At 37.7% G+C, this 144179-nt stretch overlaps 1 protein-coding gene across 1 annotated transcript; it reads left to right on the forward strand.

The window, feature by feature from the left end:
- The first annotated feature begins 12574 nt into the window (after positions 1-12574).
- Positions 12575-119651, forward strand: LOC149220637 (ARID/BRIGHT DNA-binding domain-containing protein). Its single transcript, XM_089384844.1, has 15 exons — positions 12575-13270; positions 17340-17531; positions 22276-22329; positions 22888-22976; positions 23558-23834; positions 23979-24035; positions 31952-31983; positions 53432-53567; positions 56066-56239; positions 56331-57014; positions 66837-66974; positions 67099-67197; positions 67313-67413; positions 67548-67638; positions 119093-119651. The coding sequence occupies exons 1-15, from the start codon at positions 13064-13066 to the stop codon at positions 119183-119185; spliced, it is 2424 nt and encodes an 807-aa protein (XP_089240970.1). The 5' UTR covers positions 12575-13063; the 3' UTR covers positions 119186-119651.
- The last annotated feature ends 24528 nt before the right edge of the window (positions 119652-144179 follow it).

A 144179-nucleotide genomic window follows, 5' to 3' on the forward strand; every position in this document is an offset into this window, starting at 1 on the left:
TCCACCGCTCATCTCAAGCTTTTCTCCGCTGGTCCCTCAAAGTTATGACGCAAATTTATTTTATTTTTGCCTCCTTTGTTTATCGATTATTTCGCATGTATTGATTTAATGCGATTCATTGACTTTCAGGTTTTTGAAAGTTACTTTAATGGTTTCTATTCTAAACCGTTGAGGCATTACAATCACCCAATACACAAGATATCACAAAAGGTTTTTATTGGTGAGAGGTTCTTCAAAATACTACTTTTTTTTTTAATACTTAGTGAATGTTACTTATTTTACTTCGTTATTTGATTTCTTCCTTTGGGAATTGAACCTTGATGGATGGCTTTGGCACATTTGAATGGTAATCCCATTAATGGTGGGTTGAATTACTTTTGAAAACGATGTGAAACGGATTTTGTTATATATATATATATATATATTTTAAAAATAAAAATAAAAATAAAAAAATTTATAATTATTATAATTTTTTAAATGATTGAAAAAATTGGATATTAAATTTGAAATATATTTTATAAAAAAATTTAAAGGTATAAAATCAAATTCAGCCTATTTTAATAGAAAAGATGGCTATAGAGTTAGTAAGAAGCCTTCTAGATCATCATATTAAGTCTTCTTGATCTTTCCACTTTTTCCTATCACTTTTTTCACTCTTTTTTTTCTTTGTGCCTTATGTTTTTCATTGGTTTTTGCCCCAACCCCTTTCCCCCATTTTCCTTGTCTAGTCTTCTTCCCCATTTCTCCCATTTTTTTCATCTAATCCTTCATCCTCTTTTTTTCTTCTAAATTTCAAGTATTTCTTTTTTGTTTACCAAGTTGTCTATGCCCTCCAAAAATGATTACAAGCTTAACCTTAGTTTGAAAAATCGTAACCTAAGGACATCTAAACCATCAAATTATCCGAGGATTACACCTGGCCCAAACCACATTAACCCTTAACATGACTAGATGTTTGCCCATAGAGTTTTGAACCGGTGACCTTCGCATCAGTGATTTAACAGTACACCCCATCACAATCTGTTCTACGTCTTGTGGGCTTCTAAATTTCAAGTTTATCTTTAATTTTTAACATTATTTATTTTCCTCTTTACTTTTTTATATTACATTTAATTCATTTATTTACCTTTACCTCATTTGACTCTTGATTGCCCCTTTTGTTTCTCATTTTATTTCTTTATCACATTTATGTTATGTGAATTCCTATTTCCTCGATATTATCTGTCTTACTACTTTATAGTTTATGTCTTTTATTATGGGTTACAATGTTGTCTATATGTGAGACTTTTTGAAAAGTTTTCCGCTCCTTCTCCTTCCTTCTTTCTTTCTTTCTCTTTTTTTTTTTTTTTTTGCGATCTAATTGGTCTAGAATCCGACAAGAAATCACAAGTTTGACCGATGAACTCTTCACAATCAAAGTACCCCAAGATTTTTTTAGGGTGTTGAATCCATATATACAGTTGAAAAACTAATTTAAACAACACAAATCAAGATTTCACCGTAAAATTTTTTATCAGATTCCAACAAAAAAATCTGTCAAAAACTAAAAAAAACTTACATTTAGACAACTCCATATGTTACTTCTATTATATTTGGTCTTTCCCATTTTATTTATTTTACACCTTTATGAATTCCTACTTCCTCACTATTATATTGGTTAATACTTTATAGTTTATTTCCTTTATTATGGGTTAATTATATTATATTTGGTCTTGTATTTTAAATTCCAAAATTTCAAATTATAAACTTTATAATAAAACTTGATCCACAATTCACCCATTTATTTCAATTTTTTTATTTTTTTATTCGTTAAATTAATAATAAAACTTCGTCTACATTTTAAATACTTTAGGTTTTTTTATCCTTAAGTTTAATTATTATTTTTTTATTTAACTTTCTTATAATTTTTTTCTTTTTCTCCGAAAGTCTTTCTTACATCTTAAGGGTCCACCCATTGTCTTAATAACCCATTAGCATTTCTACAAGTCAACAAAACCTATGAGGTTTTACATCATTTATTAAAGGGAGTGGGATCACTTAATTTAATTTAAGTCAAATTAATGTATTTAAATATAGGAATTTAGTTTTCTAGTCTAAATAAAGATTTGTTTAAGAAACAAGGAATTATTCCTCATAGACATGTAATATATTATTTGAGGAGATTTGTTGAGGAGTTGGATGAATTGTAGGATGTGAGAGATTTTAGAGATGAGTCAATTGAGATCTTAAGAGCTAGTTTTGGATCTGAAGCTAAATCTGGTATCATAATCCTATTGTATAAATTAATTGTAAGTCTATAGGTCAGGCAGAGAAGAGGCCATAAACTATGTGAGTCAGACCAATTTGTAGAAATTTGGTGCTAATGTTAATTGTGCGAATATCCTCCATCATGTGTCTACTTGATCTATAAGTTTTGAGTTAACGTGTGTGTGATATTTATGTTCGGGAATCAATATATGTGTGAAAGTCGACTATGTGAGTGGATGTGAATTCATGATTGTGTGTGTAGACAATCAAGTTCTCACAAGTAAATTGATGTCCATAAGACAGAATAGGTGTGGAAAATCAAGTTAAATGATTAATTTGATGAAAGGATTCATTATTGCATATAGTCGAGAAATAACCTAAGTGGTTGCGAGACCAACTTGCAGGGCAATCCTCTATTATTGGCGACACAATGTTGCAATCCATGATTTGGCCTTATCAAAGCCAACAACACTATAACGTGGGGACTTAGTGAAAAATCAATGTATAGTTCCCATGAGTTGTAGTCAAAGTTGTTTTTAGGGATTAAGATTTTCCCTCGCATGGTTCCAACCCAAGAATACTGTGTTTTTAGCTAAATCTTGTGTATCTGGTAGTACAACTATCTAGGTTAAGCAATAGCACAACTGCACAACTCAAGTCGAATCCCAAATTTCATAATCAAAGAGTGAGTGTTATGAAAGTATCCGGTCATAGAGATATTAGGGTGTGATCCAAAATCCAACATGGCTCCCACATCTGGCTCGAGGAACATCTGGCAGTTCAAATAGGTGTTTCGCATACGAGAGGGTTAGACCCCAGATGGGCAGATCAAATTTTGATTAAATGCATTTGATGTGGGACCCACATACAGGACATCACATGGTAATATGTGCCTAGGAAAATTAAGCTCTCAAAAGGTTTTTGTGCTTGTAACATTCCAAATCCCAAATAATTAAATTCTTGATCCACATCTAGCCTCAAACCACGTTAGACCTGGAAGCATATCTAGGCCATGACAAAGTATAGTAACCCTAGATCGAACCCAGATGACTAGATCAAGGCGAGTGCAAAGATATATTCAGATCGAACTTGCAACAATCCGACCATTGATAAAGTTAAGACCATCCAGATTGTTTAAACCCCATACAAATGAGACTTTGGTTAAGTGATCAGGCAATAATAAATGGTCGCATGTAGTAGTAAGTGCTAAGTGAAAGAGTTTAAGTTTTGATCCCTTTACATTATAACATGAAAGTGTCGATCGACGATCGCAGAAGGCCTTAGGGCCCTTAGAGTTAAGCTTGCAATCTTGACCATGGTTATATGATTGATATAGTTAAGCCCTAGTGCAAAGGATTGCACAGAACTTTGCGACACATTGTTTGAGGTTGTTTATGGTTGTGTTGTAGCGTAAAGTGAAGCATTCAAGGGTGCTAGAAAGTTGAAGTCGATCCATAGTCATGATTGTTACAAGATTATGGATCTAGCATAGGTGTTGGGTTAACCGAGTTTGGTCACTATGTTGAATAGGGCATATTGATGCATATGACATCACCTAAACTTTATATGTACTCATTCTCCTCTCAACTCGCTTCATATCTTATAATTTTTAGGGCCTTGATGATGGGTGGAGCATCTAGTCAAAACATTGGACATTTCAAAACCTAGTACATAATTTATTCCGAAATATATTCTTGATAACAATAGATTCATTATGAGTTCAACATATCGCAAAAATAAAACTTAGGTGGGGAGAATAACAAGCTATCACACAACCACATAAGTTAAACCCAATTTACAAACCAATCACCATATTCATGATAAAATGTATAAAATTATGAGTGATGGCAAAAGCTTGCTTTTGTCTTTATTAATGTTTGTAACATAAAACCTTCCCATTTTTATCTTTTATATTTTATATATCAATAACAAGTTATTTATTTTTATTACTTTGAGAAATAAAGAGTTGTTTATTCACTTGTTTCATTTTTTAATTTGTTTTTTTAAAATGATGATGATGTTGTTGGGATTATTACCCACTGAGGCAAGAATTAATTTATTGGATTTTAATAAAGAAAAGTCAAGGAGGTATAATGATTTAATTCAATGAGCTAGGAGCACGACGATGTGGAGAAAGAGAAGGAGCGCTAAAAATACATTCCACATTCCACCTGTAAAATGCAAAATATGGAAAAAAAAACAACTCAAAAACTTGGCTCCACATTTCCAATTAGATGTGGATTGTGGAAACCCTTTGTATTATGTTGAATGTGGAAAAAAAAAGAAAAAAAAAAACCTTGTCTGCACTTCATACTAAATGTAGATGTAGAAATGTTAGAACTCAACCATGAAAATAAAAATAAACAAAACTCTATATATTCCACATACAAAATGTAAAAAATGTTAAAATGTAGCAAAAGAAAAGACTACTTTATAATCTGCTTAATATCACATTCATAGATAAACCAATATTATGGTCAAATCTATTAATATAAAAAACAACAAATATAAAATCTTTAAGGAAATGACAAATATATATGTGTGTGTGTATGTGTGTGTTTTGAAAATACAATCTAATATATATATAAACTGTTATGTATTTCATGTTTTATTTTATTAAAGTTACAAATTTTATAATTCTTTATTTGTAATATTTTAAATCTGATTTGTATTTCAGTATTAAAAATTAAAATTTTTCTCTCTTACTCAAGTATTGGTGTGGTAGAGGTTATCATTGATTCCATGAGAACTTTGGAAATTTCTTGTAAGTGAAGTTTATTATTCACTTCCAATAACCAAGTAGAAGTTTGTGTTTTGCTACAATGAGTGAATCTAACGCATACTCTGAGTATAAAAAAATTAACATTATAATTGATGATTGTGAGATCATCATAGGTCATTTGAAGTGGGAACTTCTCCTATGAACTTTAAACTTAGCTCAATTTTCCATAGAATTTGTTGTGTGTTAAGATCCTTTGCCATGGTTGAGTGTTGCCATTTGCTATAAGGTAATAATGCACAAGTCCATGCTTTGGAAACTTAAGCAACTAAAGGAAAACAAAGGGGAATTATCATCAACAATTAGTTATACCAATAACCCATTCCCTAATGCACAAGTGTCAAATTGAGGAATCCTCATCAATGCAATGTGGTCAATGTCCATGACGTTGGTCTCATCAATCTGAAATGACTCCACACAAATTGCTTGGGTATGATGTATATTCTCCGTTATTATCAAATATCTCTTCCATCTTCTCCAGGTCATTTGGGTTGGATTAATTCGCACGATATGGACCTGACCATGGATGGTCTACATCATTTCTTAAAGTGGACTTTAATCGCGGTGTTGTGGGATGTGTCCTAGGTAAAGGGAAACCATTGACAATTGATATTTGTTTTGGGATAACAACTCCTTTGTTTAATTGATGTTACTCTATGATTGGGTTTGCATGTGGTTCTCTTACAAGTTTCAAAAACACACCTAGTCAACGAGCTTGGAAACTCCCTCTACTACAAATTCCTTTCTCGGTTGGTAATTTGTTCCCCTATACGTCTTCAATGAACTCATAAGAATTGAAAGACATCAAATAAGTTATTTCATAGCATGATGATCTTTTGGATGACATACACGAATTGATTTGGTAACCTCAAGTTAAAGATGCCAACTTCTTAACTTTGATAAATGTAGTGATGGGCATAATTATTCAACAATAATAGCTATTGAAGTGGGTTGAAGGGGAGTTTGAAGTGCTCCAGGGAAAATTCGTTAAGACTTTGTTCACAGACAAGTCAAATGCTAGATCCCTACAACCAATTATGAATTTAGGAACATTGAATCTTTAGTTCACCAATTCCTAGATTAAACCAACAATTCTTAGAGGAAGGTCCAAATAATTGGTAAAACCAATAACCATAATATTTTTAATTTATTCTCATATTTTTTAAAAATTATTATTTGTTTTTGGACTCTATGTGAAAATCTACAAAATCCAACATTTCTCTCAAACTCTATATCTATATCTCTTTTTTTTTCAGAAGAAAAAAACCAGATAGATTATATTAAGAGTATATAATGAAACTTTGATACAGCAGTCAAATATTCCATATTGCCTGGAGACAACCACGACAGAACAGAAAAAAACCGAGAATGGAAAATATACAGATATACAGATATAGATTGACTATGCAAAAACACACAGGGAAGAAAGTCCCGTGCCAGCATGAGGCAAAAAGAGATCATTGGTCCTAATGAGAAAGGAAACAGAAATAGCGAGAGCACCATAAGCATATCGACCCATCGAAGACCGCGGCTGGAAAAGTATACAAAAAAGTCAAACATCAGAACCTGTAGGAGAGAGATCCCTACACATCATGAGCGATAGAGAAATCAAATATCCGCAGATCTTCCATATTAACATTAATGTTTTTGTAAAATATAAATTCTATATTAACCTTTTTAATATACTTTTAATTCAACCTTTTATTCAAGTATTCTTATCTATATAAAAAAAATCAATTAATTAATTATATATATATATATATATTCAATAATTTAATTATTTATAAATTTTATTAAAAAAACAAAATTCCATATAATTGCGTCCTTTTGATGTGCTATGCTCAACTTAAGAAAAGAAGAAGTGAAGTAGATATCTCCAAGGATATAGTACCAACACATGAGAACAAGTTTTCTTGACATTTATTAAAATTGACTTATGTAATGAGATTTTAATTTATTCATTAAGGTTTTATGTTGACCACCTAAACCTGTGTAATTAAAGTTTATAATTTTATTATAAAATTAACTATTTATTAAAATTGACTTTAGTAATGAGATTTTACTTTATTCATTAAGGTTTTATGTGGTTTCAATCTAAAGCTGTGTAATTAAAGTTTATAATTTTACTATAAAATTAGTTATTTATTAAAATTCACTTATGTAATGACATTTTATTTTATTTATCATGTGGATTTAGTTTAAACTTGTGTAATTAAAAGTTTATAACTTGTGTAATTAAAAGTTTATAATTTTATTATAAAATAAGTTCTCATGTTTTATATATATAAAATTAAGTTGTGTAAGTTTTGATATGATTTATACAATTTGTGGTTTGAGTGGCTATGATCTAAAGGTATTTAATTTGACAAAAATTACTCGGAGATCACACTCAGCTTGGGTCACACCAACGCACCTCATGTGCTATTTTTTAATATTTTTAATAAAATTTATTAAAAATATTAAAACTAAATATATTAAATAAAAATTATTTCTATATAGTTTTTTAAAATAATATATAAGAAGATTATATATGTGTATGTGTGTTTTTATAATTTTATTATTTTTTAAAAGTTTGGTAGTATTTATATATTAATTTATAAGTAAAAAACTATATACAATAATGGTAATAATCTAATTATAAACTCTCACGAATGGGGTGCTTGTAGTGGTACAAGTGGAGTGCATTGTCGTTGTCCCACCAAGTATTAGGGATGGGTGGACATGGTAACACATCCCCCCAAGACAATAATCCTCTTTAACTTTTCGTGCATGATTTCATATGTAAAATCACCACTCTTTGATGGTGAAGATTAATCACTTTAGTGTTGGTTTAATGAAGGATCTTAAGAGGAGATTTAGCAGATCTTGGGAGGAAATGTTGTATCGTCCTTGGTTGTTGGATGATTTAGTCTAACCAAGCCTCTCCATGCTCATTGCTAATTTTTGGAGGTGGGGGGCTCTCAGTGCGCACAGTGCCACCACCCTGCACACGTGGATAATTGATTGACAGTGGCAAGTGCTATCACATCGAGATTTAGCTGCTTTTATTTGCGGTATCAATATGGTTTTCCTTTATGTCTCTTGTTGTTGCAAGTTTATTGTTCCATATTTTTTCGAGCTCTCGAACCTGGTCATCGACCCTTTTCGTTATTTCCCTTTCCTTGTCTCATAGGTTTTGTTAGCTAGCCCAAACATTTTCCTTGCGCTCTCCTCTTTCCCACTTGTGGTGTTGTTGTGTTTTCCTTCTTGGGCTTCTCTACTAGTCGATACTTCTATGAAGTGCCAATGTTTTATATTCTCCTTTGGCCTGCCATGCTTGAATCCTTCCTCTTGTGCATAACCTTCCCATGTCCTCTCAGTCAATGTCTCTCATCTAACATTGCTCTTCACTCTAACTGGGTGTGTTCTATCATTGTTTAGGTTATTATGCACCATCCACATGCTTGGGTTCGACATGGCATGGCATATTATAGAGTGCAAGGGAGCTCTCATGCTCATCATCAAGTGGAGAGCTCTGCTTCAGGATATAGAGAACACACTCCTCAATAAATCCAAGAGGAGACAACACAAGTGGAGCATGGACTTGTTGATGAGTGTCGTGGTTTAATTGATTTATAAGAGTTAGTTGAGGTGCCAGATTGGGTCCTGGACATGAGTCACACCAGGGGCCACCACAACCAATATATCTACACAATCAACATATAATAACATTCGAAATTACTGCGGATATGAGTTTTAGTTGACACGGTTAAAATCAAAGAGGAATGTTATTAATGTTGGACAAGATGCATTTGCATATGACCACCATGGATCATAAGCTTGAGAGAATAAAGGCTCATCTAGGCATCCCCCTTGCACAGGTTACTCTCTAGATAACAATAAGGAACCCATTCTTGTGGAGGCTTCTGAATTTGATAAGTCTAAATGATAATTTCTAAGTTGTCCTCTTTTTCGATTTACATCTACATGTTTTTCTGTTATTAGTTCAAGAACAGGCCTAGAGGCCTTGCAAAACATATTGTTTTTTTTTTCTTTCCAATAAATATCAACAATTTTTTTATTTGGCTGCTGCCAAAATTGAAGTTCTATCTCTGGTCTGGTTTTCCCAGTGGAAAACTAGAACAAACTTCAATCTATTTTGATGTATACTCTTGAATTCCAGGAATAAAAACTTTACTTTATATAAAAAGATCTAATTTTGAGATCACGACTAAGCTAGACACCAAATTGGTATAAGAGATCCCATTGTTTATGGGATAAAGGACCCACCTTCGAACAACAATTTCACTCGAGCTATAATTATTTGACTCGAACAACAAGAAACCACATAAGGTATATGGAAGCTCGACAACAACTTTAAGGAAGGAAGAACATAATATTGAATACGATACCTAAGGAGAAATAAACTTTCTTCCCTTTGACCACATAAGAAACCATAGAAGCAAAGAACATAATGAAGGGAAGGCAAGGGGATTGAGAATCCTAAGAAGGAAAAAATTAGGGAAGCATTTGATTGAAGCCTTACCATAAAGGAATAGGTTTCATTAGGATAAGTTGATAACCAAACGAAAATAAAGGAGAAAACTATAAAACTTTTATTTAAACAATCACAAAAATGTCAAGGAAACCAGATACCCACCAAGAGAATTAGCTAATAAGAATCCTTTAAAACAAAACCACAAGGAATCAAGACAAGGTATAAAGAAGCTCTCACTAACCATGGAAATTGAATCCACGAAAGCCTAAGGAAGCATGTCCATCAAGCACAATGATTCTAGAGCAAATATGCTATGTTGGCTAACTAGTTGCACGACATACTCATCAGATGGTTAACAAACCCTACAACCTCCATAACTGCAAATCTATGAGATCCTTCTCGAATAGCTTGATTTCCCATGATGCCAAATAAAGAAAGATTGATTAACCATACAACAAAGATCACAAAACCTTGAAATCATGAATTCCCTTTAATTCTTGCATGCTTTCCCTTATCTTGTTTTTTACATTTAGGAGATGCTTAGTCCTTCCTTTCACCCACCTTTCAATCATAGTCATAAACATTCAAAATGGAGTTATGGTTCACTCACCATGGAGTATTTTTAATAGTTAAAAAATACACATAATCTATATTATTTTCACTTTATTTGTAAAATAAATATTATATTTTTGGTTTATGCAAACAATTACTTTTATAATATCATTTTAAGCATATAGGTTATAAAGAAGAATTTAAAACACAAGACTTACTAAAAATATAAATTCCTTCTGTTTTAATTTTACATTATATTTATTTGTTCATTGTAATCTACCATTGTAGTTTATTTGGAACTTATCTTTACTTAAGGAAAATTCATAATGGGAGTAATCCCCAATGGAAACACACACAATGGAAATTCACATAAAATGCAACAATTGTTTTCTGAATGACAAGAATCATACCTTCCACCAAGGAATGTCAAACCAAAGATACACTAGATTGAATAGCACCTACTCTTGGAGTAAACGAGACCCCAATCCCATCTCCCTAAATTTGGATGACCTAACTTGCTTCAATAGTGTTGTAAAGTTTAGAAGTGTAATGCAAGCATGTCATTACACGTAAGAAGAAGAAGCATAACAATAAATCCACATGTAAGAAACAACACTCCCTTGTAATATTCATTACCATGAATGAAAACATAACATTGTTTAGTGGGAAACCATAACTCCTTGTCCCTTCCCACTTGCATGACAACATGCTTGTTCTTAAAGGAGCTCCCTTGAATTAATGTTACACAATTTCCTGGGATGAGCTTGTTAAACACATCCCTCCCAATTATCACCATGAACCTCTCACTCAAGCAGGCACAAAGGTTGGCTTTATTGTTGATCCTTCTGTTGTGATTTCTTGGATAAAATCAAGGTTTGCAAAGTCGTGGATCAAAGTCATAGACCAATGTATGAGACAAAAAAGTCCATGATTTTGTGTGAGAAAATGAAGAGATAGGGGTCAAATGATAATCAAGGAGTCATCAATCGCTACTGATCATATTCTCCTTTAGCAATGTTAAATTTTTAAAAGGTTGCAATTGATTTTGTTGATTGTAGTTCCAAGACCTCACACATATTCCATTTCTTGTTTTCCTTTGATACCATAAATGATCCCCTTACCTGATATCACTAAGTAATTTCTTTAATTCAACTTAACTTTTTTTTTTTTTGTGATTTGCTAGTCATTTTCATATTCGTTTTTTAATTTGTTAGTCTTTTTAAATGTTTTTGTTTTCAGCCACCATGCAAGTAATAGAGCCTTTGCACATGTGAGAGGTAAGATGTTTGATCTCTCACAGACTACACACAATACAACATTTTATCAACTTTTATACTTAAACATGTCCATGAAGAGATTTGAACATGGATCTACATGAAAAACCCCAAACTTCACTAATTGATATTGTCCTCTTTTAGCTTATACTTAATCCACCTATGAATTTTGAGTTGAACTTAACTCGATTCTAGATTTCAAGAATATTTTGCTATCTAACTGATAAAATCAAAGTCAATTATTGACCTCACAAGTCACATTCCAAAATATTCTAAAAAATTGCCTCTAAAACAAAGATAACCTAAATTCACAAAATTTATTTTATTATTTCCTCAATTTAATTTATGTTTAATATTTTTTTGCATAAAAAAAAGTGCACGACTTAATATGGAAAATGTATGTAACACAATGTAATACCAATACATTCAAATAAAAAAATGTTGAGATTAATAAACAATGGTCAATTAAAATTAAAATTAAAATTAAATACATTATAAGAAGATTTAACTGATTAAATCAATCAATGATAAAAAACACAACAAAATATCAATTATATAAAAAATAAAATTATAAATCCATTTTAATTCAAATTTTTAAATAAAAAAATATTTTAAATATCAATAATTTTTAAACATCCACAAATTAAAATTTCAAAATTAAAATAAATACTCACAATTTTTCTTTTTATATTTTATATTATCCATATGATTGGTATGTAAAAGATGAGATTATGATTGGCCTATTAAAAAGGGGATTATAATGTGAATATGTCGTAATGGAAACTAAATATTTATTAAAAAATACCAGCCTTCTTTCAATTATTCATAATAAACAATTTAAAATATTATATTAATTAATTTTTTATTTCAATTATGTTTTACACATTCATCTCTTACATTAGGGATTAAAGGTGCGCTATCAAATTTACGGAAATGAATATTTCGTACCAAACAGTGCAGTAATATTTACACCTTTACACTGTATTTAGTTTGGCAGTTTGTCATTTGAAATTTTTTATTTGAACGTCACATCTTAATTGACGGATTCCGAAGTCAAAGAACGCATTGACCACAATTGACGGGAATATAGGATCGCACACAACCGAAATCTCCGGCTGTTAGAGTTCGTCACGTGGTTTCTCCAAAATAATCTCGATGCATGTTTGTTTTTTTTTGCTGGTGGAATTATTGTGAAATAAAGAAAATGGTCTTTGGTTTCTTTGCGTGGCAATTTATATAGAGAGTAGAATGAATGCGATTTTGGAGGAATGGAATTTAAAAGTGCATGAAATGAAAAAAGGGAAGGGAAGGATTTGAAGGCGGAGGAGAGGAGGACGAAAGAAAGAAAAGAAAGTAAATTGAATTGAATTGGATTTGGATGGATCAAATGGAATTGACTTTGATTGTTGTGAATGAATTCCGAGGCAAAAAATCAGACGAACGGAAAAAAGATAACAAATACTCCACCAAAGCAAGACCGCCAGGACGACGGCGAATAAGAAGAATGATCAAACCCTAGCGTTCAGATTCGGCCCTTTAATGGAAATCTCGGTCCTCCCCGCACTCATTTTACTCCCCCGCAGACATGATCAGGCCCTGCAACTTTGATTTTTCTGCCGGCCGTGGAGTAATTTCCCGAAATCGGCCTCTGATTTGATTCGGATTTTCGATTTTCGTCTGTAGCCGACTGTGTTTGCAATCTCTGGTTTGTTTTTGGCAGAGCGACTGCCGCAGATGTCTAATACTCAACATGTGTCGCCCAAGCGCATCCGGCCGGCCTGCAATGTTCTGGTCGTAATATGCAGGAAGCGCAAGGCTTTTGCTCAGGGGTTGAAGGCCGATGAAGCTAACGGATTCCAGAAGGCCGGACAGATTGAAGAAGGCGAGATGCTTAAGAGGGCGAGGGAGTTTACGGAGATTGCCTCCAGGTGTTCTCTCGAGGTAGTTCACGAGCTTTCAAATGGATTCCGTTTCTTTTTCGTGTTTTTAAAGTTTCGGAATGTCTTCCCAGGGCTACGGAATTCAGTGGGAAGATGATTCTTTTTACTGCTTAACATATGCCTCTGATCACGAGTCTCTGTTGTTTTTCTTTTCAATTGGGTAGTAGCTTTATGTTATATATACACGTTGCTGAAAATGTACATATATGTTCAATGTGCTTGGCTTTAATCAAGGTGCGTGGCGGTTAAAGCAGGATCGACTGGATGACTCTTCTTTTTCCTTGATTTTAGTAGAGTCCCGTAGAGTTACAAATTAATGTAAAAATGCTGCAAAGCCCCGCTAAAATGCAATGCCATGTTAGGCTCTGGTGTGTTGCACTTAACTGTCGCAACTCAAAATTTCAATGGGAAGTTATTTTGCTTGCTTGAACTATGAAAATGTGCCTTGCTTGTGCAGTTAAAGTGATTGTCTATACTGATCATAGAATGTTATATAACAAAGTCGTGACAGTATTTGCCAACACTTTTACATGTAGAGCTTGTATTTTCTTTCAGGGATGCAGGGGTAAAGCAATGGACTTTTACCATTCATCCCAATCCTTTTCAGAGAAAATGATTTGGATTTTGACCTCGGTCACTGGAAATACTGTGAGCGAAACTTATGCAAATGAACGATGATTAAAAATGAATAAGCAGGCAGTATGAACTCCAATGTCACAGTGACAATGTGGGGGTGCCTAATGAGCTTGGATTTATGCTTGATCCATGAGTTTGATCAGTGCCCAAAAAGTTGTGCGAAAAATTCTATTAAGTGGTTGTCAAGTTGTATATATAAATAGGTATTTGTGAATCATCTGTTTAATCTATTAATGATTTAATGTGCGAAGTTTCTTGGGTCAAATGGTAGTTGAGGATGTTTATCAATGACTAATGAGAAGTTAGTTTTGTCTGCACAGCAATTGCTTGTTATTGTTGTTATATCTTCAATATTAGTTTTGTCAATGTTGAAGCGTGTCCCGTTCAACAATTTTTTTGTGCGTTCTCCATTTCAGTTCAAAAGTTTAATATCTGGTTATAATCCCTATGTCTTATGATTTGGTAATTAACGATGACTGTTTGTGTCATAGGTTAGTAGGGAGCACATGCCAATCGAAAATAGCGATTTCAAAATCTCAGAGTATAATCATGTAACTTCAATATTAGTTTTAAACTTTTATCAATGTTGAAGTGCGTCTGATTCAACAACTTTCGTGCACATGCCATTTCAGTTTAAAATTTTAGTCTTCATTGGTGTAATGTTTTATAATTACCCATATGTCTTATGATTTAATAATTGCTGATGAATGCTTGTGTCATGGGTCAATAGGGAGCATATGTCAACTTATAGTTTAAATTGGCGAGTTCAAATTCTCAGTGTAGTCATGTGTTTATGAAAGGTGGCTGTGTATGGGGAGTCAAGGCCGCAATCACATGGAAAATCTGGCCTATTGCTGCTGTCTCCAATGTTTTATCGAGAACTATGATGACTTTGTTTATACTTTAAAGTTTATTTAGAATTACTTGAATTTTGTATTTGATTCCATCTTGCATCTTTCATTGTTTTTTAAAAGAAACGGGTAGGTTTATATTAATTTAACTGGAAAACAGGCCAGCTCATTTACAACCAAAACTGTTCTTCTTCAGCAGTGTTCCAACGTTTTTCAGAAAACAACATACCTCTACCCTGCCTTGTCTTTATTATAATTTCAACAACATTTGACTTATAAAGTCTCCAGAAGACACCACAGAATACTACATAGTTACAAAACATTCAAAATTGAGATATCAAACTGCTAAATAACTACCCGCTGCTTGCATCCTCAGCTCCAGGGCTTCCTGCTGGTTCATCCTTATTGACTTCCATTTGAAGGGGGAGTTCCGCTGACATTCCAAGTTCTTCACCATCTTGTGGGACTACCTGTTCACCATGAGAGGGGGCGTCAGAGAGTCCGAAGACTTCTTTGAGGACACCCACTATAGCAGTTTCAACGGAGACTTCTATTGTCCACTTTGGAAGTCAGATTTTCCATCTTGGTGGCCAGATTTTCCGCCAACAGCTGAAGGTGTTCAACACCGCCACGCAGATCGTCCAATTGACAAGAGACCAGAACAAAATGAGAATGAGCCTCTGAGACTATTTGATCACTGACCTTGGCAACAAGAGCCAAGAGGTTCGACTTTATAAGTTTATTGCCTCCATCTGTTCCTCTGAAACATTCCCGCTACCATTGCTATCTGGAGCTCCCATGGTGCAGACTGCATGACCTCTAGCGCGAACCAACATCATTCTCACTGCTTTGCAAGCTCCATTTATAATGCATGCCACCATCTATGCCGCCTCCAAATTTGGACTCTGCGAATTGATAGCCGACGACCCTTCTCTGAGCATTCATATCTTGAATTGCCATCCCTCTAACCGTCACCTTGCTCACGCTCGCATGGAGAATTAACTTCTTAAGATCAAATGGAGTACCTACCAACCTTGATTTGAGGCGGAGATTAAATTCAGGCCGAGTTGGGATCCACCTGTCTGGCAGCATGACGTTTTCTTCCTTGAGCTTCCATCTGGAAACTCGAACCCTACTGTCCTGCTTACTGTAATTCCACCCTTCGAGATCTGTCTGCATCTTGGGCTTGGTCTTTGTCATTTTTTTTGTTGACAGATCTTAATTCCTTTTGCATCATTAATGCAAGGGACTCATCCCATACTATGTGAAGCTTCATGGTATATGAGAAAAGGATGGATTGCTTTGGTCATATATTATCACTCCTTGCTCAAGGTTAGCGCCCGTATTGGCTTGTTCATCCGCTGTTTGATTATTTTCCCTCTTTACATGGTAGAATTCAATAGCATCAAATTTCTTGATTAACACCCCAATCTGATGATATATTGATGGCAGTTTTTCTTCTAAGCTTTCGGTGAGATTGTGACACTTTTGGATTATCATCAATGAGTCACCTATCACACATAACTGACGGATTTTGCAATGCCCAATCCTTGCCAAAGGGCTAAGGCTTCTGCTTGATTGTTTGATTTGGTTCCTAATCCCCATGCAAATTTCATCTCTATTTCTCCATTGGGGCTATACAGAACCCCTCCCGCTCCGGCCTCCGCCAAGTTCCAACATTTTGCATTGTTAATCAGTTAAAGAATAATAATATTTAATGAGTGTTTTTAACCTGAATTTGAACTTATTCCTAGATGCAAAAAAGAAAGAAATTTGTTAAGTGAAGTATTATAAATTTGCCATATTACTAATGACACCTCTTTTAATACATGCAAATGCATGTGAGGTAGGTGAATTTCACTAACAATCTACTAAATCTAAATATTGGTGTATCAATCACGTAGGAAACCCAAACAGATATGTTTTTCTTCTTTCTGATTTATTGCGAAGAAAGGGTTGTCTGACTGGTTTGTTTATGAGCTTCCTAGCTATTGTTCACGGTGGATGTTTCAGTGAGCAGGATAGACAAAACTTACAACTTACTAAATCTAAATATTGGTGTATCAATCACGTAGGAAACCCAAACAGATATGTTTTTCTTCTTTCTGATTTATTGCGAAGAAAGGGTTGTCTGACTGGTTTGTATATGAGCTTCCTAGCTATTGTTCACGGTGGATGTTTCAGTGAGTAGGATAGACAAAACTTACAACTTTGGGATCTCCCTTGTTATTTAACAATGTTGTAATCCAATGAATTGGTAACAGAAGGAAGCCAGATCACTATTTTCAGTGGCATCACATTTTTTGACCATTTGATGTAGGGAAAAATTGCAACTTGATATTCACCGTTGTAACTTGATGATGACATGGGCTGCTTGTTGAGTTAAGAAAGAGATATTCCTTACCCTGCCCCAGTTGACCCACCCAAACTACTTTGTATTTTGTCTATATATTCAAATTATGCAATATTTTTGGCACAAGCCAGCTACATTAATTTTTCATATTCTAAGAAGAACTAGAGAGGTAGAGGAATTTAACATGATTAGAAGTTTTGATGCAAAGTGGTCTTTGCTATTTCATACAGGTACAAGTTTTGGAGCCTTTTACCAAGGATGAATTGCAGCAGAGGTTGGAATTGCTGCAACCCACTATTGTGTATTTTTCAGGAGAAATAGACTCTTCAAGACAAGAATTTGGACCTCTTATGCTTGGAGATTCAGAGCTTTGTAAAGCTGATGATATTATTTCATTATTTAAAGGAAAAATGCCCAATCTGGTAGGTAGATTCAGGCAAATATGTTTCAATCTTTTGTATTATAGTGGTAACATTTTTCGTGAAGTGCATAGAATAATTATGTTATAGTAAATAACTTTTGTTTTTTTGTTTTTTTATTGAAAAAGAGTCGAGGTGACTTTGTTTCCTATGTAATTTGTCATGTCTTAACATATTATTCGTTGGATATTTCATGGGAAGGTTCATTCTATGCCCCAATTGTAGGTTTGACTCTTGAGTTATAAACTTATATCTTCCCAAGGCCAGAAAATGTAAATTTTCTTGGTAAAAAGACATTTCTGCCTACAGGAAGCTATTACTGCCTAATCTCAATGGGGAGGGTCAATCTTCTAACTGGGAGACTACTAGAATTCACCCGCACATGGCTGTTCAACACACCCAATATTAGCCAGATCTATAATAGGAGCCAATAACTGGAAAGTTTTCTGAACAACAATGCCTTTAGGAAAACCTTTATCACCATTGGATTATACAATGGCATTTAGAAAATTATTTGATTATATACATTTTCTATGGACTGGCTGGATTATTATCATTTCTACAACCTCCTAAAATAATGCAATTGAATTGAACAATGTAACTAGCCCTGAAATAATATCAGTTGACAGGCTAGTCTTTTGAAAAACATTGAATCTGTAAGAGGAATCAAGAAAAATCATTTCAAAGACCCTTTTTGTTTTTTTGTAGTAACTGACTTCTATCACGTGGCCTATTATAAATTCCTTACATAATATATGTAAAATAAAAACTTCCAAGTCTTTTGAAAAGATAAAATTAAAAAGCTATGTGAAAATAAGGAACAGTTATACAGCCTGACTTGACTGAGTCAAAGCACTGCCCAAAAAAAGCTTCCAGAATTATAATCCCCGCCCCCATCTGCTGACCATCCTTTGGAAAAACATCTGCTTCTGTATTATGCTCTCAGTACACTTGTGAAAGAGATGATCACAATGTCTAGTTAAGTCTTGACTGATCGGCCAAAGGCTGCAAGTAAACACAATTAATCTGAAGATCTCCTTTATCCAATTGATGACCAGAGCCAATTCACTAAAGACTGAAATGGCTGAACTACTCTTTCCAAAGCCAATTTTAGAAGAAATTGAAGAGCCCTCATTTTTGCAAAATTATTGAACCCAGGGCCTGAACTTGATTTAAACTTAATAAAATGATCCTCGGAAATGGTAAAGACACCTCCAGCACTGCTAAACCCAGCTGGGCCTTGCCTGGCTCCATCGAAAAATCCCAGGAAATAGACTTATCAACCACATTTTTGTCCACCACCGACCCCCCTCTTGAACCTCAGAAGCAATTAACACTTTGTAACCCAGATTAGCAGTATATCTCCTGGATGTTTTGTTTTTGGCCTGAACCAAAGAGTCCAGTTTTTCTCTTACCCTAATATGACATCTTTTAAGCTCAGCCAAACAGAAATTCTATCTTTCAGCCCAATTCTCTATCTAGATCTACAAAGTGGTTAGATTCCCATCCTATCGAACACTACAAAATTCAAATGAAATCCTATTGACTTGTTGTCAAGCCAATTGAAATCCTCTTCAAATGATGGTTTCCTCATCATAATGATTGGATTGATGATGTATTGACCTTGTGTATCTTGATTGAGTCATCATTCTCGCTTCTTGACAAATCAATGAACTTTCAAGTTTTAATTTGGGTTCTTTTGAATTGAAAAAAGGGAAATCAAAATCAAGACTGATTTTAATTTTCAATAAAATAGTAAATATATTATCATTGAGAAGAATTAAACTTTCCAACTATTTTCATCTGCTTTTGTGCTAATTGGTTGTGTTCGTTAAGTGATGTGCTCAAGAGTCAAACATACTCCTTACACTCACAACAGGAAACATTGTAGGTTTGGCTCAGCTCTCAAATAACCCTCCCATGACACACTATTGATAATATTAAGGAGAAAACAAGATAAACAAATAAATCAAGGTCCCAGTGAAAGGATTTTCTTTGCTGGGATTGCAATGTGATAGCAAAAAAATCCTTCCACATTCTTATACTTTTGTAGTTGTTATTTACAGAATAGAACGTGACTTGTACCAGGATCATCTGAATGCATTGGAATTAGCCTTCCATCACTTTTGAATCAGGATTGAAGGACTTGTCAGAAAGGAAGGCTAGGTTTAGATAGTACCCTGCAACTTGAAAAGTTCTAACTTCTGTGGAGTTTGCAGTGTGCCAATACATGAAATGGAATTGCAACAGCACCTGTTGATATAACTGAATTGAAATATGGAAACAAAGAGCGAAAAAACAAAGAAAAGTGTGGGGGCACCTTCACACCCAAGATTGGATTGCACTTGCAAATCCAAGTAATTGAGGCATCAGTAAATTGGTTGATTGAATTGATAATATGATATGAGATACACATGAGAGAGGGTGGAATCTCTATTTATAAGAACAGTGATGCAAAAACCCTTGCAAAACCCTAACTTAAGATTTAAGTTACCAATAAAATCATTAATAGCTTGTTATATAGAAGCTACCTTTAACAAATATAATAATGTTACAAAATCATAAGCTTACTTGTCTGTTGCTCTCTGGTCTTGCAGCAACTTGTTGCAATTGTCATGACAATTACCCATATCTAGACGGGCATGCTCCTCCCATGTGTGGAGTTTTCAGAATGTTGCTATATGTCTTGGGCCTTGTGCCAATGATTAATTGTAGCATGTGGGCAGAACATTGTTCATGCAGCAAAATAAGTTCTGGTTTGTTATGTGGCAAATGTAGTAGCTATTGATGGATCCAAGTCAAGAACTTTCAGGCAAATGATCCCTGCAGTTCTTAAGTTTGACAGCACTTATCTACCTCCTAATTAATCCCCTTCAAACATGGTTGCTAAGGGGAAAGTTAGCATGCTTAGAACCTAGGAAGGTGTGGGCAAACATTATCATTTTATATTTGATTATGTAATGGGAACACAACAAATATCATTTTGGATTTGGGAAGTAATTGAAACACAACAATTCTTCCCTTTATAATATCAGGTGTGTAGCATTTTGCTGACTGTTAACTTGGCAGAACCATGTTTAGTTGTTGTTGTTAAATATACATTGTAGTTATGTTAGTAACAGTGGTTGATGTTGTTGGGACAAAAGATGCTGTTCAAATTGTTTCTGATATTCCACCCCATTATGGGAAGACAGGAAAGTTGTTGGATGAGAAATATGCTTTCTGGATTCTGTGCAGGGTTGGAATATCAACAAATTGGAAAAAGCTACAGTTGGGAATTTGAAAGATATTTAGATGTTTGCTAAAAACCACCATTTTAACCATGCTTATTAACCAGGAAGGACACGCTTTTGCAACTGATTTTCTAATGCTGAAATGAGATTTAGAATTGATTCTTACAATAATATATATAGTGGTGCCATGAGATCAGGCAAAATTGATAAGAAGTCAAATATCTGTTAGAATAATAGTTGAGGGAAATGTTTTAACAATTTCATATTGATACATTACTGGTATTTTTTTGGTAATCTGAAGATCATCAATATTTGTAGGACAAGTGCTAACTGTATTTGATGCTTAAGATATATTAATGATAAACAAAGTGATTGAAATATTAGAAAGGTTGGAAGTTGACATGGATGTTGCAAGCTGACTTGATCAAACCTGTGGATTTTGAATCTTCAAGGAGCAAACCTGTATATATGCCTTTACTTATGATTGCACGTTGGAATCTATAAAGGCATAATATTTCTCAGATTAAAGGAGGTGAAATAGTTTTTGGGTCTCTAGTTTGCCATGAACAGGTTATTTGTAGATATCAAAAAACATATATGAATAGTCCATTCGGAATGCTTAATGTCAATAATATTGTTTTGCAACTTAGAAAAGCAAAAGAATCTATTAAAAAAATAAGTGAAAGCAAGTATGCATTTATGATGCTGGAGCAGATCGGCTGGAGGGTATGTTTACAATGCACCAGAACTAGAAGATTAAGCTAAAAGTTTACTGGGTGAACAATATTGGCACACATATGGATTTTTCCACCAAAATAATTAAAGCTAAAGGAGACTTGGAAATGAAGGAGCTGAAGAACTAGTCTGTTATTTAAGGAAATCATTGATTTGGGAGGCCACTCCATTTATGATGGTTTCAGATTATGAATCAATTAAAGATATTGCTCCTAAAATGATTGACCCTGTAATTGCACTAATAGGTTTCACAGTCTGACATAGACTGTAATGTAAATAGATATGTTCAGAAAATTAAAAAAAGTGGCAGATTGAGATTTAATCTGGCTGAATTCAGACAATCTTTTATCAGCTGAGAGTCTGAATCTTCAGATAGGCAGATAGTACAGCTCACTGACAATGGATCAGGCTAATCTGTATGAAAAGTTATGTTATTTGCAGAATTTAACTGCGACTTGAAGTGAGCTTTCATTTTGCTTAAAATGTAAATCATAGTGGCATGTTAAATTCCAATTTCGTGATTGTTGTATCTGTGATTCTTCCCAAATCTGCCTTTTATCATGATTTATTAATTATTACTTTATGGTTATAACATTTAGGAAGTTACTTACAATCCTATCAATTTTAATCAAACAATATATCAACCAAAGAGCTCTTTGCAATAATACTCGTATGGCTTTCATTATGGGATGATGATGTTAGTAAAAGTTAATGGTATACAATTCTGGAATGCCTTTATCTTTTTCCTTCTATGATACTTAATTGCGCTGTGACTATAGGTTTGTCTGGAGATGTCTGACAGCTACAAGCTGGGAGAATCATTGTCTTCAAAGGTATGTACATTGGCCCCTACATGATGATTGATGACTTGGCTCGGGGTCTTCCTGTCTCTCCTCATCATCCTTGGTCTGTAGCTGCAGTATGCCTTGACATCTTGTCTGCGTGTTGTGGTTTTGTTTATTTCTGCACTCATCTCATTTTGTACTTTAGTTTTGCACTTGGCTATTTTTCTCCTTTTGTTAGAGTAGCAATAGGAGCTGCTTTTGCCCTCCTACTTGCACTGAACCTGGCTGTACTTCTTAATCTCATTGATCTATTTATTGTGGTCATTTGTCGGACCTTAATAATCCTATCTTATCTCATCATCTTACACCTTTTGACATTTGTAATATTGCAAATGCGGTGATTCAGTTCTTATCGACTTCTGATATTTACATATATAGTTTGCATCATAGATCCTTGATTGCACTATTTTATCTGGTTCAGATAGGGAGACAGAACCAGTTTCTTCTCATGAGGACTGTTTTTGGGGAAGATCCGATCAATTTTTAAAATGAGAACAATTATATGGTTATATCCCAGGGAACTGATTCAATACTTGCATATTGTAGGGCGTACCAAATGTTATTGTTTGGAAAGCTTCTCTGACAACAACATTATCATCATTATTTCGTCAAGCATTCTTGCCTGCTTTACAAAGGTATTCCTTATTGTATATTTTTGTTTATCTATATGACTATAAAAGAACTGCAATCAAATATAAATTTTTTTCAAGCTCCAATGTTATTAGTTTGATATTAATGAAATGTATGAGTTCTTTGGCAATCCTAAGTTTTTAGTAGAATGCTATAGCAAATATCTTGTAAACTGTTCTTGAAAAGATTTTGTCGTCCTACTTATCAAATGATAGTAGGATTCTACTATATTATTGATATAGGGCCACTAAAGAGAAATATGGACACCCATAATAGGAAGATTTTTTTTTTTTTTTTCTTGGCTGCCAATTTTCTCGTCACTTATATTTCATATTTACAGAAATTTTCTCAACTTTTCTTGTTGAATATCTATAAAGCACTCTTTATTCTTTCTGTAGAATGAAGCATAAACCGATGCTTAGTACAAAAAGTCTCAGGAACCTATCTTTTTGAAATTTGAAGGAACTTCATCTAAAGACTACAGTGGAGATTTCTCTTTAATAACAAATGAAATGGATCACTACTTTGTATTTCTTGTAACTGTAATATGTAGTAGTTAAACCATTTTACGTCTTCCTTCATGCAGTGGTGGTGGAGAAGTATGGGATGCTTTCCATGTTGCCAAAGCATCTTTTCAGTTTTACTCTTCAAGAATAACCCTAGAGTCATCCAAAAATGGGAAACAGAAGGGTTCAGTATGTCATCCTATAATAATTGGGAAACAACCTACTGTAACATATAATCACTCAATATATAAGGAGGCTAGTGAGGAAGGGATTGCATCATTAGCTTCTGGTGCTATACAAATTTTCGAAGATACAGCGGAAATTCGCCTTCTTCTAAGTGCAGGGATTGGTGCTGAGGTATGAAGTTTCCTAATTATGCTATTAATGATTGCCGAATATGTATCTACTAACTATGTTATCTTTTGGTAGCATGCATATTATCATTTATGAATCATATAAGAACTGATTTATTGTTAACAACCTGTCAACTATTGCTTATAGGAACCAGTTTCATTGGCAGCAATGCGAGATGGACTTAATGCATTGTTGACTGCTGAAGTAAGTATATACTATATAGGCTACACTGCAATTTTGACTTTTAACAATTTTAGATGCATCTTGATAATTATTTATTTTATTGTTGAAAGTAGATCTTAGAACCATTTGAAATTATAAAATCCCCTCCATATGGAACTGGAAAACAAAGCTTTTTGGAAACAAACTAAAACATTTTGAAGTAAGAGGGAAGTACCTACAATGCTTATTGCGCCCAGAGGTGCACTACAGCCCAGTATGGGGGAGATGTTGGAGCGTTATGTAAATACGTCAACATTTTTTAAATGTTGGGAAAAAATGTTGGCTTCATATGTTATTATTAATATTGAAATTAAAACACATATAAATGTAAAATGTAATGTGATGTAAAATATAATGTAAAATGGAAAATGTAATGCAAAATGTTAAATGTAATGCAAAATGTTAAATGTACAATACCACATAATGTAAAATGCAAAATGTAATGTAAAATACAAAATGTAAAATGTTAGACACGGAGCTACCAATTTGATCGGAAGAAATTGGTTTGTCTATAATGTAAAGTTAACACACTATTGTTTCTTTAACGGGTATTTCTTTATACATTATTATTGGTATAATAATCAATAACATTGATTGTTATTTATTCCAATACATTATAATAATAATCATCTCCATTATACATATTATTATATTATACATTACATATATTATTGATTACACAAAGTGACAATTCTTGATCATATGGAGAGAGAGTGAGAGAGAGTAGGGGAGAGAGATATGGAGTTGGAGAGGGAGAGAAATGGAGAGGAGCAAAGACATATTAATATTGAAATTAAAACACATATAAATGTAAAATGTAAAATGTAATGTGATGTAAAATATAATGTAAAATGGAAAATGTAATGCAAAATGTACAATGTAACATAATGTAAAATGCAAAATGTAATGTAAAATACAAAATGTAAAATGTAAGACATAGAGCTACCAATTTGATCGGAAGAAATTGGTTTGTCTATAATGTAAAGTTAAGACACTATTGTTTCTTTAATGGGTATTTCTTTATATATTATTATTGGTATGATAATCAATGACATTGATTATTATTTATTTCAATATATTATAATAATAATCATCTCCATTATACATATTATTATATTATACCTTACATATGTTATTGATTACACAAAGTGACAATTCTTGATCATATGGAGAGAGAGCGAGAGAGAGTAGGGGAGAGAGATATGGAGTTGGAGAGGGAGAGAAGAACAAAGACATAGAGAGATAGAGGTGGAGAGAGAGAGAGGGAGTGGCAAGGGAGAGATGGAGAGAGAGGAGAGAAGAATGGAAGAAAGAGATAATGAGATGAGAGAGAGGGAGACATAGAGATGGAGGGGGAGAGAAGGGGAAGAGAGAGAGGGAGATATAGAGATGGAGGGGGGGAGAGAGGGAGAGAGAGAGAGAGAGAGAGATGGGGGTAGAGAGTCGAGACAAAGGTGGGAGAGAGAGAGGGAGACATAGAGATGGAGGGGGAGAGAGAGGGAGATATAGAGATGGAGGGGGAGAGACAGAAGGAGAGAGGGAGGGAGATAGTGACAGAGCTGGAGGGCAGAGAGAGAGAGAGAGAGAGATGGGGGTAGAGACAAAGGGGGGTGGGAGAGAAAGGACTCGACAGAGAGAATAAGAGAGGGAGTGAGAAAGATGGATTTGGAGGGGGAGAGAGAAGGAGGGAAGAAGAAAGACATAGATAAAGAAAGGTGGAGAGAGAGTTAGGGGGAGAGAGAGAGAAGGCAAGAGAGAAAGGGAGAGGAACATAAAGTCTTATTTACGATATTTCATCCGAAACAAAAGAGCTCTGTCTGTAAGGAATGGAATGGTGGCCTTATTTCTTATTAGCGTACGATACTTCTTCTACCTATGATCTTGATTATTAGCGTCACTTAACTTCACTTATTTCCTTGGACCTCTATGAATTACCTTCTTGATAAATAAGCTCCGTAAGGTTAAGAGCGGCGGTTCTCTAAAGTGATTTCTTGAGTCAATATCAATTAGCTAAGGCTCTTTACTTTATTGATCTAATAAAAGAGAGAGGGAGGAAGACAAAGAAAAATGTGGAGAGAGAGAGGGAGTGGCAAGGGAGATGAAGAGAGAGTGAGGGGGAGAGGAGAGCGGGAGGGAAGGGAGAGAGAGGACAAGAGAGAGAGAAGGAAAGAAGGGGAAGAGAGAGAGGGAGAGGAAGAGAGAGAGGGGGGGAAAGAAGGGGAAGAGAGAGAGGGAGAGGAAGAGAGAGAGAGAGGGAGGGAGCGGGAGATTGATATGGAGAGAGAGGGAAGAAGAGAGAGACAGAGAGGGAGGGACAAAAGGAGAAAGAGAGGGATATAGACATGGATGGAGGGGAGAGAGAGAGGGAAGAAGAAAGAGAAACATAGAGACAAATGCAGATGTTATATAGTATTGCATAATATTGAACATTATTAACCATAGAGAAAGAAGAAGCAAGGATTTTACAAAAGGTAAAAGGAGTTGGATTTAGAAAGCCATGAATATTTTGGTTTTTCACTGAAATAGATGCATTGATTTCAATGTAGATGTTGATTTCTAATCCTATTTGATTGATTGCATTGACTTCAGTGTAGATGTTGATTTTTAATCCTATTTGCTTGCTTGCACTAGATGTATTGATTTCTGTGTAGATGTTGATCTCTAATCCTATTTGATTGCTTTCACTAGATGCTTTGATTTTAGTTTAGATGTTGATTTCTAATCCCATTTGTTTGGTTATACTGTATGCATTGATTTTAGGGTATGCACAAAAAATTATTGAGATGTGCATTAATTTTTGTGTTACAATAATTTAACCATAAATAAAATACTTGAATTTTCATCTTAAATAAATTGTTCACTTACCTGAAATGTTTACTTCTTGAATTTGTAAACTATTTGTAGTTGACCACATTCTTATTATTCCCATTTTCCATCATTCAACATAGTTAGTCACTTTGCATTCAAATGAGGTAATAGAAAACAACTACCATTGAAATTTACTCGGCGTTTAACACTCCATAAGTCACATTGATTGAGTTTGGAGAAAGCTACTATTAATATTGGAGAGCGAGAGAGACAAGGTATGACGTTTACTACAATAGCTCGAGTTAAATATTTGAAAGGTCTACAATTTTAAGTGCCCTTTTCAAATGATCAATATGAAAAGATGGCAAAACTAATAGGTGTGACAATAAGAATGGTAGAAGAAAATAGTTTGAGATTGATCACAACAAAGACTTTGTAATTGACTACATTCTTATTATTCACATTTTCTATCATTCAACAATGTTACATTGTCACTTTGCATTCAAAATTTTTATTTCATCATTTTTCATCATTCAATTTATTAACAATGTTTACCATGAGGCACAATACTTGCTAAGGTTTTGCAAATGGGGTAGCAAGCTAAGTGGGCTTGATTGTGGGGAAAACTCCACAGTTAAGCGCGCTTGAGCTAGATGCGATCTAGGATGGGTGACCTCCCGGGAAGTCCTGATTACCGGGTGCAAGCCCCATAAGTGATGATTGATGCTATGTGATTCATTTCACTAGTTTCAATCCCACTTCTTCACCCCTGTGAGCATCATCCAATGCAATGAGTGCTAAGTGGACTATTCAAAAATCATGAGAAATTAGTTAGTTACGATTACCTCTCATGGAAATGGTCATAGATGAATGACTTACTTAACGCAGTTGAATCCCAAAAAACGTTATCTAGTTTTTACCATCTCAACAAATTGAGGTAATTGAGCAAATTTAAAAGTAAAATGACTAGATTATTCTTGGACATATTAAGCATATTTAAAATGATCAGAATAAATATCTGATATAATAGATATAATAAACTATAAATTATAAACTATATTAGATATAATAAGCATTAGAAGATCATTAATAAATATCTTAGTATATAACATATATAATAATATAGATTAGCAACTATCATTAACAAACATCTATTATAATAGATAAATAATGGATATATCAATAAGTATATATAGTAGAACATTAATAAATATCATAATAAATATCAATTATAATAGATAACAAGATGTATATATAAAAGAGCTTGAACTAATATCATAGTAAGTAACATCAAGAATAATATAGATAATAGGAGCAGAATGATAATATAGAAGTATAATAACATTAACAATAACATATAATAAATATAAACAAAAAAGCATGAATATTAAAATACTAATGAGAATATTACTAAATAATCTAAGAATTACAAAATAAGAGTTTTTATTAACAAATAAATTAATAATAAATAAACTTATATAATAATAAAAATAAAATCTCATTGTAATCAATTAAGAATATAAATATCAATAAGCATAACCATAATTAATAAGCAAAATTTAATTATGAGGCTTAATGATAAAATAAGACAAAACATAAAAATTGTATTATTAATAAAAAAATAAAAATAATTAACAAAGTAGTTATTAAAATAGTTAATTGTAAAATCAAAAAAATCTTAAATAACAATAATAAATTAAATCATCAATGAGGCAAAGAGTCGGCCATTGGTCTTCACAAACTGGGTTTTTCATATTTATACCTAACAGTTCCTTCTTTTCTCCTCACATTTTGTCCTGATGATGAGTCTAGTTTCAGACTCGAAACGTCGACCAAAAAACATGAACACTGTGGAAAATCCGATCTCCATTCAAAAATGATCAGAATAATTAGATGTTCAACAAATTTTGTGTGACCGTGCATAATTGAAACCAGCTTAGATCTATCTTAACCCCGGTTCTATCAAGCATCGAGAGGGATCAAATCTCTCGTGATGCAAACCTTTCCTCAAGTTTTGCACTCGAAAAAAGAGGTTTGCACCTTGAGAGATTTGATCCCTCTTGATGCTTGATAGATTCAATGTTAACATGGATCTAGGTTGGGGTTATGAACAAGGAACTTTGTTTGTGTGATTGACTTGAGTAGGTTGGTTACTTTCCCTTATTGAGATGTGCGATACCACATTAATTAGAATATCACTAATGTTTTCCTTTTTGATGAAATTTGCTTGTTGAGATGTCACTCGAAGAGTATTAGGACCAAATTTTGTGTTTTCTCTTGTATTTAAATGTTGTAAGGCATGTGGGACCCTTGAAAATAGCTTTGAATTTTATCGAACTTGTATTGTGAGAATTACCAGTATGATAGTGGGTTTGATTGTTTTACATCTATCCTTTTCTTTAGCTTTTTTAAGAGAGAGAGATATAAGTTGATGACATTTTTATGTGGAGTAATTTTTCAAATAGATAGTTGTCATGGTAGATGCATAAAATGATGTCTGGAAGACCGAGTAGGGTTAATGCTAACCATGTTTGCTAGTTGCAGGCAATTTGCTATAAATTTTAAACAATAGAATTGATGTAGAGGCTCACATCAGGAAAGTTAGTGTTTAATCTCCTGTATAAATAATAAATCTATTCTTCTTTGGTTTTGCATGGAATTTATAAATTTTGACTCATGGCAGTATAGGAAACATGTAACGTGTATCATGTTAAAATTAGTTATTGTGCTTTATTTGTAAGCCTGTAGCTTTATGTTATGATTTGCACAACACAGTTAACAATTTGCATACGTAGCTTATGATTTATCTCTGATTTAAATTAAATACATGTATACATTTTTGAAATTGAAACTTGAAACTCTTAGCACTGGTAGTAATTTAGGAAATATGTACCCTGCTACAAGGGTTGCTTGCGCTTGTCTGTAACTCTGTAGGGTTATGTTATGATTGAGGTGGTGAGAGATTGGGGAATGTGTGTGCGTGCGTGAGAGATATAATTTAACATTATTGCGTGAAATCCATTATAAATGCCCCACCTTTGAGACGGTTATCATTGTTACTATATTGAAGCACTCATCTACTGTGATGATTATTTCTCAAGCATCATGTGTTCTTGTTGTCTTGATTGATATGTCTCTTTGAGCTGTACATTTTATTTTTAAGAGCACTTCTACATCATTAAACTCTAATTTACAAATTATTTGCCTCCCTATCTTAATGTTTAGCTGGACCTGTAACTTTGGAACAATGCTATCTGAACCGGACTAGAACCATTTTTAGGCCTGAATTAACCTTTTTTTCACTGAACTGGCTGATTCTGTATGATTATAGTGGGGCAACCTAATGCTCAACCCTAGGACCATACCAATGCTATGTAATCAATGGTAATGTTAAATTCTTAAAGTGCATCCCTTTACTTAAATTTTTAACATCACCATTAATTGTTTCAAGATGTTTGAGAGTGGTTCCAACTTCATTGGATTTCATATGGAGAAAGTGTAATTTTAGATGCCATTCAAAATTCAATAGACTTAACGGGTTTTAGGATTTCAGGGCAAGGTTGCAATGTTTCCATTGGAGTCTGTCATGTATTAGGGGATGAAACTAGCACTTAATCAAGAGCACCAAGCCCTCTGTGTTCCTTAGCATTTGTGGCATTGATTATTGAACGCCCTTGTCATGACCCTAGTAAAAATGTACCCTTCATTCAAGCAAAATCATAATTTGCCTTGTTAAGCTTTTTCTATCTTATTTTAATACTTAGAGGGTGATATTGATGATGAGGATCTTGATATAGGCAATGATTTTGATGATATGTAGTTATTTATTGTAGCAAGATTTTTTTTGGACACTAGAGGCCATTTAGAGCCCTCTTTGTTAATGTATTTTTGGTTTAGAGACATTGCACATGCTATTTTAATTATATGTACCCTAGCCATATATATGAAAAGGCAAAGTCGTGGAGATATGACTGCCCCTATGAGCATTCTGAGCTGAGATCTGTGGAACCATCCATCTGTATTGGTCCATCACTTTAGTGTACTTCATGTCCATCTTTTCAGCTACTGCTTTTGGGCACAAGGGCCGAATAACATAGTACTCTTGATTTGATGGTCAGGTTCTTTGTCTTTTTTATTTGCTCTCGGAATTCCTACACGGCTTAGTGTCAATCAATCATATGTTGTGCCAACCACCAATTAATGACCTGTAGGATCATATAGAAGTCAAGTAAGGGGAAATGCACACTGGACAAGAAGCTAGGTCGTGAGGGGAATACCTATTCAACTAGCTAAGCATGGCTAGGGTTTTTGACATATTTGTGTATGATGGTTTGGATTCATATGGATCCACACACACACACTCATATATATATATATATATATATATATATGAGTGTGTGTGTTTGTGTATGTATGTATGTATGTATATCCAGAGGGTGGTAGAGTATGCATGCAATCATATTGCTGCACAAAGGGTCCTTTGACCCACAAACAAGGGGGCTTCATACACCAATTTAATGCCTGGCTTGACCGTGACCTTAAAATTGGATTATATATATGTACATTTCAAAATTTGAATATTCTATGTAAATTTTGGTTGACCAGTTTTTGGTCTGGTTTTTTTCTGGTTCTAATCTGGTTCCCGGTTTTGGGGTAATGGTTTGGTCTCGATAACCTTTCTCTGCCCTGGAATAGTAGCAAAGTAATATTAAAAATACTAGTTTGTAGTTGCACTTTTAGGTTACATAATATATTTCAAGTTCAATGCATCTAGATTCTCTTGGTAAATGTTATATCTTTGTTGACTTCTTTTGATACGTTATATGAAAAGTTAAGCAATTCTATTTGTTCTCATTCAACCTGTTACTTTTAATGCTTTCAAGAGTAAGGTCAAGAAATTACATTCTATCTTTGTTTGTGTAAATGAATGAATAATCTGAAAGTACTATATGTTATACTTAGATATCCTGTTATGTAATACTGCTTTCAAAGGATGCCTGAACTATTGTATTTTGAATGTAGTTTTTAATCTTTTTGTACTGCTCAATTTTTTGTTGTCCTAACACTTTTACTTTTCATGTTATTTCCAGGTTAGGGGTTCAAGACTTATGCATCGAATGAGGTTGACATCATTTCCAAACTATTATATATTTTTCTGCTCCTCTTACCCATTTAATATCTTTCTATATCGATGCATTTTAGAAAGTTCACTTTTATATTCCTATTTATTTTTAGCTTACACATTTTCGTTGTGTGTTTATCATCAGGCTTAAATGTTTTGACATTTAATTATTTATTGTATGTTTATTACTTCGAAGTGGGTTTGAGACAAGATTGTTGAAATTGTGTATTTAGTATGTGTGGAACCATTTTGTAGTGAGTTGTTTATATTTGATTATTCTAATTGAGAATTTGCATTTCTGTTTTTTTTTCTTTTTCGGACATTTACAAAACTGAAGTCAAAAGTGGAAGGGTATATACCTGAATCACCTAACATGGGGATTTGGGATTTGGCGGATACATGGATTTGAGTATCAGATATGCACATGTTGACCCCCGGGAACAAGACACATTCGGATACGTTATATATATATATATTAAAACTTAGATATTTCTTACACAAATTCCCATTAATGATACAAATTCATTGATTTCAAACATAGATCTTCATCTACATGTAAGATTTATAAATTAACATTATGTATACAAATATAATTGTGACATAAACGATAAATCATAATACATATTCAATTCATCAATGATCCAATCGGAGAAAGACAAGATAGTAAGATAAAGATACTATAGTTTTCTCATTAAGTCATCAAAATCAAAATGTGTTACATAGGTAGTGCAATGCCAATGGCAAATAGAAATAGCGAATACAAAACTACTACAAGTATACAAGCCTCAAGGCAATAGGTAGCTCATAACTCATGAGTCATCAATCCTCGTAGTCATCATCAAAATCAGCATCGCTGTCCTGATCATCATGGTCACCACAACTCTCCTTTGCTACATCCTCCTCCTCTGTATCCAAAGTCATCTCTGCATTTGCTAGTCTGTAGGATGACCCCTCTACAATATCGCCATCATCAAATATGACAGGCTCTAGCATTGGATCATTGAGATCCAAGTTGGCCAATGCCAACTCAACACTACTGTCCAAACCCATATCATCAGGGAAGACATCCCACATCTTTGTCTTTCCCTTCAACCACTCATCCCTCTGCCTGTAAATAAGACGAAGGTTGGTGTGCACATAAACCATTGTCTCTGCCCTGGACTACTCAAGCCCGCTCTTCTTGACACTATACAAATTCCCATATGTTCTCCAATTCCTCTTGTAACAAGAGGATGAAGTCACTCGAGAGAGGAGCCTCATGGCTAACTGTTGTAGAGGACGGCTTGTTGCCGCATGATTTGCCAACTAAGAATAGGGCTTCTTAGCCCCCCTGCCTCTAATCAGATCATACCCTACAAATCGACGAGTGCTAGTGGATAACTCTGCACCTCATCAAGGGATGCTCTACTTTGAAAAAACCCACCTGAATGCATCTTTCCTCCCCTGTGAGATTTCACCATCCATGTGAGGAGGGAATCTGCGGGAAGGTCCATCATTCAGTGTAAATGTGTGCAATTCCTATCCCATCTGCTGACAAGAATGTCCTGTATAGTGGTGGAGAAGGCCTCTGGTGATGTCTCATACTTGGGGCATTCACTTTGTAGAATAATGCTCCTCACAGACTCAATCATGGAATCCCATCCCCTCATAAACCTCTCTTAGGATGGGTTGGTCTGTATCTGCAAATCGAAGCAAAGAAATGATAGGGTCCATGATCTGAATAAGTAGATCTACTCTCTCCCACCAAGCATCATCTAACACTGTGTCCTTCACTCTTTTAGAGGCTACTTGATCTGTCTTTCTCCAAAAGGACCAAAACTTTGAAATAACCATGGCCCCAAGAGTGGTCTTGACCTCCCTCAACCTCTTCAACATGATGAATGAAGAGGCAAACCGTGTATCCACAACATAGATTGTTGTACTCCTTGTAGATAGTGAGGGCATTTATATGATTTTGTACAAAGTTACGGATATGCCGTGCATCCTCAATAATGTTACCAATTCAAAACACATCAGAAGCAATGGATTTCAGTGCTAATTTCAATGAATAGATAATGCAAGGTGTCCAAAACACTTGTGGATATTTAACTTCCACAATTATGCCAACAACCTTGCAAACAGGTGCGTTGTTTGTAATGATTTGCACACAAGAATCAACACCTACATCTTTAATAACTTTAATAAACAACTCACCCATATATTGTGCATCCTTATATTGTCCAAGTGCATGAACTGCTTTCAAGAAAACTGGACCATTCAAGGAAGACACCATGAACTCGACGAGTGGGTGCTGTGCTGCATCTGTCCATCCATCAAAAACAATGCTAACCCCAGATATTGGCCATGATGCTTTAATAGGCTCAAGCATTTTTTCCACCTCTTTTTTTGCCTTCGTCAACAATGTGGTTCTAAGCTTCTTAGACCTAAGAGGTACATACCTTGATGGAGCTCCTTAAGTTAGAGCTCGACACATCTCAATAAATAGAAGTGAGCGTGCAACATTAAAGGATATGGAGTTTTGATAGAAAAAAAGGCAATGGTGAGATCAAGCTCTTCCCGTTTCTCCTTCTGAAAAATCTTGTCCACTGGACCAAATGAAATTGCCTTTCTTTTTGCTGCTTGTCTCCCACCAGAACTCTCAAATGGGAATTTGTTGTTGCTTTTCCTCAAGAATGGAAGGGGGTCATCATTCTTGGTTTTTTTTTGATTTTGCAGCCACATTTGCCATACCAACATTGGACTCTCTTAGCATTTCTTTTCTCTTTGGTAAAGGCACATTTGACATTCTCTTTTATCTTTCATTTTCATCCTTTTACTTAAATTTTTAACATTACCATGAAATGACTCAGGATGCTTGAGAGTGGTTCCAGCCGCATCGGATTTCATATGGAGAAAATAGAATCTTATATCCTATTCAAAATTCAATAGATTTAACAGTTTTTAGGAATTCAGGATCAATGGGATTCTAGAATTTCATTAGATTATATCATGTATGAGGATATGCGATTGACATTTAATTAAGAGCACCAAGCCCTATATATACCCTAGTGTTGGTGGTGTTAATTGTTGAACTCCTTTGGCATGCCCTTAGCAAAAAATGACCTTTCAATCAAGTCAAAATCATTGATCAAGCATGTTAAGCTTTTTCTACCATATTGTAAGGCTTGGATTAGGTAGTTTGATCAAAATTGGGCAATGTTGACTAAACCTAGACAATCGAGGTATAGAGGCAAAGGCTAGACAAGAGGAGAAGAATCTAGATTCTAGATGGTTGATGCTTGAATAATTAATCATTCGTGTACAATGGATGCCATATCTATCTTGATTTATGTACAAATATGCATGTTTCCATATCTTCTACAACTAATTTGGCATTTTGGATGTTTTCTTTAATATCTATATATATATATATATATATATATATATATATATTGTAGATGCTTCTGAGACGCTTCACTTCCTAGATTTTTGGGAAATGATGCTTCCACGTCCCCGTTTCCAAAAAACGTCCCTGCTTCGTGCAATGGTTTTGAACCTCTTCAATCTAATGACTTTTCCCTATCTTTTATTTATGCTCCTAGGATTTTGGTTCTTTGATCTTTTCATCTTGTGTAGGGGTTGATGATACTCAGGAAGAGTCTGAGGCAAAAGAGGAGGGAGGCTGAACATGATGGACCAAGACTGAATTTAGAATGCCTAGATAAGATGCCATCCTTTGCAGATGTTGCTAAACAGATTCAACTTGATGGGATATCTCCATATTCCTGCTGAGTTGAACATCCATGAATGCATCCACCTCCTTCTGCCAATTCCTCAAATCTACAATGCCTTGTTATATCAATTGCACTTGTCTCTAATAGAACTCATATTAGTGATTTTCTAATCTAGATATGCTTACCAATGTTCCCAACTGATGCGGGCGTTAATAACACAATAATGCACCTTCACTGCCTCTTTCATGCAATACTTCACCCCTTTCTTCAAGTCCTTAATCTCACAAGAAAGACACTATTGGAAACCCCTTAGTCTCCTAAGAAAGTCCTTAATCTCTCTTTTTCTTAGTTGGATGGTTGTCTTGTTGGTTTGGGGGTTTCCTAATGCATGCTTTCCTTGTTGATCACCTCTTGTTTGCATATTTGATGGTTATGGAACACACAAATATGGGATTATTGGGCAACCTTGCCTAATTAAATGATGAAGTAGGATGTGCGTTGTGAGCATACAATTCATGGAAGTGAATGCTAGATCATTGAAAAAGGGTGTATGCCATGGGAACACTTTTGGAACTAAACCAAGGAACTATAACATGGTGGTGATTAATGTCCAATAAACTCTATCATGGGGCTTGTCAAGTCAATTCTAAGGGATGAGTGTCTTGGCTCGTCTCCTTAGCCCATGCCATGGCTTCCTATGAAGAGATCATAGTGTCAAGAATGAATCAACCTTGCACAAATCTTGTTTTTTTGTTATCTGACATTTCTTGAGACCACTCTGTGCATCCACATAACGAGTACCTTAGCTTAAGATATTGAGTAGTGTAATGCGCCACCCCCTCGCCCCCAATTATATCTTTGGTCGTATTTTCTAGAGTCAATTGTTTGTCCCTTGATTGAGAGAGGGCATCAAGGCCCTTGAAGGGAAAACTTCATTGGTGTAGAGTGGAGATCCTCAACTATGATTATCCCACTTTGCCTACTTAAGGTAGACCATCAATTGCAGGGGACTTTCTATTCTTCATAGCAATGAAGGCAAAAAATATCTCATCCTTAGAGAGATCACCCTCCAATCTACCCCCCTTTGTGATGATAACCTTCCTAGGAATTGCATCGCAACAAATTTGGTAGCATAAATTACGTTGTTTGAAAGCTGAAGTGAGGAGAAGGTATTATGAAAATGTAGCCCAAACATATCCCTAATCTTTGTAGAGTCCTCTTCTAGTGACCCATCATCCCTTTGAAGTTTGAAGCCCAAGAACTTGCTTAAAGGAAGCTTTGCACTGCAAGTAGTCAAAATAGAATTTAGATCCCACATACCCTTCATCACTCCGTTGTTGGTGGGCATGAACTCCATCCCTCCTGGCAATATGCTTCTCCTCATGGACATTCCTCTCGCAATGAGCAGCCTCTTGAGGAACAATATCATGTATGTCCTCCTTCAAGAACAGGAACCTCGTCTAACCGCATCTGTTCTTCCTTTAGTTCCATCCTTTGTTTCTTTGCAATCAATCTTCTGCACCTCATGAATTGGGCCATCTGACGTAAAACATCATCCCACAAGATGAGCCAACCTCTAGCCCCTTGAGGGTGGAAGGCAAGGTTTCATATTCTATGGATAAGCACTGAAGTCAGGAGACTCGAGATGCAAAGCATTCAGCTTGGACACAGAAATGAAGAGAGTCATCATGCTATCCTAGAGAAATGGTGGTCTGAATTGGCAGATGATTGGCTTATGTAGTACCAATGAACACATTAACAGGATGGTGTTTCCTAGAGAAAAGAGCCCACCTTGGGGTCCATTGAATTGATCCAACCTCGCTTGAAGCTGGTCCCTACCCTGCCTACAATTGCACCAACTGAATTATCCAGCATAGTCCATACTTTTTCTACGAATTAGGATCATGCACCCATAAAGCGGCCTTACATCAGGTCAATGGCTGCTTTTTTTGACCTAGCAATGACTCTGCCAACACGACCATCCTTGTCTCTTGCCCTATCAAGGATCCAATCCATTTCAGGAAGAGATGAAGCCATCCATTATAAAAGAGAACATCTGTCAGTACTAGAGGTGGGAGCATGTGCTGAACAAAACCCCTTGACCTTGTCCTGCAACAAAATCGTTACCCATACACATCGGTTGGATGGGTCTGTGCCATGCCCAACAACAAAATTTTGCAAAATAGTTGAAATGGCCAGAACCACCCCACCTTTCCTTAGATTGTGGCCTAAAGCTCCAGTAAGGGCCCTTTCAACAATAACTTTTTCAGATTTTTCCATTCAAAACCAGTAGACTTGATCTTCTTGAATTTCACTCCTCAAGGTTTGACCTACCCCACTTAGCTGTCCCATTCATAACAGCTGATTATCACAACAATATTCAACTATTTACAGACCTGATTTGTGGTCTGAATTAACTTGAAACAAACTTGTATCTTCATCAGTTCTCACGAGTCACATCTCTACTAAAACAACCTTTTTCATTTTCAATATCAACAATATACTTTGTAAACATTAATCATTAATCTCTTGCATTTTGAATCCAATTTGCTGCACTTCTTAAGAGGAACCCATGTATAAGGAGCTAAACCGAAAACCTTGAGATGACTTGCCAGATGCCTCTTTCCATACCAAGCCTCTCCCGGGGTTCATCGTTTTGACCACCTTCATAGGAAAATTTTTAATCAGGTACATGGCTGTGTGTACATTCTTTGCCCAATATTTGTTAGGAACATATTTGTTCTCTGATGTGAATCTTTCCATCCCCATAATAGGGCAATTCCTTGTCTCTCAAACCCCTGTTTGTTGTGGAATATAAGGTGCGGTGCATTGTCTCTGTGTACCTAATTACAAAAAACAGTGAAACTGCAGGATCAACAATCACCAACATTATCAGTGCTAAGATCTCTGATGCTTGTACCTGATTGCATGTCAACAATAACTTGAAAACTTTTGAATTCATGAAACAAGTCAGAGTTTTGTTTGGGGAAATATATCCATATCTTCTGGAATAGTCATCTACAAGAAACAAAAGAATACCTGGCACTGGAGATTGAAACTGTCTTGATTGGCACACAATTGTGTGCATGAATTAACTTAAGAACCTCCTTGACTCTGCAAGCCTGTCTTTTGTTGAATCTCTTTTTATGTTGTTTCCCTGCAAGACATATACCCATATCTTTCTGGAATGGTCATCTACAGGAAACAAAAAAAATACCTGGTACTGGAGATTGATAATGTCTTCACTGGCCCACAATTGTGTGCATGGATTAACTTAAGAACCTCCTCGACTCTTCAAGCCTGTCTTTTGTTGAAAGGTATTTATTGTTGTTTTCCTGCAAGACATATACCCATATCTTTCTGGAATGGTAATCTACAAGAAACAAAAAACTAACTGGTACTGGAGATTGATAATGTCTTCCTTGGCCCACAGTTGTGTGCATGAATTAACTTAAGCACTTCCTTGACTCTTCCAGCCTATCCTTTGTTGAAAGGCAATTTATGTTGTTTCCCTGCAAGACATGCTTCAAACACAATTATAAATATCTGGGAAGACCATCCACCAATATTTCATTAGTAAAGAAAGAAAGATATCACAAACTTAAATGCCTATACCTTTGATGCCATAAGTGTGTTTGTCTTGTCCACTTTTGGAACCTAAGGCATGCTCCTTGATCTCACCATTGCTGACCAATCTAAACAGGCCCTGTTCTTCAACACACATGCCAACTGTCTTTTTGTTTTTTTTATCAACAATATAACATGTGGTTGCTATAAAGAACATCCAAGTGCGGTTCTGTTTCATAATTTCACTTACAGAGAAGATTCTTCTCCAATTTGGGAAGAAAGAACACATTTAGGAAGAATAAACTTCCACCTTGCATCTGCAATTCTATATTCCTTTTGAGTCTTGATCTCCAAAAATCACAGAATCAGGACTTGTCTTATCTGCTAAAAAATCAAGACACCAGTGCTTTCTGTTAGTGAAATGGCATGATGCACTGTATTCAAATGTACCAATCAGATTTGTTCACTTTGACCATTTTATACCTAGCCACAAAAACATAAACTACTCTTTATGTTCAAGTACGTTAGCATTCTTCTTTCCAGTTTGATTTGTGGAAGAGGCTCCTGGATTGCTATTTTCATCCCACAATCTCTTTCTACAAAATTTGCTTTTGTGACCTATCTTTGAAAACTAAAATCACTTAGTAATCCTTTCGGGTCTATCTCTGAATTTCATGCTCACAAAAATTCCCAAAGTGCTTCTGGCAGCTATCTTTCTGGAAAAGCTAATTGCTCAATTGTTCAAATGATAGATATATATTTTCAGATATAATTTTCAATATAATGATTACTAGGTCCTTTTCTTCCATCTTTCTATTGATTGCCTTCATTTGATGTTGGAATATCTTTGGTTTTTTATAAATGATCTTAAAGGGAGTCACGTTCCTCAATCGTTATTAAAAGCAATATTGCTTATAGGAAAACAACTCTACCTTTGTCAGAGGTCTCATGCATGTTCCTTTGCTGCATCCAGATTTTGAATGCAGCTTCACTTTCTTGAACTTTAGGAAGTAGCTCGTCAGTTACTGAAAGCTTAATTAGTATAACAGCCTCTCTATTTCTTGCATCATACACCTCTTGAGCATCCTGAAAGATTTCACTGTATACTTCTTTTCCCAGTACAATTCTGTCGAAGCACCTGTATTCAAAAGTCACAAGCATACTTTGTTTCCAATTATTAAGATTCTTTCCATTAAACTTTTGATTACTCTCCATCATAACATGTGATAAATTGGACATGACTGAACACTCCAAAACAAAATTGAGATTCACCAAATATTCTGAAAAAGAAGACTTTTTCATTCCCAGAAAATTATCTTCCTGTCTATCAAATGCAATTTCTCAACAATGGTTCATTCATTTATTTATTTCGAAATTATAGATGCCTTTCTATCAATTTTAAGATATATACTTGCAGGTAAATGCAGATGCTTTATGCCAATTTCAAGATATATTTATAGCCGACTCACTTATATACTTTTGGGTGACTTACTTCCAGATGGTCTACGGATTAGCCCCTTTGTCTTTTCTCTTCTACAGGTCAGACTCTATGTGCTTCAACAGTTGGGGTAACTGTTTAGCTTGATTTTCTGTCTCCTACCCTGCTTAGGCTAGCCTTGCCAAAATGATAACAACTATATCTGTAGATTCACACCCTATGCAGACTGATGACTCTCTGACCCCTGTCTGGCTGTTGCCGCAAAATCTAGCAGGTCTTGTAGAGGGGTGCTCTACAAGGCAAGCACTAGACTAAGTGACAACAATGAGGTGTGGCCCACTGTCACCGCATCCACTACCCCTTGCTGTATATGCACTTCACCAATGGGAGGCTTCCCGGTATATAGGTCACCTAAAGGAGATATTCTAAGCTTAAAAGTTTAAGGTGATACAAGAGGCTTCTAAGGGATGACTCTACTAAGGTACAAGGCTCAAACAATGTGAATAAGACAATTCACATGCCTTAGAGGGGCCTAATTAGGGCATGCTAGACCAAGGGTTTAGGAAATAACATGCAACAGGAGTATCCCAAGGTCAAGGTTCCATAAAAGGTTCCAAATAATGAATACTAGCAAGACAATGGCATATGAAACCTTCAAAAAGTCCCCAAGTTAAAGCTTAGCTAAACTAGTTTCTTCTAGGGCAAGAGAAATTATGGTTTAACATGGATAGGTTGGCCACCAAGGAGGTTGATTTTGAGGCAACCAAGTATATCCTTGATGTTGAATGTTCCTACCACCAAAAATTCCGCTCCTAGGCAAAATTCATACTAGGCCCTAGTTGAGGTCGCTTATCTTTAAGAGAAAGAAAAAGAGTGAGATTTAAATTGTGGATGAAATAAAGCTTGATCACCAAATGACAAGGCCAGTGCCTAGTCCTTGGGTTGATAGAGTCTATGGGATAGATAGATTAGCCAAATCTTGCAAAGGAGTAAGGATATCTTAATGCCCTAGCACAAAACCCTAACTATTATCTTTGTGCGGGATCGATATTCACTTGGGAGAGCTAATTCAAAAGTTCACCAAGGGGATTTCCATTCACAGTTATTCTTGAGTAATGCATACGATAATGATGTCTAGATTCTATAAAATTGATCTTCTACAATAATTGGTACAATAGAAAAACCCTAGATTACCAATACATTCCATACATTAGACATAAGATCAAAATTTCATCAATAAAAAGGCTTAGGTATGAGATAAAATGCATGAACAATCCATTCATTGATCCAAGATAACTTCTCTAGAGCCAAGACAAGAGCTCCAATAAATAGTGTTCTCCATAGATCACATCTCTCCAAAGATACAAGAGGTCGATATTATCCTAAGGAGGGCTGATATAGTCCAAGTGATGATGATTGAAATTAAAGATCCTTTCCTCTATTTATATGAGGAGCATGAGTCCTAATATTAGCCTACAAGCCCCTAATAACAAGTTAAATCACAAGAAACCCTTGGGTTACAAGCCAACCCACTAGATTTTGATAATAAGTGCAACATAAGCCCACATGTGTGAGCTGCTAGCCTTCTAAGGCTAATGTGACGCATGAAAAAGGTTATAAGTGGCATCTCCAAGTGCTATGAGGTGTCCAATGTGGTGTAGTAGCATGTAAAAATCATGATTTGAGGGTTGGCCCTCAAATTCACCTCAATGGCTCTTTGTGGTCCCAAGATCTAGCTTGGACACCATAAAGTGGTGAATGATGATGATTGAAGAGGCTTTCGATTTAGAGGGAGAAACTCTCCATAAAATCCCAAAACCTATTATTATTTGCAGTAAATGAATAGAAGACTCTTGATTATTGAGGCAAGGTTTATGGACATGAATAGATGATCATTTGATGTTCTTGAAGTTTTGATTTGAGCAAAAAGGGTTTCTCCTAGTCCAAGTCCCAACTGTTGGGAGAAAGGTTCAAAGGTGCGGCTATAAGCCTCCCAGTCACATAGAAGAAGGCCTATGGGTGCAACTGATCCTGTAGGATACAAAAATTGAAAACTTATGTGCAAAACCAAGAGCACACTAGGAGTATGAATGACCTACAAACATGAAGCAAATGATAGAGTTCTATGAGTAGGGAAGTTTAAGGAACTGTGAGATCTACATAGTAATTGACTAGTTGTAGAGAATGGGAATGTCTTGACTCATCTTGTGCTTGCTGGGGTTTGTAGTAATTTCAATATGTTATTTGTCTTGATTTGATCATTGGAGCTAGTATTATAGTAAAGGATTGCTCCTTAGTATGCAATGATTTTATTCTGTCTATTGTAGAAATCTCACAATGAATGGATGGAAGAAACTTATATGACTTGTCCTTGGTGTATGCATTTACATTTAGTGACATAAATGATTCATATTATGATCATGTGGATGGTTTGATGAAGTTTCGCTTGATATTGCTTGGTAAATGGCAGTTGTTGTCATGACAATAGACAAAGTTGTAACTTGGTACTTGGGGACTTGGATTGAAAAGTTTAACAGTGATATTGGCAGGAACTTTTATGGCTTTGATATTAGTTTTGGTTTGGCATTTAAGGCTTGATAAGCAGACTTGGTTGATTTGATTGCACAATATTGATTTGTTTGAAGCTGGGTATATTGGTTTGGTTAGTGTTATGTTTGCAGAAAGCTTTGTATGTCTTGAATCAAGCTCCTCGATCCTGGTATGTCCGCATTGACAACTACCTGGTGAAGCTTGGAAGCCTTTGATGATCAAAGTAAGAGGGAGTTGGCCTCCGCGTTCGAGATGAAGGATCTTGGCATGATGCACTACTTTTTGGGATTAGAAGTTTGGAAAAGGAAAATATGTTGTGAAGCTATTGGAGAGATTTGGAAAGTGGGAATGCAAATCCTTAGACACCCTGATGGAATTAAATTTTAAAATTATGTAGAGATGTTGCTGGAATTGGATGGACCTAACTTGGTAGACCCCTTTGAGTACAGACAATCGATTGAGGCATTGATGTTCCTTGTGAACACTTGTCTGGATATATGCTTTGCAATAAACACCTTGAGTCAATTCATGACTGAGCCGCTTCATACAAATTGGGTTGTTGCCGAGCACATTTTGAAATAATCTGCATGGGATGATCAATCTTGGTCTAAGATATACCATAGGAAATGTATGATTGCATGGATGCATTGATGCTGACTGGGCTGGAAACGTTATTGATAAGAAGAACACATCTGGGTGCTTCTTTAGCTTGGGATTTGCCATGATATCTTGGATGAGTAGGAAATAGAAGTCTGTAGCTTTAAGCACGGTCGAGGTTGAGTACATTGTTGCTAGCATGGCTATCTGCGAGACAGTTTGGTTAAGGAAGCTCTTTGGAGAGCTGTTTGAGCAAGTTCTGGATATGACAATGATATATTGCGACAAAAAGAGTGGGATCCGATTGGTAGAGAATCCCGTATATAGCTGGGATAGAGATATCTTCATAGATTGAGACAATGTTGCTGTATGAGACAAGCTTAGGCTTGTGGTTGTTGCCTCCGTGAGAGGGAAGATGAATAAGGTATCCTTTTATGACATGTATTTGCTCTAACATAATATTTGATTTGATGTTCCATATGAACAGGAAAACAAAGGACTGCTGCTCAAAAGAACTACATAAAGCAATATGATTGAACTCTTTAGTGAATTGTTTGAGCTGGTATCAGATATGAGCACGTTGATATGTTTTTGATCTACAGAGAGCAACATGGATTGATGGATGTGACCCCCCTAAGTAAGGGTCTAGGTTGATTGAGGACATTGAGCTAGCTCTTCCACCTTGTCTGAGCTCTTAGGGTGAGGAATTGAGCTGTAGAGCTCCTGGGGTTGAGGGATCTCTGGACAATAGGTGCGTGTGATCCCTACTCTTGTAGTAGGTCGGGTATCTCCCCTATTGTCACCCATAGGGTGTGCGTGATCTTTGTTCGATTTGACAAGTTGGGTATCTCCCCTTATTTGGTCTAGCAGAGTCTACCCCAGTTGGCATCATACTCACAAGCTGGGATTGTTGGGATTCTCTCCCCGTGATCCTTGCATTTGGGGGCGTGTGATCCTTACATTTGGTAAGTCAAGTATCTCACCCAAGCTCAGATTATGATGCAGGGGTTCTACCACATGACTCTTAAGGATCAATGCTAGGAAAATCAACATGCAATAAGATGGTTGTGATCCTTACCTCGTATAGAAAGTGGTATCTCGCCCATTGATTGCACAGTGGGATGGTTGTGATCCTTGCTTGGTAAGTGGTATCTTGCCTATTGCAAGATATAGGGTGGTAGCCGGATGCTCCCCTATGTGAGATGACTTGGGGTGAGAGTGTCCGACCTTTCCTATTGTCGCAGACACGAGGTGAGAGTGTCCCATAGGACCTTCCTCATTGTCATTGGTTCCCGGGTAGTAGTATTGGGATACCCGTTGGCAGTGGTTCTAGGTGGTAGCAGTGGCTCCCTGATGGATAGAGGGTGGTAGCTTGGGCTCCCCTACGATGTCAAATTATTCTTCTTTTAGATTTGAGAGTGTTCAACGTATGAGTAGAGATGAGCGAAGATGACATTTGTTGACGAGATATTTGTGATGGGACATATGTTGCAGTCGGTAATTTCTCCCTAGTTGAGAGGGAGTGTTAATTTGGTAGCTCAGGGACAAATTCCCTCCTTTAGAGTCTAGACAATCTTCCTCATCAAGAAAGACCCCTCCTAGCCCTAGGAAGAATTTAATTTGGTTAAGGAAAAAAGTAATTTTATTATGGAAACCAACATGTGCACAAAAGGACAGTTTCAACCCTAAAATGAAATTGGACACCCTTGGATGGCTATAAATACAAATCAAGTGACCCTCATTTGGAGAGCAGCATCAAGCATTTTTCTTCTTCTCTCTTCTTTGGTTTGGCTCGCACAGGTTTGAAGTTGGTTCGTACAGGCTCGAGATTGCAGTGTCCGAAGGTTGCATGTGCGTATTAGGGTTTTTGGTTCGCAATCGTAGGGTTGTTACAGGAAATTTTCGGCCATAGTCGCACACACAGAAGCCTCTTCGTGCGGTCAGGACGCTTCAACCGCACGTAGGAGCACTTGCTCCATGCAGCCAAGACTTGGAGTTTCAGGTGACAGTTGACCACAGATTCCATCAGTTGACCGCAAATTCAAACAATTGACGACAAATGTTGATAGTTGCTCGTAGGCTTTTGAATCATGATTTTGATTAGTATGGCTGGTTCATCTCTGGGATATTGTTTGGTTGATTTTGCTGGATAATTTTGTGGTTGAAGAACTAGATCATTGTACTCTCTCTTTGCTGAACATTTTCTGACAATCTAATAAGAAGAAGAATTTGAAAGGGTTTTCCCCTTGTGGGGTTTTGCCCTAGTCTTAGACCAATCCTGGTGCCTCTATGTGTGAGTGATTTTCTTCTATTGTTCCTTTATGTTCTGCTGCATTGATGATGATATTGTTCTTTCTACATAATTGCATATGTTGCTAATGATGTTATGGTTTTATGGGGGCGAATTCAATATGTAAATGATTAAATGCAATTATCTAAAGCAAAGAACAATATAGCCCTGAGAAAAATTAACAGTGCAAGGTGGCATAACTTTTTGGGTGCAGGAGGTGCCCAGTATTATGTGTTATATGTTTTTGTTGCTAGGAGGCACAAGAGTCTCAATGCTTCACTTGATAGTGCTAATATACTTCTCCAATGGCTTGGGTACCTATGGAAAGGTGCCCAAGACATTAGCTGCTGAACCACTTGACAATCACAACATAGATTCTAGTGAAAGGGACCATTCATTAGGGACAAAAATCATTATTGCATTCAAGTGAACGAAGCTCGAGTGTCATGGGCTATTTAACACTTAACAACTAAGGATCACTAACCAAAATCAGGGCCTTGAACCCACAATGGTGTTTTCTCTCTAGGTAGGAGTGGTTAAAGGACAACCCTATTAGGTTTTTCCAACCCCTAAGGGGAAGTAACATTTCATCAGTCCTCCCCTTAATTGATAGGTGTTAGTGACTAATAATGATGGTTACAGAGGGGGTAAGTCTTCATGGCCAAGTGCCATGGTCAAAGGGACTGACTGATGGGCAACTCGCATCGTAAGTGTATAGATTTCAGGAGGGAGCAATTGTGGATGCATGAGTTACCAACTTGGCTTTTGTTTTTCGACCCCTCTTGTGCGCCTTTTACTTTTTCAGTTTTCTTGATTTTTCTTTGTATTACTGCTCATAGCTCAAGGGTTAGAGCTTGCTTTGAATGATATAACAATTGTATTACCCCTTTAGGATGAGTCATTTCATTGCTCGTTGAGGTTGGGACATGCAAGGGTTCCTTCTTTTGATGATGTAATGGAACAACATGTGCTTAGGAATTGGGTGATGGCCGTAATGAGTGAGGTAGAGCTCATGCTAGGATTTTGCCCACATGCAAATTTGTATGTCCCTACTGTCATTTGCGTTTTGATTTTTTCTTTTGATTTGTTGTGGCCATGATATGCTTTTTTTGTTTCTTATAGTTGCATCAACCTCCTAGGGCAAAGTTTCCATGCCCCACCCAAGTATATGGATGTATGGTTGCCAAATCCCAAAGAAGCAATGGTCAATTGAACTTGAAGAATGGATGTGAGATAAGGGCTTGTAATGTGTGATGGAAAGTGTTAAGTATGACATAGGGATAGATAGAACTACGCTATCTAAATCAAATCTTCACAAGTGGTGCCCCTCCTATACCCATTGGGCCATTAGGGGAGGTCCCACTGGACTAGGGTTGAAGATTAACCCCCTATTTAAGGTTAGAGAACAAGACCACGGTCAAAACCCATCCTTCTTTCAGATCACCCCATAATCCATATCAAATGCCCAAAGACAAACAAGGATAAGCACCCGATTACAAATTTTTTAAAGTACCTTATGAGTAGAAGCCCACCTTCATCCATGTGCTCCTGCCGGATGGGTGAGAAGCATATGGCTGTTGCAAGTGGCGGAGATATATGGCAGATCATTAGCTAGTGGTGGCTGTCAGGGGCTGCCAGCTACATGGCTTGCTGGCTGGTTGTCACAGATAAGGAAATTTTTTTTATCCTATAGGGTTACCCATTTTGGTGGGTAGTTCTCTTGTGAGTGTAAACTTTTTGTTTTCAATTAGCAACATTCCTTATTCATGACTCTTGTCTCTTGCTAGTGGCTCCAGTTAGTGTAGACCGTTTATAATTCTCATGAGCTCCTAGAATCCTGTCTCTTGCAGGCGACTCCTTTCAGTGTACATCGTAGACTGTTTACAATCCCCATGCACTTAGACAACTCTTGCAATTCCTTATAATTGCTGACAACTCATGCAATCATTGTCAAACTTTATAAGAGATGCAATTTGTTATAACATAATAAAAGAAATATCTAATCTTTTTGTGCACAACTCGATTGGGTTGCCTTATTTATGTCCAACAATGTATGGGTGCAGTTACTCGCCATCACTGATCTAAGCAGTGCCGAGGTCCTTACCTTCTATTTCTTTTCTACCATATCAGGTTTAAACACCAAAAGAAGGACTTAACAAATAAAGATAGAGAAACAAGCAATTCATACTCCATCCCATACTCAAAGGTTCTTTGACATATGCGAGAGATGACTGAGAGAAAGAGGTTACATATCTACTTTCTCTTTCATTTCAGTTATCCCCTAAAATACTTGTTAATACCTCAATGAACTAAACATATAAAGAACTATTACTGCAAAATGAGAAATGAAATAAATAATCACACGAACATGATTTTTCTTTTGTATGTTGCTTTGAGAAACAAACTGTAAGTTCAAGGGCTGTACTACTTAGCTTGGACTTCCTTCAGATCAGATGCCAGGTCTGATATATCTGATATTCCATTGACCTCACTAGTGAGCCAAGGTTTGTTGGTATGATGCAACATTTATGCTTGATGGACTTGTTGCTCCTTTACTACTTACTCATTTTTTGTTACTAATTTGATCCTATAATTATTTGGTTATTAGTAATTTACTGATGTGGAATGAAAGGAGTTGATCAATTCTAGCAGCCTGCTACTGACTCCGATATGTTTTGGGAAACCATAACCAGGCAAATGAGATCCATGGTACATGACATGACCTGAGATTTATGTGTAGGATGGTGCTTGATAATAGGTTATCCTTATAATTTTCACTCTCAAGAACATTGGCATTGATCAGAGTGTTGTTGATTATCTATCCTTGCTTGCATTTTTCTAAATGAGACAGTTGTTCCAGGAGTTGATTTTGTTCATCGTACATGGGCCCTGAAACTCAACTCAATATTTTGAGCATAGAATGCAAAATTTGGTACAAATGTGGCACTTATGTGATTCTCTATATAAGTAGGAACCCTGAAAGTCTGGCCATGAAATATGACCATATAAGTCTTAGGGCTCCTTCCGCTGGTAACAGAAAGATACAGTGCCAAACAAGTTTGTAATCTGATGTAATGAAGGGTAACAATCACAGGCCATGACCTTAAAAAATGATGAAAATAACTGAACCTATTGCACGTTGTCTGTCGGATTTTCTAGCAACAGTGTGGGTGCCAGAAGATAACAAATAACTGCAAATGGGTGGGGAGTTTGAGGCCTTACTTTTTTACAGAATGAGATAAAAAATGTAATTTGTGATGGTTGAGCTGCATTTGCTAAGAGTAAATGGAGGGATTTGTATGGAAGTGTTAAAATATAAGTTGAACTCTGGAGGAGGAAGTTAAACTACTTAAGAGGCAGAAGAGTGCTAATGGGGAGAAAAGAAATAATTCTTTTGTCACTGTCATACCCATTTAAAATGCTCTCAGGAATACCCCTAGGTTGGGTCAATTCCAGTGGTTATCAAGAGTTTCTTGGTTGTTTCAGCATCTTGGCATCAACTAAGGCTCAGCCAGGTAGTATTTTCTTTTGAATAACACTAGCTAGTTTTATAAACATTGCTTATCTGGCCCCAAGGTGTCTCTAATTGTGTTAACATTAATTTTTGTTATTTTGGCCTTTGCTTTGAAAAATGCATCAAATCTAGCACCAAAACACCATGGAAGAGATCAGTTTGAATATTTTATGGTTAAATGATAGATGATAAATCGCCTTGGTTGGTATGTATCATTTTGAATAGAAAGTAGAAAAAGAAATTGTTAAAATTTGCATTTGGAATAGGTATGTGATGTAGGACTTTTGAATGGGAAATTCAACAGCAAAATATGTCAAGTGGAACAACTTTGATGGAATAAAAACATGTCTTGCTGCCTTTGTTTCAAGCAATGCCACAACTTGAGTTGCAAACAACATACTATTAGATCTATATGTTGTTTTGAGAGAAACTGAATGTTGACTCTAAACAATCATGGAACAGAAAATATTCCTGAGGATGGGAATCAACTGTAGTAGTTTATAGGTAAATTGTAAATGTTAATAAAAGGGATAATTTTATTAATGTTCTATGAATGACCACAAAAGAAGGTCAATGGGATTGAAGAATACAATTAGTATGAATACAATGTGGGAACGCAAGTGCATCTCCTAGAAATGCCGAAAATTATACAAAGAAGGAAACCTACATAAGTACAACATCAGAACATATGTATAAAACCGTAATGAAGTTACAGTGATACAAAACACTAAGTGAGTTTGTCCAAGGCTGGAAATATGGACAACCCAACCCAAGAACCTGACAAGAGAGAGAGAGAGAGAGAGAGATCGGGTGATGAGGCCAATGATGTCAAGGTCCCATGAGTTTAATGGCCAAGGGAAAGGGGGGTGAGCTGGGCATTGGCTTGTTGTGGGAGTCCGGTAGAACCATCAGGGAACTCAACGATATGATCTTGAGGGGATGTACATGCAAGGGATGCTACTAGCATCTGAAGTTGAAAGAAGGAAATTTCAAATGGATCTCTGCTTGATCCTTTGGATTTGGGAGGTAGTCTGACGAGAAGGAGGTGCTCTACTCTGAATCCATTTGGAGATGATTTCTCTCATGCTCTAAGAACACGTGGCCTAATACACAGACTGACACCTTTGAATTGTTCTTAATAAGATTGGGTGGTCTCCCACCCAAGGGGAAGGATGAGGAGCAACCCGAGGTCTCACCATCTTGTTTTTTGGTGCACTCTAGAACTTTGCTTGTCGTTTATTGTTTCAATCTGACGAGTCAATAGGGAAGTTTGAGGTAATTGGCTTGGTCATCCCAGGTTGGGGCATGGTGTGTAGGAGTTGAGATCTGTGGCTAAAGATCTCCGTGATGAAGAGGGCTAAGCTTCTCTGGTCTTGGTATTAGAAGAAAGTAGAGAAGGGAGCCCACTGATTCTCTATAGAGGCAGTGATAGCATCCTCTAATCTCATAGTATAGAGGACATCGAAAAGTAAGGTGAATCTTTGTCTCTGGCTTGTGAAGGTGGCACAACTGGCAGATCCTGTGGGGTTGTGGTATATGGTGATCTCTCTTTGTTTGGAGTTGATGGGAGCAGACCTAGAGTTGTCCCAAAGGGATCTTGAGCGAGTGCATCCAATGTTTGCATGTATAAGGGTGGTGGACGATGATGTGCTCTAGGTAGAAAGAGGTAGGGAGGATGGGAGGTTGTATAATCCATACATATCCTTTCTGATAGTCTTGTTCAGTACATGTCTAGTCAGTAAGAGATAGCATGATGCATCAAGGGAAAATCTGATCTGGGGAAGGTGCTCTGGGGAGACTGTAATCGACTGAAGAAGATGAGACGGCTCTGAGAACCAACCTCCTGTCCGGCCTGAGGGAGGATCTAAAGCAAAAGCTTCTGATGAGCAAAGTGCAAGATATCGGATGATATGCCTGAGAAGCAAAATCTGTACTCTCTCCAACCTGGTCCAGTTTGTCTGCAGCAAGTTTGGTCCCCAGATCTTGCCGCCATAGGGAATTGTGGGTTTGATAATCACCTTCATGAAATGGAGTTTGATCGAGATATCCTGAAACTGTCCTTGGAAGCACTGTCTCTCGATGAGGGCCAGGGAAACATTCCTTTACCGAGCCAAGGCTGGAAGGCCTGCCACAAACCAAAATGAGGACTGTACTCTCAAGTAAGTGTAAGCTGTGGTGATCTCAATCTCTGTCCCTTGGTAGTAGAAATGTAAGTCTGTAAGAGAGGCTCTTCAATGCGTTGATGATTAATGTATCTCTGAATTGTTTGGAATGGGGAAAGCATCTGTCTTTGGAATTCAAGATGAGGGCGAAAGATCATCACTTGTTGATGTAATATAACTATTTTGCATTGAGGACACCAGGCTTACCTTTCAAATGGATCTAGGGTCAGAAACTTACTTCCCATTAATGTATAAAGTGTACGATTTTAATTTTCCATTTTCGTCATTGTACTCAAATTAACACCAATCTACACACCCTTCATATTATAATTTAGTGGTACCACTTTGGCTACAATTTTGTTCTCTTTTGGTAGGATACAGAAACAAGTACACTCTCTCATGTTAATAGATGCCAAAAGAATAACCCTAATCAGAGAATTAGTGACAATTCTGTAAATAGCTAAGAATCACCTATGAAGCAAACGTTATCTAATATTCAAGTTAGTCATTAGACATGCAATAAGAAGATAGTGAGCTATATGCTTTACATTCATGTAAAGAAAAGATACCTGCATGCTGCATCCATATTTCCATACTGAAGAGATATTATCATCCAATTTCTATTACATATAGCTCTATTCATTCTTTCTGTTAGAACTATCTATCTATCTAGCTATATGTGTATGTCTTTATGCATACAAATTATGATCCATCACAAGCAAGCTTTAGGTCGATGTCATCAATGTTTCCATGCACATTGTACATCAGATTTTTTTCTCTTTGGGAGTATCTTCTTAAGTGCCATTGATTGCAGTGTAATATTTTATGTAATAACCTAATCTATAATCAGTTTGGTGAAGTTTGATGAATGGATCTCATTTGAAGAATCTATTGCTATACTCTTGAAAACAGTAAGGGAATTATATATTGGGGCAGAGCATGCTTTAATAACAAAAAGAGGAAGAGTTGGGTAACAGTGCTTTTTCTTAACAATGCTGTATAAAACACAGAATTTATGATTACACAAGACCTTTCTACCTGAGTTGCTTGTTCATGGGTTTTCCTCAATTTTTTATATTTTAAGCTTTTCCACGTCAATTATATTGAAAGATGGCGTGTTGAATAGTCTTGCTCTCAATTGAATATTTCTCTGTAAACTGAAATGAAACTATATTAATGTCCACGTATGACCCAAGAAATGTCAGTGGGACTTAAGAGAATGGTCAGGACTTGGTACTAATAGCAAAATAAAGAGTGCCTATCACATCTCCTAAAAATGCCACAAATTTAGGCTGACAACAATGCAGGAAGATATTACTGATTCTCTTGACTAGCAACAATAACAAATTATATGGCATATTGCATTTTATTTACAGATTTGGAAATAATAAATGCAACTTATGGATCCGTGAGTAGAAGTCTTTTTCAACAGGTGTGAGGCACTTTTTGTTTATCTGAATGTGCTTCATTATAGTTGATGAAGATATTATTTTGAAAATTTCCAAATTACTCTTCATACTTTTGTTGTTGTTAAATAAAGTCATATATGAAATTTATGTGGTTGTTCCATTAAATGAGCAAACGTTGACTTTTTTTATTGTCCTGGCTTGTTTACAGTGCACCCTTACCACCTGCAGCAGCATCAGCACTGGTGCGGGGTATGGTGACGATGCGGTGTGATGTTTGTTCTGCCAGTTTTGCCCGGATATCTTTTGTTGTTTCGGGTAGTGCAGAAATAGGTTTGAAAGATGAGGTCTGTGGTTCAAACCATCATGTGTGTCATTTTTTTGTTCGTCTTATGAAGATATTTCTTTCTTGTGGGGTTCTTGGATCTGTAGGAGCAATAAATCTGGTGTAGGATTCATGAAACTATGGGCATCTTGTTTTGTCAAACTTTACAATTGTAGATGTTCGTGAGAACACATGCATAGAGATAAAATGTAGTGACTGAATTGAAATAAACATATTGATGTCGATGTTTATGCATAATTGTAAACATCAGATCTGCTGAAGATCACAAGCTGTGCTTAATATGAATGTCAAATATTTTTGTTTGAGACATTCTCTTACATTTAACTTGGAAATGTAATGGGGTACAAGACTTTTTCAGTTATGGATTCATGTTTCTTTGCTTGCATATGACGTACTTTGAATTGAGGGCAAGTCCAAGCATGTGGTACTATATACATAAGCTACTTCTCAAATGTCTTACAGTGACCCATCTTACCTCCTTGCAATTTTTGCTTGGAGACCTTACCATATGCTTGAATGGAACACATAGTAGAAGTAACAGAGATGTGAACAAGGAAGATTCCTTATATAGCACTATTATAACGTAATAAGGTAGATATGGGGTTATGTGCTCACAAACATTACCCAAAGGGAGATATGGGAGACAGCAATGGAATGAGAAAGTGAGGTCAGAGGGGTTCACAATAAGAAATGTCGTCACACTCGCCTGGGTACTATAAATATTATGCACATAAGAGATAATTTAGTTATTCGAATCTTACTAAAATTCCAAGATAAGCCACCATATCTAATGTGTTTTTGTTTAGGTGTTCTAAAATTCTACCTTCTTCTCATAAATAAACTATGGTTATTTTTTCCAAATTATGCTCTGTCCTGAGCAGAGAAATGCCCGAGAGGTGGCCAAGAAATCATGTCTCTGCTTCTTGGACAAATGTTAGGAGATCATACGATTACTGATACACCAGCTTAGATCTATCTTAACTCCAGATCTACCAAAGCGCCGAGATGGATCAGATTTCTTTTTGAGTGCAGAACTTGAGGAAAGACTTGCACCTCGAAAGATTTGATTTCTCTCGGCACTTAGTAGATCCGGAGTTCAGATGAATCTATGCTGGTTTTTACTAATATTATTTATAATTTTATAATTATATAAATTTTACATCTCTTTATATAGAAATATATATATTTTATTTTTATTAAAACTTTGATAATACAGATAATTACAATTTTATAATTTTTATAATTTATTTTTATTTACATGATATGCATGTTATTGGTGATAACTTACAATACAACAAATTGAGTTGAAACGATTTATTATTTTTATTACTTTTTTAATTGAGTCAACATTATACTTATTATCATTATTATTTTTGATTTAATGTTTCATTTTAGGGACACTACAATATCTCTGCTATATTGAGCCGGCATTAAATGTATTTAATGTTTACACTCATTACAACCACTATAACATCTCCCTTGTATTGTGCAAACATTTAAATGTTTACACTCATTTATGGACACTACAACGTCGCCCATAGCTTGGGCTGTAGAACGCTTCTTGGTGCAATAAATGTATACACAACAGTGATTAAGGTGCATCTGTTATCCTAGAGGATGAAGAACATCCTTAAGGGAAGTATTGATGATAATATTGGTGAAAGTTGATTGAAGGCCTAGAAGACAAGTAGGATAATCTGCTACTTATAACCTATGGGAGCCCACACTATATCCATAAGCACTGTCAGAAAATGCCTTTTTTCCATCTAATTAGATCTAAACAGTGTTAAGTCACCTTTGTTCCATCTAATTAGATCTAAACAGTTTTAAATCAAGGGTACCGAGTTGTCAAGGTTTAACAATTGTCATTTTCAGATTATTTTTTGGTGTTTAACGTTTAAGCCACAATTACTTGGATGCCTCTATAGTTAGACGCTAAACTGACCTAATGGAGAGGTGTTTAGGCCTTAATTACTTATATTTATCCCTATGTTGACTTATTTAGGCCTTGTTTACAACATATTTGGCATTATATGACAGTGTTCCATCACAGTAACTTTAGTAGTGGACTGAGGAGATTGTCCAGTAACTTGGTACTGGACTAAAGACTCTTTTAAGTTATGGATGCAGTATAAGAAATGTTTGATGAACCTGTTGGGCAGAAGTTACAATACCTCATATGCATAGTCATTTTTCTCTTTTTGCTTTTTATGTTTTCGTTATGATTGTTATGAGGTCTTAATTTCTGTGAATTCACTTTTGAGTTTTAATCTTTGTCATAGCTTTTCTTTCTTGTTCACTGTTATTTAATAACTGCCTGGATTTGTCAGGTGGTATTATTGAGGATGGCATATATTTATGATTTCCTAGTAACTCTAGAAGGTTCGATTGGCAAAATGCTGGAATGTTCATGCCTATAGTTGGTCTTCAGGTTTTATTATTTATTTGATCTTTGCTAAATGCTATATAATGAAATATACTTTGTTTGCCATTGGACAGCTTTTGGAGCATTGCATCAGAAAGGAGTTAGTAAGTAGAAGCAAGTTTGTGCAACTTGTTACTTCAGGAGATAATGAATCGGCTTTGCGTCTGGGCATGCGGCGGACTGCTTGTATTGCTTCTGGAATTTCCACAGTGGAGACTTGCATTAAAATCCCCACTTGGGCAGCACAGGTAACTTCTTTACATGAATTTTATGTTCTACAGTTTGGTGTTCAAGCAATTTCTAATGGCTGATCTGCTCTGTTTACTGCTTATGTTTCAGATTTTGCGTCAGCTTGCACTCCAGTTATCTTACTGTAATTTGGCTTCCTTGGGAATAGCTGGTGTTGATGGGGTACCTGTTGCTGCTTTCCAGACGAGTGACACTCACTCAGCCACATCCTCGAAGCAGAGACAGCATAGTGATATTGACTTTAAATGTAGTTCTGAACTAATTGCGAGGACATCATTGCCAGTCTGGTTTGCCTCACCTGTTGGAAGCAGGAAGAGGTCCCTACTGGACAATTCTAACATGGAAAACTGGAATGGTCAATTGGATGTTAGGCCCGGGAAGCGAATGATTCCGGTCACTTCAAATGATCCAGGCAGAAGCAGGCCATATCAAGAAAAGAAGTCAATGACAAAATATAGGAGCTTCTACAAGCATAGACAGCATTTATTAGCACCAATGAAGCCTGTACCGCATTCCAATAAAGATAAACTTGTACCTTTTGGCACCATTGTTGGAGGGCCACCAGTGAGCTTATCTAGGAAAACTTTGATGTCAAATGGGGGAGCTGTAAAAGGTCATCATTTTAATGGGTCGTCATCTCCTTCCTTGGCTGCGGGTAATGATGGTAACTATCCATCAGCAGGCGTTGTTCCACCCCAACATGCTCTTTCTGTGGGATTTTCAACTACTAAGAAACATGGATGCTTTAGACAAAGCTTGGATGAGTGTTCAGAGGTACAGACTTGAAAGATAGAGCTGCATTGTCAATTTCTGCCAGTAAATTGTCATTGTTAATCTTGTTTTTTGTGCATAGGATTGTTTCAAAAAGTTGCAAAATACTTTTGCAATCTAGTAGCAATAAATGGTAGGTAAACATAAGGAGTTCCCTACCATTATCAACCTTTTTGAATAACTGCAACTGTCTTTTCAAATAGGTACTGTGATCAAGGCTTAAAGTTTATGATTTTAATTTTAATTTTTTATTGTTATTTTTTGAAGTTACATAATTAAAATGTAACAGAACTATTTAAAGATGATGTTTGCTACATATTGGGAATAAATGGCACGTTCACACAAAGGTATACTTTTTAATTATCCTGGCTGATTAAATATATGATTTTGTGCTTTTTAAAAATAGCTGTGCTATGATAAAAGCATTGACGAGATGGGAAAGTTTATGGATTTTGTTGGAGTAAAAAGAAAATGGCCAAAATGGTATACCATAGCAAATTTCGCTTGAATGTTTTTTTATGACAATCGCTCCTTTAAACCCCTGGATATATGCACAAACTTGTCCAATCATGTCTACAACTTTTCAAACCAATCATGGAGGGTCTTTTCTTCGAAGTGAATAGTTTTGTAGTTTTTTCCTTGATTGCTCCCTAGATTTATTGCTAGTCAAATTTACACCTTTGCCTTTGCAGAAACTTAATTTTACTCTCTCTTTGGCTCTATCATTTTCCTCTTTTTCACCATGGTAGGTATTATGGTTCACAGTAGACAAAAAAGGGCTATGTAGCCCCAATTTTTGTTAGGCAATTAAGTAGCCAACCTATCTTGGACATGGCCGTCAGTTAGGAAATACTCATATGGTAATCCCAAGGAAAACCTTGTGGGATCCAACCTCCTCCCTGAAATATCTAGATGGTGGGTGGTTTAATTGCAACCCACAATGGTGGCTAGTAACTCGAGGGACTCAACCCGATTTGAACCTATATCCTAAGGCCACCCCATTGGCAACATTCCTCGAGTGAAAGGTTCAATTGATTGAGCTAACCCTTGGGGTTTGATAATTCGAGGTTACATAGAAGAATGCTAACTATATAAAAAATATAAACCACATACTGCCATGCAACATCATTGATGATTTAGTTCTATGAAGAGGTGCAGGGAAGACGATCATCAATATTCTAAGATTGGTTTCACATTACGGTGGTACAAATAACAACAAATTGCAAGTGTGTAGGTTGTTGTGATCTTCTTTGGTGACTAACCTATTTCTCAAAGAAAGAAAATAAATGAAAGGAATTATATTGACACCCTTTGAGTGATTGTGCTGAGAGGCGCTGTCAAGCCTAGTTTGGAAGTGATGTTGTAATGTCGTCTTGTCGTGTCGTGTCCTGTCCTGGAAACATTTTGACTCGACCAAATTACATAAAAATGAAAATAAAATAAAATATTATTAAAATAAAATTGAGGTAAACTAGTCAATTTTCCGTTGGCATTTTTTGGCTCCAAGTTTTAACAACCCATGGTTTTGCCAATGGTATTCTTATGTAAGAAGAAGTATATATATATATTGAGGTAAACTAGTCAGTTTTCCGTTGGCATTTTTTGGCTCCAAGTTTTAACAACCCATGGTTTTGCCAATGGTATTCTTATGTTAGAAGAAGTATATATATATATATATATATATATATATATATATATATATATATATCTACCAGCCTAGATCCATTGTAACTCCATATTTGCCAAGCACCGAGAGGGATCAAATCTTTTGAGGTGCAAACCTCTTTTAAAGTCAAAAGAGATTTGATCCCTCTTGGCGCTTGGTATATCCAGAGTTAAGATGGATCTAGGTTGGCAAGAAATGGTTCGCCCAAGGGGAATTTATATTTGGCACAATTTGATTCATAAGAAAATACATGTGACAAGATGTAGTACAACCCATATGTTAGAAACATAATCCTTAGGGATTATGGTAAATGTATTATTCTCTTGAAATGAACATGAAAAGTCTTAAGAGAATGTGGAGTCATGAGGAGTCCAAGAGACCTCTTCAAAGATGAAGCGAAAGGTCATAAGCAAATGTATTTTTGTGTATCATACTAATGAGAAATATATCACACAATTACATTATTCTCTCTTGCATTTTTGTGTGTTCAACAATGGTATTGGAGCCACAAGTTTTGTGGTCGTTCTTGGCCTAGGAATTCCTTTTGCATCCTGGGTGATCTTCATTGGAAATTGTGCTCGGTTTGGCTATTTGCATCATTGTCTTTGCGGGTATCCCTAGCAGGTTTGAGAGCCACATTGAATAAGTGTATGTTTGTGGTGTTAATGAAGGCTTGCTTGGTTTGGGGAAACTTGTTTGCAACCTCTCCTTTCTTGACCTCAAGTTTCCCATTCTTCTGTTCAATACTCTACATTCACGACTTTCTTCCTTCACGCATTCTCTTCCATGTTTGTCTCCATGCTAAACTTTGATCCGTTGGTGTATCAAATGTGAATGACTATCTCGGCATAAGCATTTCCTACTTTTCTTCCTCCTTTGAACCGTCTTGTTGCTATAGATCATCTCCTTCTCCTCTGACTGTTGTCACATTGGGAAACATCTCTTGGATTGGTTCATACACATGACAGAGCAAGTTAAAGCCTTCAAAGATGATTCAATATTTCTATTGGCCTTGTCAGTACTTCTCATCGTCACTTGTATGAGTTTATTTCTTGTTGTATCCAACTTTGTCTAAGAGTGCCGAAATCTTTGAGTATGTACTATGTACATGTGGTTTGGGTTCTTGTCAATAATTTCCTCCATTTGTGGATTAATCAACATCAGGTTTCACATTAAATCATGATTGCTCGTAAGGTTTTAAATGACAGATTTGTCAAGCCTATACCTTTGGCGTGCTCAAAGACCATTTATTAGAAATTGTGGACCCACTTACTTTTATTTGATTGCGCTCTCATATTTTTGAGATCGTTGGATATTTCCCCATGCTTCTTATTGGATGTCTTGTGGGTGGGTTCCCAACATATGCTTTAGCATATTCAAGCTCTTATTAACTTCCTTGCAAAGTCTGTTCGTTTGTTCTTCCGTTTCTCAGCGAAAGGGTGGGTGGTGAGCTCTTGGTCTATAACTATATTCCCATTTAGTTTTGTCCTACCAAAATCCTTATGGTCAACTATAAAGGTGCCACAATTGCTCTCTTCTTTTCTTTTTGGTTGAGTTGCACGACCTGAATTGATTTTCCTTGTATTCTTTCAACCACATTTTGAGCTGCTTGCTTCCAAATGGTCTCTAAATTAAAATTCTTAGTGAAGGGGTGGGTAGTGAGCTCTTGGCCTGTAACAATATTCCCTTGGGTAGTGAAGGTGTCACAGGTGCTCTCTTCTTTTCTTTTTGGTTGAGCTACACAACATGATTTGATTTTCATTGTATTCTTTCAACCACATTTTAAAGTTGCTTTCTCCCACGTGGACTATGAATTAAAATTTGCAATTCCTCTTCTAACATGAACATGCAAGTTTTAAAATATAATTGAAGAATCATCAAGCTAGGATTCAAATCATTGACAATATATTCAAGCTTGAAGGTCAATTTGAACTCAACAAATGAGAAAGTAATGATAATAGCACCATTTTATACTCTTGGAGGTTCTTCTCTTACTAATGTAGTTATCATTTTGTGAAGCTTGTTAAGAAGGAAGAAAAAAGTGAATGCTTTCTCTAGCTATCAGTTATCCTACAGTGGTAGTTCTACATGTTGTTGTCAATGGTTATAGTATTGTTCTAGCTTGTGCTATTGAACTTGATTTTTCTTTTCCGTTGGTTGAGAAAATTAAGGAGTATTTGAAGGATCCAAGCAAGTTTGTAGGTGCCATTGAGACAAAGTCTTTTGGTCACTTTGGTTGCACTTATTGCATATAGAAGGTTATTTTTTCTTAGTAAGACCAATAGCTTCTTTGATACTTAGATTCTCTTTTTCTTAATGTGTTGAGAGCCCAAGTCGGTATTTGTTTTCTCCTCAGTATTTTTCCATTCATAGAGTTAGATTTGATAAAGGGTGGAATTTCAAGAAACCTTTTGAGTTCTAAATGACTCAATTTGAATAAGTATTGGAGTTTTTGAGTACTCTAATATTCTCTATAATTGACGATACAGTGAAAATCTACAAAGCCATTCTTGCTAATGTTCGAACCTGTTTACAAAATTCAAAGGACAATATTGAATTTCTATAGCTCGAATCACAACTCCAATGAGATGAATCACAACAAAAGAGTCATCATTCTGATCTAGTCCTTTTTCAAAACAATTCACCTTTTGACATCGAGAAGGATTCCCATCAGCAACCAACACATCATCAAATCAATGATGCCATTTCAGAAGTAGATTTGAATTGCCATGAAGTAGTCTTACTTGCACTTCCCAAGTCCATCATCAGATCTTGGGAAGAAGTCATCAACAAGAAGCACCAAAGTGGTCTTGAGTATAAAAAGTGACTTTTCACATTCCATACTATTTAATACCAATCCAATATTGGAGTGCTGAGTGTTTGGTTTTTCAAGAAAGTTCATCTTCACTTGCTCCACTTCTAAGTCAAATTCCTAAATGCTAACACTGTCGTTGAGTCGGCCACATGAAGAATCAATTTCTTGATCTTCATCCTTGTAAGTATTGTGGAAATAATATTAATCATTCAAATGGATGTTCTAGTCGTATAAACCACGCAAGAGTAAAGATTCACCTGGGTGGATCACTTCTTGGCAATTGTCATTAACAACCAAGAAGATATGTCTATCATACCATACTCATAGAAGTCATTCTCGAGTATTGACACATCTTGTAGTGGAGATATTTTCATCTTCTCATCTTGTATCTAGCAAGGGGGAATATAAATGATTGACAATTGGGCTTCAAGTTTCGAAGTCTCATCAATCAAACACAAACAACTGAGCTTGAGCCAATAGCCAGAGCCTAGAGCTAGAGTCAGCTTGAACCAAAGTACGAGTTGTAGTCAGAGTCATGTTTTGTGAGAACCATTTGGTTTGTGGTCCTCCTTAAACCACCATTGAGTATAAGACTTATTGCTTCTGCTAGGTAGTAGTTTGACTTTATCTTTAAAGCACCATCTCATTAGTTTATGGTCATTTTTAAACCACCATTAGAGAGTACTTCCATTTCATAGAAGACATCAACTTCTAGCTAGATTAGGAATTGTGCCTGAAGTTGCTTCGAGCCAAGTTCCAGAGTTGGTGGTCAGCTTTAAGCCACCATATAGGTTGTGTCTTCCTTGAACCTCCAGGTTCAAAGAGAAAATTCAACCATTGGCTGCTATCCACTTCCAGATTTCAATGCTCTTCTTGGACTCACATACACCCCCTTGGATTAAGGGGGGAATGTTGGAAACCTAATCATTAGGGATTATGGTAAATATATTATTCTTGGAAATGAACGTGAAAAGTCAGAAAGCCTCTAGAGAATGTGAAGAGTTATGAGGAGTCCAAAAGACCTCACGGCAGATGAAACCAAGGGTCATAAACAAATGTATTTTATGTGTATCATACTAATGAGAAATGTATCGTACACTTATCTTATTCTCTCCATTTTCATGTGTTGAACACTATACATGAATTTGTAAGGAGAAGAATATTTGTGATATAAAATTGTGACGTGCTAATAGATCTCTCTATCCTCATGAAATATTACTACAATTTTGACATTTCACCTAAGGATGCCCACTGCAAAATTCTGTTGGCCTGCACTCCATTACCAGATACTTCTCTTTGGCCTTGTATGTTAGGATCAATGGATTATTCCCAACCTCCTATGATTACCCAACTTGGTTCCCTTTGTGGCATTCCTCAAAGGACAATATCAGAATTTGCGTTGGTACATTCACATTTATTGATGATGGCAGGGATGTTCTGTCGCTCACTTCTACATCTTCTTCTACTTTCAGCATAGTTTAGTGTATTTCTCTATTACATGCACTTCATTTTTAGATGTCTTGTCTACTACAAGATTAGTGGGAGATTCCATTGTCTCTAGATGGATTTGGATTGATCTTTATTGGCGTTCTTTAGCATCTCTAAACAATGCAGCTTGGTCTTATAGATCAAGGAGGCCTTTTCTCTTAGACCTCTACATGAGAATTTGTTTGTGACAATAACACAAATTATTTGTGTTAGCTCCTTTCCTCCAATTTAGTGCACCGGGGGGGTGGGGGGGGAGGGGAGTGGAGCACCCTGCAACTACTCAAATAGATATCAATAGGACTGTGGTACATTGTTTCCTGGGCTACACTAGACAGATTGTTGTGTTGCATTGAGGGCTTCTAGGAGGATCAGACCTTTGAGAGTTGGCTATGTGGACCACCTACTTAGAGATGTATTACCAATTTCTTTCCCTCTATTGCGACTTCTTTGGCCTTGGATGTCAGGAGTGGTCTTACCTCCTTTTCTGCCATGAGCATCACCTGGAGTAGGGTATTGCCACCTAGGATCACCTCGCAGGACACCTTTAGTGTAGGCACTAGGCACTCTCTAGAGGATATTATTCATTAGGCACTTGGTGTTGACATCTGCACTATTGATTGAGACAATTGGCAGTGCTAGCTTCCTAATTCTCTTTGTGGCAACGATGTCTTAGTCTTGGTTATAGTCTATTGATCAACACTCCTTCATCTTAGGGTTTTTCTTTTTGCCATTTGGCATAACCGATAACCTATTGATATGCCTTCTCTTATGTCATTTCATCTTGGTGCTCTTTTACCCATTTATCATATTATTTCATCTTACTTTAGGTGCTATTTTGCACCCCTATTTTGGTTTGACTATTATTGCTATACTTGGAACCACTAGTGCCTTTGATCTGTCTGTCTTTAGTGGACATTAATGAGATTTTTAATTCAAATTTCAATTTAATTGTTAGGGTTTGTCCTCTTGCTTTAATGCTTCTTTTCATTCTCATTTATATTTATTTTTCTTTTGGCAATTAGGAGTTTCCTTGGCACTAACAGACTGATATTGTGACTTGTAATTTCCAGTCCTATTGACCAATTTGGTCGCTCGTGGAGATTAAAAGAATTATATTTTTATTTTTATCTTATTTTTCCAGCTAGGATGAGTCTAGGCTGGGGCCAGCCCCATTGTTTGGATGGAAGAATGATCTACCCACCTGTGGCATGCTGTCATCGGGATTGTGTGAGGCTCGGTTAAGCTTGGATGCCCTATGGGGAAGTTTTTATCCCCAACAGGTGGCTCCCACCCTCAACTCCTCATGACATTTGAACCAGTGACCTAATGGGGACTAAACCCCACACAAACCAACTGTTCTACACTCATGGGTAAAAGAATCATGTATCTTATCTTATAGACTTATTGGCTACATAATTGAGGTTGGATTTCTATTAGTATGTCTTGAAATGTGAGTAAAGAGATATCCCTTGAATCTTCTCCCACTCACAGTTAAGATAAGAGAAAATAAGATGGGATAGATTTTTTTTAATGTCCACGAGACCAAAGTAGTCGTTGGGATGGAGAGTTACATTTGTAAAAGGCCATGCCTTGTTAAAGGTGAAACCAAAATGGTCTGCCAAGTTCCAACAAATAAAACTTAATGGAAAAACGAGGGGCTCCCCTAAGTATGTTGTTGAGTAGAGGTGCTCATTTGAGCCCTCTACCAGGATGTGTCAGCTTTTTCTGCCCCCTTCCTTAACAATTTATCTCTTAGTTGCATCGTTCTTGAGGCTTTTTGTGCCGTGTCCACAAGCTGCATCCCCTGGAATGCCATTGTCTATCTAATTATCTCCAGTCCCAAGTTTTGTCTTGTGTGATTTTATGCTGCACACCAAAGTAGAACTGTGGACGTGCTGCTCAGTCTCTTTGTGCTGTGAATGACAAACTTGGCAATGCTTTCTTACCATTCTTCCTTGGGCTTCTTCACCTCCTTGTCTTAACCATTTTTCCCAAGGAAAACCTAGTGGGATCTAACCTCTTCCCTGGAATATCTGGATGGAGGGTTGCCAGCCACTATAGTGGCTGGTAACCCAATGACAATCAACTGGGCTCAAAGCTCAGTCATACCTGAACTGGAGTCGCCATAGTGAACTGTGCCTTGAAATAATCTGTTCAAATTCATTGAACCATTATATTTCCAAGGAAAACATTATGGGTTCCCTTGTCTTACTCAGAATGTTTGGATGGATGGCCCCTCAATCACTAGATACAATAGCCACTATTAATTGCGAGGGACATGTCAGATTTGACACTCTGATTTATGACCGCTAAGTTAGCAACATGCCTTTTGGGTGGATGGTTCAATAACCTATTGAGCTAACCCTTGGGGCTGGGTTTTGCATTTCAATATCTGGGATCTTTTCCTGACTTGAGCTTAGCGTGCGTTTCACTTTCGAAGGCATATTTAATCTAAAGAAGTCTTGTATTCAGATCTAACCCATGGGGTTGAACTGATCAATTTAGTATTTCTGTTTTCTCTGTGCCTTCTCTTTCCATTTGTATCTTCTGTAACCAGCTTGCAAGTGATTTTTCAGTTCTTTTTTGTTGTATGGACATTCCTGCTCTGTTATCCCCCAGCTCTCTAGCCAATTCTTGCTTTTGATTTCCCAAGTGCTCTTCCTCCGTTGCAGCACTTCGTTTCTGATTTTGTTGGGTATCCATTTACTGTCCATTTCTCTCACCCTTTGGTGGGATAAAATCAGTCTTTTAACTACCTGCAACTCAATTGGCTATAAACTGGGTTCTGCCACCATGAGCCCATAAGCGGTGGTCTTTTGTAAGTATAGGAAGGACGAAAATATGTGTGTATCTGTACTCTTTCCATTTGTTTCCACCTCTGTTTTGGAGATAATAGTTGGACCCCAAACCTCACAGCCATATTAGAGCACTTGAATCACAAGTGTGTCGATGAGGGTGCTGATGAATCCCAATCCCAACCGAAGTTGAAAAAGCCGCTAATGTATCTTCAACTTGGAATGCTGTGTCCTCTTTCATTTGATATGCAATGTGCATATTTTGAAAGTCTCAGTGACATTATAGGTGGTGATGTGAATCACTGGGCAACCTATATGTTCTTTCCAGCATCTTTCTTACATGTTGTGCTGGTGAGTATATAAATCTGCCGAATTGGTTAGTTTGAGCACAGTTGCATTTTGAGGACAATTGATTTCTTTGTACTGTGTTGCAACTAACCAGATATTGATTTATTTTTAGCCAAATCGAGAAATATTTTGAAGTAATGTCCTTGATTGTCCATGCATGGAGTGTGTTTGATTGATAAGTGTCACTTTGTTTGGGAGGGAACATGTCTGACATTTAATAGTTTGATAATGATAGAACATCGTGGTGTGTCTATATAATTTCATAAAATGTTCTCCATCTTTACAAGTTGTAGTAATAGTTTCCACTGGATTGATTTGCATGACAAAGCTAATAACAGGAAAAGTTACTGGATACTGCTGTCTATAAATGGCTTTTAAAGGAGTTTACCTATGGAGTATCCTAGTATCCTACTTAGTCCTTGTAATGACCTATGGCAGCTGTAGAAACTAAGGATCGAGAACTTCTGATTTCTCAAATATGTTAAAGCTAGGCAGTACCACTTATCTTACTGGCACTATCATAACCTTAGAAAATGCAGTCCCAAAACATTTCCTTAAAAGGTGCCTTTTTTCAAGTGTATGGTGGTACTATATTGGTTATATTAGATGTCATGACTCATAATGGTGGACTGCTATTTATATCTATGGTGTGAATCCTTGAATATTGTTTGCTATGCCTACACAATTAAAATTCATTTCCAACCTTCTTGCAGGAAGAGTTTTTAGAGGATCTCATGCAGTTCTTGGTCTTTAAAGGGCATGGACGACTTATTCCACAAACAGGAATAGATGCATTCCCAAATGTTGTTTTGAATGGGAAGAGACTAGACCTTTATAACCTGTATCGTGAGGTATGCAATTTTTTCTTAAGTTTTATCTTAGATTAAAGAACAATCGGCAGGAGTACATAGATACCAGCCACTCTTTTGTAATACAAACTCATTTGATAAGGACATTGTTATTTTGTTGATATAGGTGGTTACCAGGGGAGGTTTCTATGTTGGGAACGGTATCAATTGGAAGGGACAAATTTTTCCGAAGATGCGGAATCATACTATGGCAAATCGAATAACAGTAAATCTTATAATGAATCTATGGATGCTTTTATCATCAATCAAGTTTGCAGTGGCTTAGCACTGAAGTTATAAATTCAGAAATGGCATCCTGACTCTATCTATTATCTCTCCAGGGAGTTGGAAACACACTCAAGAGGCATTATGAGACATATCTTTTGGAGTATGAACTAGCTCATGAAGATGTTGGTGGTGAATGTTGCGTGCTTTGCTTTAGGTAAGGCTTTCTATTCCAATTGCAGCAGGTTATTCAAGGTTCACATGTACAAATTCCTAGCTGTTTCATTTACACAACCACATTTTGCTTTTCCTGCATCTGACTTATGGAGATTACATTATTGTTCTTGACAGTGGTGCTGAGGGTGACTGGGTCAACTGTGGTATTTGTCGCCAGTGGGCACACTTTGGGTGTGACAGACGGACTGGTCTTGGTGCATTTAAGGTTAGCATTTCCAACTGTAACTCTCCAAAATTATTTGTTTATTGATAGAAATTGTGTGTGAATGGTAGTTTTCACTGTTTCTTTATATGCACATTTGGCATGAATGTCATGACGCTCTCTATTTTCAAGTTTATATGCATGTTCTGAGATACTTTCCTTGTTGGGAAAGTGCTCAACTAGCTTATGATAAACTTCTTCTCGCTCTATTATTCATCTGGTTAATTGTGTAATTGCAATTGAGTTATAGCTCTGCTGGTTAGAATATTTTCACTTTTTATCTTGGTGGTCCACGAGAGGCAGTTCAAAAGTTGTCTCAGATGTAAGGAATGTTGAAGTAGGATGACTGAAGGTATTTTGTTTGGGAATAGGGCAATTGAGATATTGATTTTTGCTAAATTCTAGTTTTGGAACATTGCTGCAACTTAACTCCAAGGATATCAACTTTATTGTTATAAAAATACTTATGCTTATGTGGAACTTAGTAATTTAGTTTCCATTTTGTTCTACTTAACTGGTTGTGAAATTGTCAAGGCTATTTTCAAATATCATTTTGTGTCATGATATATATTAAGAGCATTGGAACTTAGTGGAACAGTTTCTCAGCTATCTTTTAATGCAGCATCTGCATCTCGAGTAATAGAAGCTTATGGATTGTAGATAGTTTCTCAATGACAATAGATAAGTTCCTAGTTTAGGAATCCTTTGTGTAAGTCTTTTGTGTTTGTAAATTGAGTTTGTGGTCGTCATGGAGGAGTAAGTTTGATTTGCAGAATAGTAAGAGGATTGGATAATTGCAATGATGGAAGTATTGTTGGAGCCTTGAAAGCGCAGTTAGCTGATCACACCTTTTGGTGTCTTGCATTTGATACACACACTTGTGGATTGTCTTATTTCCTCTGTTGTATGAGAACCATTGTTCCCTAGGAAACGATTTTTTTTGTTTTTAAACACTGAAGCATCTGATGATTGATCAGCATGAGAAAGCGGCAACTACTCTACTTTAGATTTAAAATTGGGGCAGGAATGACCTGCTAAGCTACAAAAGTCTCTTTCAGCCAAGAAGCCATGAGTGGGGGTATCTATTTGATTAATATTGCATTCAAGACTTGCACTTGGTTCCACCCATTTTTGCAAGCAAAGTTATGTACAGAAAAGCACAAACACAAGCACAAGCACAAGCATGTCATTGATAGACTTTAAATTTGGTGGGGCTGTGGTATTGAAACCCCACTTTCACTGGCCCAGTTAAGTACCTGTCAACTAGGAAACATTTAAAAACATTTTCCTTCGAAACATTCTGGGAATGGTCCAAGTCGTGTCTTGAAAAGGGAAATCTCTCGGAAACATTTCCTAGCCATTTACTCTCTGTTTCATGGCATCTGACCCATTGCTCATTCTTTTCTAATTGTTTTCTTGATGGCTCCCTATATAAAGTAATCGAAAAACGCTTCCCAAAACCTAAAGTGCATCTCTTGATTATCATAAATAATATTTCTCTTGTCATCTTGCCCTAGATATTGTTTGTATTTCCTAATTACATTTGATGTTTTAGATTTATTGTCTCATACGGTGTACACTTATCATTAATTAATTCGTGCCTGATATCTTGTGAATGCTTGTTGTTTGTCACATACCCAACCACCCTTGTAACACAGTTGAGGTGGCGGGTACTCAAAATTCCCCCCACATTCTTAAAATTATGCTTTGATGCTATTTTGTAACATGCCCAGTAAACCTTAGTCAAAGAAAGTCTGTCTTTCTGGCAGTTGCTCCTCTCTCCTTCACACAAGAATATTGTTAGCACACTGAGTTTGGCCTTCAAGATGCTAGGACTTGGCCTTCAAATCAGGCCTGAAGTAGATCTTCAAACAACAGAAATCGACCCTGTAAAAAATGAGATCTCAACCCTCAAAACTCAAACACTCTGCTCTTAAACCAGACGTCAAACAGACTAGAGCCCTTCCCAGGAACAATGTCAGAAAGCCTTCAAAAAATGTATCGACACCCTTCCACAAGAAGTCTCCAATTCAACTTCTATTCACTTCTGGTTCATGAGTTATGAACCTCAGAACTCCTTCTCTTCGCTTGTTTTGATAGATCCGAGCTGCTTGAGTTAGTGGCTAGAAATGCTCCTTCTCATGCCTATTTATATTGCATTTGGGGTCTAGACTGGGCTGACTTGTCCATTGGATGGGTTGACTCGTGCAATTGGAAAAATGTATAATGAATATTCAAAATATCTCTTCTCCTCAACAGTGAGGAGTTAGAGGGAGTGGCATATACCACTGGAAAGATCTCAGAATAAGCTTTCCAACCATACATATTATGTTCCCATTTGAGCTAGGTATTTGGAGTAAAAATGCATTCAAATATAGGGCATCTAAATGGAGTGTCAAAAATCAAAAAACAATATTTTGAGGAGTGTCATATATCGTTGAAAAGGTCTTGAAATATGCTATTTGACTATGTAACTTTCTCTTTCATTTGGACAACCTTTGACATCAATTACAACAACCATTTTCAACATTTCTCTTGGTACTTTTAGCTATTTAACTCATATGTTGGATGTGTACTTTAATGCAGCCCAACATGGCCATTTGATTCAATCTCCTCATCCACATCATTTGGGTAGTTGTTAAGAGTTCCTTTCTTGAACCAAAGGTCTTTTTCTGCAAGAAGTTGAATGGCACTATGAATGTAGACTGTTTTTTTTCTTCGTGGGTTCCAATTAGTTTCGTTTCACTAAGTGAATAACAAATCATACATCATTTTCCCTCATTGCTCAACAAACTAGATATTGTGAGACTAACCATATAGTAATTATTTGTGTCTTTGGAGCATGCCTACCTTGAATTGCCCTCCATGCTGTTGGATCGTTTTGTTTTGATCTATGTGACAAGGTTTGTTGAACTTCAATCTTGAGGTTCAAAATTCAACAAACTTGATTTTTTTTTTCTTTGACAAACATCATGATGAGCTGTTACTATATATTCAATAGGTCTATGCTATACCTTTGATTGACCATACAATGAGGGTGTTTAGATGCTTATCCCGATGGGTGATGTGCTTTCTATGATGGTCCATACAACATTGCCTTTGCTTAAGATTTTATTGAATGTACACGTTCACTCATTTAATCGATAATTTTTATCCAACTACTAATTCACTTTATAGGTCGAGGCTTGTTGACCAAGTCCACATATCAAGTTCATAATCTTTCCTTGTAGTTTCCAAGTCTATCATAACTTTGTCCATGTTTGTTAATGTTGATATATAGACAGACCTAATGGCAAACCTCATCCAAAAGTTTGAACTCAAACCAAACCTAATAATTTCCAAAGCCAAACTCAAACTCAAAACATGTCACGTAGGTTAAGACGCTTATCATACAAACCCTCAATTATGCGTATTGCTTTAAATGATGGATATTTATTTCGCTTGAACCATAAATCTAGTTTGTTATAGTCATGAACATAGTTGCCAAATGCTTGGAGTAGGGTGGCAGTGGGAGTGCAAATTGGGCCTTCCCATATAAATCTAGTGAGGTAAGTGGTCCCTTGAATATCTGGACACACACATTATATATATATATATATATAGAGAGAGAGAGAGAGAGAGAGAGAGAGAGAGAGTGCCAATTAAGTGTGTGTGTAGACACACACTAAAAGTTCTAATATTAAGGTTAGGAAACATTAAAATTTAAATCAATTTATGAAAAAATAAGGTCAATGAATAATTAAATTGATGATTGATGGTCTTAGTTATGTCAAACAACGATGACAAGATGTGTCTGGTAGGGTTGAATGGGGTGTGGTTGGCCACTAGAAAATAGGAAAATGCCTATCATTTGCAGAGGTGATGACAATAGTAGACAATGTTGACTCATATAGAGTATCGACACACAAGAGTTGAAGTTGACCATTCGTAAAAGGATCTAAGAATTTTTGATGACCAAGAGTTAGAGTCTAAAGTAATATGGTGATTTACAAGCAACAGGGTAGGCAAAATTTTGAAGAATTTTTCAAGCAAAAAAAGGAAACATAAAATTGTTGAAGGCAATATGGATGCAAAACAAAGAAGAAATGGCATAACAAATTCTTAGGAGAGTAAAATTTGTTGGAATTTCTAAGTTTAACCCGTTAGAAATTCTTCTTGTACTATTTGATTTATTTCTTCCTACTTGTTTAATTACTTAACAAGTTATTTACCATGTAAATACTAAAAATAAATACAAGTATAGTATCAACACATACAGATCATCAATTGAAAGTAAACAAGCAGACAAGTGACACTGTTGTTTTTGGACTAATGTCCCTGGAAAAACCCAATGTAGGAAACCTAGTGCAGCTATTCAGAGGGTTTTATTATTATGTAGTTTCAGAATACAACCTGGGTGCTAGAAATGGCTCACCCAACAGAGAATGCCCTCGACAGTAGTACCTCTCAGTCGGAGATAGATATTCTAGCTAAATCACCAGATGAACGATCCCACAACAACAATGCAGCTTCTACTGCTCTACGTCACTCTGATAGGGACTACATCACCCTATCTGCTATGTTACTGGATCTGCCAGCCCAAAAGGCTAGATCCGCGGATCCCCGATTCGGAGACGGATCCAGATCCAGATACGAGGAGATACGCCCCCAACATTGTTCGATGTGTTAAGTTGTTAGACGTCAGCGCAAAATTCTGAAGCAGACGTCAGTGCAAACATCAGAATGAAAAAATATGCGGACGAGTTAATGGATAACCCGATAATATGTGTCAATAAATTAATTATTCAACTGGCGTCAGCGAAACTGGATAATTCAACGTCAACTAAAATGAAAAAAATCAGAAAAGGGAATAATAAACCATTATCGGGTTAAGAAATGAATTATTAACGGGTGTCAGTGAAACTAGAAAATTGAGCGTCAACCAAAATGAAAAAAATCAAAAGTGCGAATAATAAATTATTCTGGTTTGCCGCTAGTTATTTTTTCCTTATTATAAGCTTTAATGCATATATGGTAAAGCCACCAAACGTTTATTTAGATATTTTAATTAAATTTTAAATTTTTTTAAAGCGTACAAAAGTAACTTTTATAAATTAAGTTTCATAACCATTTAATATAAATATAATAACTATGAATTAAAGTTTAAATATTTATAAACTATGTATTAATTTTAATATTATTAAATTAATAATTTTTAAAAAAATATTATATGAAAATATATATATTTAAAATTTAAATATTTTTATATAATTAAATTATATTTATAAATGATACATTCATTTTGTTTAAATTAATAATTTTTTTTAAATATTATATATATATATATATATATAATTTAAATATTTTTATATAATTAAATTATATTTATAAATGATACATTAATTTTGATATTATTCTTGTAATAATTATTTTGATTATTTTTGATAAGTACTAAAAATTATATATTTAAAAAAATGTGTTTCTATTTTTATTTTTTATATAAATTTAAATTTAATAATTATAAAATATTTTAAATTTGTTTATATTTGCCGTTTCCTTGTCGTATCCGAATCCTGGCTTTTCAAAAAGTTGGCGTATCCGTATCCGTATCCGGATCCGAATTCTGGTAACTTAGCCTATCCGGCTTTCCAGCTCCCAACCTGTCCCACGAAATCATCCAGCGTTGCCTCCAGGCCATGCGTCAGCCTCTCTGGCCTCTGCGTCAGCTTTTGGAGCCTCTGTGTCAGCCCCTAGAACCTCTGCGTCACACATGCTGGCCTCTCTGGCTCTGCGTAACTCCTGGCCGCCTCTGCGTGGCCTCTAGCTGGCATTGCGTCAACCTCTCCCGACCTTGCGCTGATCCTCCTGGTATTAACTCTGCGTCTCTGTTATGTATTCATTGCCCCTTAGCTGCAACTCAGATCACTCACTCGATTTCGTCAGCAAACCCTGCCCCAAAAAATCTAATTCTTGATCTCTCTTGGTGTGTTCTTCAACTGACCCTCAAGCATCCTCTTATACTTTTCTTGTTGGTCCATCAACGACTGAGATTAAGTCTCTAATCAATGACTAAGATTAGATTTGGCTTGATCCCTGACTTTTGGAACCTTCTAACCCAGTTTTATATTAATACCCATTAATATTTTATTTTTCCTAAGTTTAGACTTAGGAACTTCATTAAAAATATTAATTATTTTAATATCTCCCAAACCAGTTAGAATTTGCCCAAACCATTTCTGGGTCTTGGAGATCTCATGTGCTTTAACCTCTCCACCAATTTTCATGGCTAGAGCACATCCAATGCTACCCCAAATCAACAAAATTGCAGGTTGTGATAGAGACCCCTAGCAGGGCTGGTCTAGAACACTGGTCAGGAATTTCTTAGGAGATCTCGCTATCACTAGAAGAAGGTTGTTTCCTTAATGTCAAACCATTTTTGGTTCAGGGCACAAAATGCATGATAAATGTTGTGTTCAATTTGTTCCACCCATCATGTGCAAATTGTTTCTAAATGTAGACTAAGTTACATGACACATGGACACGAGACACAGTGGAAAGGAAAATACGAGTATCTGACACGTGACATGACGTCCCCCTGGAGCATGACATGAAGGACACATACAATTGTGATTCATCAATGGTACAACTAGTAGTTACTACTACATCAATGATGATAAATTGACGAACACAAGAAATTAACCATAAACTGCAAGTTTTTCATTAGATCATCAAAATCAAAATGTATTACATAGATATTGAGTCCCAACTCACTAAGTCCTAGATACTATATGTGGGAATGCTAATGGAAAATAACAAATACAAAATAGGGGAGATATTAGAACCATAGATTAGGATGGAATAATCTCATAGGTTATATCTCATCAACATCAAAATAAGCATCACTACAACCATTGCTCTCTCTTTTGCATCCTCCTCCTCTATATCCAATGTAATCTCAGCATATGTGGTGTGGAGGATGAACCCTCAAGAGTATCAACATCATCAAAAGTGACAAGCTCTAGCATTGGCTCATTAAGATACAAGTTGGCCAATGGCAACTCAACACTATTGTCCAAACCCATATCATCAGGAAATGCATCCTGCATCTTTGTCTTTCCCTTCAACCACTCCTCCCTCTTCCTGTAAATAAGATGAAGGTTATTGTGCACATACACCTTTGTCTTTGCTCAAGCTTACTCCTATTCAAACTGTACAAATTCCCATATGTGCTCCTCTCGCAACAAGAAGATGGAGTAACTTGAGAGAGGAGTCTCATGGCTAATTACTGTAGAGGAGGGCATGTTGCCCCATGAGTTTTTGGCCAAGCATAGGGCTTCTTAGCCCCTATCTCTAATCACATCATTACCTGCAAATCTCCCAGTGTTGGTGGAAAACTTTGCAAGGGCATCCTCCACCTCATTAAGGGATGCTCTATCTTGAAATATTTGTCTCAATGCATCCTTCATCCCTTTTGAAATCTCACCTTCCATTTGAGGAGAGAATTTGCGTGAAGGTCCACGACTGAGGCACTCATTGTTGTAGTATTTTGGATTCAATCAATGAACCAAGCAATGCAAAGGTGTGCAATTCTCGTCCCATCTACTGACAAAAATATCCTGTATGTTGGTGAAGAAGGCCTCCACTAATGTCTCATACTTAGGGCACTCATTCTGAGAAATAATGGTCCTCACAGACGCAACCATGGAATCCCATCCCTCAAAAACCTCTCCTAGGATGGGTTGGTCTATGTCTACAAATTGTAACAAAGCAATGATAGGGTCCACAATCTTAATAGTAAGATCTATCCTCACCCCCAACCATCATCTAACAATGTTTCCTTTACTTTTTTTGAGGTTGATTGATCTGTGTTTCTCCAAAAGGACCAAAACTATTAAATAACCATGTCCCCAAGAGTGGTCTTGACCTCCCTCAACCTCAGCATGGCAAATGAAAAGACAAACCATGTATCTGCAATCTTCAACAATGATAGATGTGTGTACTCTTTGTAGATTGTGAGGGGATTGGTATGATTTACTACAAGTTGCGGATATTCTGTTCATTCTCAATAAGATTTCCAATCCATGAGACATCAAAAGCAATAGTTTTAAGTGCTAAATTCAAGGAATGGATAGTGCAAGGTTTCCAAAATATTTGTGGATATTTAGCTTTCACAATCATGCCAACAACCTTGCGAATAGGTGCATTGTCTGTAATGATTTGCACACAAGGATCAATGCTTACATCTTCAATAAATTTAATGAACAACTCACCTATATATTTTGCATCCTTGTATTTTCCAAGAGCATCCTTTGCTTTCAAGAAAACTGGTCCATTCAAGGAAGACAACATGAAGTTGATGAGTGGATGGCGTGCTGCAGTTGTCCATCCATCAAAAAAATACTAACCCAAGATGTTGGCCATGCTGATTTAATAGGCTCAAGCATTTTATCCACCTCCTTTTCCTTAACCAACAATGTGGTTCTAAGCTTCTCTGAACTAGGAGGCACATACCCCAATGGAGCTCCTTGAGCTAGAGCTCGAGACATCTTAATAAATAAAGGTGACCATGCAACATTAAATGATATGAAGTTGAGATAGAAAAAAAGCCAATGGTAAGATGAATCTCTTCTTACCTCTCTTGTTGAAATATCTTGTCCATTGGACCAAGTGCCCTCCTTTTTGTTATTGGACCTATACCCCCACTGGAACTACCAAATGGATAATTGCTTTTCCTCAAGAATGCAAGGGGATCCTCATTTTTGTTTTACTCAGATGTGTAGCCAACATTGCCACACCAACAAGGGCCTCCCTTTCTAGTTCATTCCACTTAGATGCACTCACTCCTACACATGCTTCAATTCCACCAAATGTGCCCAACATGTGCCCTTTCACACGAAAATGGGTACTTTTGAATTGATGGTTGCAAAAGCATGCCCAAAGAACATTTCCTGCTCACTTTAACTTGCTCCCTGGCCCTTGATGTCTTGTAGCATACTTCCGCAAGGGATATTTCCGTTCTTGAGCCCGCTGTCTTGCTAAAATAATGTTTCTCTCAACATTTGGACCTGCTGTCACAGCCCCACGTCCAACAGATGGAATACTGGCAGATCCTAATGAAATTGAAAGAGGGGGGGAGGAGGGGCATTTCTCCCCTTCTTTTGCCCCTTTCCTGCTACCATTGATTGAGCCATGATTGTTGTGAATATAAAGCAATATGGACTACTGAAAAGCTGTGCATGTTAACAAAAACAAATTGGTAGACTATTGTAGCAAAACTAAAAAATATTGGAAGGGAAATCCACTTACTTGCACCTTTAATCTCCTCCAAAACTTGTCTTCCTCCTTTGTTGGTCTCTCACACACTCCTACAACTCTAAAACAACAAAAAAAAATGAGGGAAATCGGCCCAAAGCCGACTTTTAGCAACGCGCGGGGTTGTTTTTCAACATACATGTGTTACTTAATTTGGACACGTTTTTGGCATGTGCTCAACATGAGTCAAAATTGTGTCTCATCTCAAACACGAGTCAAACTCCCATCGGGAATGTGTCATCATCATGTCGTGTCCGACACGAAGGATTTGTGACACTCAGGGGGACATGTCATGTGACGTAGATTGTAGATATAAGTTAGCATCTCTCTTATTCGTTATGGATTTAATTCTCACATGCATAGTTAATGTTTTCGCACCTCCCATCTAAACGTGGGCCACTATCTCCATATAATGAATCATATCACATTTTGGTCTAGTGGAGTCAACTACAAATTTTGCAATTTCCCAAGAATGATCATTGAGAATGCTATGCCTGACCTTATTGTTTTAAGATACCTTGTCCCTTAATGCTTGATTAAGGAAATGGGTTATCTAGACTCAATCTCCAAGGTTAATTTATGGAGATGGGTTGTCGAATTCCCACTCCTGTTAACCATTTTAAACCTCTTTACTGAGACAACCATTGTCTTCTGTGCACCAAGAGCTTTCCAACGATATATTTTTCTTTCAAATCTAGGCTTTGGACTTAGAGTTATGCCCATTTTAAAATTTGTCCTCTAAGTTCCTTGTTAGCATCCATGTGGCAATACTTTTGTCCACATGTCACCATTGTACAATGCCATACTACGTCATCTCGCCAAACTGGCATGAGACGTCAACCTGCTATGCCAACATGCCATGCCATGACATTATTGGATTTTACCTGTAAAGGGAGGAAAACCTGATATGTTGTCCTAACCTCTCGATATTCGATCTCTAGATAACTTGATATTTCAACGCACGATATTGCGGAAGCTGATAGCTTGAAGTCTCGACCTCCCAATATTTGGAAGGTTGATATCTCAACAATTCATACCCAATCATTAAAGAAACCGATAAACAATAGTTACTTGATGATAATTTCTTCATTTGTCAACAAACTTTCTCGTTAATGTGGTCATTGGGCCATCAAGGGAAGACTATCTATTAGATTAATGACTCATGCCCGATTAGATTAACGGGTCATCAACTTTTGTAACTTCCACATTTTATGTCAATTGCTAAGTCACAGGACACGTCCCTCAGGGTCTCGTGTCTCGTATTTCACGTGTTGGAGACGAAACGTGCCTTAAAATGTGTCGAAAACGTTTTTCTTCATCTCCTCCAAACGAGACATGTGTTTTGGACGTGGCGAAAACGTGCCCTAACGTTTTTGGTTCTTAGGACACGTGTCCCATGAAAACTGATATTTAAAACCTGCAACATGGTTTATTTTTGGGTTTTTTGTCATTGTTCGCCACCGAAGTTGATTTTGCTCGCTGCCGAAATCAAATTTGTTGTGCAGTGTGAGGAATTCCATCATATTCGAGCGCAATGCTCACAACTTCACATTGACTTGGATCTGGAGATGCAGGAGACGAGCATTCGCGTGCTTCGCTGAGAGTTTGTAGCACTTAAATTTCCTGTAAGTTGTGTTATAGCCTACAAAACTTAACTTAATTATACACCAGTGACCACATATAGATAGTGTGTTGAAATAAAAAGCCTAGCTCCCCGTCATGTGCTCACTGCTCACTACACCTTCAAGGTCTAAAGGGAGGGAAAGCTCAATTAATGCTCTGGTCAACAATGAAGTTTGAACACATATAAATTTAGAGTTCATAAACTACCTTATGTGAAGTTTGAACATGATCAAACTTGTCTGAAGTTAATAACAAAAGTTATAGCATGAACAATTAACATTGAACTGTGAACATCATTGATGTAGTAAATTAATAAACTAAATAGTAAATAGTGTATATTAAATAGTAAATAGATATCATCATTTTTCATATCTATACGGATCAAGCACTATATTTCAGTATTTTTTTAATATATATATATATATAACGTGTCCCTCGTGTCCTGTTTCCAGGGTCGTTGTGTCTCGTGTCGAATACTCGTATTTACGTGCCCTTCGTGTCTCATGTCCTTGTGTCATGCAACTTAGGTCAATTGACATTTTGTCCATCGGGTCACCGTGCCACCTGCCCATCGGGAAAAACATACGACAATCGACGTGAGTAATCTCTGTTACGCGACAGATGTCTCAAGATCTGTTGGTATCAGGGGTTTGCATTTGGAGGTTGCGCGATGTGTTACCCACACTCGATAGCCTGACATCCATTCCGTTGGATTTAAGCTCCTTTGGGCTAAGCTCTTGGTCACGGCCCCTGCTGGACCATATGACCAGGGCCTAGGGCTAGAGCCTCCAATTTCCAAATTTCTAAAGCTTCTGCTAACAACCCAGAATTCTAAAACTTCTGCCAAGCTCCCAATCCGGTTTTAGATGACTGAAATAGACTCTGATAGGGCAGAAACCTTGCCCAAAGACATCTGAAGACTCAGAAATCTTCTCCAGCCTATGAAGGCATCTCAAACATTGCTTTCAACAAGACATCACCACAACAGAGGACATAAAATGGCCAATGGCCAATCTTCTTAACTTCAGGTTAACTGAGATGAAATACTCACTCCTTTGTATTGCAAATTACAACATCACACTGTCAACTCCAAAGCCTTACAAACAGAGGGGCCAGCCTTCTCGCTTACCTCTAGAGGAAAGAAGGTTTCCCATCATTGAAGAACCATCAAGTCTTCTCATTCAAAATAGGGATATAGTCACAGCTGTTTCCTGCCACAATTGGCTTGGTAAGGGCCATTCACATTACAGAATACATGAAGAGCCTCAAAGCTCAAGTAAACTTACACATTCACCTTTCTAATCCACACATTCCCACACATTCAATATTCATCACAGGTAACTTGTTTTAAAGAAACCTCTCTCTCTCTCTATATATATATACTATTCATTCATGAAAGAAGTAATAGTTAGCACCTAGGCAAAACTATACAATATATTTAGCTCATCATTCATACATATTCTGTAAACCGGGATAATAACTTCCAGCTTATCATTACATACATACACAATAACCAGCATAGTAAGAATCATGAAATATCGAACAACAATTTCATTTCATTAATAGAGAAATAGATGCACTTATCTGATTCACTGAAACTTGCTTGAAATTGAAGAAGGGAGAGCCACTTTCCACTCAACTGTAGGCCCAGCTACGCTGCAGATTTCTTGCAGCTGGCAACTCCAAAGCCAGATCCAATGCCTTAAGGGAATGCTACTCTCAGGGTTCCAAAGATTTCAAATCAGGGTAGAGGACATGAAGGCCACTCTCTTTCCAATACAAGAATTAGGATTCTGCCTTTCAATTTCTGAGCTTGGGCTTATTAACACATCAAATTATAGCCACCATGGGCATGCATAGCACAAAAGGGAGCCCTTCAGTGATCTAGTAGTCAGAATTCAGATTTCCCTCCTGGCCATTTGACTTAGGTTGAAGGCTTCCACGTTGGCTTCCTTATCCAATTCAGTAAAATCACAATTCCACACAGGATTGCTGTGACTCAGAAGGTTTTCTGTCTCCTTCTGCTCAGAGTCACTGTGTCACACTGTCAGCACCCGTGTGTGGTTCTATTTTGTTCCCGCAGGTTTTCTTTGGTTCACTTGCCCACATTCTCTGCCTCCCTCTGACCGTTCTCACATCCCTTAGCTTCTCTTTCGATCTTTCTATTTTTCTATCTGTTTTCCTCTGTTGTCTGTCCTTGTGTCCTCAAGAGTGTTGCCCCCTCATATGCACACTGTCAGCATGGGAAATCGGGGTCCTTCCTTGGGCCGTGTGGTTAATCAGAAGTCGCTAGAATGGGTATGTAGCCCATACCTCTGAAGCAGTTGAGCACCACTCTCCCTTTCTTCTCATAACTGCTGGCGGTTGGGTAGTTCAACTGCCAAATCAGAAATTTGGGCATTCAGGGTAAGATAGGAATCTTTCCCAGATCCCCCTTTCAACTTTCCTTATTGGGATCCATGTTGGCTGCTTCCTTCTCTAGCTTTAGCAATAGATTAAATAAGAGTTAATATTTACATCAAATGAAGTCAGTCAAGTTACCCATGCTGGTCATTCTGGTGTCATCAGTCTTAGTTAGATATTATAAAGCTTGGGGTTTGAAAAGGATGTCACAATTTGCAATGTTTGATGCAGTTTCTCTCCAATATGGCCCCACCATTGACAATAAGTGCTCATTAAGCCCTTTTAAGCACCCATAGTTGTTGAAGTAGAATGTAGTATGAAGCAAATCTAATATCCTTTTTGCAAGCAACTCCACCTTGCCAAAATGGTAGTAAATGCCATGTGATTGTTTATGGTTATCTAGATTTTCATCTATCTTCAATCCACTTGGTAATCCAAAAGTTGTGGAATACAATTTTACACCCAACTAGTTAAGACTTTTAATGATGATCTCATGACTTAATTCATGGTACACAAGTGAAGTAAGTAGGTGATCATATAGTATTAATAGTTAAGTTGAACACGTTTATTTCATTTAAAACAAAAAATGATCTACATAACCTGGTGGTTATTTGGGTCTATTAACTTTTAGCCACATGCCTCACAGTTTCCCCCAATGCACAATAGTAATTTGTGGTGGAAATCTCAGAAAGTAACTGATTGATGTTCAGTGTAGAACTAACAGTAAATGGATCCAAGTCTTTATTTGAAATCTTTGCCGTTGTATTAGGATTTCAAAGAGCTTTCCAATACATGAAATGATACTCAATCGAGTTTGGATGAAGTTATGACTGTTTTACTGTTTTTGATGCATTTTAATTTTTAATCAACGAGTCAACTTTTGAGGTGAGTTACTGCCAGTTTGTTGCAAGTTTAATTTGTAATAGCCTCTATCAGATGTAATTTGGATCTAGTTTTACACAGGAATTGACATGAAAAATAAATATTGTATAAGATTAGTATTCAAGATTACCAACAAGGGGTTATTTTCGTATGGAAACCTCTTGTGGGTCTCTTTCTAAAATATAAATTGCAACTTTTCTTGAAATTCTGCAAGGGGCATGAGGTTGTTGGTCCTCTTAACCCTGCAACAGCTTGTCATCTAGCAAGGCAATGGGGTCAGGAGTCCTTTCCACCTGGCTACTTTCTTTGCAAGTTTCATAACTTTCTGATAGAAGGCAGGAGGTTGTTGGTCCTCTTAACCTGCAACAGCTTGTCATCTAGCAAGGCAATGGGGTCAGGAGTCCTTTCCACCTGGCTACTTTCTTTGCAAGTTTCATAACTTTCTGATAGAAAGCAGGAGGACAACATTAGTAAGCCACAACCGTCATTTCACAAGGAGATTGGGTTGCATAGTTTACCAACATGATCAACCAAATTTGTACTTCCCAGTTGAGTAATTTTCAGATCGAAGTTTGTTAAATTATGGTATGTTCTATGCTTAATAGCAATTTACTTCGAATCTTCTTATTACCCCAATATCAATTTCCAGAATTGCAATCACCATCAACATGATAGTAAAATGCAGATAGAACATCAATGTAAACAGTAGAAGACAAGCCAAGGCAAGAGACACAAGATGTGGCACCAGCCAGGGACAAACCCCAATGCGGGGAAACCCTTTGATCAATTCTTCTTATATTCTTCAATAATTCAGCAGAGAGAGAGAGAGTACAATTTCACAAATCTGTGATTTTATAACAGCAGCAATAAAACCCTAACTAGCAAAGTCAAAGCTGGTCAAACGGGTCAACAATGACCTCAAGTCAACTTCAGTCAACTCGGCCTCCAACAGCAATGATAGGCAGCCCAAAACAGTCCAAGAAAGATGGTCAAACGGTGGTCAACGCAGGTGCAGGTCTGCAGTCAACTCTCAACAGTCAACACTGGTCAAATCCGCAGTCAAAACAGGTCAATGCTTTGCTGTCCAGAACTGTGGCTTGCTTGGAAGAGGCTCCCCACACTAATCCACAGTCAAACTGACCTCACTGGTCAATGCAGTCAAACCCAGCCTTGCTGCTTCTTGGTCAACCTAAGTCAACGCTGCTGCAACAAACCTGCGTCCTCCTTCTTCCCACGTGAGAGAGACCTGCTCCTCCTATGCATACCCAATCAAGCTAGGAGAGAGAAGAGATGAGAAGATGAGATGAGTGGTATAATGCCACAAGGTCTCCTCCTTTTATATGCCACATTGAGGATAAACTGGGGGTGAGAAACACTGTTTTGCTTGCTGGCCGACCTTGACAAATTGTCAAGAAATACAAATAAATTCATATCTCCATGAATACATGTTAGAATCGGATGATTGTTAGATCAATCCTACACTTCTCGATGAGAGGAATCCAAGAAAAATATCAGCTGCCATAAATGAGGTGACCCACATGGAGTTTGGCCCTAGTTGCCAATTTTAGCACTCCCTCTCAACTAGGGAGAACTTGATCAGCTAATCCATCTATCTGTCGGTACTATCTCTGCCATCAAATGCACTGCCCTGCACTGCTTTGCTCTGCTGAACTATGATGAAGAAGAAATGATCGAGAATGTATCATGCCATCCTTTATTGACCCGAAGTCAGTCCCGATGAAGAGAGTGTGCCTTGCCACTCTTACTGATTCGAAATCAGTTCCAAAAGAGAGTGAGTTATATCACTCTTACTGACCCGAATTCAGTTCCAAATAAAGAGAGTATTTCATACCACTCTCACTGATCCAATTGATCCCAAATCAAGTCAGTTCCAATTGATCCCAAATCAATGTCATCCTAGCATAGGGAGTACGGTAGATACACGATGCATCCATCGGCAATACTATGGTCCCAATCCTCATTTCCCTACTCATTGGTCAGATGAGAGGTACTTCCCATGAGTCCCAGACTGCATGGGTCGGATGTCTCAGCAGGAGAAAGATGAAACACTCATCCTGCCTACAAGTTGCCACGGGGTATCACAGGGGAAGGCTGAACCATTCGCCCTATACATAGCAAACCACTAGGGGAAGGCTAAACCACTCACCCTATGGTTGCTCATCGCTCCAAGATGTACCCCAAGCCCCTTGGAGCTCCCAGAGCTCAATCTATGTATCATACATGACCCTCATAAGAGGGTCTCTCCACAACTCCTAGTCGTTCTCGGAAATTCAAGAATTTGACCTTTCCCAGGGGCTTCGTCAGAACGTCAGCGAGCTGCTCATCAGTCTCGATATGGAGCCTTATCGCTCCTCATTGTACCATATCCCAAATAAAGTGGTACCTCATATCAATGTGCTTCGAGCAATCATGAAATACGGGATTCTCTGATAAACGAATCCCACTCTGGTTGTCGCAGAGGATCATGGTAGTATTCGGCATATGACCAAACAACTCACTAAAGAGCCTCCGCAACCAGACAGCTTCACAGGAGGCCATAGTTGCAGCAATGTACTCGGCCTCAACAGTACTCAAAGCCACCGACTATTGCTTCTTGCTCATCCAGGAAATCGAAACAGAACCCAAAGAGAAACAACACCAGAAAGTGCTCTTTCGGTCCACCACACTGCCTGCCTAATCAACATCGGAATAACCATGCAGCCTCACATCTCCGACAGTGTATCTCAGTCCATGAGTGATTGTGCCATGAAGATATCTCAGAAGATTCTTGGCACCAATCCAATGTGAGTGATGAGGCTCAACCATATATTGGCTCAACGTGTTGACTGCAAAACATATATCCAGACGGGAGTTCACCAAGAACATCAATGCTCCTATGAGTTGACGATACTCAGAAGCATTTCCCAATATAGGTTCGGCAACACTACCACATAACTTCTTGAAGTTAAGCTCCATCAGGGTAGTCACGGGCTTGCAGTCCACCATACCAAATCTCTCCAATATCTTCACTACCTATTTTCCTTGAGATAGGAAAATTTCTCCTGGCTTTTGCCAGACTTCAGCCCTAGGAAAGAGTGCATCAGCCCTAGGTCCTTCATCTCAATTTCGGAAGCCAACTCCCTCTTACATTTGTGAATGAGAGGGTTTGCACCTGTCAGAAAGAGGTCGTCAACCTACAACACCAATATGAGAGGCTTATCATCTTCAACCTTAAAGTAAAGGTTCAGATTGACTTCACTCCTAGTGAATCCCAACTTCATCAAATAGCTATCGATCCTCTCATACCAAGCTCGGGGTGCTTGCTTCAGTGCATAGAGGGCTTTCTTCAACCTGCATTCATGAGATTCTCAATTATGAATCTCAAACCCATCGGGTTGTTCCACATAGACTTCCTCTTTAATCGAACCATGCAAGAACGCGGTCTTAATATCCATCTGATGTAGGTTCCATCCTTGCGAAGCAGCAAGGGCTATGATCGAGCAGATGGTGGTGTATCGGGCAACAGGTGCAAATATCTCATCATAATCCACACCTTCCTTTTGAGAGAAGCCTCGAGAAACAAAGCGAGCCTTGTACTTTTTAGCACTCCCATCAACTCGATGCTTGATTTTGTAAAGCCATTTCGAGGTGACAATTGTTTTGTCCTGGGGTTTGGGGACCACATCCCAGACATCATTCTTCATGACAGACTCGTATTCTTCATTCATAGCATTCTTCCATACTTGATGCTTCACAGCTTCTTTGAACAATGTAGGCTCATTTTGAACGATGGTGCTCATAATGGTCAAGTATCCCTGATACCTGGTCGGCTTCTTGCTTTCACGGAAAGTCCCTCTGGGTGTAATATGTCTCTCGACACCTTGAAGAGTCTCCCTAAGCAATTAGGGCCTCTTCCTAGAAGAGGAAGGCTCTTGCGGAGGGGGGTCAATAGGATCCATATGTTCTTCAACATCGGGCATCGTTTCATCTTCCTTCTCATCCAGCTTTCTGGTGTCAGCTTCTTTATCTTTCCTTAGAATAGGAAGATTGTCAACCTTGCTAAGAGCCATATCTTCGTCAAAGGTGACATCATGACTTATTTTGACTTTCCTTTGACCAACCACATAGATTCTATAGCCCTTAGAATTTTCGCTATATCCCACAAAGATTCCGTTCTTTCCAAATGCACCCAATTTGCTTCTTTTCTCTTTTGGCACATGAAAATATACGAGACTTCCAAAAATTCTAAAATGAGAGACCTCAGGTTTATTACCAGTGAACATTTCTTCGGGAGTCTTGGAATCCAATGCTTGATGAGGGCATCGGTTTTGAACATATACGACGGTGTTCGCAGCTTCGGCTCATAGAAACTTCGAAAGCCTTTGATTACAAAGCATGGCACGAACAACTTCCATAATCGTACGATTCTTCCTTTCAGCCACACCATTTTGCTCAAGAGTGTATGGTGTTGTGGTCTGCCTCTTAATGCCAACTTCTTTGCAAAAGTCCCGAAACTCATTGGATTCATACTCTGTCCCATTATTAGTCCTTAAAATCTTGATTCTCTTCTCGGTTTGATTCTCAATCAAGGCTTTGAAGTGATGGAACCAGGGGAACACTTCATCCTTCTTTTTCAAGAAGTAGATCCAAGTCTTGTGAATGTAAAAGTAAGATAATATAGATATCCTCACAAAGAGTTTATGGGCATCATACCAGATATGTCGGAGTGGACCAACTGCAATATATCTTTTGTCTTGCTATGGCTTGAGGGGAATGGTCCCTTTTTGAGCTTTCCTTCGACACATCCCGGACATACACCTTCATGCTCTACTTTGAACTCGGGCATCCCTGTCACCATCTGTCTTACATTGGGTAGAGCCTTATAATGAAGGTGGGCAAACCTCTGGTGCCATAGTTTAGACTGTAGAGATGTGTCGCAAGACATGACTCCCAACGGACTTCCTCCAACTTGATATAAAGAGTCAACCCGGAACCCAAGAGTGAAATCATCTTTAAAATTCTTTTTCCAAACACGTACCTTGCCATCGATGAATGCTACCTTGTAGCCTTTGTCTTCCATTGGCGAAATGGACAGCAGGGGCTTCTTGATATCAGGTACATATAAGACTTCTTGCAAGTGGATCGTGTTACCCTGATTCAATTGAAGAGTAACATTCCCTACACCCTTTACGGGATAGGTGGAATTGTTTCCAAGAATAATCTCTAAGTTTGTCTCCTTTTCTATCAGATTAGAGAGAGCTTCCTTGTAACCAGTGAAGTGCCTTGAGGCACCACTATCAATAAGCCAATTGCCCAACGAGTCCGGTGGAGAGGTAGTGGAGAGGGCCGATATCAGATAATACTCATCTTGCTTATTGTTAACAACATTTGCTTCATACCTGGAGCTCCTTGCTTTCTTGGAGGGTTGACCACTTCCTTGATTTCCCGCATTCCTCTTTCCTTTGCCATTGAACCTGCCAGTCCTTTGATTGTGGTTGCAGTTGCCGTTGGAGTGATTTTGATCATCATCATGTGGTGTGCTTGCTATTTGGACACTCCCTCGCATAGTGGCCAATTTTTTTACAAACGAAGCATCTTCCCTTCCTTCCACCCTTCGATCTGGGCTTTCCTTTGAAATGACCTTTAGACCTAGAATTAGTTCTCCTTTTGGCATGAGAGGAGAAAGCGATGGGGTTGCCTTTGTTTGAGGGCATTCCTTGCTCCACCATCCTTGTCTCTTCTTGAATGCATCTCGACATCAATTCTTCAAATCCTGGAATTCGATCATTGTTGAGAAGAGTGGTTCTAAATATATACCATTCAGATGAGAGCCCTCCAAGGGTAGTGATAGTTAGTTCCTTATCAGGAATGACTTCTCCAGTCGATAGAAGATCATTCTTGATCTTAGTGATCCTTAAGAAGTAGGATTGAATATCCTCATCGTTGCCCTTCTTAACATCCTTCAACTTATTTTTGAGGAACAAAACTTGATTTGCATCACTAACTTTAAACAAGATTACCAGTCTGTCGTAGATCTCCTTGGAGGTGTTCAGCTCAGAAATGTAGGCCACCAGACGCATTCCTTGCTCCACCATCCTTTTCTCTTCTTGAATGCATCTGGACATCAATTTTTCAAATCCCGGAATTCGATCATTGTTGAGAAGAGTGGTTCTAAATATATACCATTCAAATGGGAGCCCTACAAGGGTAGTGATAGTTAGTTCCCTATTAGGAATGACTTCTCCAATCGATAGAAGATCATTCTTGATCTATGTGATCCTTAAGAAGTAGGATCAAATATCCTCGTCCTTGCCCTTCTTAGCATCCTTCAACTTATTTTTAAGGAACAAAACTTGATTTGCATCACTAACTTTAAACAAGATTACCAGTCTGTCGTAGATCTCCTTGGAGGTGTTTAGCTTGGAAATGTAGGCCACTAGACGCTTGTCAATTGAGTCTCGGATAATCTTCTTCGCTTTGACTTTTCCCTTAGTGTACTTGTTCTTTGTTCTTTGTTCTTGATCTGACATTTGATGGAGGCTTCGTAATTCTACCCCTCACATAGTCCAACACTTCTTGCTCTTCCAATGTCAGATCAAGAGACATCTTCCATCCGTGATAGTCCGATTTCTCACGGAGCTTGTCTTCGGTCGGGAAGTGATATGAAGAACCCATGAAGCCTTTTTGTGCTTTCCAATTGTCTTTGGTGATTGCTCTTTCACTCTTGCTTGGGCTTTGTCTTCACCTCAGCCCTGATACCATGTTAAATTATGGTATGTTCTATGCTTAAGAGCAGTTTACTTCAAATCTTCTTATTAGCCCTATATCAATTTCCAAAATTGCAATCACATCAATATGATAGTAAAATGCAGATAAAACATAAATGTAAACAGTAGAAGACAAGCCAAGACAAGAGACACAAGATGTGGCACCAACCAGGGACAATCCCCAATGCAGGGAAACCTTTTGATCAATTCTTCTTATATTCTTCAATAATTCAGCAGAGAGATAGAGAGTACAATTTCACAAATATGTGATTTTATAATAGCATCAATAAAACCCTAACCAAAAAAGTCAAAGATGGTCAAATAGGTCAACAATGACCTCAAGTCAACCTCAGTCAACTCGACCTCCAACAACAATGATAGGCAGCCCAAAACAGTCCAAGAAAGATGGTCAAATAGTGGTCAACGCAGGTGCAAGTCTGTGGTCAACTCTCAACAGTCAAATCAAATCTGTGGTCAAAATAGGTCAACACTTCGCTCTCCAAAAATGTGGCTTGCTTGGAAGAGGCTCCCCACACTAATCCACAGTCAAACTGACCTCCTTGCTGGTCAACGCAGTCAAACCTAGCCTTGCTACTCCTCGGTCAACCTAAGTCAACGCTGCTGCAACAGTCCTGTGTCCTTCTTCCCACATGAGAGAGACCTGCTCCTCCTACGCATACCCAATCAAGTTAGGAGAGAGAAGAGATGAGATGAGTGGTATGATGCCACAAGGTCTCCTCCTTTTATATGCCACGTTGAGGATAAACTGGGGGTGAGAAACATTGTTTTGCTTGCTGGCCGACCATGACAAATCGTGAAGAAGTACAAATAAATTCATATCTCCATGAATACATGTTGGAATCAAATGATCGTCAGATCAATTCTACACATGTCGATGAGAGGAATCCAAGAAAAATATCAGTTGCCATAAATGAGGTGACCCACATGGAGTTTGGCCCTTGTTGCCAATTTTAACAAAGTTAGAAGCCACTGAGGCACAACAATCAAAAGAAGACAAAAAGTTCATTTTCCAGTTATGATTAGGTGTTCTTCTGATATCTCGCATTCAATGAGTCATAAGTTTCTCAATTCCAACTTGAAATAATACCATCTTATCATGTTGACGATCGTAGAACCGCTACTTCACAAAGTGACCAATTTTAGATGATTTTAAGCAGTAGTTTAGATGCCCAATGGACCATACACAATAAGGGTATTGCCGTCCCAAAGTTGGATCTTCACATCCTTTGTTCTATGATTTCAATTCTTTTCTCACTCTACAACTTATGTAATACATTATACAGGTAATTCCTTATTGAAACACTGTATCCTTGTGTTCCTCGGAAGGATTTTAAAGATGAAAATTTCATGAATGCAAGATTCAATAATCAAACAAGTTGATACACACCATATTCCACAAAATATATGTTCTTTTTAAACTAACACTAGAAATTCATCGAGGAAACAAATCTCACATCTACCATCAAGAAAAATCACCCGCACTAGTTCTATTAATAGAGGGAGGAGACACATGGAAATAATACATTTAAAAAAATTTAAGATGACGTGGAAATTCATTGTATCCTCTTTCAAATATTAACTAAAACGAACTTGAGCATATATCATTGACTATAGTGTGGAAGCATTGAAAAATCCACTTTTACAAAGTACAACAATTTTACACCAATGATCTATCAAATTGGTACATGGCTTTTGTAATGTATAATTATATTGGATAATGATATATGTTTTATCTATTGCTTATGAACCAGGGCTTCGCTCTTTGAAGTTGAAAGTCCAAATCAACTATTAGATTTGGGAATCCTTGGAATCTTTCCCCATCTGTTGCTTGGCGTAATAGTTGTCAGTCTGCTTATAAACTTTTCTCACAAATTTGAAACGGTTCAATCTTTTCTTGTCCAGTAGATCGAGTTTTCCATTGCAACAACACTCATCCTTATGGTGTACGTTCTTTATATGTGAGGATCAGAGTATGTTCACAATACTTTCATCAAGTTAGGATGGTTCAATGATTTCAACAGATTGAGTAAGCCATTGAGTAAATGTCCATATACAGTGGCAAAGCCAACTTGAACCTGAATGCATATTCTCCAACTTGGTCCACGAGTGTGGAAGGGTCATATCTAATAATAGATGCAGCCATTCTAAGTCTGCAACTAGTAATGCATGTTCAATTTAGTGTTGATCATGCCTCTCTTTGTATCTAACTTGAGATACTTTCAAGTTTTTTCTGTATTGCTCATGAATTTGCCTTAACATTGCCACAAGTATCACTACTTGAACCTGCTTTTGCTCCTCCTTGCCACTCTTCTCTTCTATATTTGAAAAGCTATATCAAATGTGATTCATAGTAGAAAGCATGGACATGTTTGAATCATAGTTCTTTATGTTGAAGCAACTAATGGTTCATTTGTAGCATTGTTGAATATGGAATTCTTTGAATGCTTGTGATTAAATGCAAGTAGCAGTTGCTTCATTTACCACCCGATCACTGTTAATCTATTGAAGGATTAAATGTTGTTCTTCTCTTAGTTTCGTGTCTATCAATGACCATAAAGTACAATAGGAACTCCAAAGTATGTTATGCTCTAAAGTGCCTAGGTTTGTGGGAACAAAGATAGGGATGTCTTTCGAAATCAGGGTAGGACAAAGCTTTCACCGGGTTTGTGCTATTCCCTCTTCACCTTCGAGTCCCTTTATCCTCTTTACATATTTCCATAGGGGATTGGGAGCATTCTTTGAGATTTTAATATGTAAAGGGTGGAAATATGCTCTCATCGTGTTGCATAACTAGAATAAGGCATTTTGTGAACTCTCACTATCTGAGCATTCATTTTCCTATTGCCAATTTTTGGCGCTGATGCTCAAAAGTTCATGTATTCTCTACATCTGTGTATCTTTCCATTTTACTAAGCACTACTTGTACTCAACGCACTATGTCCTGGTTACGTTCTCATCGAGAGCTCTTCAATTAACTTTTGGCATATTCCTTGGCATCTTCTTTTGCTAATTACCTCTTTATGTGTTTTCTTCTTCAAGGCTTTGATTGCATTTTGTTGAATAGAAAAAGATGCTTCACAATTTTTTTGTAGGTAATTTGCAAAGACCTTGAATCCTTTAAGTTCATTTTGATTTTTTGGGGAAGGCTAATTCATAATTGTTTTTATTTTTGCCTGGTTTATGTGGATTTCATTTTCACTTACTATGATCCTCAAATATAACATGTGATGTTTTTACAAATTCAACTCTTACCAAGGAAGGGAATTGCCTACTATTTATATTTGCATTGCGTGGGAGCACCCCCAACACCTTGCTTTTCCTTCGAATTGCACTACGAGTAGTAGTTCCCTTGAAGTGCCCCGGTGAACGCTCTTTTAGGTTGCTCCCGCATGGAAGCATTTTTAGGAAGCATGCTTCCAGGGTTTTGGGGTTGTCCTTACCTTTGTAGGAAGTGCTCCTTGAGTAGTGTTTGGGTACTCCCTCAATATTTAGCTTGTGGGGAGATTAAAGCATCCTTTCACTCCATTGGATCTCATTCTATGATTCTTTCACTCATCTTTTCTAGAGTTTTGTCTTGGTAGTTGTTGAGGAGGGGTATTTGAAAGATCTTGCAAGGAGGGAGAGTGAAGGTTGCCATAGTTACATTCAATTGACATTTGGAGAGTTTAAGAGGTATGCTCAAATCCCATTCATCATTCATGACTGTTTTATTTTCCACGTGTTGTAAACTTGTATATTTTTAAAGTTGAATGGTCTTTTCACCTACTGTTTACGATTCCTTCTTCTCCTCATTATATTGCAAGGAGTATGTTATTTTCAAGAAGCATGATGGGTATGCGGGTTATCATTATAGTGTGTTTTTTTTCAATTGATTTTCTGATTATGATGATGTTGCTGAGAAGCTGAAATTGCAACAATTAGGAGGAAGAATTAGGTATTGGCTCATACCATGGAGAGTTGGAAGAAGTGGAAGTAGTTGAAGGGGATGATAATACTTTTAGTGATGATGTAAATAAATCCGACAACAGTTTAACATCCTAGTTGAAGTATGTGCCAAAGCATCAAAAGGAAAGTGGGAGGAACCACGAAGGGTACATACCCCAATGGTAACATAACTATTGCAAGTTCATATACTTGTGAGGAAGCATCATTGTGGTATTATAACAAGTGATGAAAAGAAGAGTAACACAAAAAGGGTCAAAACTTGTGTTAAAGTGCCAACAAAAGACATAAGAAATACTTTAGGGAGGAAGAGCAAGCACAAATCAAATTGAAAAAATCAATTGTTGAATTTGAGACCTCACATAGAATGTGTGGTGGTTGGTCCTTATCCACCCATGCTCGTGGATCCTCCTTGTGCATTTAGGGCATAGTACAACATGAAATTTCCTTGACCAAAGTTATAGGGATGATGTGGATATAAAACAATGTTTAGGGTTCTCTATGCATGTGGCTTACCATTCAATGTTCTTCGCTTACCTTAATGTCGTGAAACAATACAAAGACATTAATAATACCCCAAAGTATGCAAGTGCCCCTTATATGACAAATATAGAACTAGGGGGCCTAACAAGGAGAGAATCAAAATCCATAGTGCTTTTGGACAGTTTACAAATAATCGGAATGAATATAAGGCACACATTGTATCCTATAGGTGGACAAAGGTTAAAGTTTGGGAATTCATGAATGCTCTAGTCTTGCATTCTTCCTTTCCACCAATGACCACTTCGATCGTTATGAGACCAATGTTAATATTGTAGAGCGCTTAATTAAAATCATTTAAAAGTTTGGGCCATACAATGGTCATTCAAGTCATTATTGATAATGTTGATAATTGTAAGGTATCTAGAGTAGTCATTAAGGATACATAACCTAACATATTTTGGTTTGGGTGTTTGGCTCACACATTGAACCTCTTGATGCATGATATTATTTGATTGAAGGAGAATGAATATAGATGTGTTGGTGCATTGCACAAGAAAGGGAGGAGTATTCGGTGTGGAGCCTGCTTATCTTCTTGATTGTTCAAAGGCTTTTTGTTTCAGCTGCATTGGATCCCTGCTCCTAACCGTTGCCGCCCCTTTAATCATCGTCAAGGGGGGTCGAGGTCTGGGGGGGGGCAACAATGACTTTTATGAGCCCCCCTGGCGGGGGTTCAGGGGCAGCGCCCCTGAAGCTGAAAATAGATAAAAAAAATTGCCTTGTAAAATATTGTAATTTCGTAGTCAATCTGGGCTGTTCATTAGGAAGATGATCTGATGGTAGAATTTATGTCAATTTAGGGTTTTTTGCCCTAGAAGGCACCCCCTCGGTTTATATGAGGGAATTGTATTGCGTTGTGAATTATTATTCTGAGCGAGAGAGAGAGGAGATTGTGTGAGAGCAAGGAAACTATATCGGATCTACTGTAGCTTGTATGAAGGGAGGAGTATTCGGTGTGGAGCCTGCTTATCTTCTTGATTGTTCAAAGGCTTTTTGTTTCAGCTGCATTGGATCCCTGCTCCTAACCGTTGCCGCCCCTTTAATCATCGTCAAGGGGGGTCAAGGTCTAGGGGGGGCAACAATGACTTTTATGAGCCCCCCTGGCGCTGCCCCTGAAGCTGAAAATAGATAAAAAAATTGCCTTGTAAAATATTGTAATTTCGTAGTCAATCTGGGTTGTTCATTAGGAAGATGATCTGATGGTAGGATTTATGTCAATTTAGGGTTTTTTGCCCTAGAAGGCACCCCCTCGGTTTATATGAGGGAATTGTATTGCGTTGTGAATTATTATTCTGAGCGAGAGAGAGAGGAGATTGTGTGAGAGCAAGGAAACTATATCAGATCTACTGTAGCTTGTATCTCTTCATTTTGTTGGATAATATAAAAGGAAGGACTCGCTATTTCTCCATAGACATAGCCCAAATTGGGTGAACCACATATATTTGTGTTTCTCTTGTTTTATGTGTTTCTATATTTGTGTTTCCGCAATATTTTGTGTATTTCATTGCTCCATTGATTAATTCCTAACAACTGGTTTCAGAGCCAAAGGTTTATTTGGCTGATAAACTCATAGTAGAGAAGGGTTCTTGGTTCGAGTGGGAGCAATGGCAGAAGATGGTTGGTTTAGGGTCGAGAAATTTAACGGCCAAAACTACTAGTTGTGGAAGATGCAGATGGAAGATTATCTGTATAAAAAAGATCTATACCTACCATTGAGCAGAAAATCAAAGAAGCCAATGAGTATGATGGATGCAGAATGGGAGATTCTCGATAGAAAGGCACTAGGAACAATACCATCGTGTTTGGTAGCGTCGATGGAATTCAACATTTCAAAGGAAATGACAATAGAAGGTTTAAATTTTAATGATGGAATTGGCCAAACTATATGAAAAACCCTCGGCCTCAAATAACGAATTTATGATGAAGCGTCTATTTAATATGAAGATGACGGAAGGTGGATCTATTGCTGATCATTTAAATGAATTTAACACGATTACCGGTGATTTAAGTTTTATAGGGGTAAATTTTGATGATGAAGTTAGGGCTCTGTTATTTCTATGCTCATTGCCAGAAAGTTGGAATGACTTGGTTATGGCTATTAGTAACTCTATCTCTGGATCTAGTACTTTAAAGTTTGATAATGTTGTTGGCTCCTGAGCAAGGAAATGTGACGGAAAATCTTTGGTGAGACATTGGGTAATGCTTTGACTACGAAGACTAGGGGAAGAAAAATGGAAAGAGGAAGGAGCTCAGGAAATCGCAGTAAGTCAAGAAAAGGTAGATCAAAATCTAGATTAGGGATAGTGTGCTGGAAATTTGGGAAGAAAGGACACTCGAAGAAAGATTGCAAATCTCAGAAGGAAAAGAAGGAGATGGACAACAAGTGAACAATCATGAAGCGATTGTGACAGGTGATGTGTTGCAAGATGCTTTGATTATTTCATTAGAAAATATTATTGATGCTTGGGTGGTAGATTCAGGGGCCCCATTCCATGCCACACCTGATAGGAAACATTTTCATGACCATTTTCAAGGAGATTTTGGACAGGTTCGTTTAGGTGATGATAAACCCTGTAAAATCATTGGAATGGGTAAGGATTTTATAAAGCAACATAATGGAAACCAATGGCTATTGAAGGAGGTAAGGCATGTTCTAGATCTGAAGAAAATTCTAATTTCAACAGGGCAGTTGGGAGGTGAAGGCTGTGTGACTACTTTTACAAACAAAATTTGGAAGGTCATTAAAGGGGGCCCTGGTAATAGAAAAAGGAGAAAATGTTAGTACATTGTATTTATGCAATAGTATTTCTAATTCTGTTAATGTTTTAACCTCCACAAGAGCAGATACAACACTTTGGCATCATAGGCTCATGCACATGAGTGAGAAGGGGATGCAAATTCTTCACTCAAGAAATTTGTTGCCAGGTTTGAAGCATGTTGATTTGGATTTATGTGAAAATTGTGTTTATGGAAAACAAAAGAGAGTCAGATTTATCAGAGTTGGGAAGGAAAAGAAGAGCGAAAAATTAGTGCTTGTGCATACAAATGTATGGGGGCCTGCTCAGGAATCGTCTCTCCCTGGATCTCACTATTATGTTTCTTTTATTGATGGTGCAACTGAGAAAACCTGGATTAATTGTATTCAAAGTAAATCTAATGTATTTGATAATTTCAAGAAATGAAAAGCTTTGGTTGAGAATGAGACAAGAAAGAAGTTGAAGTGTCTCAGATTAGACAATGGAGGTGAATACTGCAGCAAAGAGTTTGATAACTACTATTCAGAGCATGGAATTCGCAGAGAGAAGACATGATCCAAGTGGATATTGGTGGCCACCCTCCTATTCCACTTGGACCCCCAGCATTGTCTCTTTTAGTTTTTTGGTTTCTTTAATTGTAGCACAATTTACTATTTGTGGTAGTTTTTCGAGTCTTCAACTTCTAGCGATGTTTTGAGGCCCTAAACGATGTTTTTAGGGAAAACTTATGAAACTAGATTTGTCCAAAACAGGCCACGTGTCCAAATCCCACGAATCCGACACGATTCGATGGGAATTCGTATCTTAAAATGGGACACCACGTGTCCTAACAGGACACCATCGAATCCCGGTCGTGTCCCGTTAGCACACTTGGTTTCCGATTTTGGGATTCGAATCCCAAAAAAGTGGGGGTTTATGAGGTTTTTGAGGTTTGTGAGGGTTTATGAGTGAGGGCTTATGAGGTTTACGAGGTTTGTGAAGGTTTATGAGGTTTGGGAGGGTTTATGAGGTTTGTGAGGGTTTATGCAGATATTTGAGTTTTGTATGTATTATTTATGCATGCTATAATGTTACTTACTTTGTAAACAGTAAAACTAACATCTAGATGAAGATCTATGTTTGAAATCAATGAATTTGTATCATTAATGAGATTTTGTGTAAGAAATATCTAATTTTTAATATATATATATATATATATATATATATATATTTTAATAAAATAATATATAACGAATCCTACGTGTCCTATTCTGGGGGGTCAATGTGTCTGAATCCGACACTCGAATCCCGTATCCTACGAATCCCGAATCCTCGTGTCAGGTGACTTCAAGCTGGTTTGGGGCGTTTTCTATATTTCTGTTTTCCCGAAGAGATAGAAAACGCCCCAAACCAGCTTGCTGGTTTGTTTTTGGCCTCCTCTTCAAGATCTTCGAAACGAGGTATTATGATAGCCAAATGGAGATCATATGCCAAAGTTACAACCCCAGGAAGTTGATGTACCTATTTACCCAAACGAGGCCCATAATTTTGGCACTTCATCTCCTAGGGTTAGGTTTTTGGATGTTTAGGGTTTTCCATTATCTCTCAATAATAAATAGGCCTTTGAGCCTCATTGTAACACAGTTCATAGACATGTAGCTGCCACATCTCTTTTTAGAGATAAGCTACCATCGCCCGAGCTAGTTTATTTCCATTCCGTTTGTAAGCATATTTCAGTATTCTGATATTAATGAAATGAAGTGTTATTTTTGCTGCATTTTTGTATTTATGGTTATGTGTGTAATTTGTTGCGTCCCTGTTTAAGTTCAGATCAAGACAGTTCCAGGAACATCACAAGAGAATGGTGTGTCAGAAACGATGAACACGACAATCATGGAGTGTGCAAGGTGCATGAGATTGCATGCAAGATTTCCCTTACAATTTTGGGCAAATGCTGTAGATACCGCTGTTTATTTAATAAACAGAGGGCCTTCAAGTTCCTTAGATGGTGGTATTCCAGAGGAGGCATGAACAGGTAAAAAGGTAAACTACTCATTTTTAAAGACTTTCGGTTGTGAAGGCTTTGCCCACATCAATAAAGAAAATAGAACAAAGCTTGAGGCAAAATCAAAGAAATGTAACTTTATTGAATATGGTGTAAATGATTTTGGTTATTGCTTATATGATTATGAAGATCACAAAATCATTAGGAGCAGAGATGTCATATTCAATGAAAAGGTCTTGTATAAGGATCAAATGCAGGGAAAGAAACATGGAAAGGAAAATAAATAATACACAGTGCTTGATGAGATCACAGGAAAAGTAAAGGTACATGAAAATCATAATGATCAGCAACCACAACAATGACAACAACAAGCACCTCAAACTCCTGAAAGTGGTGTTAGAAAATCTACCAAAAGATAAGTGGCCCCCCTGAACGATACTCTCATTCATTATATTATGTATTCTTGATTGATTTTGGTGAACTAGAAAGATATGAAGAAGCAATGCAGGTAGAAACCAAGAAGAAGTGGGAGCAAGCCATGGGAGAAGAGATGGATTCCTTTATGCATAACCAAAATTGGGACTTAATCAAGTTGCCTGCAGGTAAAACAACATTGCAGAATAAATGGGTTTACAAGTTGATGGAAGATGATGGAGGTAAACAAAGGTATAAGGCTAGCCTTGTGGTGAAGGGGTTTGCACACAAGAAAGATATAGAGTTTAATGAAAGTTTTTCTCCTGTTGTTAAAATGACTTCAATCAGAACTATTTAAGTCTAGTGGCAGCAAAAGATTTGCATCTTGAGCAGTTAGATGTAAAGAAAACCCTTCTCCATGGGGATTTGGAGGAAGAAATATATATGCAGCCGCGACAAGGGTATGAGGTCAAAGGGAAAAAAATGTTAGTGTGCAAATTGAAGAACATCTTGTATGGCTTAAAACAGGCTCCAAGGTAGTGGTATCTAAAATTTGATAGGTTTATGTCTGAACAAGGTTATACTAGATGTCACTATGACCATTGTGTTTATCTTAAAAAGAAAAATGATGGCAGCTATATTATATTGTTATTGTATGTAGATGACATGCTTGTTGCAGGGTCTAACATGCAGGAAATAAATGTGCTCAAAGGAAAATTGGCAAATTCATTTGCAATGAAGGATTTGGGTGCTGTAAAACAAATCCTTGGTATGAGAATAACTAGAGACAGGAAAAATCGCAAATTAACATTGTCTCAGAGTGAGTACATAGAAAAGGTGTTGGAAATATTTAATATGCAGAATGCAAAACCAGTTAGTACACCTTTGGCTAGCCATTTCAAACTAAGTAAGGAGATGTGTCCCAAGACTCAGGAAGAGATGGATTATATGTGTAAAGTTCCATATGCATTAATAGTTGGAAGCTTAATGTATGCAATGGTCTGCACAAGGCCTGATATTGCACATGCAGTGGGAGTTGTAAGCAGGTATATGAATAATCGAGGAAAAGAGCATTGGATGCCAGTAAACTGGATTCTCAGGTATTTGAGAGGTACCACAAATCAAGTATTATGTTTTGTTGGTTCAAACATTTCTCTACAAGGATATGTCGATGCGTATATGGAAGGTGATACAGATAATAGGAGCACCACAGTGTATGTGTTCACTGTAGGTGGAACAATTATCAGTTGGGTTTCAAAATTGCAAAACATGGTTTCATTTTCAACAATGGAAGTAGAGTATGTTGCTGCTACAGAAGCTAGTAAATAAATGATTGGTTACAACTGTTTATGGATGAATTGGACAAGAAGCAGGAGATGGGCAAGTTATATAGTGACAACCAGAGTGTCATTCATCTTGCAAAGAACTCAACATTTCATTCCAAGACTAAACATATACAACTCAAGTACCATTTCATACGATCAGTGTTGGAAGATGGACAATTGGCGCTGGAAAAGATACACACTAATCTTGCAGATATGTCAACAGGGAGAAACTGAAATTCTGCTCAGTTTCAGTTGGTCTTCAAGTATGATGGTGAAGATGAGAAACAACCAGGTCTAAGTGGAGTCATTGTCCAACAAGTGAAGCAACGATGGAGTTTGACAATGTTGCGAACATTAGCACCGGGATAAAATCGGTAGTGGTCCCAAAAACAAAAAAATCGGGAAAATATCAGTAAAAATTCGGCAAACATCGACAAAATTAAGATACCATAAAAATATCTTTAAAAATCGGCAAATATCGGCTAGGCCAAAAAATTGTGATTTCGAGATAAAATCGAGATGTTTGCAACATTGAAATTTATATAATCAATCTCCAAGTGGGAGATTGTTGGGTGTGGAGCCTGATTATCTTCCTGATTGTTCAGAGGTTTTTTGTTTTGGCCACGTTGGATCCTTGTTCCTAACGGGGTGGCAACGCCCCTTGTTTAATCGCCGTCAAGGCGTGGCGACGATGACATTTATGAGCCCCTCTCGACGGGGGTTCGGGGGCAGTATCCCCAAAGCTAAAAATAGATGAAAATTGCCTTGTAAAATACTGTAATTTTGTAGTCAATCTGGGCCGTTAGTTAGGCAAATGATTTGACGATAGAAGTTATGTTAATTTAGGGTTTTTTTCCTTAGAAGGCAACCTTAGGTTTATATGAGGGAATTGTATTGCGGTTGTGTATTATTATTTTGAGCAAGAAAGAGAGAGGAGATTATGTGAGAGCAAAGAGGAAATTATAGTAGATTTGTCGTAGGTTGTATCTCTTCATTTTGCTAGATAATATAAAAGGAAGGACTGGCCGTTTTTCCGTGGATGTAGCCCAAAACAGGGAAATCACATATATCTGTGTCTCTTTTGTTTTATGCGTTTCTGTATTTGTGTTTCCACAATATTTTGTGTATTTCATTGCTCCGTTAATTAATTCCTAACACATTGTACAAGAAAGGTAGGAGTACGATAAAATTTACTACCAATCGTAGTCACGACCATTACATTTTCTACCGTCACTCTAAGTTGTAGCTATTTAGGATTGCAAAACTTAGATTTGCTAGCTATTACCTCATCTTCAGGCATCTTGTGAAGGTAAGAAAGTGATTGACTAGTATGGTCTGAAGTGATTCATGGTAGAGTTTGAAAGATAGGGTTGCATTTACATGTAATAAATATTAATTTCAAGAGGAGGAGGACAATGTTCTTGATGACCAATTTTGGGAACACATTATGTATGTTCCACAGTTCACCAAATGTATATATATTATGATTTGGTTTGCAAATACAAATCAGCTAGTGATTGGGGAGGTGCATGAGCAGATGGACAACATGCTAGGCCAAATGAAAGATAATATTGAGCAAAGAGATGCAATCTTGTATGATGATATTTTTAAGCGTGTGGTTAAAAGGTGGGATAATCTAAATGTTCTACTTGATGCCTTAGCATATTTGCTTACACCTAAATATTATTCTCCATCTTGGTTGATAAAACTAGCATTGGTGGTTGGGTGAGGAGAAAATAATGCATAGGCCTAGAGGTATAGAGTTGGTATGTGCTTGTGTTAGAAAATATTGTTCTAGACAATGAGGATTGTGCTAAAGTGTTAATTTTAGGTATGTTCTATGCTTAGAGCAATTTATTTCAATTTTCACAGTGAGCTCCATATCTTTTCCAGATTAGCAATCACATCAGCATTAAAGTAAACTGCAGATAGAACATAAACATTAATCACAGAAGACAAGCCAAGACAAGAGGACACAAGATGTTGCGCTAGCGAGGGACAAACCCCAATGTGGGGAAACCCTTGATCAATTCTTCTTATATGTTCTTCAATAGTTTAGCAGAGAGAGAGAGAGAGATAGTACGTTTACAATAGGAGTCAACACTTTGACTTATCTAGATAAGAGCATTGATAATCTCTAAGAAGATGATACATGAGATCAGTTGAAGACATGTTGCTTCAACTGATTCTCCAAGGTGACTCCTCCACCTATCATTGTGCTGCATTTCGTCATCATGCTGTACCTCACCGCTCTACACCATGCTACACCCATCATCACTATGCTGCATCTCATCACGCTTCATTAATCATGATTGTACCCATCATTGTACTGCATTATGTGCCATTGCTGCATCATGTTTCCATCTTGACCTATGTGTTGGCTGCACCTTGCTTGCTTGTTGTCCTTAGCATCCTTGTTGTTGCATGCTAGTTGTCCCTTGCAGGCTAGCTGTAACATTGCATGCTTGGTGTATTTGCTGCTAAGTACCATACAACTGTCCCAATGTTAGTTAGCTGTCCCTTGCATGCTGCTCTCCTTCGGAGGTAGATGCTCCGACTGTTTCGGCAGTTCTTGACAGTATTGGCAGTTCTGGCTGTTCCCGACAGTTCCGGTTGTTCCCGACAGTTCCGACAGTCCTGACAGTCCCAACAGTTCCGCTTTTCCGGCAGTTTCGACTTTTCCGGCAGTTCCAGCTTTTCCGACAGTTACGGCTTTTTTGGCAGTTTAGTCTTTTCCGGCAGTTCCAACTTTTCTGGTAGTTCGGGCTTCCTGCTTTTCCAGCAATTTCGGTAGTTCCGACAGTTCCGACTTTTCTGGCAGCTCCGACTTTTCTGGCAGTTCCGGCTTTTCCGGCTTTTCTGGCAGTTCCGACTTTTCTGGCAGTTCCAGCTGTCTGGCAGTTTCAGCTTTCTGCCCTCTGGATCAGGGCAATGTTATTCCTTAGGATCTCTCTTCCTACTAAAACCCAAAGACAAGTAGAGAGAGGAAGAGATCCCAAGTGTGTTGAAATGACTTGAAGGCCACCTCTATTTATACTAAAACGTTAAGCACATGTGGGGTTTATTTGGTTGCTGGCCGACCTTGACGAATTATCTTATAACACAAATAAATTCATAACTCCATGAATACTTATCGGAATCAGATGATCTTTAGATCAATCCTACACCTCTCGATGAGAGGGATCCAAGAAAAATATCAGCTGCCATAAATAAGATGACCCACATGGAGTTTGGCCCTAGTTGCCAATTTTAACACTCCCTCTCAACTAGGGAGAACTCCATCCGTTGATCCATATGTCCGACTGTACTATCTCTGCCATCAGTGCCTTGCACTGCTCTGCTCTGCTCTGATCTGCCGCGCTCTGCTCTGTTGAGCTCTGCTTTGTTGAACCATGAAGAAGAAGAATTGATTGAGAATGTCTCATACCATTCTCTACTGACCCAAAGTCAGTTTCATCTGAAGAGAGTGTGTCACATCACTCTTACTGACCCTAAGTCAGTTTTATTGATCCCAGATCAATATCACAAGAGAATGTCTCAAACCACTCATACTGATCCCAGATCAATGTCACAAGAGAGTGTCTCAAACCACTCATATTGATCCCAAATCAGTTTCATTGATTCTAGATTAATGTCACAAGAGAATGTCTCAAACCACTCGTACTGATCCGAGATCAATTTCATTGATCCTAGATCAATGGAGGTCATCCTAGCATACGGAGTATGGTAGATACAATGATGCGTCCATCGATAGTACTACTATGATCCCTATCCTCATTTCCTTGCTCGTTGATTAGATGAGAGGTAATTCCCATGAGTCCCTGACTGCATGGGTAGGATGCCTCGACAGGAGAACTAATCATCCTGTCCACAGGAGAACGAAACATCTTGTTAGTGGATGCCATGGAGAACTAATCATCCTGGCCCATAGGAGTACTAATCATCCTGTGCCACAGTCGCCACGGAGAACAAATCATCCTGGCCCACATGAGAACTAATCATCCTGTTCCATAGTCGCCACGGAGAACAAATCATCCTGGCCCACAGGAGAACTAATCATCCTGTTCCACAGTTGCCACGGGAGAACTAATCATCCTGTTCAACAGTTGCCATGGGAGAACTAATCATCCCGGCCCACAAAAGAACTAATCATCCTATTCATAGCGCACCACCAGGGGAAGGTGAGTCGCCCTATGGTCGTATGTTGCTCCAGTAAGTACCCCAAGCCCCCCAGAGCTCCCAGAGCACAATGCATGCAACATGCAGGACCCTTGTAAGAAGGTCTCTCAACGACTCCAAGTCATTCGGGAAAGTCACAGATTTGACCTTTCCCCGGGGCTTTGACATAATGTCTGCGACCTGTATATCAGTCTCAATGCGATGGAGCCTCCTTGCTCATCGACTTACCATATCGCAGATAAGGCAGTATCTGATGTCTATCTGCTGGAGCAATCATCGAATACGGCCTCTGGTTGTCACAGAGAATCACAGTGGTATTCATCATGTGTACAAACAACTCACTTAAGAGCTTCTGCAACCATGCAGCTTCACACGAGATCATACTCGTAGCTATGTATTCAGTCTCAGCGGTGCTTATATCAACCAACTTCTGCTTCCTGCTCATCCATGATATCGAAGCAAAATCCAAAGAGAACCAGCAGTGAGAAGTGCTCTAATGATCCTCCACGCTGCCTGCCCAGTCAGCATTCGAATAATCATGCAGTTTCATATTTCCGGCAGTGTATCTCAATCCATGAGAGATTGTGCCCCGAAGATATCTCAGAAGATTCTTGGCACCAATCCAGTGAGGTTCAACCAAATATGAGCTCACCATGCTAACTGCAAAACATGTCTGGACGGAAGTTTACCAAGAACATCAACGCGAATGAGTTTATGAAACTCAGAGGCATTTCCCAAATCTGGTCTGACATCACTACCACATAACTTTTTAAAGTTAAGATCCTCGAGGTAGTCACATGCTTGCAGTTTATCATTCCACGTCTGGAATCCAACTCCCTCTTACTTATGCAAATGAGAGGGTCTGTACCTGTCAGAAATAGGTCGTCCTCATAAGGTGTTGGTATGAGAGGTCTATCATCCACATCCTTTGAGTAATGGTTTGGATCGGTTTCACTCCTAGTGAATCTCAACTTCATCAGACAACTATCAATCCTCTCATACTATGCCCAGGGTGTTTTGCTTCAAGCCATAGAGGGCTTTCTTCCACCTATATACATGAGATTCTCGATCATGAATCTCAAACTCCTTGGGTTGTTCCAAACCTGTGGACCTGCTGCATGAGGGGAATGGTCCCCTTATAAGATTTTCCTTCAGTACATCTCAGACATGTACCTTCATGCTCTACTTGAATTCAGACATCCCTATCACCATTTGACTCACATCAGGTAGGGCCCCATAGGTAGACCTCCGGTGTTATAGATGCGATATGTCAATTGACATGATCCCCAATGGACCATCTTGCAACTTGATACAAATTGCCAACCTTGAACCCATGAGAAAAAGCATCTTTGAAAATTATATTTTTTTTTAACACATACCTTTCCATCGATGAATGCCACCCTGAAACCTTTGACTTCCATTTCCGAGATGGACACCGGGTTCTTCTTGCGATCAGGTACATAAAAGGGATTCTGTAAATGAATCGAGTTACCCTTATTCAATTGAGAGTTAACATTCCCAACACCCTTTCCGGGATAGGTGGAATCGGCTCCAAGTATAATCCCACGATTGTTTCCATCTCTACCAAATTAGAGAGTGCACCCATCTATCCGATGAAGTGCCTTGAAGCACTACAATCTATAAGCTAGATTCCCAAAGAATCTGAAGGAGAGGGCCAATATAAGATAACGCTTCTTTATCTTATCAGAAACAACATTTGATTCTTCATACCTGGGGTTCCTTGCTTTCTATTGAGAGTTAGCCATTTCCTTGATGACCTGCATTACCTGTGATTCCTTTGATCATTGAAGATGTCCCTGGAATGATTGTTATCATCACCAAGTGATGTGTCCTTGCATTCGGACACTCCTTCGCATAATGGTCGAACTATTTATCTGCCTTTCCTTCCACCCTGAGATCCGGTCTTCCAATGAAGTGATCTTTAGGTAGGCCATATTCAGCTGCGCCATTTTGATAATATTCTCTGCTTCGACTTCACCCTTGTTGAGGAATCTACTAACCCTTTTGTCCTTTCCCAACTGTCTTCGGTGATTTCTCTTTCACTCTTGCTTGGGCATTGTCTTCACCTCAGCTCTGAAACCATGCTAATTTTAGGTATGTTCTATGCTTAGAGCAATTTATTTCAATTTTCACAGTTAGCTCCATACCTTTTCCAGATTAGCAATCACATCAGCATTAAAGTAAACTACAAATAGAACATAAACATAAATCATAGAAGACAAGCCAAGACAAGAGGACACAAGATGTGCCGCTAGCCAGGGATAAACCCCAATGTGGGGAAACCCTTGATCAATTCTTGTTATATGTTCTTCGGTAGTTCAGCGGAGAGAGAGAGAGAGAGATAGTACGCTTACAACAAAAGTCAACACTTTGACTTATCTAGATAAGAGCATAAATCATCTCTAAGAAGATGATACATGAGATCAGTTGAAGACATGCTACTTCAACTGATTCTCCAAGGTGACTCCTTCACCTATTGTTGTGCTGCATTTCGTCATCATGCTGCACGTCACCGCGTTGCACCATGCTGCACCCATCATCACTATGCTGCATCTCATCACACTTCATTAATCATGACTGTACCCATCACTATATTGCATTATGTGCCATTGCTGCACCATGTTGCCATCCTAACCTATGTGTTGGTTGCACCTTGCTTGCCTTGCTTGCTTGCTTGTTGTCCCTTGTTTGCTTGTTGTCCCTAGCATGCTTGTTGTTGCCATCCTGACCTATGTGTTCGCTGCACCTTGCTTGCTTGTTGTCCCTAGCATGCTTGTTGTCCTTAGCATGCTTGTTGCATGCTAGTTTTCCCTTGCATGCTAGCTATAACATTGCATGCTTGGTGTATTTGCTGCTAAGTACCATACAACTGCCCCAATGTTAGTTAGTTGTCCCTTGCATGCTGCTCTCCTTCGGAAGCAGATGCTCCGGTTGTTTCGGCAGTTCCCAACTGTTTTCGCAGTTCCAGCTGTTCCCGACAGTTCTAGCAATTCCAGTTTTTCCCAATAGTTCTGGCAGTCCTGACAATTCAACTTTTTCTACCAGTTTCGACTTTTCCGGCAGTTCCGATAGTTCCGGCAGTTTCGGCTTTTCCGGTAGTTCCGTATTTTCTGGCAGTTCCGGCTTTTCTGGCAGTTTCGACTTTTCCGGCAGTTTCAACTTTTCCAGCTTTTCTAGCAGTTTTGACTTCCGGCTTTTCTGGCAGTTCCGACTTTCTGCCCTGTGGATTAGGGCAATGTTATTCCTTAGGATCTTTCCTCCTACTAAAACCTAAAGACAAGTAGAGAGAGGAAGAGATCCCAAGTGTGTTGAAATGACTTGAAGGCCACCTCTATTTAAATTTTATACTAAAACGTTGAGCACATGTGGGGTTTATTTGGTCGCTGGCTGACTTGATGAATTATCTTATAACACAAATAACTCCATTAATACTTATCGGAATCAGATTATCTTTAGATCAATCCTACACCTCTCGATGAGAGGGATCCAAGAAAAATATCAGTTGCCATAAATAAGATGACCCACATGGAGTTGGCCCTAGTTGCCAATTTTAACATAAAGTATGAAACAAATTGAGTAAGTACATTAGTGAACATGGAGTCTTTGCTAATCTGCATGTAGCTAAAGATTGAAGGAGGTTGAATACTATTAAGTGTTTGAACATGTATGGTGCCTTTTGCCACACATGTGTAAATTGATAGTAAGGGTGCTTTCACAAGTTGTGAACACTTATTCTATAGAGATGTTTTGGAGAAACGAAATCACGTGAATGTAGACCGCAAACCATTGCGACATCACAAAAATTGCTCCTCCTAAGAAAGATTTAATGCCTATAGAAGAAATTGAAATCTAAATATGCAGGCGGGGTCCCCAAGAGAGAGAAGCAATGTTGACGTCACTGTATAAGTTATTCTCGTGTCGAGATTTGATGTTATGAGAAACTTTTACATTCCTCTACGCATAGTTGCGCCTGCAACATATATATGATTGAAGGGTTGGATTTCCATTGACAATATTAGCACACTTATGAGTCTGAAAGCCATAACATCATGTTAAACATGCTATGTTTGGTTTGGGCAAAACACAAGAAATGATCATTGTTTTTTTTAAATATTTATACTGTATTTCGGGCTCACATATTGCAAATCAAAAGTTTAGATATGCATATGAATACATGGTTATAAAAATTTGATTAGATTAAAGTAGCTAAACATTGGGTATATAAATGATACCCAAGCCTTCGAAAGTGTGAGCATTCAAAAGCACGGGGCGTTTTTATTTTTTATTTTTTTATACTTAAAGAGGAAATTTTCCCTGCCAAAATGTCATACAATGGTTGGCAACTATCAATTTTTTGCCGTCGATACATTATTATGTGACAGGTTGTCAAGAGCGCTGCCCCTGTGCGGATCATTGAATTACCCACGCTGTCGCGATGAAACGTACCCTACGACGAGTTATATATACCACCATGGTTGTAGGCACTATGCATGTGGCTTAAAGCTTCTGTCGACACGTCAGATGAATCACATGATGTTGCCTTGTTGGATGCCTGTCTATCAACATGATGGAGAAGGTAAATTCATGTTTGGTGTAACTGTAAATGCATGGTCGTATTTACCTTGGGGTGAGTTGCATGGCAAGCGGTTCGTTCACTGCCATAATAATGGAGACATGACGTGCCCCAGAAGCTCGAGGAGCACATTGTGATGCTAACTAAGGAGAGGTAGTTGATCTTTGTGGAACAAGAAAACAAATTTGCAACAATAAGCACAAGGGCTCCCTAAAACCCTCGGTTCACACTCAGAACGTTACAAAGGAGGTTGTTACCAATCGAACAAATATGACATGGAGAGACAATGGAAATAAGATCATATTCTCTATTCATTTTGATGCAGATTTAGAGGAGTTTAACCAGTTACTCAGACTGGTCATTTGTATATAGGAGTTCCCTCTCCTCCCACACCACATGCATCTCAAAAAATGCCTCTGCCTTACCCAAACAGATTGGAATTTCCTGAACCTCAAACCCCTCAACAACAGCCACTTTGGAATGATGATGGGAAGTCAATCTTCTCAGGTCGGCCTCAAGATTTGCTCATTGGCCCACCTCTCATCACCTTGCACATCCTAACATTGTTGTCCCCCCAGATACCCTTTGCTCTATCTCATGCTACGTCACTTCGCACATGACAGTCTCTTGACCTTCTTGCACAATTGGTAGTAGGAAAAGTGCATGCATTTGTTTTGCCTGTACACCCGCCTTGCGAGGCCACTTCCTCTTGTACCCATTCTGATATATCTACAGTTGGAGGAGAGACGAGGGAAATTTCCTTACAGATATGCATCCGGAGACACAAGAAGAGGAAATGAGAAAAGAGAAGAGGCCTTCCTATTGTGCTGGTTCAAGCAGAGATTTGGAGCTTACTTGAGTTTCTTTTATGGTTTTTACTTTACTTTACCTGCGTACTTTAGACTTTGACATTATTTTTTTGGGACAGCACTTTATTACGTTCATGGTATATATTTTGATGATGATATCATATGGGAGATACAAGATGGTTTTATATGCTTTATTGTTTATGTGAGGATGGTTGATGGCTCACTTTATGCACCTGACTGTTATGATGGTGTTGTTATCCATAATGTCATGTTTTATGGAGTTACAAGGTTAATGTGGATATTTCATGGACATAGTCTGGATCCCACCTACTTTATAAAATTAAATTAATTAAAAAAATAATAATCCTTCCTAAATACCTTCTCCCAATAAAAAGAAAAGACATTTTTCTTAACACATAATTAGTTTAAAAACAGTTTTGCCCACCAACTACTAAGGGAGGTATAAAACTAGATTGAAGGCAAGGAAGGAGGGATGGAAAAAGCTAATGAGGAGAGATATGCATAAATTCTAAAAGTTGTCATGTCTTTCTCTGATTTATTTTTTCAAAAGTACTAGAGTTTACCTGTTTTGATGACAGCAGAATTCCTTTCAGGAGTGACAAGGGGTAAAGTGAGCTCACCTATTTCTGGCTTTTTTTTAAAATTAAGGTTGTTATTATTTCTTGCATTAATTACTGCTATTAGAAGGTCTGGTGTTCCTTTATATCAGTGCTAATTGGTATGATTTTTATAGAAACATTGCTGTCTAGTCTTATCAAAAAGAGCCCATGCTGCCCACCATTATATTCTACTTTACTGTCTGACATTCTGGTGTCTATTGTATGAGTTCTATTACATCATAGACAATTTTAAAGTGATTTCTGTTCCTGATTTTCGCAGAAATTGGTTGAAACAGCCAGCTGTACTTATATTTTGGTCAATAAAATCAGCATTATTAACCGCTGATATTTTTAACATGCTTCCTTTGTTGATTTTTCATGATCTTCTAGTCCAATAATTACTTCCAGCGATTTCTTAATTAATTCCTCGTGTCACATTATACATAGAAAATATCAACTATAAAACAATAATGACAGTAGAATCATGAAGAGACAGCCAATCACGAGACGTTGAGGATACACTGTTGCACCAATATCCCCCTTATAATTTCAATCTGGGAGGATACACTGATGTTCTGCTCTTGAATTTTTTTTGAGACTGATTGAAGTGAGTTCTTATTTCCTTCAATTATGCCGTCGTGCCTCCTCAGTGCTTGTCAAATGCTTGACAGAAACAACAGGTACATATATTTCAAGACCAATTTCTGAAACCACCTAGAGTTCTTCCCAGTTTGCAGAAAGGGATGGGGTTGAAAACATTAACTTACTTGAAAATCCCGCAAGGAGCAAGCATACCAAAGTTCAAATTGCCAGGCCAAATGCTGTCAGCCAGAATCACAAATAGAGTTGCCTGAAGCACCACATGTAGAAATCCATCCATGGGGGCCGTAATCCCACAGCTCTTTTGCCAAATTTGGTGGACGGTTCCATAATCATGTAAGGAATGAAGCTGAAGGATGTTATAGGGAGGGAGATGTTGCTTCACATTAAGTGGATTACCAAGTGTTCCGCTATCCTTCCCATGGGCCATGTGCCCATTTATTTCAGTCCTACATGTATTATTCTTCATAATCATAGAATTGGTTGGTGATAAGCCTTGTCATTAATGACAATATCTTCCTCTTTTCCTAAAGTCTCGTTAATTGCGAATTAACCTGCTAAAGAGTTATTTTCCCATAAGATAAGATAATATAACTTTATTAATATCTGACAAATAGCCACAAAAGTAGGTCAATGGGACTGGAGAGTACAACCAGTATGAATACAAGGTGGGAGTGACAGTGCAACTCTTAAAATATGCCAAAAATGTTGGAAGTACTGGGGTGCGGGAGGGTGTTGAATCAATATTTCATTATTTTTAACAAATTTTCACTTAGTTAATCTTGAAATTGAATTCACATCATATTAATTTACAATGTATGAACACAAAGATCAAAAGTGGAAGTAAATTTTTTGAAGAAGAAACACTTGTAAACAATCTTCAATTCATTACAGCCATTTGTCAGGACACCAATCCTCTGTAAGCACCAACTTACAAAAAGTGTAGACTCCAACTTATCAAGATGAGGACACCAATCTTTAGTAATTGCCAACTTACATCTTTCATAGGCACTAATCCACGAGATTTTAGTCCCTTAGATGAACTCCAACTCAATAAATTTATAGACACCAACCTTTTGGAGACTCCAATCTCCTCAACTGAGCACCAACTTAGCAATTTGTAGGCACCAACCTATTCCTTATACTTTTTCCTTGGACTTGTCGACACCAATTCCTGTAATGTATTCACTTTTTTTAGTAGGGTTGTCCCCCTAGCACGCCACCCTTAGGTCTGCACCTTCAAGCTTGACCACAACCACTTATCCTTTTTCTGCTTCCTGGTCACCTTGTTACCCTGCTTCTGCCCTAGTCACCTTGAAGTTTCATTGCAGGCTCCAACCTCTTGTAGGATTTCCTTAACAACTTCAACAATCAACAATGCTCAACTAACAACTCCCTCAACTGTATTGTCACACCTTAAATAGACCTCCACCTCTTCAGAATTTCAGTCTTGATTCTGGGCTTAAAAACATGTTTGCAAAAGTTGAATTAGGGCTTGGCCTCCTTTTACACTGCACACTAAACTCGACTTTCTACAATGCTAGAGTTTATCCTCCAGAAATAGGCTTGAAAACAACCTCCAATAGAGCTCGACCATCTTCACAATCAGATCATTATTTTCTCTTAAAATTGAGAAACAAAAGGGCCTCCAACCAGGGTAGGAATTGATCTTCAATTAGGTCTCAACTCGAATTTCTAACAAACTTGAAATCTTGCCTAAAACCTTCAGTACTTGTCCTTAAACATACCTCAAACAACCAGAAATCCTTCCCAAGAACAATGCCAAAAACCCTTCAAATGATGTGCCAAAACCCTTCCACAAAACGCTGCTTCAACTCGGCTTCATTTCACTTCTTCTTAGTTCATGTTGTATGCATTTTAGACACACTTCTTTGCTCTTCTAAACATGAAACCAACTTCTTGAGTCCAATGGTTAGAAATGCTTCTTCTCGCACCTATTTATAGTGTATTTGGACGCTGGTGTAGGGCTGACTGGTGTAACTAGAAGAATGTATAGTGAAAAAAAAACCATTTCTCCTCAATTGTCAGGATTAGAAGGCATGCCATATACCCATTGGAAAGGTCTCAGAAGAAGCTTTCCAACCATATATCTCATGCTCCCATTTGAGCTAGGTAATTGGAGTAAAAATGCCTTCAAAGATAGGGTATCCAAATGGGGCCTGCTTGTACTTTGGTTGGGTCATCTTGACAAAATATTTCATATCTTCTCGTTCCTATGGAATTAGAGGGAGGGCCATAGACAGTTGGAAAGGTCGCAAAATATGATATTTGACTATGTAATTTCCTCTTTCGTTTGGACATCCTTTGACATCAATAACAACTATTTTCAACAAAAAATAATACAGAGAAGGAAACTTGCATATATGTATAAATCTATGATGAAATGGGACTGAAGAGTACAACTAGTATGAATACAATGTCGGAGTGCCAGTGTAACTCCTAGAAAATGCTAAAAATAATACAAAGAAAGAAACCAACATATTTGTATAAAAATGAGATGAAATGGGATTGAGGAGTACAACCAATATGAATTCAACATGGGAGTGCTAGCACAATGTATAAATCCATGATGAAATGGGACTGAAGAGTACAACCAGTATGAATACAATGTCAGAGTGCCAGCATAACTCCTAGAAAATGCCAAAAATAATACAAGGAAAGAAACCAACATATATGTATAAAACTGTGGTGAAATGGGATTGAGAAGTACAACCAGTATGAATACAACATGGGAGTGCCAACACAACTCCTAAAAAATTCCAAAACTAATACAAAGGAAAAAAAACCTATATTTAATTATAGTACATGGTAAGAATTTACACTAGGAATGAGAATTGTAGCTTTCCTGATCTTTATAAACACAGAAACTAACTTGGAATCAAGAGGATTAGTGCCTAAGACCATATGCCTAATAATATTCTTGGAATCCCCCACCACTAATAAACTTTGTGTATGAAGAATGTTGACTAGTTTCAAGCCTTGGAAAAGTGTGTATGCTTCAGTCTGTCTCTTAGTGGAATACCTAGACTCCATGCAAAGTTATATAGAATTGTACCTTTGAGATTTATGATAAACCCTCCCATATTTGCCACCCCAGGATTCCATTTTGAGGCACTATCATAAAAGAGAAGGAAGGATTTTTGAAGTGTATTCCACTGTTGAAAATCTTGAGTACACATTGGAAGCTGCCAACATGATCTAAGACTTGCCTAGTTCTGGGTTTTATAGGAGAAATATTTAGATTGTATTGATCATACCTTTGTGCTTCATCCCTGTCCACATTTTGATTTGGTAAAAGCCAATTTCCTTTGGAATTAAAGAGTTTTGCTAATAGAGCTTTAGCTTTATTTGCCACTATCTTAGGTTTATCAACACTTGTTCAAAGGTGGCTTGATTTCACACTAACCATACCTTTGAGTATACTCATTTGGGGAGTTTCGTCTAGATTCCAAACTCTTCTAAAGATGGGTTTGTTTTTAAAAGAGCCTCTTTTATAAATTGTACCAATTGTCAAACATGTGCTTCCAAGAATCACGATTCCTAAATTTGTGCTCAACTCCCTTAACAATTGAGAATCTGACCTTTGAACTGTAGTCATATTGAAGGAATAGATGATGAGGCGATTCTCCGTTGGAAAGACAAGGAGGACACCTAGAGGGTCCATGTATCCCCTCGATCAAATTCTATGTTGTCAAGATCTTACCATGAACAAGGGTCCAACAGAAAATATTGATTTTAGAGGTTTTCTTGTAGAATCATGAAAAAGTGACTTGGTTCCCCTCATATAAATAGAGGGGAGTCACTTTTGATTTTTATCATCGTCAGTACACTTTTTTCTTTCTAGAAGTGTGCATTAGCTCTCATCTTCTGTTCTACTTGACTGGAATGTAGTTTCATGGTGCGGATTTGTCTTTGAGGGGGATTTTACTCCCTTTTGATTTTTATCATCGTTAGTACACTTTTTTTTTCTAGAAGTGTGCATTAGTTCTTATCTTCTCTTCTACTTGACTGGAATGTAGTTTCATGGTGCGGATTTGTCTTTGAGGGGGATTTTACTCCCTTTTGATTTTTATCATCGTTAGTACACTTTTTCTTTTCTAGAAGGGTGCATTAGCTCTTATCTTCTCTTCTACTTGACTGGAATGTAGTTTCATGGTGCAAATTTGTCTTTGAGGGGGGATTTTTGCATGAATATGTTTCTTTGGGATAGATTTGATGAGATTCTTGTGGAAATTTTGTAAGTTTATTGTCTATTTTTAAAATTTTGCATGCTATCTTATGTGAATTAGGGTTTCTATATGTCACTTGTTTAAATTGCAATATTTATTTTGAAATCTTGATTCCTTATGCTAGGTGAAGTTGCTTTCCTTGAATCCTTCAACAAAATACCGACATGTGCATCTCTTGAACTTACAATCTCCCATCTAAGGATGCCGTTATGGTTTGTAAGAACAGGCTCTTGCCATCTCACCCTTTTCATCAAGGCCATTCTTCATTCAATTTCCCTAAAAGACTGCATCGCCCATTTAGACCAAGGCACTAGTCTACTAGGTGTTGATCCACCTCTCATTTACTTATATTTTCTCCCTCTTCTCTCTAAATTCTAGGTATTTAGGGTTAGGTTTAGGTTTTTTCTTGAAATTCTGCAAAATAGTAATTTCATTTGATGTGTTATTGCACTTTTAATAGGGATTGCATTTAGTAATTTGATAGAGCAAAATCTAGCTTTAATTATATAATAAAACCCTAATACTAGGTCTGACGCTGTCTTAATTTTTGCTGTTTTATTTTTCAAGCACAAAAACTCAGTTGCATACTCAAAACCTTGTATGCCTAATTACTAGCCTTGTTACTTGTTGATCCATATTGTAAGGCTATTTCCTCTGGATGTTATATGACACTGCATGCCATATCATTGAAATTCTATCAAACCCTAGTTTATAACAGCTCACTAATCCATTTAGTGGTCTAAAGATAGAGTACTTGAACTTTGGTAAAGAGTATCTTAGCTTTCTTGGTTCTACCAGTATTTTATCCCAATCATTAGACCTTTCATCACCTTAAACCCTTCTGGTTGAATATCCTTTAGGTGATTTATATATAGGGAAGCCTCCCTTGTGGTTTAATCTACCACTAAGCAGCTGGAGAAAGGCTGCTGAGGTGACAGTGGTGGCTGATCTCTTGTTGCCATAAGGTCTAGATCTGCCTAGTGGGACTTTGCATTAGGCCTGCTAGATTTTGCTGTAATGGTCCTAATCACACAGATAACATGTTAGCACTGTTATTGGATTTGCCTTATGGCACCCCATACCCATATCCAATTCTTCCTTGAATTGGGAATTTCGGATTCATATAAGATTCTTGGGTTTTTACTTTTTTTTTTTTTTTGTGTATTTCAGATTGGATCTGTTTCTGGTACAAGTGAATCTGGATCCCAGTGACAGAATTGTGGCAGATTTGCTTCCTAGCTGCACGTTTTGAACAATTTTTACCATCATCTCCAGGAGCAGGGAGCACACAATTTATATCTAAGTTGCACGAAACGGGGAAACTGGTACGAGTTTCCGAAACGGGAAGCGATACGAAACGCGACCTCCCCAAATTTTGGAAATGGGGAAATGCGAATATATATATATATATATATTGAAAATATTTAAATATATATATATATATATATATATATATATATATATATATATATATATATATATATATATATATATATATCTATGTGCAATCATAAAGCATAAATGATACATTATAATTTATTACACTTAAACATTACGATTTAATTTACATCACATTTACTCATGAATGATCACATAATGAAAATAAAAATATCGAATGTCCAAAAGCAACCTTTATTATATATCCAAATATCAAAATCAGCCTTTATTTATATTAATATATGAGGCTGCAAGTACAATAAAGACTATAAGGCTGCAAGAGAGAGATTCAAATCAAGATTTTCTGCATCCACATCCCATTCTTTAGAAGGACCACTATTGTATTGGGAGTCTCCTCCTACATAGTCGAACGACCTTAGTGCTGACTTGATTAAATACACGTTTCATACCCTAGTACCCTACATGATCTTGATTATTGAGAGTTTCCCTTGCATAGAGGGCTTGGTTCTCTTGATTAAATACAAGTTTCATACCCTAGTACATGATAAAATCCAATGGAAACATTGCAATCCCTCCAATCCTGAAATCCTGAAAAACAAACAAGTCTGCTGGATTTTGAGTGAGATCTAAAATTCTACTTTCTCCATATGAAATCCAATGAGGGCGAAACCACTCTCAAACATCCTGAGTCATTTCATGGTAATGTTAAAAATTTAAGTAAAAGGATGAAAATGAAAAATAAAGGAGAATATCACTTTTACTTTAAGAATTTAACATTACCATGAATTGCATATCCCTAAATTCTAGAACATCCTGGAAACCCTAAAAAAATTTAAAAACAAATTAAAAAAAATTAAAAAACAACTGTTTTTTTTGGGAAACGTGGCCCGTACGGCCTGGAAACGCGTTTCTGGCCATACGGCCACGTTTCCGTACGGCCGGAAACACGTTTCCAGGCCGTACGGTACGGGGAAACGCGTTTCGTTTCGTTTCCCCTGGGGAAACGACCCCTAGGGCCATGTTTCCTGCAACTTAGATTTATATAATAATTATTTTCTAACTTGGTCAAAATTTGAGTGATCTTCCCAAGTGCCACGGTTGAGCACTTTAGGGTTTTAGGTGTAATCATCAAAATATTGTAGTTTAGTAGTTTGTACAGAAAATTATCTTTCAGTGTAGGCTGTCTTTTAGAGAACTGTCGCACTCATCTGAAAGATTAAAGTTCACTTGCAATCTGTCTTTCTGTATTTAATGGGTCTCTCTTTGTATTTGGCCATCACCGATCATGTATTATCGTAGTTTGGAAATCTGAATTAGTAGTGTTCACACTGCACAGTCTTCCACTACCAGTAGGTTTTTTTTTTGCAATTAGAGCAATTGATATTACCTCTTGTCACCGTTCTCCATCTTGGCTCATATTTTTTTGGTGTTATAACCTGAATATTTGATGATGCTATCTGCTAGCAATTGCAGTCATTAAATTTCGGCAAACTCCGTTGTTTTGGCTCATTCCTCAATTGGCAATATGTGTACGAGAGCGAAACTGTTGCTATGCTTCAATTTGTTTGTTTTTTTTCAATATAAAATTTAAATTTTAAATATATTTTTATAAAAAAAATTGGGGTTAGGGTTTTGATTCCCCGATTCCTGATTTCCAGAGAAGTGCTGTGCCCACACTGGATTCTTCTGTGATTCCATTCACACCCGTGATTCATGTAACCTTGCATGTTAGTAGTTTCTTGATTGCTTAAGATTAATTCCATTGGCACACTGTATTTCTATATATTATTTTGCAACATTTAATCTTTGCCTAATGAGTTATATGTTTTCATATTCCATTTTATGAATCGAAGCTTCCACTGGTACACTGCTAAATCCACAGTAATTGCATATTTCTGTTGTTTCTATTGTGACCAGATTGGTTTCTTGTCTCATAGTGATCCAAGCCATGTAGCCGCACCATTCTTCAGAGTGGAGTGCAGTGTGCTGCTGCAGATTCCCAATGTGACCTGTAGTTGGATCAAAATGCCTCTTTCTAATTTCCTTGTTTATTTGAAGTTCATAATTTTTTAGACATTGCCATGGATACCATATTTAGAAATCAGAGTTAATACAGGCTTTCATGGTGACATGAATCAAGCTGTCTCAAGTGTTATCATTTCTGGATATGACTTGGAATAAAATGAGATTTGTAATGCCCAAGTGATATTTCTAGGTTTCCAACTTGGCCTGGTTGTTGAGTAATCTTTTGCACTAAAATACTGTGAATCAAAGTATTTAGCTTTAGCTGCTGGACAACAAAAAGGATGTATGTTTTGATCCATAGATCTTGTTGGCTTCCTTGTGGGCATTGTTCTGGTAGGTTATGGATTTTTTGAGAGTAGCCTTAGCCTTTTCAACTGTCAGTTGTCTGAGGTGGAGTCAGGTGTGCTCTTCAGATCAGTATGTCATTCATTAGACAGTAATCATGTGTGCATTGGTATTGAATTCTCCAACAACTTCACGAAAAGCTTATCAATTTTCAGTTGCCCCATGAAAGATTTGTTCTTTTGTTGTTTTTCTTGTATGTAGTTATGGTCTCCTAGTGTTGGTCTAATGACATTTTTCACTTCATGAAGGGGCAGAAAACAATTTGTGCAGCACAATCTGTGTCATGCTTATATTATAGCTTCTCTGGCTTGGGTGGATTGGGGTGTTGAAGAGATTTATTATCACTAACAATATGGTGTATTTTGTCAAATTCTTGCTGTGATTCATGTGGTAAAAATTATAATGACTAATGAACATTTTAGAGTAAATGATCGGTGTGAAAAGCACAATATAGAATGAAATTGCCATTATTGTGAGGTTTTTGTACGCGGTTCAAAAGCTTATCAAACTATTCATCGTAGTCTGAAATTTCAACAATCTTTTGTTGGTTTTGACGCGATTCAAGAGTTTTTACAAGTATTTATAAATTGTCTAAAATTAAACTAATATTTGTTGTATTTTTACAAGTATCTTGACACCAGTCCATCTGTTTTAAAACTGAGTATGATAATCTGTTCAATTGTGTGCAGGAATACGCTAAGACTGATGGTCTTGAATATATATGCCCCCGTTGCAGTGTCAGGGTTCTTACTGGAGGTAAAGATAGTGAGAGGCCAAGGTGAAAGTACATGCCATCAAATGTGGGCTGAAATAACATTTGTTATCTATCATCAAATCATATTCTCCATGTTCTCAGGTCACCACCATTTGCAATTGTAGATGGAAGGCAGGGTCCAGATGTATCTTATGTACATTAGTCTTAATTAACCCATGATTTTGGGTGGTTGCATTTTTTTAGATGAACCAAAATTCATATTTTATCCTCAGATGTATCGTTATCTCAATTGAATGCATGGTCTCGGTGGATAAAAATCTGCCATATTCCTGACCAGCACCAACTGTCTTTTATGCACAAGCCTCCGCTGTAACCATGTAGTTTCATCTCTGTGAGTTCAGGGCTTGTATATTACTGGACACTGTGGGTCCAAATTTTGATAATTAAGCGGTACCTCTTTGGAGAATGTAAAGTTTCATCATAATGTTATCCAATCTGTTCCCCTGTGCATTTTTGGCACGGAGATTAGAAAATGAGTTGTGGTAATTTCCCCATTGCATCCGGATTGCTTGTTTTCAACATTTTTCAAGCAATACATGCTAATCCTAACTTCATGGTCCAGTATTTTACATTATACTGTTTCTATATTCTCCACCATTCAACACTCTCCTTAGTAGGTTAATGCTGGCTGGTCTTAGACGGGTTGTGTGCTTTACAGGTCTGCTGAGCACAAATAAAATAAACTAGTGTGCGGCAGTCTTAGCCTTTTATGAAGCAAGCATGAATAATTCATGCATCACAGGAAATCAAGTTCTTCATAGGCATTTCCTATTTACTGTGATTTATGAGATGAAATGACATAAAAGGTCAGTTTTTAGATTCTTAGTAGGTTGGTATTTCAACAAGTTCTTATTAAATTTACTTCTACCAGATTTTGTATATGGTAAGGTAAGGTGGAGTAACAAATTCCCTTTACAGTTGCTTTTTTGTCAGAATTACTCTGCCTTCATTAATCTATTTTTGTACAGGTCAATGTGCTCTAATAACATGTCTTCGAATAAGATATATTTATCGGATGCACCTATGCTCCTTAGCTGAATAGAAATATCATCTGATTTATCCATGCTCTGCACGGGATTGTCCCATGCATTCGTGTTGTGGAAAACTAACGTGGATTAAAATTTGTTGCTGACGACAAGGAAAGTCCCTGTTTGGAAGGGGACATTATCAAATGATACAGGGGACTTTTCCATGATTACCGGATGTTTTCACTAAAATGGAGTCTGCTTGATGTTTTGTGGAGATTACAAGAGTCTTTTTGTTAATTCAACTTTAAGTTGTTTGGATTTCTTTCATGTGAACTTTTAGTTTTATGACCGAATCTTAAATATAAATTATATCAGTGTATATTTCATTTTTGTCCAGCCAAATACACAAGGTATCCCAAAAAATTAAACATCAAAGAGAAATATTTTTCTATATTTAAGGGCAAAACTCCTAGCATATAAATTGATCTGAAAACAATGTTGTAAACATTGGCATTGTAAAATTGACAAGGGTACAAAGAACAAAAAAATTGTAAAAATTGGGAAAATATCAGTGAACCAAATACACAAGGTAGCCCAAAAAATTAAACATCAAAGAGAAATATTTTTCTATATTGAAGGGCAAAACTCCTAGCATATAAATTGATCTGAAAACAATGTTGTAAACATTGGCATTGTAAAATTGACAATGGTACAAAGAACAAAAAACTTGTAACTACAATGATTATTTCTCCTCTAAACTTTTTGGATTGTCTTGGAATGCTTATTCCTGGTGTGCCTCTAATAAGTACTTGTGTAATCCTCATTATCACTGGAATGTAATGAAGTGCCCTCATCATCGGTCATTGGTTGGTCACTGGCTATCTTGAAGAATTCCCTAACCTCTTTTCTGACATATTCAAGTCTTGCATAACAAGGAAATTCCTCCACTTTGATGGGATTCCCAATGCCTTGGCCATTAATGTCGAGGCCCTTTTCTTGATACCCCATTTTCTTCAACAATTTTGATCCAATTCTTGTAGTATGTTTCTCAAAAGCAACAAAATCATCATCATAAAAATAACATGAAATTGAAGAATCAATTTTTACCTCAAGCTTGTTATTATACAACTCTTCCAAGGCCTCCTCCTTGGATTGTAACTAATGATACAATCTTTATTTCTCCTCTTCTTTTTGTAGGAGTCTCTTTAGTTCAACATTCTCTGCTTGAATTCTTTAGTTGATCTCTTTGAGTTGTTGGAGTCATGTAGTCTTTGGTTCCCTTCTCACCTTTGGCGCAATGTCTGTTGAAATATTTTTCTCATCGCCTGAATCAAAACCTAAGTCAATCGGTCCACATTTTGCAATCCGAAGCGCTATAATTTTCATTTCATTACTTGAGTTTGATCCCAAGTTCTAACACCTGCAAATCCCGCAGCTGTGATCTTTTCATCATCCTTCGATTTTGATTATTGGTCTTGTTGCACAGTTGCAGCTGCCTTCTATTTCTCTTTTTTGTCGTTCCTCTTAAGCCTCAATTCTAGATGCAATTCTAGCAATGTTCCTCATCATGCCCTTATTTCTCAAAATTAGTACAAGAGGGCTTTGCTTTATTCTTTTTAGTAATTGATGTCATTTTTGGGCGGTCTTTTTTCTCATGCTTCCCCCAACTTTCAATATGTACAACCTTCACACTAACTTCATCAAGTGTTTTAGGTTAAAATAATAACAATGAATGACTCAAATAACTATGCAAAGAGCCAATATATTTCATCAACATCTCAGAAGTGTCTAGTGGAACATTCAATGCTAATGCTTGTTTTGTAAAATCCTCTTTAAAATTATGAATAGTTTGACCTTTACTTTGTTTCAAATGTTGCCATTCCATCATGGTCTTCTGTCTGTAACCCAATCAATAAAAATGTCCTCTTCAAACATAAACGAATTTAGACAAAGATGAAAGAAGTTTATGACTACTCTTACCACCTTTCTACAACTTGCCTTCCCACCAGACGAGAGTAATGCCACTCAATCGAAGGGGATGCTAATTGGAACTTGGCTTCATCCTATTTGATTTGTTGGATGTGACAATATACTTCAACATATTTGATCCAACTATCTAACTTTTCTGCATTAGATTCTCCACTAAACACAGGTATATCAAACTTGACATCCAACTTGAAAAAGGGATTTTTATGAGTTTTTCTACCTTTAGAATGACGAGAAGAGAAAGAACTTTCGCTGGAAGATGGAGAGGGAGGTTCAAGAGGCTCTACTCCTCTTCCATCATGTTTCACCAAGGCATGATCATATGGGCCTTCCTTCTTCTTTGGTTTCGCCTTTGTTTTCTCATACTTTGTAAACAATTTGTCCACCTTTTTTGCGATGACGTAAAAGGCCTTGCGATAGTTTTACTCTTCTTCCAATTGAGCATCTTCATCTGCCATTTTCCCTCTTTGTGCTGCACACCCTGCTTCTGGATCAAAGGGATTAAGTTTTACTTTACCTCTTTGGAGCTTTGACCTGGTTATAATATACTTGCAATTCACATCAACAAAATACCCACTTTGATAGCAAATTTGATCCAAATTTTTTCACTTCAAAGATGCATACATAATCACATTTTAAAGAGAATGTAACCATAAGATGCATATACATAAACAAAAAGGAAATAAACAGCAAGCATGACAAACAAAGAACCAATAGGTTGATAACAGAGTTCACCAAGTGTGGGCTGTGTCTCTGGGATCTGCCTAATGTGGGGAGGCTTCTTTCATTAATCTTCAACAAAAATCAAATTACTTGTATGTGCAAAAGGCAAACTATATCTCCACTTCTGGGGATGGTCTGAAAATGCACACCTTTTCTGAAGAAATGGATTGCACCAATGAATTCTTGGTGAAAAATCGTGAAAACTAACTGTAAACTTGACCCCTTTTTGCTTCAGTCAAAATCCGGACCTTCGGAAAACTGAAAGATTCCTTCTCGCTAGTTGGCTGGAATTATGTTGCTTAGATGAAAAATACGACTTCACCACTGCGCTCCTTGTGAAAAACTGAGTAAAATGAGTATAAAGTTGGTATGGTTATGAAACTATCATAATTTGGCCCTTAAGGAATCTTTTAGATTCTTCATGGTTCCACAAAGATTCCTCTTTGCAAGTTGACTGAATATTTATAGCTCAGATAATAAATCTGACTTCACCACTGTGCTCTTTGCAAAAAACTATGTGAAATGAGTATAATGTTGTTATGGTTCTGAAACTATCAAAATTTGGCCCTTAGAAAATCTTTTAGATTCCTTGCATATTCTCGAGTTAGGGTTCCACTCCTTGGTTTCCATGCCTGCTAAGGGTTCCACATCTGCATTGGGTTCCATGCTCCTGTTGCCTTGTGGCAAATATGAGTTTAAATAAAAAAACTTGGTGTTAATTTTTAAGCCCGCCTTCCTAGCAGAATGGTTGGCAGTGTTAATTTGTTGGGTCATTGGCCAATATTTTATTTTTTATTTTTTAAATATGGACAAAATTCTTTGGCCGAAATTTTTGGGTCATCGGAAAAATGAAGTAGGTGACAATTTCGCTAGTTTTGGCTGCAGGAAAGGATCACCACAAAGTGCCAAATTGTTGCCTCGTTAATTTTCGCCAAAGTTAGCGGCTTCACCATATTTAGCCAGACTTCCAAATTTAGTTGGTGCTCCGCTAACTTTAGCCAAGGGGCATATTTGACTAAAACTTTGATTGGTCATAACTTTTGCATACGATTTCATATTGAGGTGTCGTTTGCGCTGTTGGAAATATTGTGAGAGATCTCTGATCTGACTCTGGTTTCATGGTAATCCAATAACTTTTATTTTTGAGTCTTTCCTAAACCCTCTTTGATCGCTGAGTGTTTCAAGAGCCACCCAGATCAACCTCAACCACATGTGATTTATGTTGAAGATGATATTGATGTATATTTTATATTTTTAGAGGAAGATGATAATCTTGCCATTCCCTTTATTGATTTGGATGATGGTATCTGGAATATGCATTTTGATAGTACATTTTCTAATGGAGGCAATGGGTAGACATAAATATTTCTTATAGGCTTGAGTTTGATTGTACTAATAATGTGACAAGATTTGCCAAGCTTTCATGCTTAGAATAGAAAAGTCCTTCAATTTGGGTTGTTATCATATTTTTATGCTTAGGGATTCAAAGCTCATTATTAATTTGGTCAAGATGATTTACACTCCATCCAACAAACTTCTAAAACAATATACACAAGTAGTTTAGGAATAATATTTAATCTCTTGTTTTTTAACATTACTTGCATTGAGGAGTTGAATTCAATGGAAAATAGGCTTCTTGTTTTTGCAACTAGTCTTATAAGGCAATTACTCCTTGAAATACTTGACTATAATTTCAAGCATTTGTATTGTCCTCTCTTCTCTAACAACACTCAGTCCTGGCAAGTAATTTTTTTTTAGATGGTCAAAGCTTAAGTGCTTTCTTTCATAATGAACCCTTGAAGAAAAAATGATTTATTTCTTTGGAAGACAACAAATAACCGAAAGGATTAACTCCTTTGGAAAATCATTCTCATCAAGTGATGCAAGTAATCAAAAGAAAAGTACCAAGGATGATTCCAACAAAAAAACAGGCTAGAAAATATTTGTGATCATTGGGATTCAAAAAGTTCTAAATATTTTGAAGATTGCAGTGCAATGGTCACAACAAGAAAAACAAAATTTCATGGGCTTTTTATGTTTATTTTGAGATATATTTTAATGGTTTTGACCCAAGTGTTATTCGACACACAATATATATCAAAGAAGATATGAGGCCAATAAGACAAAAGCAAAGACTAGTTAATCCCATGCTTGAGGAAAAAATATGGAAGAAAGTTGATATGTTGTTAGCTACTCATATAATTGTTCCTGTTCGATATTTAGAATGGCTAGCAAACCTTGTTCCAGGATATAAAATGAAAGCATAAATTAGAATATTTGTTTATTTTTGTGCCTTGAATAGGGCAAGTGTAAAAGATAATTTTACACTTTGTAACACAACTAATTTTACAGCAAGTGGCAACATCATAGATGATGTCACTTATTAACATTCTTTTCAGGAAACAAATAAATACTTGTTAAGGGAAATGCAAAATATAAATCAACTTTCACGACCCATTGGGGAACATTTGTTGGCATATATTGGGAGATTTTTTGCATTATGGTGTGCATGGATCCAACTAGCTGATGTTGGCACGAGTTCATGATGGAAACTAGCTCATGTTGGCATTGATGTCAACCACTTGTAGCCTAGCTTATGTGTAGATGCCATTCGTTGTAGCATGATTGCAGCTAGTTGTGTTGGCATTGGGATGATCATGTTGGCATTGTTGTCAACCTTATGAGGTCATACAATTGGTGTGTGTTGGTATATTTTGGCTTGACGATTGATCCTACGATGGTGGTACACTTCATGACACACTCATGATGGTCAGATGATGGCATTGGTTTGGTTGATGATGTTGCTATAGGTTGTCATGTAGATATACATGTGATGGTGATGGTTGATGGCACACTAGTTGAGTTGTCAACTAGGTCTTCATTAGGTCTTCATGTCTATGCTTATGAGGATGACTTGTTGTAGTGATGTGATGGCTTGATGATGGTGCTACAAAGTATTGCAAGTCTGTTCAGTGGTGTTGTAGCTATGGAGATGATTAATGGAGAGTGGAGGACTTGTTGGCACTCTTGCCAAACTTGTTTATTGGCCTTCAAGATCAATTTGGAAGTAACACTTGGGAGACATGCTTGATCCACTTGCAGATGCATCAGAGGCTATGTCACAGGTTTGGAGGTTTGTACAGGGGCTGGAGAAGATGACCCAACAGGGGGCAGAGGTTCAAAGCTGAGAGTGTATGGTTTTCCCATTTCCTCTGCCCCAGTCGCTCCCTTACAAGTTCATGAGAGTGAATGAAAAGTCTCAGTCGCATGGAGACAGGCCTGTGAGAGTGACTGAAACTTCTAGTTGATTTCAGCTAGTGTCAAACATGCGATTGAGGGATGTCACGATATTTTCTCTGCATTCCTCGCGCTGTTTGGAATTAAATTATCAAGGAAATTCTTAAAGGATTCCAGAATTAGTGAAAGATGTCGCAAATGGTTTGAAATAGTCCTCCCATGATGTGAATGCGTTTAGTGCACAAGTTGTGGTGTTAGTGGATTGATTTGTTCCAATTTGTGCAACTTGGATCCTAGAGCCAAGCTCAATTTCACCCTACATGTATTATATTCTTGTCTTTGGAGCTTTGTGGCTGTTGATGGGTTTAGATGTTGAGTGAATGTGTAGTGAGAAGGTTGTAGAGAAGTAGTGTATGCTTCATACCTATTAGTGAGTGTAGATGCTTCAGTATATGAGTGTTAATTGCTTCACAATGAGCAGATCTGAAGTGTGATGTAGAATATATCAAAATTGAAGCTCTTGGAGTAGAGATTGTTTTGGAAACTTTTGTATGCTGTTGGGTAGTGTTTTTATTGGTGACTCTCACATATGTTTTTGCATGAGATGCTGATGCATTGGGCACATAACCATAGTGTCTTATGATGTTATTTTTATTATGCAACATTATATTGTTGTGAGGGTTTGATAATATTCAATTTTGGGTATAAGATTTGATGCATAATTGTGGCCACTATTTTGCTAGTTTGGAGAGAATACTTATTGTGGTGTTTATATTTGATTTGATGATGAGATCTTGTTGCTAAGATCATGTATGCAGAGATGAATTCTTGTTGAACAAAACGTCTTGGATCTAGTTTTAAAATAGATGAAAGGAGGTCCGCATAGTGGAGAGGAGCAGAGATTTCATGAAAGAGGAGTAGTGATATCGAAATTTCAGTGAAAGGAATAGTTTCTCAATCCAATGGTAGTTTGATAATACAATCGTAGTTGGGTGAGGATTGTTGATCGTGGTGGCCTTCCATGAATGGTAGTCCGTAGATCCGTGTGAGAATAGAGTATTCTGATATGATCAATAGAATCGAGTCTCCTAGCCGAATTGTGTGGGAAGATTGTAGATGAGCTTGATTCTCCATGCCGATGGGAGTTAGGAAGCTATGTAAAAGATAAATTTCTTGAAATAATAGAAATTTAGAGTAGAGCAACAACGACAAGGGTGGTTATTCTCATGGAAGGGTTTCCACTAGAAATCTTGTGTCTTATGTGTAATAATGTGATTGTGTGCATTGTTTATTTTTTATATTGTTGCTTATGGTTTTCAGTTATGCTTATGTGATGCACATGTTTAATGAGTTGCTACTAATATGTATGTGATTTAGTAAGTGAAGTTAATAAAAGACAAAAATCACATATAGTTCACATTAATAATTCATCCCGCCCCAGTAGTGCTCAAAGGTTTCCAAAAATTGGTATCACAACAGGGATCTTAGTTGCAACTTGATTGCTAGAGAGTAGATTTGGGGTTTTTTGGCGAAAATTTGAATTTTTTTCAGAATAGTTGTCCTCACTGCTGCAAATTACAAGGTATGGCACACAAATGTAAAATATCAATTATTATCTTATGGATCTAACATTTGGAAAGTATTATGTGAAGGCTATGGCAAGGATCCAATTGCAGAAGAAGTTTTGCGGCATGATGCACAAGCTAGATGCATAATCTACAAGAATATTCATGATGGTGATTTGAAGAGGCTAATAGGTTTGAAACATGCCAAGCAAATGTGGGACAAGCTAGAATCCATATTTGGAGATGGTACCAACAATAATTTTGAAAATAAGAAGAAGAGAAACAAGAACAAGAACAAGAACAAGAACAAGGGCCTTCAAAAGCAAGAAGCTCAACCACAAGAGTCACATTCTTGTAGTGCACATGATTCAACATACGATCATAAGAGATCAAAAAATCATGAACCCTGTTGAAAATGCAACAGGAAAATCTTGATTTAATTTTCCCTTGAAATAAATTTGGAGAAAATTTGTAATTCCACATCACAAGACAACTTCTATGAGTTAAATAGGTTAGTTTGACTTGGTTCAATTAATTCAAGTTGAGGGTCTAACTTGAGTCATGTAGAGTGTCTCCTACTTTATAGGAGCCCTAGTTGAGTTTATTTTGAGTTGTAATTAATTAATTCAGTTTAACTGAGTTAAAGTCAGTTAAACTAGTTCCATCTGTTGGAGGAACTAGTAGGAGGTATAACAATGGGGTGCTGCTTCATGTGTTCAACTAGTTAACTGATAATTTAGCCATAAATAATTCATGCATGTGTGATCTACAAAATACCCAGTTGAGATTGGAGTTCAAGGGAAGTGTACTATCAATTGTATAATCATCCAAATTGTACAGGTGGTGCATGCAGTCGGAGGAAGGCCTATGATGGATTGCGCAATTCCAATTGAGGAATTTCCGTAATTAATAGAGGATAATTCCCAAGGAAACAACGCAAGGAATTATGGACTTGGGAAAGCATAAAATTGGTTAAGTATTGGCCAAGGTTTGTCTAGGAAGCTGTGAGACAGATAGAGATAGTGTAAAGGTTTCTCAGGCTTGAGAAAAGCATTGTAATCTTATCATATTTTCTGAATAATGCAATATACAGATAACATGGGTTTTTAGCTATGACTTTACCCAGTAAATCATTGTGTAATGTGTTGATTAAATTCTTTCTCTTGTATGCTTCGTGATTTTGCGATCTTTAATTGTTTCCGCAGTTGGTAGTGTATTTTCAAGTCTATTGTTTTAGTAAATTACAATTAGCAGTTTGAATCTACAAGGAGTTTCTACATGGTATCAGAGATGCAATCACACTAGAAGAGAAGAATACGAGTTTGTATTTGTAGGTGAAATTGAATTTGTAGGATCGTTCTTCAGAGCCAACAAGATGTCGTTCTATGGATTGAGACTCGAGTATGCCCTTGAGGGTAGCTCAAATTATATTGATTAGAAGGACATGATGGAGGCATTATTGGAAGACAATAGGCTGAAGGAATTCATATACAATGATATTCCTAATCCTCCAACAACTGATGTTCAAGATATGACAGAGTGGAAGAAATGTGTGGCAAAGGCGAGAAGGATCATACTAGAAGGAGTTCGAGATCATATTGTATCGAATATCCACGAGAAAGATACACCATATACAATGTGGCAAGCCTTGATAGACTTGTTTCACAACAACAGTGACTAGAGGAAGCTAACACTGAAGGACAAACTTCAAAGATCAAGATGGAGAAGGGAGACATAATACCATAGTACTTGAGCATGTTCAACCAATGTTGGGATGAACTTGGGAGTGTTTATATTTCGATTCGGTAAATGGGAGGGAGCATCTACCAAAGTGGGAGCAATTGTGGTCCAACTTGGTGTAAGAAGAGATAAGGCGAAACACAAGAGATGGAACCTCATCCAAGAATGATTATGAGGAGAACTGTACCTTCGATGGAAAGGAAAAGAAAGGGAAAGGGAAGAAATCCCAATCCAAAAGGGATTCCATTCAGGGAAGCAAGAAGGAGGACTTGTCGAATATTAAATGTTTTCACTCTCATGAGCTAGGACGCTATGCCACGAAGTGTCCACACAAGAAGGATGGAAAGAAGCCCTCAGGAGGAGCAACAATTGAAGCTCTAGCTTCACAGTTCAAGTTAGATTTCACACTCATTGAATGCATGGTGACATCGGTGATGGGTACTGTGTGGTATTTGGATAATGGAGGCTCATTTCATAGTACGAGGAACAAATAAATTTTTAGTGACTTGGAGGAGAAGGACCTCGAGATGGGAGATGATGGAAGGTATAGTGTTATAGACATATTTGGGCACTGCAACTCCAATCACATATGTACATAAACCAAGGGATTCTAAGTCCCTAAAAGTGTTGTTTCATACCCTAAAGGAGCAAGCTCAGCTGATTACATCATCTCCCAGAAGTTCTCCATGAAAAGCTACTTAGAACTGGTCAAAACATGACCATACAGACTGCCTAGAGCAAAGGGTGCGATGCATCTCACCTGCCACATGCAAAAAGTGTGATGCATACTGGAAAGCCCTTCTGTAGGGTGGGATGAGTGAGAGCAGACAAATGGCACAAGTAGTTTTCTAGGTGGAGACCCTGACAATCTTCTAGAAACTGTTCATTTGACACTTGCCTCCCTGAATTCGCCCAAGGATGAGTAAGAGATCATGAAATCTCCAAGTGGAACCAAGAAATATCAGAGAGATGACACTAATCAAAATCCCAGAAGCTGACTCACCCCCTGCAAATATCTATATATGTATCCCTCATCCCAGAGATCTAGAGGTTGGAATTTGGTAATTTGCACAGAGGTGCTGCTGGTTTCTATTTGAAGACATTGTTGGGTGATCTTGCTTTGCATGAGGTGAAGAGGGCTTTCAAGCTGGGAGGATGGCACTGGGTCAGACCAAGTGGTTGTAATCCTCTCTTCTACTACTTTTATCAATAAAGCTATTTGAGTTTTCCTCCATATTCTTGTGTATCTCTGAATATTGTGTTGATATATGCATTTGTATGGTCAATATATATCTGATCCTATATTGTTTATAGTGATAGATCTCTATGCTTTGATGGTATTATGCTGCTGTGACTCTACAGGTGCTCTTTGAAGTGGAACAAGTAAGGAAGCAGTGGCAAGATTCTGTCAAAGGGGAAAGGAAACAAGAAAGGAGCCAAGCGAAAGACTGAGGTTGGTACTCTCTGCTTCTTTCTCATCTCTCTCTCGTAAAGGAAAAACAAGTGACTTTAGTTTGTTTGTTTCTAAGATAGCTACCCGTCTTAGTGGGACTAGCAGTTCTGAATAGACACTAGTTTTCCCGATAACAAAATGGCGACTCCGCTGGGGAATGGATTAGTTTGATTGCTTGTCTCTATTTGTTTGATTCATAAACCACAAACGGAGCCTGAAGTTAAGCCAGCTAGCCTTCGAACTGCATTTGCTATGCAAGTGCAAAGTAGATCAACGCTGCTTCAGTCAATCTCCGGGTTTGTTTATGAACTGAAAAATTGACTTGCAAACATCCTAAGTGCCCTAGAGGTAGCTTGAGTAACCTCATTAGATCAGCCCCTATACTTTGTAATTACTGACTATCATTTGCTCGGCCTAAATCCCTGAACTAAGCTGCAAACTATGACCAAAAACCAAGTTAAAGTCTTGTCCCTGGACCATCGAACCTTCTCTTCTTGGCAATCTAGATGCATCACACCTCCCGTGTGCAGTAGGTGGGATGCATCCCCTGTTTCCCTGTGTTACAGGTGCGATGATCAGACAAGACTAGTTCTGCCTCCAGATTTTGGTTTTTTTCTTCACTCTCTTAAGCTTTATTAAGGAGTTTTGCTGTCTGTGATCAGTAGACCACTGTTGAACCCCCCTTTCTTTGCATCATCCAGCCTCCATTGTACAAATATTTGTGAATTTTTTAATGTATTTTTCGCCATTCACAGTTTTCATTTACAAAATAGTCGCTTAATCGAACTGTCGTCTTTTGATTTGAAAGTGTCGCAAGTGTCGTTTTCAGTCAAAGGAAAGAATCCTTCTCTTTTTGATAGTCTATTACACTGTTACTTTTGTATTTGATCTGAATTAATAGTATTTCAAGTGTCGAAAACAGTTTTCAATTCAAAATCGTAAAGTGTCGTCTTCTCTCCTTTTCGTTTTTTGAAAAGAAAATCGTTAGTACTGTCGCTTTGAAATAAGGAATAATTCAGATTTGTACTTAGCATTCTTTTTGTCATTCACACATTAAGAAAGCGGGAAACAAATACATGCATGTGCATTTGCATTTAGACTGCTTGTTGATTTTGATTTAGGACAATGCATCTAGTGTGTGCTCTCTGCTCTATGTTGAAAGGATATTGTTTCTCTTTCCTTAGTAGCTAGGATTTTCATTGCAAAAAGAAGAGTAAACGACTGTTTATCATCTTAGATTGCATATTTAGGAGTTGTATATCTACATCACGTGGTGAACCTTGAAGGCAAACTTCTTAAGAAAGATCAACTCTAAAACAAATTCAATGGACATAAAAACGCTTTGGAACCTAACGCACAACATCTTGAAGTCTAGGCTAGAGACGTATTCCGGCGTCGTAAAGCCTGGTAACTATTGCTTTCATCATAGGTTGGGTGTTTCCTCCTCTTTGAGACGACAAGTGCTAGTACGGACTTGTTCTCATACGTACCGTCGAGTATATATTGGGAGACCACAATAGGCTATATCCTTTATCCTTACGAAGCCGTGTCTGCCGCCCTATCGATTGCAATGCATTGAACACAGCATTCGGGAAGATTGACTGCCGTACCGTAAAAAGTATTCTGCAGTTTTACGATTGGTTTGGTAATCCCTCTGTCTAAATTTCCAGAGTAGTCTCTTTCGTTCCTTTTCAGACTCCTTAAAGGAAAAGGTCCATCTGAGCACTTGTCACTTCAGGCTCATTAAAAATCGAAGGTGACTAGAGTCATCTTTAGCTTTTTCTCGACTCTTAAAAATTGAAAAAGCAAGTTGTGTCAAAGCGTCTAAAATTAATTTAATTCGGAATCAAATTTTACCTTCTATTTTGAGTTGATCAAGTAATCCGCAATCGTGGAAGAAAGTCAATCAAAACCCTGTCGTTCGTGGAGACTGACGAGTCAACCGTCTTTGACTCCAGAAATGAAACCATTCCGGGCCAAGCGAACTCATTTAACTGGGTCAAAGTCTCCTGGTTCATTTGAAACTTCTGTTTCAACATCCTCTGGGACTCCAGTTACTCTAACCGTTTCTGGTATCCCTGCCTCTACAGAAGAAGTTCCGCAGTTACAAGAGGACATTAGAACTGATCTTAGTGTAACAGTAAACACTTCTATCCCTGAACCAGCTCCATCTAGAGTTGATTCAGAAGGTGTTACCCATCCAGCATCTGTCGCTGTAGAATCTATACCTTCTTTGGCACCAGAAATATTTTATGGACCTGACGGTTTACCTATTCCACCTGTATTGATTGCTATAGAAGAGATTACAGAGGATCTTCCATCCAGTACTCCATCACATTTCGGAACTAGGATCCACCTATATCCTTCTACTTCAGAAGTTAATACCCCTTCATCGCAAGTTCCTGTAGAATCACTAGGAAGTCTTTTGGATAGACTCAATATGTCTGGACAACCACCGAAATCTAGGACTGTGTCGTCCGATACAGTGGTAGAAAAACCTCCTGCCACCACTCTGACGATGTTCGCTGGTATACCATCTGTCCCAACTAGCTCTCAACCACTAGAGGGAGTCCACCTAGGGATTGTTTCAACAATCTGGTCTATTCCCGTTTGTTCGTCTGGAATAGTATCTGGAATCTCTTATGTTGAATCTCAAGAAATTGATTCTTCACAACAACATCAATTTGGGTAGTTCGGTCTCCAAAGGCCAAACTTTCCTGTCAGCATTGGATTGCCGTCGTATGGAGGGCAGTATGCCTTTTCATTGTTCCCTCCGGGAGAACAACCATATGAGAGTTCTCAACCGAATTCAGGTCAAAATGGAATCACATCCAATGGTTGAGTGCTAATACTACCTCAACAACCAAGAACTGTATACTCAATGCAATCGAATCTACATGTGTCGAATATCCCCACTACACCAGCTATTGTGACAATGTCAGAAGTACAAGCGTTGCCTAATGTATGCCAACTTCAAGTTTCTCAGGTCGTAATACAACAACCTCTTGTCTCCACGACGCAACCACAATCGCCGATTAGTGGCTCCTTAACTGAAGCAACTCAGGCTCAAACGGGTATTATTACCCTTCATCTTGGTCAAACATCCAGTATTGGGCAACATAAAATGGTTTCACAACCATGGCTGGTGCAACACCATCAACTGCAATTCCAGCGAGTGTACCAAGGACTTGAGCAACAAAACTTTGCAAGTAATGGGCAGCCGTATATTCAAAATGGTTATCATCAGTCATCGCAAATTGGTTATGCCCAACAACCTTATCAAAGTTATCAGCATCAAATGCATTATGTTGGTATGCAAAGACCTACTGCTCAGGCAATCCCATCTTATCCTGGGTATGCTTCGCCGAACCTAAATCAAGAGTTTCCCTTCGTGGCGACTTTAGAGTTACCAGATCTAAATCGGCTAACGAACGATCCAATCACTTATGCCCCTTGGTGGCCGACGATTCCTCATAAAATTCCGTCAGATATTCCTAAATTCAATGGAAATCCAGGTGAAGACCCGTCAAATCATGTGATGACCTTCCATTTGTGGTGTTCCTCCAACACTCTAAATGATGATTCGATTAGGCTTCACCTTTTTCAACGAACGTTAACTGGTCCAGCAGCAAAATGGTACATCGAATTGCCTAGAGCTTCATTTGATAACTTCAGCACCCTTGCCACCACCTTTTTAACCCATTTTCAGTTACCAATAAGGTACAAAACAGGAATAGAGCTTCTTACCAATTTCAAACAGACGACGGCCACTCACATATCCAATCATATTCATGAATGGTGATGTCATCGTAGAATGGTAAAAACATATGTCCCTGATCAGCTACTAGCTGAATGGTTTATTAAGTCTTTGTTACCTTCTATTACAGAAGATGTGGCAAAGGGAGGAGTCATCACTGAAGAGCAGGTCATTGCTTGTGCGCAATATCTAGACTTGATCTATACTCAGTCTGGCACGCTCTATGACAAAATCCCTGATGCTCCAAGACCAGAATTTTCCGTTCCTCCTCCTCCTAAATCAAACAAGGACTCTCATGTCGACGATGGCGTGATAGGTACGACAAGCACGAAATCGACAAAGGCTGCATCCAAGAAAGCCCGTAAGGTTTCTAATCAAAATGCAAATGAAGAACTTCTCGCCTCGGAGGTTAATGCCGTGTCGACCGACAAAGGAAAAGAACCGAAGCAAGCAGGGGGCAAGAAGAAAGGGAAGAGCAAAAAGAAGAAACAAGATGATTCGTCTCTTGAAAAATATTCTGCAAAGCCTTCTGGGCAAAGGAAACCTACTCAGCCATGCCTCATATGCGATGAGGATCATTGGATGAGAGATTGTCCATATAAAGCTGAAGTTAAGAAAATCTTTAAGAATTGAAGAACTTCAGCAGTATTGACTGACCCATTTCCTAACCCAGGAACTAATCTGGTTGCAAGCGAAAATGCTTCCTCATGCCAAGTGCTTATGTTGTCCATTTCAAAACAGCAAAATGATGCTTTGATATCGACAAGGAATAAAGATTACGAGAATCCACAGTTGTCGAACAACAAGGCTACTGATCAACCTAGTAGTTCGACAACAACTTCGACCGAAGTTGTGCCACCCATCATTCCTGAGCTAACGATAAATCCGCCAAAGGGAGTAGCACACAAATCAACATTTAATCCTCATGCTAGAGCGACACAGAATTATAATATAGTAGAGGACCTGGCCCAATTGCTGTCCGCTATGTCGACACTTGAAGTACTGCAAAATTGCCCCTCCTAAAAGCAGGCTCTATTATCAGCAATAGGTGGGATAGACCTAGTGGATTCCAATCTTGTGGCCTTTAATCATAAAGGATATGAACCTTAGTTACCAGCTCAACTCGCTTTCCTCATTCAAGTGAATGCCCTCAACAAAACTGTTCATCGAACAATTATTGATGAGGGGGCATCTACATGTATCATGTTAATGAGTTGCTGGAAAACTTTAGGATCACCACCCTTGTCACGATCGTCAACGACGTTAAAAGCATTCGATGGACGAACATACACTCCATACGGGATTTTGAGTAACTTACAAGTTGAAGGGGGGGGGAAACAATAGAAATTGATGTTGAAGTTATCGATGGAAATCTCGTTTACAACATCCTATTGGGAAGGCCTTGGATTTATGCTATGGCCGCTGTTGTGTCCACATACTTCAGGAAGATTGCATTTCCTTTTCAAGGAGGAATTACAATTATCGACCAAAAAACCTTTCTCCCAAACAGTTCACAAGTTACGGGAAGCATCCCGATGATCCACATAAGCTCTCAGTTGCTTCAAAATATCAGAGTAGGCCTGCTAAAAGACCCTACATTGATGGTTACTTTTGCCCTACCGCCTCCAGACAACCTGGCGGAAGTGGCCACGGTGGGAACCTGCAATATGGTCTCTTCCATGCAGAAGATGTCCAAACACGATATTAACATGGATCATCACCAGGTATTGCCTCCAAGCCCAATAGAAGTATTGTAGCAATCAATGTTCTCGGCATGGGAGGAAAACCCAAATGAACGCTCGTCAAGCGTTTGGGTAGATAGGTCTAAAGAGTATAGTACCTCTTCAGATCCTTGGTCACATGTACATTCTATAGACGAAGGAATTGTTCAGTTAATGAACATAGAGGGCGCACCATGGGAAGATTACCACCATTGTTATCATCTTCCGGATTACAATGAAGATTACTCCAAGGACCTTAATCATCCATCAGTTTTTGATTTTCTATCAAATTCTGTAAATACGGTGGATTCCGAGCGAAATCTGTCCAATATTGAAGAAACTATCGCCATAAATATCTCGACCAAACCAGATGTTGTAGAAAATATTCATGTCGGAAAATCTTGTTCTTCTTCAAAACTGGAAATATATTATGCTCTCTTTCACGAGTTCAAAGATGTCTTTGCATGGTCGTTTGAAGAAATGCCAGGCATTGACTCGAGCATAGTTGAACTCGAAATTAAGATGTATCCAGATGTCAAACCAGTAAGACAACGACTTCGGCATGTGCACCCAAAGAAAGCCGCTGCCATCAAGGCAGAAGTTGAAAAACTTCTCCATGCTGGTTTCATTTACTTGGTTCCTCTAACTGATTGGGTATCGAACATCGTTCCTATGATGAAAAAGCAAGGAAAAATTCGAGTGTGCGTCGATTACAAGGATGTAAATCAAGCGTGTCCAAAGGACAACTACCCTACACCCTTCATCGACTAGATAATTTATGAATGTGCCGGATGCGAAATCTTTTCGTTTATGGATGGATTTTCCGGGTATAATCAAATAAATATCCGCCCATAGGACCAGTCAAACACTGTATTTATGTGTCCGTGGGGCACATTCGCGTCCCATAAGCTACCTTTTGGTTTAAAGAATGCAGGGGAAACTTTTCAGAGGGCAATGAGTTATGCCTTCCATGACATCAAGAACATAGTTCAACCATACCTCGACGATCTTCCGGCTCACTCGCGAAAGCGGAGCGATCATCCGCAGAATTTGAGAGCAATATTTCTACGTTGCCAACACTACAAAATAAGACTCAATCCGCACAAGTGTGTGTTTTGCGTCGGTTCTGGTCGTTTACTTGGCTTTGTAGTTTCAAAGGACAAAATTCGTCTCGAACCATGCAAGGTTTAGGCAATCAACGATTTGCCTCCACCTTCAAATTTGCTTCAGATTCAGAAACTCCAAGGGAAAGCAAACTTTCTTAGGAGGTTCATTCCAAATTACGCCGAACTTGCTAAAGGTTATACACGTCTCTTGAAAAAAGAAGTACCCTTCAACTGGGATCAGGTCGCGCTAGATTCCTTTGATGCTCTAAAGGAATCCCTAATTAAAGCATCATTAATGTACACTCCTGATTATCAAAGAGACTTTAACCTGTATCTGGCTGCATCGGGTACGACCATCGCAATGGTTTTAGTTCAAGAAAACAATGGAATCGAACATCTTGTTTATTATTTAAGTTGAAACTTAAATGATACAGAAAGTAAATACTTCTATGTTGAAAAGCTGGCTCCTGCAGCAGTTCAAGCAATATAGAGATTTCGACACTATATTCTCTTTCGAAAAACTACCATTCTGTCAGATTGCAACCCCGTGACTTACATCTTGTCACAACAGTTGCTTGGGGGAAAATATTCAAAGTGGATAGCAATTTTGTAAGAGTTTGATCTATAATTTGTAGAATCCAAATCAAAGAAAGCTTTAGTTTTCGCGGAGTTACTATGTGATTTCCCATCGTCGTCCAACAATTCAACATCCAAAGAAACAATCGTGGATGAATCTTTGTTTCTGATATCTTCAAGCGATCCGTGGTATGGAGATATAATCATTTATCTCCAAACCCAAACATATAGGTCCAATACCTCTCGCTCAGAACAACAACGTACTCAATACCAAGCAAAAGACTACATGATCATCGGTCATACGCTTTACCATCATGGTGTCGATACAGTTCTGCGAAGGTGCCTCACCCATGAGGAGGCCAAAAAAGTCCTGGATGATTGTCATTCAGGCGCATGTGGGGGGCATCAATCTAGTTATGCTACGGCACAATTTTTTTTCCGAGTAGGATACCTCTGGGCAACAATGTTCAAAGATTGCATAACCACAGTCAAAAGTTGCCATGCTTGTCAAATCTTCGACTGCAAAACCAGAATACCACCCACACCTCTGCAGCCAGTAGTTGCTATTGGGCCATTTGCCAAATGGGGCATATATTTCATGCAATGTAACCCCACCTCAGCCCGGGGGCATGGGTATATCATAGTCACAATTGACTATTTTACGAAATGGGCCGAGGCGATGCCTACATTAAACAACAACAGCAAAACGACCGCTCTTTTCTTTTTCAATCATGTAGTCTCCAGGTTCGACGTTCCACAAGCTATAGTCATAGATCATGGATCGCATTTCCGCAATCACATGATGGTTGAATTGGCCGCCAAATTAGGACTGTCCCACGGTAGCTCTACTCCGTATTATCCGCAAGCTAATGAGCAAGTTGAGGCGATCAACAAAGTCTTGAAACAAATGCTGTAAAGGATGATTGGAGTCCATAAACGGAATTGGCACCTAATCCTATACTCAGCCTTGTGGGCATACCGGACATCGGTAAGAAATGCGACCGGATTTACACCCTTTCAGCTGGTGTATGGCCTGGAAGTGATCTTACCAGTTCAGTGCGAAATTTCATCTCTCAAGCTCGCAGTTGACCTCCTCCCCGAAACTTCAGAGGAAGAGGCTCGTTTCTTAGAGTTAATCCAATTGGATGAAACCCATCGTGACGCCGCCTTGGCTAACGAAGCACATAAGAAACGAGTCAAAGCACAATTTGACAAGAATGTCAAACCCTGTGTTTTCTCAGAAGGTGACCTGGTCTTGCTTTACGATTAGGAATCCGATAAATTGGGAACAGGTAAGTTCCAGTATTTGTGGATGGGTCCCTACATTGTTAAACGTGCATTAGCAAAAGGAGCATACGAGCTAGTAGATTATGACAGGATTCCACTATCGCAACCCCGAAATGGGTTGTACCTTAAGCGTTACTATGCTTGACTCGGCATGGTAACCTCTTCATATGCTTTTGTTACATTTTTGTTTCCATTAAGAGTGATAGTTTTGGTTAGGTAATCCACTTTTTCATTTTGTTACAGATGTCAAACCCATTGGAATCATTTGTTGGATACGCCGACGGGGCGAGTTGTAGTATGCGGAACCTATCTTCTGCAGCTTGGGCCATCTTTGATCCAAACGACGAGTTAGTGAGTTTCAAAGGGGTGTGTATTGGTCAGTTAACGAACAACATCGCTGAATATAGCGCATTGATAGAACTCTTCTCTGATGCCATCGCGCATGGCATACACTGACTTGTCGTCAGGCTAGACTCACAGATCGTCATTCTATAGCTTACATGCATCTATTCCATTCGGAATCCAACTATCTATCGCATGTTCCTAAGGGTCAAGTTTTTGGAAAGGCAGTTCGATTCTATTCAATATCAACATATTTCCAGAAACTTAAACACATTAACTGATTCATTAGCAAATTATGTGTTAGATAGACATTTGCAACATTTGTAAAAGAAGAGCATTTTGTCAATAACTACATCAAGATCATATAACTTAACCGAAATAAAGCTCCGAAAATAAAAAATATATATATGACTATTTATAGTTTGTACATAGTATTCTGTGTCCAGGACAAAATCGGTCATATGACCCAAAAACTCAAAATGCAAGGGGGAACCCTAATCTAATGGTGCTGGTGATAACTAGTCACCGCCTGTGCAATCATGCGTAAGAGCCTAGTCCATCGGCTCGGAACGCCAGTGGTATGGCACTGTAATCTCAGAGGTAGCTCATCGGTCCTCACGTCCGGAATACCAAGGGTGAGACCCTCGATCTGATCCTGCAACACTGCAAGGGTCTCGGATACATCCAGGTCGCGAAGAATGGACCTCCCTACAGCCTCTCCTGCTGGAATGACAGTTGCTGCTCTCGAACGCACTGCTAGTCGCACTGGCCCAATATCTGCATAAGCACATGAGTTTTGATTAGTCTTGATAAACATTTGAAAAACACAAGAACATTATAAACAATAAACAGAGATATGGTCAAAGATTTTTACCTATGACACCCCACTGCTCGCCAGCCGGTAGCACCAAATATGGGTCACCCCGGAAATCCATCCCAGCATATGAATACTTGGCATAAGCCATCTGCTGACGGTTGAACCACTCGAAGAAAGCATAAGAGAATGGAACCTGCGATTGACCAGCATGTCTGGCCATAAGGTCGACCCATCTCTGCATCCGTGGCTCAGTCGGTGGTGGTAGGCCGAGTGAGATGTATTGGGGCTGCATCAGTGGGATCCTATCCAAGGCGAAAGCGGTCAAAATAGAACCATAGCAAAAGTTCTTAGATCTTCCGTTTTTCACCTTGGTAAGTTGTTCTTTGATCACTGGAAGTACTGCATCACACCAGTTGAACACCTTGAGTTCAAGACATTCCAAGGCGTACTGCATATAGGACCCATTGTCCAAGTGAAGGGCCGCGCTACCAGCCAGTCTAGTAAAGGTGAATAAAATAGTCCTCAAGGACCGGTCTGTGACATCTCAGATACTGATCTTACCGTCCCTGCTCGGCTGAGATCCTTCTCTACAGTATCGACAAATATAATCCCTCATGGATTCGCCCCCACGGGCGGAACCTGATAGCGAGAGAGGGGCGCCACGCCTCGCTAAACCGATCAAGAAATAGATGTCTTCAACAATCATGGGGATGGATTTGCCTCTTATCTGGAACACTTGGTTGGTAGGATCCCATGCATCGAGGAAATATTACAACAAGTTGATTTGTTGCCTCATGCTAGACATGTGGAAGAACTTGAGCAAGCCATAGTTCCGCAATGTAGTTACTGTACCCGAATCATGCAGGGCAACCATGTCCTCTTCTTCATGTTTGTGTTCACACCATGTAACAACCATTTTTTCTCCGATGAATCTCTGAAAAGAAAACAAGAGAAGAATTAGGATCCTAATTTGGCAAAAAACAGGCGAAATTTCCATGAAAAATCAGCGCAAAAGTTTTCCTCCTTGCACCCATCGCACCCTAGCTGTGTACTAGGTGAGATTCATCCTAACTGGCAGTGGCTAGCCTGGGATGCATCGCACCTTTTGATGTATACTAGGTGCGATGGGGGCAGAACGAAATTTTTAAACCCCAAGGCCCAAAAAAGCAGGAAAGCATGCTCATAATTCAAAAAGGAAAGAATGCAATTGAAGGGCTCAGGTTTAGCTCCTACCTGGTCCAGACGACGCCGAAAATCATCCACAGAATCTCCCGGATTTAGCTGATGAAAATGAAGGGGGAAAACACCTCCAGAGCTCCAACAATCACAACTCCAAATGAAATGGTAGTACGACTGTCGAAAGAACATAGTGTTAACGGTGAATCGAATATCAAGGACCATTATCACGAGCAGTTTTTGTTATGAAACCAGCTCAAGAAAAGATAGAAAAGATAGATCAACGCCTTAGAATTCAGCCTCTTCGAGGGAGCAACCTCCTTTACATTACATAAATGAATAATTCTTGGATGATTCAAATGACAAAACCTCCTTTCTATATATAGGAGTCTAAGGAGTCACAATATAATCCAGCCGACCTAACAATAATAATATAAAGCCACAAAAATAACAATAGAGGGATTCTATGGGGCATAGTAATAACAATATGGGGGCAATAGGGGCACAACAATATTAATAAGGGGTATAACTATAATAGTAATGGGGTAATCACTAGTATTATAGGGACCCAACATGCCCCTCTCCTTCAAAAAAGTGTTGTCCTCAACGCTTGAGTAGTTATGGATACTTCTGCATAAAATTCTCATCCTCCCATGTGGAATCTTCAACGGATAAGTTCTTCCACTTGATAAGATACTCTGAAATTGATCAATTTCGTAGCTGTCGAGTTCTTGTTTCTGTGACTGCTTCCGGTTCCAATATAATTTTTCCTTCCTCGTCAAGTTCTGGCAATATTGTTTGAACTGGGAGCTTGTCGCCTATAAACTTCTTTAAACATGAAACATGGAAAACTGGGTGCAATCGAGAAGCTGCAGGAAGCTCCAATTTGTATGCCATAGTACCAATATTTTGCAACACCTTGTACGAACCATAATACTTTGGTGATAATTTATTATCCTTCTTAGCTTGCTTGAGGGACATTTGCTTATATGGTTGTAGCCGTAGGAATACCCAATCACCTACATCAAAACTTCTTTCGCTGCGATGTTGATCTGCCTATTGTTTCATTCTATTCTGTGCCAACACGAGGTTATCCTTTAAGAGTTGGAGGACTTGTTGTTGATGTTCGATGTGATGTTCCACTGCCTGAACCTTAGAATTTTCTCTTAAATATGATGTGATGGATGGTGGTTGATACCCATAAAGTGCCATAAATGGGGTCATTTTTGTTGCTGTATGGAAGTAAGTGTTATACCACCATTCAGCCAGAGGCAACCATTTGACCCATTGTGTATGTTTATCAGATACAAAGCAACGAAGATATCCTTCCAAACATTTGTTTACTATCTCAGTTTACCCATCAGATTGAGGATGATAAGATGAGCTATGAGCTAACTGAGTACCAAGACAAGAAAATAATTCTGTCCAAAAATTTCCAGTGAAAATGGGATCTCTGTCACTTACAATAATCTTTGGGTTTCCATGTAGCTTTTGAATTGTTTCCATAAATGCAGTAGAAACTGTACTGGCTTTAAATGGATGTGATAATGCACAAAAGTGTGCATACTTGGTAAGTCTGTCAACTACCACCATGATGACACTCTTTCCCTCAGACTTGGGTAAACCTGTGATAAAATCCATTGAAACCTCCTCCCAACGTTGGCTTGGAATGGATAAAGGTTGTAATAGACCCGGTGTCTTAATTGTTTCAACTTTATTTTGTTGCAAACCAAACATTCCACCACAAACTTTTGAATATCTGATTTAAGGCCATCCCAAAAAAATTCCTTCTTAACCCTGTGGTAAGTTTTTAAAAATCTTGAGTGCCCTCCTAAGGGAGAAGTGTGCAATTCCATAAGAATCTTTTGTTTTAGCTGGGAATTCTTACAGAGGTATAAGCGATCTTTGTACCATAACGAATCATTTTTCCAGCTAAATGTATCAGACGTACTGGAATCTTGTTGTAACTTTCGAATAAGTGCCCACACTTTTCGTCATTCTTCCATTCCTCCCTTGCTTCATTTATCCAATCTGGTTGGATAATAGAAATGGCACACAACAATGCTTCCACATCCTCATCCTTTCTTGAGAGTGCATCTGCCACCACATTTTGCTTCCCTTTTTTGTAGATGATTTCAAAGTCATAACCCAACATCTTTGTGACCCACTTTTGTTGCTCTTCAGAGGATAATCTTTGTTCTAAAAAGTATTTAAGGCTATCATGATCCGTTTTTACCTTGAAGTGTCTTCCCATTAGGTAGGGTCGCCATTTCTTAAGTGCATGGAGTATTGCCAACATTTCCTTCTCATAAATAGCTTTGCTTAAAAACTTTCCCTTGATTGGACGACTTTCAAAAGCAATGGGTCTTTCATCTTGCATTAGAACAACACCAATTCCATTTCCTGAAGCATCACATTCCACAATAAAGGTTTTTGTGAAGTCCGGTGTAGCTAAGACCGATGCTTGGCACATTGCCTCTTTAAGATGTTCAAAGGCCTTTGTTGCTTCTAGAGTCCATGAAAATGCATCTTTCTTCAATAATGTTG

The sequence above is a fragment of the Pinus tabuliformis genome, chromosome Q (assembly GCF_031772625.1).
Source record: "Pinus tabuliformis cultivar Carrire ecotype Pingquan chromosome Q, CPIR1, whole genome shotgun sequence".
Taxonomy (NCBI): domain Eukaryota; kingdom Viridiplantae; phylum Streptophyta; class Pinopsida; order Pinales; family Pinaceae; genus Pinus; species Pinus tabuliformis.

What these genes read in the sequence shown, in the direction of transcription:
- LOC149220637 (XM_089384844.1), top strand. Translation starts at nt 13,064, where the DNA reads ATGTCTAATACTCAACATGTGTCGCCCAAGCGCATCCGGCCGGCCTGC. An exon ending in TCCCCACTTGGGCAGCACAG is followed by an intron (nt 56,240 to 56,330) that starts GTAACTTCTTTA and finishes CTTATGTTTCAG; the next exon opens with ATTTTGCGTCAGCTTGCACT. An exon ending in CTGGTCTTGGTGCATTTAAG is followed by an intron (nt 67,639 to 119,092) that starts GTTAGCATTTCC and finishes AATTGTGTGCAG; the next exon opens with GAATACGCTAAGACTGATGG.